Genomic DNA, 144,179 nt, shown 5'->3' on the forward strand with positions numbered 1-144,179 from the left:
TTGGAAATTTTCATACAGTATGTACACAAAAAGAACGAAACTTGCCTTGTTGTTTAATGTGCCGCACACGTTCAGTGATAACAAATTAGTAGACTGAGGGTCTGACAATTATTTACAGTTATATACATTAATATTTCTATGTACATTGAGTTCTATCTTGATAAAATAGTCTGCTCAGATGAATGAATGTCCGTGATAGTTGACGACTATCTGTAGTTGGAAGAATGACAAGTGGAACTTGTAGAAAGTCCGTAGTAGCAGAATGCTAGTTAGGAGTTGTGGAACTTGCAAGGAATTTGCGGTAAAGTTCATGAGTAGCACGAATGGTAGGACAGGATGCACGACGGCGATACGGGAGGCAGGATACATGAGGCAATGTCCTGAGGTGACACCTCCCGACCAGAGTTAGTCCATCTGTTCAGAATACTTATTTAAGAGGGTACCTCCGTGTCTGACATACGGTGTAGTCTGATCGCTGGACACTGTGGGAGTGCCTGCAGAGGCTTTTTTCTATACGGGGGCCCCCCGTAGCCCGCTCCCCCCGCCGTGACCATCGACTCAATCTACATGGCCTCCGACATGCTATTAATTTCTAAGAAGAAATGAGATAGCTGGGTAGAGTGGGAAGTGATACTACAGGAGTATCTGCCTGTCCCCATGCTCAGCATGTTACCAGGCCAGATGTGGTGGTGGGTATCAATAGTGGTGTAATCGGGTAGTAAGGGTCAGGAAAAAACCACATAGGCGGAAATACAAAGATGCCTACATGTAAAACCTGACATTTTGTAGATAGCACATGCAAGGATGTGGGTTGGATTTGTCCAGGTTGTGTTAGTGAGGAGTATGTATCATGCACAAGTCATGTCCATTATCCAGAAATGTTTGTTTGTTATATGGGGATCAGCCTTCTTGGCACTGCGGGATTTCGTGCGCGGGTCCAATGGCTTCTGGGCTTTGGAACCACAGGAAAGGTCCCATTGTCCAGCCGCCACTGTTCCCTGGTGCCAAGCCTCCATTTACGGAGAAGGGATAAGCCAAGCCAGCTGTATAGCTGGGGCTAGCGTCTTCTTTAACGTCTTCTTACTTTCTCATCCCTTGGGTGTGTCCCGGCGTTGCGGTGGTGGCCACTCATGTCACTTCTAATCTAGAGATAAATATATATACAGTATATATACCAATAAACAATGAGGAACATACATGCTTGATATTATAATAATTACTGTACACTAATTTTTTTTTGAGTGCGGACTCAGGGTTCCGTTCTCTTGTCGCTGTAGCCAATCTTATGCGATTGTTGTCCATGTGCGCTTCTTGAGGGGCTGGTCAGCTGTTTTCCCTTGTGTTACTGAAACATATACGTAGAAATACAAGGAAGTGGAAAACATATAGTATACAATTGATATACACACGATTTTTAAAGTGATGTTTCAGTTTTGTTTGAGTATATTTTAGTGAGTTATGCCTTAGGAGTGAGGAGTCCGTTATCTTCTATTTCTGTGGCTGAATAGTATTTGTTTTGGCGTGGGGTACTTTTTGTATTGGTCTGGGTCATACCTTCCAATACTCCTGATTAGGGGATTGATTTTGTTGCCTCACGCCTTGGTGTACATTCGTAGTGTTTGCTTTCCAAGGTGGTATCTTATAGAGCGAGTGTTTGTTAGAGTGCGTAGGTGCCTTATTGCCATTCCCTAAGGGAGTTTCGCCGCTGCTCGCAGGCATTTGTTTTGTATGCACTCGAGGCTGTTTATGTTAGTTTTGGCCGTGTATCCCCATGCTGGGGCAGCATACATGATGATTGGCCTAATTAAGGCTTTATACATGTTGACTGCTACCTTGCTGTTAATGCTGGATCTGCTGTTTAGTATGGGGTACAGTTTAACAAGCCTTATTTGAACTTTTCGCCTTAGGTCTCTGACATGATGTAGCATCGTTAGCTTTTTGTCTAGGATTAGCCCTAGATATTTGGCTCTTTCGTGCCACTCTATTTGTTTGTTGAATAGTGTCAGTGGTTTGATGTTGGCGGAAACGTCGCTCAATTTAAGGCGCTGGCTGACGTCACAGACGATTACGTCAGTGCACTGCAGTCCACCTCGTGGTCTCTCGAAACGTCGATGCTGAGAGGGCTGAGGAGCTTGCAGGCGGCGGAGGATACACACAACAAAACCAATGTCTCAAGTGGGGTGAAGGTGAAGTGTATGTTCAGATCTGAGTGGGAGGATTGGTAATGTAGTTTAAAGTTTGATTGGGAGTGGCGGCGTCGAGGCGGCGATTGTTGTTTTAAGAGGAAGTACAACTAGGTAACCGTCCTCTCTGAACAAATTAAGTGGACACAAAAATCAATATAAATTAAAACAATGTATTGAACGGAGAAATATAAAAATTAAAAAAAATTTAAAAGTAATACCTAATAATAAAAATAATTTTATTAAGCCAAAAAAAAGGTCACTGAAAACTTGAACTTTAGAACCCCTTTATTAGTCCACTCTCACGCATAAAGCGAATTGTGAGATCAGTGATATTCCCGTCATCTGCTAGTATGAGTTAAAGTGTTTCCTGCAGACGAGGTTCCGTCTTAAGCCAGAGAGAACAACTGATTGGCAGCTTCTTAGAGTTGTTCGAGGACGAAGGATTGATGAAAGGCGTGGAATTTTAGTAGGGATATGGTAATGAAGCGGATTTCGTCCTCTAAGTTTGGTCGGGGGAAGAGAGAGCGGTTGGGGGAGTCAATCGTTTGGGGGCAACGACATCCGGTCTGCTGGTGGGAAGGAACGGGCGGACCTTACATTTGCGAGAATATGTAGGGGGGAGGTATGTCCCCGCAGATAAGATACTTGTGGTGAAGTTGAGGATGAGGGAATATGGATATGGGATGAGATTGGGAACAGTGAGGGCAGGCTGGTTGTTCAAGAGTGCATCGCGCCGGGGGGGTTGGCTGCTGGTTGTAAACGAGACACCTGTCACAACGGATGGGCTGATTGGGGGTGGGGGAGGGCTTTAGATGATTCCACCCTATGATGACGCCGAAAAATAGAATCTTCACTGGCGATGACGCGATCTATGTCCTTGACAGTGGGCAGGAGTATGCGGACCATGAAGATCGGCCCGGAGGAATTAAAGACGGGAAAGGCCTTCCGAATCGGAATTACTTCAGCATGAGTCTCATTGAGAATATCGTCATCGGAGAAGGCTGGGTCCACCCCACGGATCACACAACTGACTAAACTGTGGAACACCGTGCGAGTTGGCCGTGCGGTCAGGGGCACGCGGCTGTGAGCTTGCATCCAGGAGATAGTGGGTTCGAATCCCACTGTCGGCAGCCCTGAAGATGTTCTTCCATGGTTTCCCATTTTCACACCAGGCAATAGCTGGTGCTGTACCTTAATTAAGGCCACGCCAGCTTCCTTCCAACTCCTAGGCCTTTCCTATCCAATCGTCGACATAAGACCTATCTGTGTCGGTGCGACGTAAAGCAACTAGCAAAAAAAAAAAAAACTGTGGGCAGGGGGTGGGGTTCTTTAAAGGTTGGAGTGGAGAGGGATTTAAATGGTACTAATGATCTTAATTGAGCTGCACCTTTTGTTTGAGTGAATCTCTGTGCGGCAGCATCTCCGTTGAATTTGATGAGCATCCTATCAGAAGTAGGGCGGATGACAGGGATCTCTTCACGTCTCATACTGAAGCGGAGTAAGGTTTTGAATGTGTGGGCCGGGGAACGGAAGTTTGGCGTGAGACTGAGCAAGAGAAACTTACACATTATATAATTTCTACGTCCAGTCGTCCATGGTAAACTGTTCAGTGCACAGGTAATAGGAAACTTCTTTGATGTATTGTATAGCACATGTTTGTATGAAATTCACCTGTAGAGCAATGGTTATAAAGTCAGGCTCTCAGAATCTAAAATGTACCACCAATTTCTTTGCATATACACTTGGTACCAGTCTAGAATATGTGGAGATATCTACAGTATATAATTGTGTTATGGCCAGTGTCTCGACTTTGTAAGTCACAAAGCCATCTTACACTTGAAGATCCTTTTCTCAGTCAATAGGATGGTTACTTAGTTGTACTTACTCTTAAAACAAAATTCACCACCACCACCACCACCACCACCACCAATGTCAATCAGTATCAATGTTATGAAGTTACTTTCGTTTGCCATATATTATTTTGTTTCAAGAAACTCACATTCGTAAAACAAAGATATCTACAAATATCTCGAAGTGGAATGAGGATCACGGTTTCTTGGTGTTTGTGGATATTTCTAATTCCTGTGAAAATCGGCGCAGTAATATTTTTGAAGACGCCCGGCAGTGCGTCTTTCACATTATCATTGTTTACTCTGACATTTGTGGACGGCCTCCTGCACGAATTTCCAATAAATTTCCGTGATTTTTCAGTTTCTTCGACAAGGTACAATTGCTGGACTTGATTGACCGAATTATTTCGGCTCCCAGACTTCTTCAGGTATTGCTGTATACACGAGTACAGTGTTAAGTAGCCCATTTCCATTTCTACCACATATTGAAATGCAGAGGAAGATGCTAACAGTCAGATGTGGCCAATCACAATCAAAACTTCTGAAACTAATCGCATGCACTTTCGGTCACAGAGGTGTAGAAGTAACTCCATTTCATTGCAGAGTGCTTACATATTCATTAATGTGTAACGACGATTCTCAGTTTCACGAAGTATGCGTTAGAATTCATTCTTGAAATGGGGAACACATTACCGTGTATTCTTAAAGTAAAACTGTCCCGGCTCAGCATTGGAATTACAATATTTCAAAAGTTGAAAATAATGAACCCCATATTTATATAATTTATAATTGAACAAGTGTTAAAATATAACAAACGCAGCCTCGTTCGACGTGCATAATATACGGTAAGTATCCTGTGGACCTACTATGAGTGACATTTACTAATGGTAGAGTAAAGGGAGGAAGGGGCGTTGAATATTTGTCTAATGTATGTTACTCCGTGTGATTTCGATACACTGAGAAGGTTCGTTTGTTGCAAGGCACGTGTAGTTCTTGGGATGCTAGCCGTTGTTCGAGCATGGCCTGGCGTGGTATGAAGGTAAGATATTCTATAAGCTTGATGATTATAGAACATGTTACCCATGCAGGAATTGCTAATCGTTGCGTGCCACAAAGATTGCACATTGTCTTGGTGAGAAATGGTCGGGCTCAGAAGATCAAAGACAACAGACAACAGCTGGTTTCAGGACGTAAGAGATACAATGGTGATTGGTCGATGTACAGAAAATGCATCCTAGGCATAAGCGGGACTGGATTCCCTTGACACCGTTTTCCATAAGCCGGCTTACGACCCAGTATAGCAATGTGTGATGCAGCCTATCCCAGCGGTTCCGTCATCCACACGGGTGCGGTTATTATACAGAAGGTCGTTCGGGATCTCTGGCGCTGGCGGCGTTGTTATCAACTTGAGCACTTCAAAACGGGCAGTGATGATTCACGTCAGTACTGAGAACGTGTGTGTAGACGTTCGTGATATTAGCTGCAATGATTCCAAAGCGGATTGACCTTTATTGGGAGGGCTACCTAACAGCCCTTTTCGATGACGAATATAGTTATTCTGAAATCCAAAGAATGTGCAAGAAGCGTGATTTCTTGAAATCCAGTTACGGGATCAGTGCTGTATTGAATAAGAAAGGCAAAGGCCGACTGGACTTACTTTCATAGGGGAGAAAACAGGCAAATCTACGACCATCCACCAGCTGTACACCACACGTGGTGGGGAATGTAAAGGCCCTCTGTCTCGGGTGGTAACCCTGCCTCCCAAAGGACTATCGCACGTAAGTTGGGGATGTCTGTTACAACCGTTAACACCATAATCAACAACGACCTGCAATTAGAAAAGCGGCATAAGCACCGAGTTCACAAGCTGTCGCCTAGTCACCTTTCGTAACGTCGCACTAACGCAAGAAAGCTGTATGAGGGCTATCTGGCAGAGGACAGATGGAAAAATGTGGTGACATTAGGTGTAGCATATGTGTACTTTAGTGACTGTAACAAATCCCGCTCCATTTATTACCGCCCTAGAGACATTTTTAAAAAATAATGCATTGTATAAAGAATGCCAGGAAAGTTTTCCAAGGGGTTTCATGATCACCGCAGGATACTGCTACAATGGCAAGTTAACCATTCGCTGTGTAGCTAATAATGTGAAGGTGAACTCTACAAACTATCAGCAAGAGGTTTTAACACCCATTTACAACACAGATATCCCAGCACCGTATGGGAGGGCGAAATATTATTATGGCTACATCAAGATAAAGCATCCAGCCACACCTCTCGTTCGACTCGTCTGTTCTTAGAGAGATTCGATATGGAGACTGGAATTTGTGCAATTCCTTTTACTTAAATTCCGGTGAAGGCGCCCGATGCGTCACCCATGGACTTCTTTGCATTTGGACTCGTAAAAAGGGCCTTTCAAAATAGAAGCCTGTCAGGAGGAGTGGGATAAGATAGACATGCTAGCTCTGCAAAAAGGTCCGCTGCAATGGAAGTTACATTGTCGGGCTCTAGCTAGAAATGCTAGTTTGCCAATTGAGCATAATCGTTGGTGGAGATATATATTTTCATAAGGCTTTATAACCCTTCAAACATCGTCTCCAGAGATCTCGAAGGACCTTCTCTAATACTGGGGATATTTGAACGGCCATACATTTGAAGAAACTTATCCATCTATTAGTAATTGTCGCGAACGCACACGCGAAGCAGCTTCAATGTGCTTTTTTCCAGATAAATGGTGTGTTACTTGAGAACATCCATCTGTGTTTACTGTTTTACCACACGGTTGGCAAAACAATACTTTTACATGGGTAGAGATTTTTTAATTCTCTACGTATTGTTGAAGAAGCCATCTTGTACTCGACTTTATTTTCGGCATTATTTCTCAGGTTAATACATACGCATTTACAGTAAATCACTGTTACAGTATGATATGATCTTCAGAGATGCAGAAAGTTTCTGTGGTTGGTGGTGACTACCTGGAAGTAGATGTCACCCCTTTGGATTGACTGCCGCTATTGACCATCGTAGGCTTTGGGAGGGATGTACTTTAACTCCAAAAACCATACAGAGACATCTGATGACACAATTACAACTCCACAATACACTACTCGGCAATATTATTCTCAACATTTGAGCCTGTTCTACTGCCCCTATCACTGTCCAAGATGACCACCATCATACTGATTCTTCACCACACTGGATTGCGGCGGTGGTACGGCGTCTGGTACGAACGGTGTAGAACGGTGGGTCACTGTTATCAACAGGTGCGCGTTTGAGCAAAGTTCTCAAATGATTGTCTCCGATGTTCTAGTAAACTAAGTTGGCGTATTGTGATACCGCTCCAGTTTGTGGATATGCACTCTTAATTTTGTGGATAAATGCACCTACATATTTACAAAGTATGTTTTGAATGTTCAGAGATATGTGGCCACCATAGATAATACTTCATTTAATTTTGCTATTCCTTAGGTTGGGAAGCCATACCGAAGCCAATATATTGATTCACTGACAGCGGATGTGCATCGAACGCTTAAGCAAGGCGGCATCTATATCAACCCTTCTACCAAGGAATATCCTTTAGGCAAGGTATGTTTTTATATACGAGTAAAAAGAATTCTAGTATATTTTAAATTACATCATATTATAACTTCTAGGGACACTGGATTAAAGTTGATGTAGGGAAGCCTGCGTGATCGTTGATTTGATGATCTGTAGTAGCTCAGTATCAACCAAATTTCATTTAACTCGGAGGTTATCAAGATTATCAAGGTGTCTGAAGAGTTGTGTGAGAGATTTCGGAGTTCTCTTTCTTCAATCAATCAATCAATCAATCAATCAATCAATCAATCAATCAATCAATCAATCAATCAATCAATCAATCAATCAATCAATCAATCAATCAATCAATCAATCAATCAATCAATCAATCAATCAATCAATCAATCAATTCAATCAATCAATCAACACTGATCTACATTTAGGGCAGTCGCCCAGGTGGCAGATTCCCTATCTGTTGTTTTCCTAGCCTTTTCCTAAATGATTTCAAAGAAATTGGAAATTTATTAAACGTCTCCCTTGGTAAGTTATTCCAATCCCTAACTCCCCTTCCTATAAATGAATATTTGCCCCAGTTTGTCCCCTTGAATTCCAACTTTATCTTCATATTGTGATCTTTCCTACTTTTATAAACGCCACTCAAACTTATTCGTCTACTAATGTCATTCCACGCCATCTCTCCGCTGACAGCTCGGAACATACCACTTAGTCGAGCAGCGCCTCTTCTTTCTCTCAGTTCTTCCCAACCCAAACTTTGCAACATTTTTGTAACGCTACTCTTTTGTCGGAAATCGCCCAGAACAAATCGACGTGCTTTTCTTTGGATTTTTTCCAATTCTTGAATCAGGTAATCTTCGTTCACATTATTCTCTCTTTCTATTGCAACTTTCGTTCTACGGTGGCAGTGAGGAGATGCATGGCTACTGGAAGACACGGTATGACTCTGGAATATTCAGTCTTCCTCTCTGCATTGAGTAGTAGTAACAGTAGTGTGACTGGGTGGGTGACGTTCATCCTTACCCAATAACAAGGCTTTGGGTCTCAATGAGGAGATGCATGACGACTGGAAGAGTAGTCTTTAGAGACCGATTTCAGTCTCTCTCGGTATGCTGTGTTCTGCCGAAGATGGTCTTTTATTTTTCCAAACATTCATGTCACCAAGATGAGCACTGTCCATTGACCACAATGTATACCTTCAAACTAGAGACCTTAAAGGGAAAACAAACACAAAATATACAGTTTTATTTTATTCCTTAGTTCAAGAAGTAAGAATCGACTATCATGTTTTCTAGTTACTTCCCGGATCGGAGGTTATAATTTCATGCCACAAAGTAAATTTTTGATTAAAAATGCTGAGGGGAGTGTTGTTGGTAGAGAAAGGCCCAGTAAACTAACGAAAATCGATCTTTTTTATTAATTCAGTTAGATTTTGTGTAGAAGAGTGGAATGCCTAAGTCAGAACTTAATCTCCATTACCTTGCGAAATATGAAGATCCTAAATTTTAGGTAGGGGTCAGCGTGACTTCACTGTTGTCTTGCGACACGATATCGCGCGCCACTTCCGTCTGTCTGCGAATCTTTCTCAGTGTCAGCACATTGTTTGAAATGAATACTCATGTGCAGAAAAGTGAAGCATTATCAATTTGACCCGAAGTGCACAACATCTCAACTAGAAAACGAATCACCGGCATCTGTTATTTGGGAAAACAGGGACTTGACATCAGCCTATGATACAATTTGGTGACAAGGAATGATTTTGAAATTCCTGAAGATTATTCCCTGTAAGACCTTCGTGACACTTTTCAATAACATGCTATGCTACAGAGTATTTGAGGTACATTTAAATGGCAGCGTGAGCAAGCCTTATGTACTGAATGATGGCTTACCACAAGGCTCAGTTCTTGCTCCGTTACTGTTCAACATGTACACTGCAGATCTCCCAGTAACTACTTCCAGAAAATTCATATATGCAGTTGACATAGCTCTGACTGCCCAATCCAATGACTTCAAAACATCAGAAATTGTACTTACAGAGGATCTCCGTAAATTTAACAAATATTCCAATACGTGGCGACTTAAACCTAACCTGAATAAAACTGAAGTTAGCTGTTTACATCTAGACAATAACAGAGCCAACTACAAACCTCAAGTGGAATTCAAAGGTCACCGATTAAAATATAATCCTTGCCCAAACTATCTGGGCATTACAACGGACCGGACACTGACGTATAAACAACATCTTCATAATACTGCAGAAAAGATAAAAACAAGAAACATCTTTCATAATCTCAGTGGAACTGGTTGGGGGCAAACGCATTGGTTCTACGAACTTCAGCACTCACTCTAGTTTATCCAGTGGCTGAATACTGCTGTCTGTGTGGCTTAACAGCGCACATACTGAAAAAGTTGATATCCAACTAAATGACACAATGACGACAATATCTGGCACTATCAAATCAACACCCCTACAATGGCTACATGTGTTATCCAACATCCACCCCTCATATACGAAGGAAAGCAGCTCTAGTAAGAGAATGGGTGAAATGTCGCAGCAACCCTCAGTTACCCTTACATCAGGACTGCTAATTTCAGAAAAACAGTGAGATTCAAATCAAGGAACCCATCATGAAAATTAGGAGAAAGACTTGCTGAATCACATTTTAATCCTGATCAGACCTGGAGAGAAGAATGGTCTTCTTCAAACCCTGATCAGCTGGGTTTAATTAACGATCCATGTAAAGCTCCGCCTGGTTTCAACTTACCTAGAAAGCCACGGAAGATGGAAATTCTGGCTTCACATGTGGGGAAAAGCTGAAAAATCATACTGCGATTGTGACAATGTTCCCCAGACCATCCAGCACGTTGTTACGGAGTGCCCAAGAAGAAGATTTGAGGGAACTATTCAGGATATACACAGTGCCACCGATGAAGTTGTGAACTGGCTGAATACACTGAACATTACATTTAATTTACCTGATCTGTAAATACTGTATGTAGCTTATTGTAATATGTACATTTCCAATGTATCCTTGGTATTTTGCCATGTGAAATAATAATAATAATAATAATAATAATAATAATAATAATAATAATAATAATAATAATTATAATAATAACAGGGAAACACCGACTGGTGAAAGTGGGAACATTGCGAAGCGATGCCCACTGCCGCTGAAACTTTCTGCTGTAAAGAGAGTGAAACAACAATAAATTAAATGCGCGGAAGTGTGGCGTATGTTGTTTGGCATGAGGACATTTTTAATGTATTGTGATGGTACGTATCACATCCCCACAGCACATTATTATTACTGTTATTATCATTTTTATTCTTTTATTGGTGTATTAAGGTAAGGATGTTTGAAGCTGGAAGGTCTCGTAGTAATTTGTTTTGTACAGGGAGATGGGAAAAACACAGCTATTTTCAGGTTTGGAAAAACATCCACGGGAAAATTTAGTGAGTCACACGGAGAGTACAGGGCTTGATGGGCGAGGTAGGGGTATAGCCACTTGTTGCCACAGCGTGCATATCTCTCGCTCTTGATCGGACAGATAGGCCGGCAGAAGTTTGACTTTTGATAGAGAGTGAGGGATGATGAAGTCTAGAGGTACTTTGGGTGAACTCGATTCTCTGAACGTTACGATGACTCTTGAACATGACTGAATATTAGCGAGTGTACATTTGATTATGGACGAACGGAGTAGTGTTATTGTTTGCTTGTTACTACTTATACACCTTTTGTGCTAAGGTACTGATCTTGGTCTTCTAAATCTCATAGCAACTTTTGGCAGTCTACGGCCCGGTTTCAAGACATAGACTAACAGCGTGTTTTGTGCAAGCGGAAATACCTCTAAAACCAAGTGTTTGTGTCAGTGAAGAAAGAGGTACCTACAATATCAACGTGATATACCGTTTGTTGATGGTGAGAGCCGACAATTTGTGTTCATACACAAAACAGTGAAGGGCAATATAACGTATATATGTATTATAACTATGGTTATTGAGTTCACTTCAAACGGTAGTGCAGTCATAGCTGCCGTTTCCGACTGTTTTTATTCCAGGATTAGTGAATGTGTATAGGGAGTTGCCAGCAGTAGTAAACTTTTATTGGGTGTGTTGCTATCTTATATTTATTGTGTTTTGATGAAGGCCCAATCAGCAGAGTACGAGTTTTGCAGCTCTATGAACACAACCTGAGTGGGATATTTTATGCTCTACCATTTTATTTGTATTATTATTGCTATTGTTAGAAATATTCTACATTTAGGGATCCTATGGTGACCTCTGGCGCCCATTTACCTGCATTTTCTGCAAATTATAAACTATTATTATTATTGTTATCAATATCAATAATATTACATTCAATTATGGAACAAAAATTCATATTTTGATAAATATTATTTTTAATGTTAAAATTACCGCACGAATGTGAGGCGATTCATTATTTCATTTATTTTATTTATATATATTTTATGTTATTTATATTACAATTGTCACCCAACAGTTGGGCAGACATTACAAGTATATTACAGTGTTAAATACCGCACGTGATAAAACGAATATCCCCTGTGTGAGGAAAAGACTGGCTATGGAAACTAATGCTAACTGGCGGTCAGTAGTCTTTCGCCAATTTATTTACTGGGTCAATTCATGGATTCCTTTAGGAATAGAGAAGAAAAAAAGTTATACAATCTTTTGTAGTGAAATGAATCAGAAAGCAATATCCCGAAGGAGGTACATACGTAGGATTCCAGGCTGCTGAGGGACAAGGAGCGGAATACTTTGGTTAATAACACATTTAAAAGTATACTTAGAATATTTAAAATTACTTCGTAATATATATAGACGCACGCTTTGCAACAGGACGGATGAAAATGATCGTTAATGAGCCATGTATTTGATTTTCCCTCCCCCTTATACTATTTATTATGTCTATTTTAATGGTTTTCAACTTGTTTTATGCACTACTGTGTTTTTTCGCCCGTTGAGTTGTCGCCTTGGGCAAATTATAATAAATTATTCCTAAATTATGGTCCCAGGGTAAAGGAGCCTTTCCGCCCTAGGAACGGCCCGTCCTGTAATTGCCTCCCCTTGCTTTCCCTCCCTTGCCCCCGCGGATGCGCCGTGCTCTCCTCACGCAGCCTGTGTGTGTCGCTTTGCGTCACGTGGTCTTGCGTCATCGGTACTCTTGGCGCGGCCGTGCTGCCTTGCTGGGAGTGGGCATTCTTGGTCTTGCCTTGCTCTCTCACCTGAGCACTTCACGGACCCGTCTTCGAACCCAGGACCGCTAGGGGTATGGGAGGTAAGCATCTAAGACTTGCTTAACACTTACGGATGATGGGAGGACATTCCTTCGATTGTAAGCCACTGGATGGACGCTGAATGTTGTTTCAAGGCATTATAAATGCCGAGTTGCTTGGAAACTGTAAAGTTATGTTTGAACCCCTTGGGTCTGTTTACTGCAGCTTTACTGCAGCTTAAGTTATTGGGAGTTTGTGCCCTTGGTAGTTGTAAATATATATATAATATATGTTGAATGATGTATTCAACTTCCCTAGGAGTCTTAGGCGCTTAGAAGCGTCTTTTAATGAAAGTATACGGTACCATGGTATGTTATGTTAGGGGAATTTGTGCTCCTCCTTGAGTCACTTGAAGTGGCGTATTATCAATAAGCCTTACCTAGAATTATCTATTACATTGTAGCCCTTTGGTGATAAACTGTGAACAGGGCTGGATCCCTGTAAATTAGTATAGGGCACGTGTCAACGAAACCTTAGTGATGTTGGTATTTAAATATTTAAATCTTTCTTACTCTTTTCGGTGTTTATCTATTTTGTTCAATAAACTTTGTTAAGCTGATTTCCTACGGGTATCAGTGTTCTTGCCCTCTGGGTGGTTTCCTATCCTCGCAAAGTCCAGATCCTATGGGGGCCGCACCTTTTTATGGTTTGCCAGTGATAATTTACGGTACAGTTAATATAAAATTAATTCTTGCTCTTGAAGCACAAAGAAAGTATCAAGAGTGGATAGTACATATGAGTTTTCCCCATCTCACCCTAACAAATCAATAATTACGATATTTTGCGTCTTGAGATTTTAGCGAACAATTTTCATTTAATTTAATTGTGAAAGATCTGTGTTCCCTCGGTCAAATCTGGAAAATATAAAACAAAATCGGTAAGAAAATCATACCGTATCACAATCCCTCTTACTGAGATATTAATTTACAATAATTACTGTATTTAATGTACATATGCGATAATTCACTCTAAAAGTGAATCGACGAAAAAGAAATACGTATCTGTTCATGACTCTAGTTACCACTAGTTCAATTAAATCAAAGGAAATAAACTTAAGTTGTGAAATATCACTTTAAATAGTCCATCCAAAATTAAAGAAAATCTCAGCACTCACAACACAACAGTGCATAATCTAGACACTGAAATGTAAAACGACGTTGACTAATTTAAAAAATAACATATATGAAATGACTGGAAAAATCAATCACTGTCTACCAAAAGCCAACGTTCTAATTTCTACAGATTATCTACAGCATTCTACAATATGCACACGGTCATACAACATGCGAATTAAACGCTTATCCAACACAATTTCTCATCAGAAAATTCCAGAAAGAACGTCAGCTTATCTTAATTTAACTGTGTTCTTCCGGCAAGAAAGTCATCGAAAGTTGGAGAACAATAGGACATTCCGAATTTAGCATGAAGAAATAATGAAGTGACGATAGGTTCGGAAAACTCTCGGAATAAAATGTACTGGGCACGAAAGAATCGAATATATGACCAAATTCACTCGCACGTAGTTCAAGAATACTAAATATCATATGAGGATCTCTACACATCTCCACAATCATCCATTTCTGCGTATGCGACACTCTCCTAATTATCAAGGCGTAAATCTCATATTGAAAACTATACCAATAGGTCTATCATAAAGTGTAATATGTTTATATCTCGAAGACACTATGCTAATAATATACCAATCCTGACCTCTTCAATATCAGGCCCATTTAAACACTTAAACACATTCGTGATCCACCCAGGATGTCACGAATCTAATATATAACGACGACACGTAAAATGTCCTTCGCATACATAATCCTCTGACACTACGTTTAACATTTAGAAGACCATGAGTTGCTCCTATCCAAACTTTATCACCTAGGGTTCTCTTACAGTACTCTGAGATGGTTGGGAGCTTATTTACACGAACGTCAACAACGTGTCACCAATCAAGGTGCATTTTCTTCGTGGCAATATGTAAAAAGAGGTGTCCCACAAGGGTCAACCCTTGCTCCTTTGCTATTTTCTGCCTATATCAACGACCTAGCTAAACAGCTCACACATTGTAAACGTCACATCTATGCTGACGACGTACAATTGTACATCCATGCAAAACCAACAGACGTTTTGACAGCATTCGAGAAAATTAACATGGATCTAGAGGCCATAAGCAAATGGTCTTACCAGCATGGACTTATTTTGAACCCAAAAAAGTCCCAAACTATAGTAATTGCCCACCCAAGACTTATTTCCGACAATTTCCGCATGTCCATCCCCGACGTACAACTTCAAAATCAAGTTTTGCCCTTTTGCAAGAGCGTAAAAAATCTCGGTTTAACCACTGACCAGCACCTCTCGTGGATGGATCAGATATTATCTGTGAGTAGACGAGTTTTTGCTACGTTGCACACATTAAACAATTTCAAATTTACTTTTCCGTTCAGTTTAAAGAAGAAACTAGTTGAAACCCTCGTTCTTCCAATATTCGATTATTGTGACGTAGTTTACAAAGAAGTGAAAACCGAGCTTCGAGATAAACTACAACGTGCACAGAATGCCTGTGTAAGATTTATATGTAATCTGAAATTTTCAGATCATGTTACCCAGTCTTACGTCGACCTCGGATGGCTACGCTTTGAAGACAGACGCAAGCTGCATACCCTGACTTCATTGCACCGAATCCTTACCTTACAATCCCCATCTTACCTTTATGAACGATTTCATAGCCTTTCTGAACACCATGATAAAAACACCAGAGCGCTGAGCTCGACATTGCTAGCTATTCCTATGCATAAATCCTCAACCTACAACAATTCCTTCACTGTTGTGGCCAGCCGTGAATGGAACTTCCTTCCGCAGGAGGTCAGAGGGATATCAAACCACGGAAGATTTAAAAGTATGTGTTCAAAATATCTCTATGAAACGAGCTCGTAGTGCGACAGTCTTCTTATTCTTCTTATTCTTCTTCTAATGGCCATTCTTCTTCTTATTATTCTTATTCTTCTTCTTATTCTTCCCATGGTCCTTCTTCCTCTTCTTCTTATTATCATTATTGATTATTATTATTATTATTATTATTATTATTATTATTATTATTATTATTATTATTATTATTATTATTATTATTATTATTATTATTATTATTCATCAGTAGTGTTAGAAAGTACTCAGCTGTGGTTTTCCTGCATAGTTATCCTTATCCCTATCCCCATTTTGCAATGTTTTTCACCCACAGTAAACACATGAAAACTGAACATTTCGTCAATGTGATATACTTCTGGAATTGGACAAATTAATTGTAAATATTAGTAGGTTTATCTATATTATTATTATTATTATTATTATTATTATTATTATTATTATTATTGAAATTGTAATTCGTTCTTTGTTGTATGTTAATTTCTTCGCAGGAAGCAAAATGTTAATTTATATTGTATATTATAATAGTAATTTTTATGTACAGCAGGATAGCATAGTACCGTAGTAATTTGTTTCAGTCTCTTTTTTCATTTATTCAGTATGTTATATATTTTTATGTTAATTATGTATTTCACTGGTTAAGTGTAAGACAGGGACACGTGTCCCTAACTTTGCCAGTTAAAATAAATCATGTCCATCTATCTATCTATCTCCCAGTATCACTGTCGAAATTTAAGAGTTTCTACAATATCGAACTTGAATAGATAGAGGTTTGATTCAAAAGAGTGGAATCAATTCTATCACCCGAAGCTTGTGATTACGTAATGTCTCACGCATACTATTCAGAATGCACATAATCTAGAATAGAAAATTTGTTTAATATGATGACTTCGGAGACGAGAAAAATATAAGTTAGAATCTTATAAAGATACGAACACATTTCACCACACGTCGCGCCTACACTAAGCTGATAAATTGAAAATAACTGAAATTTCGATTAATTATACACTATATAGGAATAATTGAGAACATTTTATGGAAATATACGTGGGTAATCATAATTACCATGACAGTTTCATTATACCGGCCAACACAGATTATCTAAAATTGCCTGAATTTGAAATACACGAAGACTGTGTACTAAAACTACTACATGTATGAACGTGAGAACTATAAGGTTACACTAACTTACAAGACCATTCAACAACTACAAAGAAATTAACTAACCAACTACTGAAGAGATAATTACTATAAGATTTGTGTCGACTTAGCTTTATTCGACTCCTTCATCCTGGACGATGACTGATCACCCCAATTAGTGATGTGCGCGAGTGACGCTTGGACTCGCGAGAATCGAGTCCGGTGAGACCAAGCCTCGTCGATTAACCCACGGTTAATAGACTAGACGGTAGGGGTCACGCGCAAGCTGGCTTTGGCTGATGACGTCATCTGGTCTCCACTGCGGGGCTTGTAGTGACCGCGACCCTTTGTAATTGTGCATTTCTGTTAGTGATTTGCTTGTTTTTATTTAACCACTTTCTTAATATTTTTCAGTTTTATCAAATATAATTGCCAGTTGTTATGTGTAGATAATTATGTTGTAATTTATTTGAGTATTTTTCAGAACATTACAAGTAATATAATAACACTGTGCTTAACGAACTATTCCAGTAGCTTTCTCAGTACTAAATTATCTTTTGCTCGCAAATAAAGTGCTTACGGTTCGATTTTCGTATTTTCTATTCATCCAGTGATTTTAGAACGATTTTATACATAGATTTATTTCTAAAACTAGTTACTAAATTAAAGAAACAAGACCAATCGCACGGGATGCTTTTTACCATTCTTTTGGCGGATTGTTGGTGTTAAGTAGTATTGTAAACACCTAATATTATATTTATGTATAAGGAATTATTTATAAATGTGTATTGGCAGGTGGAATGTTGGTAAAAAGCCCCTGAAGAAACGTCAACCTCTTCCACCATATCAGGGTCAATCTTTTTTTGGGGGGGGGCGGGGAAGAGGCTTCCACAGGCTTAGGCCATATAGACCTGTGGTACGGAGAAAACCGTCAGTCAGAATATGCGATCAAAAGTTCAATATTTAAAAACATATTTATTATGGTGGTAAAACTGTATACGTATTTACATTATATAGGTACCACACAAAATATTTACATCTAGATATTATTTGGTTGTTTTACATTACTTAAAAATCAGTCTATCCAACAACTTTCTTAATTTTTTCACACTTTTCCTTTTTTCATTAGGAGTTTGTTTACACCTCTTATAACCATCATCATCATCATCTGTTTACCCTCCAGGTTCGGCTTTTCCCTCGGACTCAGCGAGGGATCCCACCTCTACCGCCTCAAGGGCAGTGTCCTGGAGCTTCAGACTCTTGGTCGGGGATACAACTGGGGAGAATGACCAGTACCTCGCCCAGGCGGCTTCACCTGCTATGCTGAACAGGGGCCTTGTGGAGGGATGGGAAGATTGGAAGGAATAGGCAAGGAAGAGGGAAGGAAGCGGCCGTGGCCTTAAGTTAGGTACCATCCCGGCATTCGCCTGGAGGAGAAGTGGGAAACCACGGAAAACCACTTCCAGGATGGCTGAGGTGGGAATCGAACCCACCTCTACTCAGTTGACCTCCCGAGGCTGAGTGGACCCCGTTCCAGCCCTCGTACCACTTTTAAAATTTCGTGGCAGAGCCGGGAATCGAACCCGGACCTCCGGGGGTGGCAGCTAATCACACTAACCACTACACCACAGAGGCGAACTCTTATAACCATACTCGGCAAATATGAACCGAGTATAGAGCGTGTTTTGCACGACACTAGTATATATTATGTATATACAGTGTGATTCAGCTGCCCCTTCCAAAATCGTTTGCTGCAGCCCAACTAACGTGCACATTTTGCAAACGATTCTGAACCCTAGCGGAATGTTATATCGTCCGTTCGCAAAACACCGAACAGGATGGCGTATGTACTCTGCTCACGTCGTACTACGAGGGTGTTTCCAGCAGTGCAGCGTAGCGGATATGGTTAGACGTTCGCCTACCGATCGACGGAATGTGCCAGCGACCGTTAGAATCCTGCATCGTTCAAATCTTTTTGCACCGGTATGATGTTTGAATACGTAAACCCAGGCCCACGTTTGCCACATTCTAACAGTAAAATGACGCTATTATTCATTTGGTACCTTACGCATACTCAGCTGGTTGGGGCCTGAATGTACTGTAATCTCTGCTGTCATTCAGCATGTTTTCCACAGAGGAATGCTCGTCATTTTTGGGGAAGCATGACAAAACGCGTGCGAGGCACTACGTCTATACCAGGAAGGTATCCCGACAGGAGCAGTGTTGCCAACTTAGCGGATTTTCCGCTAAATTTGACGGAAATAGAAGACTCGGCGGAGAAATATATCATTTAGCGGACAGCGGATTTTTGGCGGAATTCTAGATTTATTATAGCGGAATTTAGTGTTAAATCAATTTTACATTTAAAAAAAATTGTACTACAGTCTGACTCCGAGCTATTCACTATTTCTTATCAAGAGCTTGCAGTCACATGACGAAAACGTGTTATTCAATTTCATGTTATGAGATCATGGTATCATAAATTTGTAATGCACGGGGAAACAGTAGTGGTGATTAGAGGGGGGGGGGGGGGCGAGGGGAGGAGAAAACTTTGCATTTGTATTCCATATTAGCTGGATGAAGCAAGGAATTATAGGAATTATTAAAACAAGCAATTTGTACAAGCCCTGTTGTTTTATCAGCTAATTATTTGCTTTAATTAATTAATAATGAACTTATTAGCGGAAATACGCAACAAAGTCGTTCACGCGGTTAACCGATTTGTATAGCGCCACGGGAGACTTTTTATGGGCTGTGAGGAAGGGTACGCGCGCATTCGTTAGTCTGGCAGTCTTTTTAGTGTCTGTTAGTTTTTTTTAGTTTTTAGTCAAATACTAAATGATTTTAATGATATAATCACGCCGTACGTCTATTTAATTGTAATACATGTGTAATATTGTTCCTCTCGTGAAAGTTTTATTGTATAGTATTGAATCAAAATCTCAAATAAATATTATCAACACAGTTAAGTTGTTAGGTTGAGAATCTTTACCTCTCTGTCGAAATTCCATTTAGCAGCTTTCTTTTCCAGCTTTAATGTATAACGTATATACACCCCCACCCCCACCCACGCTATATCCCACAAACTCGGATACTTTGTTGTCTTTACATTTTTTGCCCCCTACTTCTATTTCCCAATCGCCGCTACTGTGGGGAAAGGCCGTTGAGGTAGGGGATTCACCTAGTTTGCACCCGGCACTAAAACGCCTGCAAGTTTTAGCTCGCCGGCTCGCAGGCAGGGGGTTAATCCCAGTGAAACTCACAGATCAGGTGAGTTCAGACATTTACTTTTATTATTATTATTATTATTATTATTATTATTATTATTATTATTATTATTATTATTATTATTATTATTATTATTGTTGTTGTTGTTGTTGTTGTTGTTGTTGTTCCTTACTTGAGATCGTATTTTTTTGGCGGAATTTTAGCGGATTTTTAGTAGTATTTAGCGGATCTTGAGAATATAAGTTGGCAACACTGGACAGGAGACACCCGGCTGCTACGACATTCCGTCGTATTGAAAGACGCCTAAGGACAACAGGTATGATTTCCAACCAGCCACCAGTCCGCGATAGGCCTGTCACATCGGGTGAAACAGAAGAAGCCGTTCTGGAGGCAGTTCGTAATAATCCACACATCAGTACAAGGGCTATTGCACGACTGGTGAACACCATCCAGCCGTCCGTCTGGCGAAAACTGCATGAACATAAATTTCACCCATACCATCTTGAGCTAGACCAAGAGCTCCATGGGCGGGATTTCGAAGCTCGAATGGAGTTCTGTTGGTGGCTATTAGGCAGGCTGGACAATGATGCCGCGTTCGCATCGCATATATTGTTCTCGGAACGTCGATCGCCAGAACATGCGCTGTTGGAGCCCGGACAATCCTCACTGGGTGTGACAGGCGGCCCAACAAGTACGATGAGGAGTGAATGTTTCGTGTGGAATCTTGGGGGATCGCCTGACTGGACCTTTTTTCTTTGAGGGTCATGGGACGGGCCAGCGCTACCTGGACTTCCTGCGTCAGGAACTCCCACAGCTGCTGAAGGATGTGCCCTTGCACGATCGGTTGACGATGTGGTTGCAACATGATGGAGCTCCACCTCATTCGACTTTGCCCGTTCTTACTCATCTGAACGAGGAACTACCAGGGAACTGGATAGTACGAAGAGGTCCTGTTTCTTGGCCCGCCAGATCACCGGATTTAACGCCGTTAGACTTCATCTTGTGGGGATATTTGAAGAACGTTGTTTACACTCAAGCGCCGGAAAACCCCGCCCAGCTCCGGCAACTCATCACGGACACCTGCCGAGCAATTACACCTGGAATATTTCAGCGCGCAAGACGATCTATTGGACACCGGGCCCGAATGTGCATAAAGCTAAACATCGAGCATTTGCTGCGATAAAACATTGTCAAGGTGGTTGTGCTCCTATGATTTCCGGTCTGTATGTATCCGGCCTGCTAACTAATCGGCCCTTCTTCGGGTCACAAACACATTCATTCACACACAATTTGCATGAAAGCGGGTATTGAACTTACATTGCGTGCGATAGTATTAAACGTGTAATCTTCGCCCGGACTCGAACCTCCCACCTGACATGCAACCCCCCTGCGCCACGCCTTTACCAACTACACTACGGTTCCGCACAACACACTGGGCAGCTTACAGCAAGTATTAGGTTTACTGCGGTCACAATATCAATTTAGTGTTTCGTCGATGTATCAGGTTCATAATATGATCTGGGTCCGCCTCTGTGGTGTAGTGGTTAGTGTGATTAGCTGCCACCCCCGGAGGCCCGGGTTCGATTCCCGGCTCTGCCACGAAATTTGAAAAGTGGTACGAGAGTTGGAACGGGGTCCACTCAGCCTCGGGAGGTCAACTGAGTAGAGGAGGATTCGATTCCCTCCTCAGCCATCCTGGAAGTGGTTTTCCGTGGTTTCCCACTTCTCCTCCAGGCAAATGCCGGGATGGTACCTAATTTTTTTTTTGCTAGGGGCTTTACGTCGCGCCGACACAGTTAGGTCTTATGGCGACGATGGAATAGGAAAGGCCTAGGAGTTGGAAGGAAGCGGCCGTGGCCTTAATTAAGGCACAGCCCCAGCATTTGCCTGGTGTGAAAATGGGAAACCACGGAAAACCATTTTCAGGGCTGCCGATAGTGGGATTCGAACCTACTATCTCCCGGATGCAAGCTCACAGCCGCGCGCCTCTACGCGCACGGCCAACTCGCCCGGTGGTACCTAAATTAAGGCCACGGCCGCTTCCTACCCTCTTCTTAGTCTATCCCTTCCAATCTTCCCGAAATCTTCCGAAAAAATGACGCTCGAAGTTCCTGACGTGCCTATTAGCGCAGAGCAAGTTTAAACGACGCGGTGGCGCATTGGTTTTCGCCGCGGCTTTATATCCCGATGAATTGTGTTTTTCATTTATTTACTTTTCTCATTGATGATTACTACACGAATGGTTTTGTTCAATGCGTCTTGAAATATCGCTGTCCTTTTTCGTCTATTAATGTTCTGTCTGGTAAATTAATTTTAAAAACATCAGTATTGTTCTACACTCATTGCACAGCAAAGGGATAGCACGACTAGACGCGCCACAGTAAAAATCCACGCATTGATTCATAATCAATTGCAAGCGCCGTTATGATACGTTATGCATGGTTTGTCGCAAACGTATTGCCAACACGTGCAATTTTCAGTAATGTTAAAGTTTCTTTCCCGAGTGACATTCCCACCCAGAAATGTAACTGTTAAAAATATGCCTTCGCGCGATGAGCGTAGTGTGCGAAATTTCTATGTTTCGAATGTTGCCCCCTATCCACCCGGCCTAACTCAGCGAGCACACGAGAGATCCAAAGAAGGACCGTTCGTTTGCTAGCTGTCCCAATTTTAGAGGCATTTAAAGGACAAGGGTTAGCGACAGTATAAAAGAATACAAGTTAAAACAGGCTTAACATTTATTTTAAGATACGCACAATAATATCAAAATTTAACAAAAATCATATCTTGCTGAACGTTGCCTGAATGACTCACGAATTTACAATTCCAAAAATAAATTTTATAAATTCACATTGTAGGATTTTTGCTGACGATGACATATCTGGAATACTCTGCAAAATAATAAATAATAAAAATTTGCCGTATCTTCTGGTTGCGCAAAATTATATAAATGGAATAACTCCTTCCTATCCTTGTATAACTGATCTATCCTGATAATATCCATAAATGATCTTTGTGGCATCTTTAAAATATTACCAGCCGCATTACTTTGCAAAAAATTTAAACGTCCAATTTTGTACACGTGGTCGATGACCATACTATCCCTAAACCTAAATTATACACGATATTACAGAGAAACATACGCCCTTTATCGTCGACGATTTTCTAGGCCTAAATTTGTTATCATCAAATCAAGATAAATATCATTTATTGTTAAGTCCCTTTAAACAACAAGCATCATCATCATCATCATCATCATCAATATTCTTTAAATGAATGTGTCTTTCAACTGACACAAGTTTGGATTACCAAGTAGAATTATTATTTGAGTCATAAATATCGTTAAAAATTATTATATGAATATTTAGAGTCGACTATGGCTTTAAATAATTACAAAACGTTGTTTACATTTTACATTGTAATAATTTTATTTGTCGGTACTTGCTCATTTTTAGAAAATTGATCGATATTATTAAGTTTAAACAATTAATTTTATAACTGGATTAATTCTATCACTAATATTTGTCTTACAAATTAAACAACAATCCACAATAAAACAACAAAAGCCCTAACAACACTGGAATAATCTGGCCCACCGTGATGAACATGAGGTTAGATCAGGAACCACATTTCAATTAAATGACACTGAAAAATATTTCTAACTACAATTACATTCATTCCGTGCACTCAGGATACTCGAAATTTATTTACAAAATTATATTCGAATCCTAGGCTTTATATGTATTCATGACTTTAAAGAGGAAAGGAGGTTGGATTGCACTGACTGATGACCTTCTATTAAATTCTATACTTCCAACACCTGACGTGACTAGTGACTGAACATGAATTAAAACTTATCAATTCTTACTCTAACATTACAACGACAATATATCCCCAAAATCATTGTATTATTCAGAAGACTGGGTAGAATTAGTAACTATGCAGAACACCTGGGTTTAAATTAACTCTGCTCTACTTCGTGGTCATTTATTATTATTATTATTATTATTATTATTATTATTATTATTATTATTATTATTATTATTCAAATGTTGATAAACCCTTCAACACGTGCTCCACTTCCATCGGAACGCATCGTATCCCATTACTAATGCTTCCAAAATTACATAATTGCCCGCAAGCATACCATTTTCCAGGTAAATACATCTACGGATGAGCACTACATCACTTATTCCACATGAGCAAATCTAATTTCATGTAGCACTCACGGCCTTTATGTTTCCATTTAACCCGATTTCCAATTATTTTATTATCATTGATTTTTAAATCTACCATATACGTCTGAAATAAACCTTTCTAGAATATGACACAATTTTCACTATTGCGTGGCAATGCAGTGAATGAAGCACAACCTAGAATTTATCCCACAATGTTCCATGAAATTCAGAAATGATTCTTTAAATTCTCATTTATCCGGGATGGTAATAAATTATTAAAGTCTTATTTTTAGAGATTACACTGGGGTGGTAACATTTCAGAAGACAAACTACTGTACTTCTAGTCTAATAGAACCCAATACACACACGTTCACTCTCAAATCTACCTATACCTGGGTAAGAATGAAGTAAGAAAATATATCAAAACCACTCATAACTAATAGAACTACAATTTCTACGGAAGATTTTTCTAAATAGATGGACAGATAATATTACAAAATTGTACGTATATTTAATTATGAAACTCTATTCCCGTCTGTGGTCTGCTAAGTTCCTTGCCCCTCATGTCCTTCCTTTGATGCTGGGGACGCTTATATGTTATTTTCGTCTTGCTATTTGTTTTACGTCGCACCGGCACACATAGGTCTTATGGTGACGAAGGGATAGGAAAGGCCTAGGAGTGGGAAGGAAGCGGCCGTGGCCTTAACTTAGGTTCAGCCCCAGCATTTGCCTGGTGAGAAAGGGGGAAACCACGGAAAATCATCTTCAGAGCGGCCGACAGTGGGATTCGAACCCACTATCTCCCGGATGCAAGCTCAGAGCCGGATACTTTTCTAATGTACTACGTGAAGGTGACTATGTACATTTTAATCTCTGCCCATAGGCCTATCATAATACTCCCTGTCAAGTTATATATAGTCTTCCTAACTATTCCACGAATTCGCATACGGATTACCATGTATGAATGATGACTGAGATGTCCTTGTTATAGAGTACAAATTCCAGAAATGTCAGCCTAAACCGTTAATCACTTTATATGAAGACTCTAATTAGATATTCTGATCATCTGTATGTCTAGAACACTGCCTGCTCGATCTGCATCCCATGGCTGCTTATAATGCCTGTTCATGACAACATTTTAACATGGCACTAACCGGCCGAGTTGGCCGTGCGCGTTGAGGCGCGCGGCTGTGAGCTTGCATCCGGGAGATAGTAGGTTCGAATCCCACTCTCGGCAGCCCTGAAGATGGTTTTCCGTGGTTTCCCATTTTCACACCAGGCAAATGCTGGGGCTGTACCTTAATTAAGGCCACGGCCGCTTCCTTCCACCTCCTAGGCCTTTCCTATCCCATCGTCGCCATAAGACCTATCTGTGTCGGAGCGACGTAAAGCCCCTAGCAAAAAAAAAAACATGGCACTAAATGAAACCGTGAGTGTTTACAAATACTCACGGTAGGCGGCAGCACCAAATGGCCCCAGTCTGTCGGAATGAAATAGCGGAAAATAGGCTAGTACTGCACTTCTTTTTAGTGTAAACTAGCTGATGTACCCGTGCTTCGCTACGGAATTCTACATTGTATACAGAATTGTAGGTTAGGTAGAGTACACGTTGTGAGCAAGACTGTATTAAATTGCATAGCTCTTAACGTTACCCTGGAAACGCGACAGAGAAATCACCAAACGTCTTTTCTCATATGAAGACTGCGTTAGGGAATTTTCATCGTAATGGTAGGCCCGCTTGCCTACCATCAGTCACAATCATGTTGGGGAACTGCATTATAATGACAGACATTCACTCTCCACCTGCCTTAATACAACCTCAGAAAGACTGTCTTAGTGGTTTTCCCAACTGAAATGAGCATAGGTCATTACAATTACGTCAGTAGGAATGGTGCTAGTAAAAGCAACGATTTCCCATTAAATACTCAACCAAATGAAAAACCACACATTTTCTCTCTTTTAACGAACACTACTACGCTGCCGACCCAACAGTCCAATGTTTCAGAGCTGGAATGACCAAGCCGCAGACAGCCGTGATCCGTGAACACTCTTAGTCTTTTTCCGTATGGGAGGGTCTAATAGTGGAGAGTCCCAGGGCAAAAACTATGCCCTTTTACTAATCGGTTTCCGAGGAGTTCCCGATGAGTCGGAAAATCTCCATTCTCTACACTGGCGGCGAAAAAATCTATCTGACTTGGAGGCAACTTTTTTGCTCCAAGCCAGAGGAGAAACCCCCTCTTCACTGCTAATTTTGAATAAAATGAATGTAGGATTTAATAAAAGTTAAAAGGAAGAAGCTCTTTTTAAGAAATGGCTCTTTTCAGGGTTGAATTTTGAGTTATTTAGCGAACTGTAGTGCTATGCTACTACTACTACTACTACTACTACTACTACTACGTGGCCCACCGAGCTCAATAGCTGCAGTCGCTTAAGTGCGGCCAGTATCCAGTATTCGGGAGATAGTAGGTTCGAACCCTACTGTCGGCAGCCCTGAAGATGGTTTTCCGTGTTTTCCCATTTTCACACCAGGCAAATGCTGGGGCTGTACCTTAATTAAGGCCACGGCCACTTCCTTCCCACTCTTAGCCCTCTTCTGTCCCGTCGTAGCCAAAAGACCTATCTGTGTCGGTGCGACGTAAAGCAACTAGCAAAAAAAAAAAAAAAAAAAAAAAAACCAAGTGGCCCTCTGCCTTAAGAGTGCACACTGCTCATTCAAAATAGCGCGTCAGAGTAGGGATCGAATAGCTGGAATACTATGATGAACCAGTGAGTTACGTACCAACAGTACGGTATCAGAAAATGTATGAACCAGAGGAATGACATGTCTAAAGAAGAAAGTTTTCTAACTCCCCAGCTATTTCCTGCCAATATACAGTCAAGCTGTTATACTCGGTACGCAGCAGTAATCCCATCTATCGGAGTTGAGCGGCAGCATAAGAGACAAAGAACATCATCACAAACAATGGTCAATGTAATGTTATTGTTGATCAATGTTATGCGCTTTCAATATTGTAGGCCTTCACATTTAGTTTTCTTCCGACTCTGAGATTCCACTCTTATCATAGTCGGTACGGTAAAATTGAAAAAAACATAAATGGTCGGAAATTATATTCTCTATAACTTGTGTTATGTAGTACTTTTCGATAGGACCAATAACATAGGTATTTAAAAATTAAATTTTAGGTGCCTTCCCATAAACTACAATTTCATACCGGGCGAATAAAATTGTTTATAACTTAGACTGTAGTTTCTTATTCCCCGAAGGTATTTAAAAATTAAATTTTAGGTGTCTTCCCATAAACTACAATTTCATACCGGGCGAATAAAATTGTTTATAACTTAGACTGTAGTTTCTTATTCCCCGACTCTATATACCGATTTTCATTAAATTCTGTTGACTCATTTTGCCGTGGCTTGGCGTTGATATGGACTTGGCAACAAAAATACAAATTCATGAATATCTGAATTATCAAAGCCGGTACGGTAACAATGTATAACATAAATAATCGGAAATTTAATTCTATATAACTTTAGTTATGCAGTATTTGTCGATAGGACCACTAATAATATAAATATTTGTGAATTATAGTTTAGGCCTTCCTCTAACCTACCATTTCACTCAAAGTGAGTAAAATGATTTATAGCCTAGATTGCAGTGGCTCATCCCCCGACTTCACATGCCAGTTTTCATTAAATTCTCTTCAGCCGTTTTCTCGTGATGCGTGTACAGACAGACAGACAGACAGACAGACAGACAGACACCGAGCTCGACAGCTGCAGTCGCTTAAGTGCGGCCAGTGTCCAGTAATCGGGAGATAGTGGGTTCGAGCCCCTCTATCCGCAGCCCTGAAGATGGTTTTCCATGGTTTCCCATTTTCATACCAGGCAAATGCCGGGGCTGTACCTTCATTAAGGCCACGGCCGCTTCCTTCCACTTCCTAGGGCTTTCCTCTCCCATCGTCGCCACAAGACATATCTGTGTCGGTACAACGTAAAACAAAATAGCAAAAAAAGGAAAAGACAGACAGACAGAAATTACGGAAAAGAAAAAAGTGAACTTTCTTGTTACGATGGTCATGACCGATACAGAAATACCATTCTTTTCAAATTCTGAGCCATGTACAGACAAAACTCTTATTTTGTATATTATATAGATGGTTTATTATACAGCGATTGTATTTGTTGGCGGATTGCTTCACGGAAAGATTATGAGTATGGGCAGAGATTTAAATTAATATAGTCACGTTCACGTAGTATATTAGATAAGTATCCGGGAGCGATGAAGTATGGAGCAATCATTTCTCCGCTAATATAGGAAGGATTGCAAGCAGAAGCCAGTAATTTGAATGATCTGAAGAAGGTTTGCTCTCCTATTTGAGACGAAATGACAATTAAAGAGCGGCTACTCTTCTTCGTCTTCTTCTTCTTTTATGACCACATAGGATCACTTTAGTCAGTCCATCGTTCAGGTCTCTTTGAAGGGATTGTTCGGGCTTTGCGGTCCTCCCAGTACTTCTTCAGACGCTCCGATCTTCGTGCCCTTTCCTCAGTTGAAAATGTGCGTGCTGTTGGTTTGTTTTGTGTAAGGGTAAAGCGGAGGTTTGTATTCTTGAGTTTTGTATTCAATTTTATCTTATTTTTGGTGTCTTCTGTTGTAAGGCCTATTTCCTTCAGATCCTCTCTTACTTCTCTGATCCATTTACATCCTGTTGTGGTATTTTTTGAGACGAGATTGTGTTGTACTAGTTGTTTCAGAAGTCTCGAGTCCTGCATCCTCATGATATGTCCAAAGAATCCCAGTCTCCTCTTACGCATAGTATCTGTAATGGGTTCTAACTCTTTGTACACGACTTTGTTAGGTATTAACCGCCACTGTCCATCTTTCTGATATTTTTTGTTGATATAGGTTCTTCCAATCCTCCTTTCAATTTTCTGAAGTCTGTCAGTCTTTGATTGTTTATTCAGGTAAAAGAGTGTTTCTGCTGCATATGTAGCTTCCGGTTTTATAACTGTGTTGTAGTGTTTTATTTTTGTATTTATTGATAGACATTTCTTTTTGTAGATATCCCATGTTAATTTTTGTGCTTTAGCTAATCTATTTGTTCTTACTTGGATTGAGATTTTTTCATTTAAGTTATGTGTTATTACTTCTCCAAGATATTTAAACTGAGTTACTATTTTGATTTTATTACCATTTATGGTGACTTCTTTTAGCTGTGTTGGTTTTTGGGGCATAATTTCTGTTTTTTCAAATGATATTTTCAGGCCAATTTTATTTGCAATGTTTTGAAGTTCTGATATCTGGGTTTTTGCTTCTTTTATGTCCACTGCTAGTAATGCTAAATCGTCAGCAAAACCCAGGCAATTTGTTTTGATTTTTCGGCCAATCTTTATTTTGGGGGGGACATTTTCTAAACCATTCCCTCATTACCATTTCTAGAGCACAGTTAAATAATAGTGGTGAGAGCCCATCTCCCTGCCGTAGTCCAGTTTTAATTTCAAATGTCTCTGATAATAAAGAAGATGACAGATTCTATGGACTTGTCGAAGCAGAGGGGGTCCATAAAGAAGAAACTGGAATAAGCCATCAACTCGCCAACGAATTGCTGTGCTTTGTAATTCATGGATTGAAGAAAAATACGATTGCACCTGCCTACTTCATGGTGAAGTCATTACAAGGAAATGAATTTTCCTCCTGGTTCAGCAGGTTTTGAAGGCTGGATTCTGTTATTCGTCTTGTGACGGACAAGCATAAAACAAACACTCCCATGTTCCAAAAATTTGGTGACGAAGAATTAAGTCTTGTGTGGATCATCCATGCAAATCCATGTGACAGTTTCTGCCAATATGTTGAAGAGATAAAGAAGAGTCCAAAGATCCCAACAACAACAACAACAAAAAAAGATTTGCCAAAAACACATCAAGCTATTATTATCACTGTCCGACTCCTTGGCTGAATGGTCGGCGTTGAGGTCTTTGGTTCAGAAGGTCCTGGGTTCGATTGCCGCCCGGGTCAGGGATTTTAATCGCGTCTGATTAATTTTCCTGGCTCAGGGAATGGGTGTTTGTGCCTGTCCCAACACTCTTCTCTTCAAATACAGACAAAACACCACACTACCAACCATGACAGAAACATGCAATAGTAATTAAATCCCTCCACACAATGTTGGCGTCAGGAATGGCATCCGGCCGTAAAACAGGAGACAATCCGCATGTGAGTGATACAGTTCTCACCCGCAAACCTACAGACGTGGGAAAAGCTGTGAAAGAAGATTATCTTCTTCCTCTTTGATTGTTCATATTCTACAGAATGATTTTTTTTTAATCTGCTAAAACAGGCCTTTCAGGAGATTTATTTAAAGCCATGCTTACGGCTATTAAGAAACGAAGAGGGAGCAGTGACATGACTGACTCACAGCCTGCTCAGAATTCCGTAAAGATAATTCTGAAATCCGGTATTTTAATTCCACCGTTGGTGCTAACGTTTTGCGCAAGCAAATTTTACAATTTTCTGCCTCAATATCTTCTTCCAGATTTGACAAAACAGAATCAGTGGTATTTGTCTTACGGGAAGATGTTTGCGAGTCCCCTGAATCAGTGTGTGCCATTTTGGTAACAGCTTCGGAGCACTAGTGTGTGTGGTTATTTGGTTCGTGTAATCCAAGAAGAAACTGAAAGCGGTTTACACCTCAGTTAATGCATCCCTATTGATGAACTTGATCAGTCACACGAATACACCTGTGGTATCCCCATCCGCGATTTACTGGCCTAATTACGGGGCTATATGAATTTGTTGAGGTTGCTCTACCGTACTGCAAGAATTCTTCGAGTCATTTAAAGTGTGTTAGTAGCAATAATCACCAGGAAATTACGTCACAAACTGCAGTGGCTCAAATTATGAAACCTTCGCTCAATAATGTTGGAAAGTATAATACAGGCGATTTTCCCAGTGTTCTTGTCCGTCGAAACCTCCTTCTCGAGAAGCCCTCAAGCTATAAATCTCTATAAATATCTTTATTCCTTTTTTCTACTTTATTTTCAGAGTTTAAACTTCGCTTATGTGCTTGTTTACTTGTATTCCCGCGATAACTAGGGCCGTTTGGTGCTGCCATCTAGTTGCGAATTGTTCGCAAGTCGTACTACACGTTTGAGTATGGTATGAGCAAACAGTATAAGCAGCCATCGGGTGGATATCTTGCAGGCAGTGATCTAGAAAATCCTAGCAATCCCATCAAGCTACTTCTTTATATTCAGTCTAACACCATATTCTAACACTACTGGTACTAAATTGCTCCAAATGCATGACAAAAGCAAATGTGAATGAGATTAAAATCTGCAGGACAATCCGCTTTGTTAATAAAACGTACATACAATAAACGGAGAGATAATAATCACATATTTACAAGAAAGGATATATTAAATCTCGCATTTATCTTATGTAGAACCCCCGTTCGCTGCGTGCTGGACCACTATCTGTTAATCATAGCTCCCTTGTATCCTCCCTCTAAGCCCTTGCCTCAGCTTACACTTTTAGAATCACTCCACTATCATTTTCCTCCACGATCATTCGTTGTTCCTCTCATTATATAGACGCGTACTGTTGTTGCCGAAATCTCCGATAGGTGAGGTTAGAACCGTACCACATATCTCAAATACTATTTCACCAATTTTTTTTTGTGTACAAACGATTGACTTAATCATAATGCAACTTCCATACGCAAACCAAAAAACATCCACGTTTCCAAATCACTTTTCGTTATACGTATATCTAGCAATAACTTAATCACTTCCAATCTTAATGTTATTCCGCTCACTTTACACATTATTGTCCGACTCGCTGGCTGAACGGTCAGCGTACTGGCCTTCGGTTCAGAGTGTCCCGGGTTCGATTCCCGGCCGGGTCGGGGATTTTAACCTTAATTGGTTAATTCCAATGGCACGCGGGCTGGGTGTATGTGTTGTTGTCTTCATCATCATTTCATCCTCATCACGAAGCGCAGTCAAATAGAAAGACCTGCACCTGGCGAGCCGAACACGTTCTGGGATATCCCACTAAAAGCCATACGACATTTCATTTCATTTACACATTATTAATTTATTGTATAATCTTCCCGCAACAGCTGCAGGTTGCTCAAGAGAACCTGAATGCATCTTATTTCCATCTCTGCGATGCTTTTTCGCGTACTGCCGATAAGAGCTTCCCTTTGTGCGTGTTTGTCTGTAGACGCGACGGTATGTTTCTGAGTTCTGACCTTAATTTTGCAGCACAAGCAATAATACAGTACCTATATTCGAGGCTGCGCGCACTTTTAATTATAATTCTTATAACTAATACTTCATGCAGTTATTCTAAAATGTACTACTCCTCATTCGTAATATCATGTAATACTACCTCAGTAATCCAATATCACATTTAAATTTTGAATCTCGCGAATATACCGAGTATACGTCATGGAAATCGGAACTCCCTCATTCAATCATCAGTTCATTTCATAAGATTTTATGCACCAACCTACTGCGGATTAATTCTTCCTTGCCTAAATTTACTCTTCAAATTTTATAACACAATGTTTCCACTTCGTTCGCTTACTTGTCGAAATATGCCATGGGTTAGCCTGAAAATAAGACTGTCAATTTACGATATCTTGACGTAAATGTCAGCTATGGCGTGCTATGATTATTCCATGCTCCTACTCTGTCCACGTGCGTAACGGTGTAAATAAACATTGGTGGTTCTCCGTTCCCTTTCAATGTCCAGAAACAAGATGCTGCAGTAATTCCATACTATATTATTATTATTATTATTATTATTATTATTATTATTATTATTATTATTATTATTATTATTAAAATGCCTAAACATGGTAAGAAAAGGGCAACTTAGAAAACTGAAGCTGAAGGAAAGGAAGATCCTGAGAAAAATCATGGGCCCTATTAAAGAAGAAGGCAAGCACAGAATCAGGCACAACAACGAACTGTACCAACAATTGGAGAGCATTACAACATCTATGAGGAAGAGGAGATTGAACTTCTATGGTCGTGTCATGAGAATGGACAATCAGAGGCTCACCTCCAGAATCTTCCACACCATCTCTAGAGGGAAAGCGACTAATGCCAAGTGGGCAAGACTCGTCAAAAAAGACCTTCAAGAATTGGACATTGCTCCCAGTGAAATTTATGACAGGAATAGGTACATAACGTTGATTAGAACATCAAACTCTCTCCAGTCACTAACAGAAAAAACAGTAGTGGTACGTCCGGGAGGAGGTGTGAAATGGACTCAGGAGCGAAAAGACATTCACAGTGCAAGAATGAAGGAGTACTGGTCAAAGAAGAAAGCTGCTAGAGATAAGAACCACGTGGTCCATAGCAGGCCCAGACTGAACTAAAAAAAATAGTGCAGTATAGTACAGTATTTCATTAAATTGATTTTCACTAATAAGTGTAAATATTTCAACTGGAATTTCATCAGGGCCTACAAATCATTTATTTTTTAACTGACCTATTGCATTATTACTTCTGAGTTTAAACTTTTGAATCGATCTGAACATTCAGCATTTATACCTGTCACTGATCGGGTTTTCAATGAAGATGTCTCCAATAGAGTTTTACCATGCTTTCTTTATGCAAGTTGATTTATGAAAGGTTTACCTGAATGATCTTCTAGGAAAGGTAGCGAATTCCTTCAAAACAATGAATTACTACCTTTACAACTTTGTTTATGTTGAAGACTTCGTGCTCCTCCGTGATATGTTCTAGTCCTGCATTTTCATTTATCCATTCTTTTCCTTTCCCGACGTTTTATCTAATTTGACTGTGTAAACGACGGTACCCTACTGTACTGATCTCAACTTCTCTGCGGTCTTTCGTCGAATCCAATACGTGATCTCTCATCCTATTAACCGACATATTTTCAGCTGAAAATATTTATTTCATAAATTTATATCTATCCGGGTCGAATGTCTACAACATACTGGATTTACGATATCTAAACAAACTGTCTGAACCTCTTATTAATGATGATGTAAGCTACTGAATTTCTTATTAGAGTGTTACCTTTATTATCTTCAGGAGATAAAGTGTACAGACTGCGGTTAGGAAGCTGATACCGTGTATTGCTAATGATCATCTCGTTTTCTGGCGAAAATGACATAACTTGTCCCCATGCACATTGGATTATCCAAGTTCTGAATTGTCCATCAAGTTTACTCGAGGGTTTTAGCATTGAAACGTCATTATATAGTTACGTCGTCATTTTTGTAAGTTTATAATACTTCGCAAGCTCTCGTAGTTGTCAACATGTTTATCATCTGTCCTGCATTCACTTACAACTTATGATTTTGTTGATGCTACTGTTTTAATATTTTGGCTCTGTCACTACAGCTGGAGCTGCTCTATGAGGGCATACCAATGGCATTCCTTCTGGAGCAAGCGGGAGGTCTCGCATCGAATGGCATGACGCCCATATTGGACATAACTCCTGAAGCTCTCGATCAGAAGGTAGCTGTCATCCTCGGCTCGCGGGATGACGTCAGAGAACTTCTTCTGTGTTATAGAAAGGAATCAATTGTTAATGTGGCACGTTGAATAGTAAGCATACGCTCTCCGAAGTGCTGGACTACTTCATATCCATATTTGTATTTTGTAAAAATGTCTATCTTGTATAACATCGTTTATGCAAAAATATAACAGTTATAGATGAATATAAATAGTTATGGCTATGATCACAACCGTTTGTTTATTTTCATCGAAGGTTAATCATTTATGAACAGTCGAGAGCACGGAATCGTGCTAATTCATCTAGGTTCAAATAGTGTGTTCGCTTATCTAATGTTTTCAGGAACTCTTTATCATTTGTCGGCTACACCGCCCCTTGACGAGCCATTCTCTTATTGATTCGATGCAAATTCCGGCACACAAACACTAACCTATGAACAAACATCAGTTCTAGGTGAGAAGTGAAAGAGAGGAAACAAATAAATCTGAGTGGTTGAAACGCACTGCCTTGTAAAGTGTGGCTATGCCAGGCCAGTGGATACCCATCTGAAAGTCTACAAGGGTTCACCACACTTGCTATAGCTAGCATTTATACTTCTATTTACAATCATATAAAGGGATAAAACTGTTAGACATCATATGCTTTATTTTATATCTTACGGTTTCATCCTAATGGAACGTAGATACTACATGGGAGGGATTGAAATATTCTCTTCCAGGTCATTTTTTAGCAAATCATCAAACATATAACTAAATAATGTATGATTAATTTTGAATATTGGTTAAGGTTTCCAGCCTACGAAACTATTCTAGCTTGATCCTTTAGCTATCTTGACTTGACAAGAACAAACGGTAAGGGTCGGCTGTCAATGAACACAAGGCAATTGCTGGAATGAAATAAGGTGTTGACACTGGATGAGGCAGAGACAAAATAACATTTTCTAAACAACACAAACTAATGTTTGTCTTTTAAAATATCGGAGAGATTTCATGCACTCGACAGTACATTGTGACCGATCACTATCCGCGGTGACGACACGTAATGATAAACCGTATATTTACTGGAATATAATATAATATAATATATGAGGAATCTTTTTTGTATGAGAAAGGCTGTTGCAACCGTAACAAATATTCTTATGTTAACATTGAAAATTTCACGTCCCATACTTGTAGATACGATATAGGCTTTTGGGCTTAGGCCACACCAAGTAAACAAGGTTGTGACGTACCCACTCTGCCCACAGATGTGTGACAAAATTATGACGTGGCAGGTCACCTTAATATTAATATAATTAATGATATCTCATTGTTTCTCCATAAACAGTATCCTATGGGCGCCAGCCTTCAAGCTTATGGCTTGAAAACGATAGTTGATAATTAATAATGATAATAATAATAATACTAATGAGACTCTAAAAACTCCCAGGGATGAGGTGACGGAACATAAACCATTAAGTACACTTACTTGGAAGTTAAGGATCATTAATAATAATTTCAGAAAATATAAATTAAAACAGCTATTTATTAGGATGAAAAACGTGACGTAATGGCGTATTAACGGAATCTGAACTTAAGGAAGCAAAAGAAAAATTGAATGAAATAAACTCTAAGAACATGAATTGCAAGGCGTAGACTTGCAGTAATTTATGCCATTAGTTCACCATTTGTAGACTCTTATCTGGATACGATAAATGTAGCAGCTGTTGATTGATGGATCTCTCGTACAGGCGGTGTCATCTCTTGTTGTGGATTCCAGTCCTATTTCTGCTTTGTGCATAGTACACTAGCTGTTCTACGACTTTTCCTGCCTTTAGCACTTCCTACTGTACTCCTTACATAAAGTCGTAACGAGTCCTAATTTTAATAGCAAAACCACCATGGGTTACGTTCATGGAGAGAATACACTTGTATATTCTTCCGTATTAAGGAAATGTAGCGTAACTAAATTCATAACAAAATCTCTCCTGCCCTATACCAGTCAAAACCGGTCTCCCGTTGACTTTATCAGTCAATACTGATCTGCATTTAGGGCAGTCGCCCAGGTGGCAGATTCCCTATCTGTTGCTTTCCTAGCCTTTTCCGAAATGATTTCAAAAAATTGGAAATTAATTGAACATCTCCATTGGTAAGTTATTCCAATCCCTAACTCCCCTTCCTATAAATGAATATTTGCCCCAGTTTGTCCTCTTGAATTCCAACTTTATCTTCATATCGTGATCTTTCCTACTTTTATAAACGCCATTCAAACCTATTCGTCTACTAATGTCATTCCACGCCATCTCTCCGCTGATAGCTCGGAACATACCACTTAGTCGAGCAGCTCTTCTTCTTTCTCTCAATTCTTCCCAACCCAAACATTGCAACATTTTTGTAACGCTACTCTTTTGTCGGAAATCACCCAGAACAAATCGAGCTGCTTTTCTTTGGATTTTTTCCAGTTCTTGAATCAGGTAATCCTGGTGAGGGTCCCATACACTGGAACCATACTCTAGTTGGGGTCTTACCAGAGACTTATATGCACTCTCCTTTACATCCTTACTACAACCCCTAAACACCCTCATAACCATGTGTAGAGATCGGTACCCTATATTTACAATCCCATTTATGTGATTACCCCAGTGAAGATCTTTCCTTATATTAACACCTAGATACTTACAATGATCCCCAAAAGGAACTTTCACACCATCAACACAGTAATTAAAACTGAGAGGACTTTTCCTATTTGTGAAACTCACAACCTGACTTTTAGCCCTGTTTATCAACATACCATTGCCTGCTGTCCATCTTACAACATTTTCGAGGTCACGTTGCAGTTGCTCACAATCTTGTAACTTATTTATCACTCTATAGAGAATAACATCATCCGCAAAAAGCCTTACCTCCGATTCCACTCCTTTACTCATATCATTTATATATATAAGAAAACATAAAGGTCCGATAATACTGCCCTGAGGAACTCCCCTCTCAACTATTACAGGGTCAGACAAAGCTTCACCAACTCTAACTCTCTGAGATCTATTTTCTAGAAATATAGCAACCCATTCAGTCACTCTTTTGTCTAGTCCAATTGCACTCATTTTTGCCAGTAGTCTCCCATGATCCACCCTATCAAATGCTTTAGACATGTCAATCGCGATACAGTCCATTTGACCTCCAGAATCCAAGATATCTGCTATATCTTGCTGGAATCCTACAAGTTGAGCTTCAGTGGAATAACCTTTCCTAAAACCGAATTGCCTTCTATCGAACCAGTTATTAATTTCACAATCATGTCTAATATAATCAGAAAGAATGCCTTCCCAAAGCTTACATACAATGCATGTCAAACTTACTGGCCTGTAATTTTCAGCTTTATGTCTATCACCCTTTCCTTTATACACAGGGGCTACTACAGCAACTCTCCATTCATCTGGTATAGCTCCTTCGACCAAACAATAATCAAGTAAGTACTTCAGATATGGTACTACATTCCAACCCATTGTCTTTAGTATATCCCCAGAAATCTGATCAATTCCAGCCGCTTTTCTAGTTTTCAACTTTTGTATCTTATTGTAAATGTCATTGTTATCATATTACTTCAGTTTCCCTATAGAGCTCATCTAGTTGTATCAGCACCACATCCAGGATATTTTTCCCTCTGGTTGGATCCATCACTTTCTGAATCAGCTGTCCTTCCCATATCAAATAGTTCCTTCCTGGAACCTGTTTCTGCCTTAAAATACCTATACATACCCTTCCATTTTTCACTAAAATTTGTATGACTGCCAATTATGCTTGCCATCATGTTATCCTTAGCTGCCTTCTTTGCTAGATTCAATTTTCTAGTAAGTTCCTTCAATTTCTCCTTACTTCCACTGCCATTTCTAACTCTGTTTCTTTCCAGTCTGCACCTCCTTCTTAGTCTCTTTATTTCTCTATTATAATAAGGTGGGTCTTTACCATTCCTTACCACCCTTAAAGGTACAAACCTGTTTTCGCATTCCTCAACAATTTCTTTAAACCCATCCCAGAGTCTCTTTACATTTTTATTTACCGTTTTCCACCGATCATAGTTACTTTTCAGAAACTGCCTCATACCTGCTTTATCAGCCATATGGTACTGTCTAACAGTCCAACTTTTAAGACCTTCCTTTCTATCGCATTTATTTTTAACTACCACAAAAACAGCTTCATGATCACTAATACCATCTATTACTTCAGTTTCCCTATAGAGCTCATCTGGTTTTATCAGCACCACATCCAGGATATTTTTCCCTCTGGTTGGATCCATCACTTTCTGAATCAGCTGGCCTTCCCATATTAACTTATTTGCCATTTGTTGGTCATGCTTCCTGTCGTTCGCATTTCCTTCCCAATTGACATCTGGCAAATTCAGATCTCCCGCTACAATCACATTTCTTTCCATGTAGTTTCCCACATAGCTGACTATCCTATCAAATAATTCCGAATCCGCATCAGTGCTACCCTTTCCCGATCTGTACACTCCAAATATATCAAGTTGCTTATTATCTTTAGAAATGAGCCTTACACCTAGAATTTCATGTGTCTCATCTTTAACTTTTTCGTAGCTTACAAATTCTTCTTTCACCAGAATGAAAACCCCCCCTCCCACCTTTCCTATCCTATCTCTACGATACACACTCCAGTGCCGTGAGAAAATTTCTGCATCCATTATATCATTTCTCAGCCATGATTCAACTCCTATTACAATATCTGGTAAATATATATCTATTAAATTACTTAATTCTATTCCTTTCTTTACAATACTTCTACAGTTCAGCACTAACAATTTTATGTCATCCCTACTTGATTTCCAGTTCCCTGTTCCCTTATCACCGCTCCCTAGGCCATCCCGTTTCCCTGAATGTACCTCCCTATTACCCTTCCAAACAAATTTCCTAACTTATACGTACCACTGCGGTTTAAATGAAGGCCATCCGAGAGCAGATCCCTATCTCCTACCCACCCATTAGGATCTAGAAATTTCACTCCCAGTTTCCCACATACCCACTCCATAGTCTCATTTAAATCCCCAATCACCCTCCAGTCAGTATCCCTCCTACACAGTATTCCACTAATAACAATCTCCGCTTTCTTAAACTTCACCCGTGCTGCATTTACCAGATCCCACACATCTCCAACTATGTTGGTACTTATATCAGCTTGCCTTACGTTGTTGGTACCAACGTGAAACACTACCACCTTCTCCTTCCCCTCCTCCCTCTCTTCTACTTTCCTCAACATCTGCCTCAACCTAATTCCTGGATAACATTCTACCCTGGTTCCCTTTCCTCCACACACTTTCCCCACGTGTCTAACGATGGAATCCCCCATGACCAGAGCCTCAACCCTACCCACCTCATTTGATCCCCTCCCCTCCTGGTCAGCCCTATCTTTCCTGATAGCTGCAGAAGCTACTTCCTCCTCCCTTTTCTCCTTCCCATGACCCTGTTCCACCTGTCTTTTCCTATCCTCTACTCTACATTTCCCTTTCCTACCTTTTCCCTTCCTCCTACTTCCATGCATCTCAGCAACAGTTCCCTGTCCCTCATCTTCCCTCTGTTGTTCTACCTGGAGTGACTCGTACCGATTTCGCACAGACACCTGTCCTGCATTCTGATCCTGAATAGAGCCCTTGGCCTGCAATCTCCTTCCCCTTAGAACATTAGACCACCTGTCTTCTACAACTCCTCCCTTTCCTTCCCCTCCGTCTTGTACACCTACTGTAACCTGTACATTGTTTGAGGGAGTCCTATCTTCCTTCCTGTCTTCTGTGAGAATCCTAATTATCTCCCTCAAACTTTCCAACTCCTCCCTCATACCCCTCAATGCCTCACCACACCCACAATAAGTACACTCGCGCTCCTTAGCCATTCTTTACGGGGGGGAAATTATAAATTTAAAAAATTAAGTAACTTATTTGCAAAAAAATAAATGAACGGAGGGATATATTGTCTGGGATAGTACACAACAATAAGGTAATTAATATATGACTACACTACAATACTACTTAGTCGTGCTCTATTTTTTTTTATCCTACAACCCCTAACAGGATAAAAACTGCTGTTAATTACTGAATATCGAAAGTAATACACAAGAACTATACAATTCCAAACTGCAATTAAGCCTATCCTAATTTCAACAATATTTTAGTAAGAGTTTCTACGGATACCTCTACTACACCAGTACTACACAAATATTTTACAATAATAAAATAAGCACACTAAATTCTAATAGGATATTACTCGTATACTACTGTACAGTACACTACAGTAATTTTTAAACTACTTTCAGACGTATCCTAATTACGATACCGGTACCGTACCGTATGTCACTACTAAGCACAACAGAAATGAAATTTGCAAGAACTACTGTACTCAAAGATTACCAACGAAGCTAAATGCTTAGACAAATTATTATTAGTATTAGGGTCTAATAGATACACACGAAAGATAACACACGAATATAGCAGGCAAGATACGGCACTATCTAAATGTACCGTACTGTATCTATACCGCAATGTATCTACACTACATTATACTGCGTTTGGTTAAATGCTTAAGTATCAAAAGGATTGCCGTACACGAAGAAAAACACGAATATAACTGGCAAGATACTATCTGATATATTATACCTTATCTTCACTACAATTCTACTGAAATGTGGTTATGTGATTATTACAGCTGGTGGATTACTATTATTTTCCCTACTCCACGGGACGGAGAAGAAAAAAGTGTCCTTAATTAGGCCTATTGAAAAATACGAGGTTGTCTACAATAATTTCTCAAATATTTCTGTCATTGAGATAACAGGTCGCAATGAGAGTAACTTTTGAGTAATACACTACTCAGATGCGAAGTGAACTAAGTTAAAATCTTCTCCGATGATAGATTCGGATCGTCCTTCAAATAAGAGTGTCTGAGTGTTAGTTTCTCCAAGTGGCTCTCCAGCCCTTGTCGTCGGAGTATATAGGTTCAAAGTCTCCCTCCATCAGCCATGTCACATGGTCCAGTAAGATTTGATGACTTATCCCTTCTCCTATATATTGCTGTTAATCCATCATGTTACTTCATTACGTCCATTCACATAGGTTGAACTTTCCCGCGGAAACGAAGCGTCAGGTATCGAACTACGAAAAGTAGGCGTTAATATGTTCCCAACTGTCTCTTCATAGTATGGAAGGGGTACGGTCTCTCGTAAGCTTGATGACGCACATTTCCTGGTAATGTGCTGAAATTAGCCTCCTGACTCTGGTCACCTCACCTACGGCTATTGGAAAATTTACTGCAAGCTATTAATACGAATGATGTTGAAATACTTTACACAATAAGTTCTTCGTTCGGAATACGTTATAGCCGCGATACAAAAAATGAAATGATGGTGTGAAATGGATGATTAAAACCCTACACATATATATAAATTTAAAAATGACCTACCAGTGATTAAATATATACATCTTATCAATTAATTATACAGTTCAATAATTTAATACATGCCGTGATATCCCACACATCACAAGGAGAACCTCTTTACCTTTCGCAGAAAATTTAGATCCGCGTCTTCAGAAGAAGATCTCGACTGTTCACAAGGAAGACTTCTACAATAACGAGGGTTTAAATTTAAGAATGCTTTACATTTGGTCGCTGTTGGTATGCTCATTCGTCACCAGATGGCTCGCTGTATGCTGGCACACCGCTAGCATTCCAAGCGGGAGCTTACGACACCATTAAGCTCCAATTAAGGTGTTCCATCACACCGTGTGTGCGTGAGAAGTAAAAAAGAAGTCATCAGACGAACCAGGGACGAATGCGGTAGAAGAAATAAATAGAAAATAAAATAAAATACAACGAAAGACACCCAGGATAGAATAGAACAGAGCAGAAGAATGGAAAGAAAGTGGGTGGAGAAAGCCAGAGGATGATAATAATGTGAGACGGTGGGGGAGGGTGGTGGATGTCATAACCGGTGTACAGACGTTATGAAAGCGTGACACCTAACAGATTGCCTGAAATGAACCATCTGCTGATGAGGAACGTATGGTACGAATTTGGAAAACACCGAAACGAAATAACAACAGTGAAAAGACAGAGAAGTGAACTACCTACGTAAGTCCTTAATGACTGGCAACCACGTATTACTTAATTGATATCCAGTGCTCATGTTGAAATTGTTAGGATTTTTACGTATTTCCACAGCTTCTCGTATAATCTTAGAGCTGTAGTGTTTAGTGGGCTGAAAGTGCTGGAACATCTTGGAACACGACATCATGACCCGCCGATAGGACGTTCTCAGCTATTGCTGACTTGTCTGGCTGGTTGAGACGCATATTTCTTTGATGTTCCTTGATACGAGTACCAATGGACCGGCATGTTTGGCCAATGTATACATTACTGCAAGTAAAGGGAATTTTGTACACCCCCTTATTGTAATAGTGAGGACAATTTGTCCTTGCTTTTATCTAAAAAGTGAGCAATTTTAGTGGCGGTGACAAACATGGTTTTTATGTTAGGACGTGGGCAATTCGATCTGTGGTATTGTAAATCTAAGGCAGGTAGACAGTTCCATTCACTTCTTCTTTCAGTGAGCTTTGCTTAGATGTTAGTTTAGTTAGTTTTCTTAGTTTGCCTACCCACACAAATCGCTATCTCCATGCAGATTTCCAACTACCATCCAGCACAAAACAGCGCATTCTCACGACACTCACCACGAGAGCGACACGAATTTGTGAGGCATCAAATATCCAGAAGGAGATGGACACAGTCTGATTCACGTTCAAGGGTAATGGTTACAACGATACACAGATTCATAGAGCCCTGCATCCCAGGGCGACACCTAGCCTCGGCTGTAACGAAGATCCGAAATCCATGGTTGTTGAGGGATGTTGTGTTGAACGAGAGCATAGTGCCGCCCTGTCCAATCGCCAGTGTTGGTCTGCTTGTTGTCGAACGAGGGGATAAAAGTCCGCATAGGGCGGTAGAGGCATGTTACCAAGTCCATCACCAGCACCAGTTGTTGCTAATGCGACAGCTTTCTCATTGCCAAAGATGCCAGAATGTTCTTTGATCCATAGAAACGCTACTTGATGACCTTTTAATTGTAAATGTAATGTCAATTATATCGTACAAATAGGCATGTGTCTGAGCATTCCATTGAGGATTCTGAAATCTTTAGAGAACACTTTTCTAATCGGTTATGATGAGTGCAGACCGGAAGTTCTTACGCCAACAAAACTTAAGAGCTTCTTTGATAGTTAAAATCTCAGTGCCGTAGATGGACGCCTCACCTGGTAAAGAGTACATGGCTTTTTCTTCAGTCTGCATAAAGTAGTGCGCAAATCCCACGACGTCCTCGTATTTAGAGTCGTCAGTAAAGATTTACATATAACCAGGTCACATGGAAGTAATGATGTCCATAGCAAATCTGTGAGAATAGCCTTCGGTTTGGAAGTAGGCTGGTGGGTAGCATATACGTAAATTACTTGAAGTACGATTGTACTGATACTCAAATCCAGGGATACTTGATCGTTTCAGAGTGAGATGTAGAATAGAGGCCAGTTCTTAGTAACACCGCAGTAGGAGTGATGTGTTGCGCTGTAATAGCATTTAGTCTCTGGAGTGCAGTGAGTAATGTGTGTTGAATCAAAGTCTTGCAGAGCATCACACGGCGTATATGATATGGCATCTCAGTAGCCTTTGTCAACAGTGTATTAGTAGGTGTTGCTCACATGGCTCCCAGTCATGTACTCGTAGCGCGAATCTGAAGAATGTTGATTTTCTGAAGGACGTACTGTGGGGGGTTTCCGTACAAATTTCTTCCGTAATCACTGACTGAACATATGAGAGATTGATACAAAATCAGTAGTACTGCAGGGTCTGCACTCCATCAGGTACGCGTGAGCGTACGTAGAATGTTGACTGTTTGGCCACTTTTAGTCAAAGTGTGGGTAATATGGCAATGCCAGGAAAGGTGACTATCCAAAATACAGGCCCATGAGACGTACATTTGATCGAGTCGGAACGGTGAACGGTCCCAAGTGTATATCCGTGATAGTAGGAACTACGAGGTATACGTTTTCTAGTAAAAATGATAGCAGTCGATTTAGATGCAGATAAGGAGAGTCCGTTATTTTGTGTCCACTTTGATAAGGTTGTGTGCAGCGTAGTCGAGGGTACGAGTAATAACAGTAAAACTCGTAGATGAAATATAAAGTGCAACGTCATCAACATACTGTAGAATTCTAACCGCTGAGCTAAAAATATGTTCCAGATCCGCTGTATAGAACGCATAAAAGATCGGACTTAGCACAGCAGGTGGCGGCAATCCGCTGTAAATATGACGTTCCCCAGTTAATTTATTATAAGAATCTCGAGTGTAAAGTGCTCCTTGAGATAACAAAGAATGTAACCCATATATTTAATGTTTGTAGCTTATCAAATAAGGCGTTGAGGTTTACTGAATCGTATGCAGCTCTCAATTGTGATACCAATTCCCAAGCCAGGTAAAGATCCACAATTTCTGGATAGTTATAGGCCAATATGCCTTACGAATGGCCTCTGTGAGCTTTTTGAAAGGATGGTTAAACGGTGTCTTGTGTGGTCCATGGAAAATGAGGGTCTCTTGTCTAACTATCAGTGTGGTTTTCGCTCTCACCGGTCTGCCACTGATCATCTGGTCGGACTGGAGAGCGCCATTCAGGAGGCCTTTCTCCGGAAGGAACACCCAGTAGCCGTGTCTTTCGACCTGGAGAAAGCTTACGACACTACCTGGCGATATGGGATTCTCTCCACACTGCACCAGTGGGGATTTCGGGGAAATTTGCCAACGTTTATTGAGAACTTCATGTCCCTCCGTCTCTTTCGAGTCCGAGTAGAAAATGCATTTTTTCAATATTACGTTCAGGAAAATGGAGTACCTCAGGGATCTGTACTGAGTATCACGCTGTTCGCAATCGCCATCAACGGCATAGTTGCCGCTGCTGGGCCCGCAGTCGTTCCATCGCTATATGTAGACGACTTAGCTCTACATTACAGCTCCGGAAGGGTGGCGTTTGCTGAGAGACAGCTAGAGCAAGCTATTAACCGAGTCGACAGATGGGTCCTGCAACATGGTTTTCGATTTTCAGCAGCGAAAACCTCAGTTGTACACTCCTGTCGACGTCGGCCTGTGCATCCCGAACCAGAGCACCGCTTGCGAAACAGTCTTACCAGTGGTTGACAACTGCAGACTCCTGGGTCCCCATTTTGTAAGAGACTTACGTGGCAGGCCCACATCTGTCAGTTGAAGGTTGTCTGCATGAAGAGACTTAACATGCTTAAGTTTCTCAGCGGCACTTCGTGGGGGCTGATCGTGCGGCACTGCTACGATTTTACACGTCGACGGTCCTCTCCCGAATAGACTATGGAAGTACGGCTTATGGCTCAGCATCAAAATCTACGCTGAGCCTTTAGACAGTATTCACCATAGTAGAGTAAGGCTGGCAACGGGAGCCTTCGGTACTAGCCCCATTCCCAGCCTACTCGCTGAAGCGGGAGTTCCACCTTTACGGAAAAGGAGGCAGCAGTACTCCTCACGTACGCTGCCAAAATTCGTGAAATGCCACTACATCCAAGCTATCAATGCATCTATCGTACCCAATACCACCAGAGGTGCCAAGACCGTCCGAATGCCACACGGCCGGTTGGGTTTCGGATTGATAGCTTGTGTCATGATTTGAATATCGATATCGGTGGTTGTCTTGAACAAACTCCTAGCGAGGTACCTCCGTGGTTGGTACCGCGACCGGATATACGTCTAGATCTGTTCCGTGGACCCAAGGTGAACATGGATTCCTCCGTTTATCGGAGGTATTTCCAGGACTTCATTCACCAATATACGGCTGCGAGATATATCTTCACGGATGGCTCTAAAATCGGAGATAATGTTGCTTGCTCTTTCGTCATTGATGATATGAGCACGAGGATCTCGCTTCTTAGAGTATGTAGCGTGTATATTGCAGAACTTTACGCCATCTTAGAGGCTCTGCAGTTAGCACTGCGTGACGAAAGAAGCCACTTTCTTATGTGTACCGATTCGTTAAGCTCTCTGCAGTCTATTGAAACCTGTTTCTCGCAACACCCTCTGGTACAGTAGATACATGACCTTCTAGCCAGGTTAAGGGATGCTGGCACCAAAATCACTTTCGCGTGGCTTCCAAGCCACGTTGGGATTGCGGGAAACGAACTTGCGGATGAAGCTGCAAAGGAAGCTGTACTTTTACCTCCAAGACCAGTCAATGTTCCTGCTAAGGATATTTGTTCTCAGCTACGTCGAACCATCTTGGCGTTGTGGGAATCGCAGTGGCTAGCTATCCGAACTCCCAACAAGCTGAGAGCAATTAAGAAGACAACAACCGTGTGGTGGTCCTCTTTCCGACCTTTACGGAGAGAGGCCATAGTATTGTGCGGGCTGAGGATAGGTCGTTTACGATCCACCCACTCTTATCTCCTAAAGAGGGAAGGCCCCCCAGTGTGTTCTTGTGGTGCCGACTTCACCGTAGCCCACATCCTCACAGATTGCGCCGATCTCTCTGGCCTAAGACGGAGCCTCGGCCTGCAGGAAACACTCGAACGCATACTATCCGATGACGCGACTACTGATTATCTCGTCATCCGCTTTATTTGTGACAGTGGACTAATCAAGTTTATAAATTAAGAGTGTAATGTTACTCAGGAAACGCAAGTTCCCTTTTGATTCGTTAGTAGTTTTTTCGGCCTAATTCTACAATTGTTTTTGTTATATTTTGTACTCTGTATCCAAATTCCTCTGTTGAATAAATAATTTTGTTTTTTATTTAAATTTCTTTTCCACTAATTTGTTAGGATTGGATGATTACCTCGTTGTACATCCTCTTAAAACAAAAATCACCACCATCTGCTGTCAGGAGAGAGCAACTAAATGGCCATTCGTCTTCTACGTTTTCTCTATGTCCTTTGTCAACATGCTGAGAAGATCTACTCTTCCTCGACTAAATCCATATTGTGTGGACTGTAGCAAGTTATTATGCTCCAATCACCACTCCAACCCTGTGTTCATCATGCGTTCCAAGGTCTTAACGATGCAGGATGATAGAACAATTGGTCTGTAACAAGCAGGGTCCTTGCCAAGAATAGGTATGATGACTTGAGAAATCCCCTCGCCAGGTAACAGGCGATGGGTGCATAGATCATTAAAAATGCCCAATAAAGCTTCTTTAGTCGATCGTGGAAGGCGATGTAACACAGAATACTGGATATGATCTTTGCCTGGCGCAGTGTTTTTATTCTGATTTAAAGCTTGTTGCAATTCCAAATACGTGAATGGCGAAGAAAAATTTGTTTTTGTTCTGCTGAGGCGAGGAACATGGGAAGGGGCAGTGGGTACTGTTAACAGAGCATGGTAGCTTAGAATATCATTCATACTTGCTAGGACTTGAGGAGGTTGATAAGGTTTGAAAGTATACAGTCCCTTAAGAGCTCTTATTTAGGTCCAAATTTTTCACAATATTTTCACCAGCTGCTTCGCTTCTTCTATTTCAAGTGTCTATTTACCTGTGCATTTCATTTAGAAAGTTGTAGTGGTTATCCCACATGGAAAATCGACAGTATTGTGCACAGGCTGCTTTCCTCTTCGCAATCATCCTTGAACAATCTATATGCCACCATGGCATTGGTGTACATTGTGTGTAAGTATAAGGTTGTTTCACTGAATTGCAATCACATCTGCAATCATCTAAAACCCTCATAATTACAAGTATGCCATTCAGTTCGGTGGGGGGAAAAGGACACTTTTTCTGAGGAATTTGGTCTCATATATCTGGAATGCTCCCTCACTGACGTGATTTTCTCTCTAGCATTCTAGTTAGCCACTGAAACATATTATACCGGTTACGACCTGTAGATGTATTTTTTTTACTATTAATTGTACTTCATCATCACGCAAGACGTTCAGAGCGAACTTGGTTTGTTTACGTTCGGAGGAGCGAGCAGGCGAGCCAGCGACAGCTGTGTGTGTGTGTGTGTGTATGTGTGTGTGTGTGTGTGTGTGTGTGTGTGTGTGTGTGTGTGACGTAGCTGCAGGGACAGGATAGACTACCCGCCTCACGCCACGTGTAGCCTGCATGGCCTGGTATGTTCTGGATATGAACGTCATGCCTTCGCGAACATTCGATTGAAAAAATGTTAAAACTTCTGTAATAGTAATCACAGCGACTTGAGCGATACGTCATTTTTAAGAGGATAACATAAAAGTCTCAAAGTATGAATCTCAAAAACATCCGTCGAGGAATTCACGAGATAATCCGCTTCAAAGTGATCACGTTATCTGATGACGTAGGAGCCCCAAAGTGAATATAACTGAGCACACTTGACGCTCATCAGACAGTCATAGCTGGGTGTCCAGCCTGACTCTCCACGCTGCAGTGTTCGTCGAAGTGCTGACAGAGGCTAACTTCGAATATTCAAAGTCTTCGTGTGGGACGTAAACTCTGACAGTCGTGTTGAACTTATCAACTGTGCGCGTGTGAACTCTAATGTATAAGAAAATCTTTATAATAGACATTGAGTCTATCAATTAAGTTAAACTTCTGTGCGCGTATTGGAACTCTGATTATGGCAAGTCGTGTATTGCACTTAGGTGACAACAGCTGAGTTGAACTTATATTTTGTGCGCATGTAGAAACTTCTCTATATAACTTACTTTCCTTCTTGTGGAACTGAGTTTAATTCTCTGAATCAATATTAATTTCAATGTGGCACTACTGCGATATACTAGGAACTGTGATATTTTGTTTAAGTCTCAGTCAGCAGAACTTAATCTCTGAACAAACATGTCATTAATTACAATGTGACACTATTACGTATACTATTAACTGTGACATTTTGTTAAATCTCAGTCAGCATAATTTCATTTATAAACTAGGGTGTTTATGAAAGTGTTCGAACTTTCACATGAATGTTAATGCAAATTATTACCATAATCGTGTGCTACGACACCAAGGTCTCACTCCGAACTCAAACTGTCTTCCTTATTCAATTCAAACAAAATTGTGTATTATTTCTTCTGAACAGTGAGTAAATTATTTGTGTGTGACTGTCAGCAGTGTCTTTGATAAACTCTCGAATAGTCACCTATTTTATTTAATGTCAAGTGCGCCTAACAACGAACTGTGTTTTTCATTTCAACCTTATTTCTTCGTCAAAGTGTTTAGTATTATTTCATGACTGACAGCAGTGTCTTTGATAAACTCTAAAGCAATCATACATTTCTTTCAATGTCAAGTGCTACTTTATTTAGTGGAAAATCACCACGAACTGTGCCAAGTGCGTGAACAATTTTCAGTTTCATTATTTCCATTCATGAACTGTGCTTTATTTTTTTCCAATCTCGATGCTACCCTCATCTTCATCTTTAGTGAACTTATAAATTCTGTCTACAAGATGAGTGAATTCGACTGCATATCACAACCACATTAAATGAAACAGTGCTGTTAAAGAAAAGGGTCTGGGGACTGTGTAATTCTGAACACTCGTATAAGTTATGTGACGGGTGATTACCCCGCAACATCGTCGGAGATCGTCGGAGATCGTCGTAGAATGTCGGTGATCGTCCAGAACGTTGAAAGTTCGAGACTCAAACTCATATCAAACAGACCAGGGTGTTCCTGCCTTATCTCAACGTAATATTGGCAACTTCCAGAACGTGTTCAGCATGGTGAACTGGGAGCACGGGTCATCAAAAGGCGATTTTGAAGACAGCGACTATCAACAGTAAGGTGATGATCACTTTGAAATGCATTTTTTAATATAAAACTATTAATCAATCTAATTAAAATTTTCTTGTAGATAGGACCCTGCCTCCTGTACCAAGCCCTAGCCCCTAGAAATCACCCAGTATTGCCCTGAGAACTACTTCGTGCTAACTTTAAAATCAATTCATAAAGTCGGGCTATTTTACTGGTACAATATGTAGCTAATGTGCCACGATTGCAGGACATCCATTATGATGGTGATGATAAAATGTGATGCAGATAGCGGCCAAAGGCTGCGTCAAGCTCTCGGTGTCGGTAAAGTCTCCATCGTTTCTTCCTCATATGATCAAGAAAACCAGTCAAGGTGAGGAAAATTGGTTGCTTATATCCGGAAAGGCTATAATGAATGGTAGCGGCTAGAAACCATAGGACCGCGTTCCTTTCCGTGCTCGATTGTTGTGGAACGTCAAATCGCAGGATCTCTTGTTATCAGTCTCTGTATCCTATATTTTGTTGATAGCTTTCAACATCCATTTCCATATTATAGGAGCATTTAGGCACGGTGAACCAAAGTATCTGTAGAATCACATAGAGGGCATCTGTCAACCACTAGCTGCTCATGTCTCTTCAGTTTCTCACCAGTAGGGATGATCACATTTAAATATGTGTATACCGAAACTCGCCATTCTATGGGCAACCATTGACTGCATGTATTTTTCCAGATTAGTTGCCAGTTCCCAGTGGAGATTTTTAGTGGAATGTTCGGCTCGAAGATTCTATTTTGAAGCAGGAAGTTGTTCAGCTTTTTAACTTGATCGAAGGGGCCGTCAAAGACTTCTTTACGCGGAAGCTGTTCAGTAATTGTTAGGGCTTTCTTTTAACAATATTTAAATTCACGGGTTCTTCGAAAATTAGCATCTTCTTTTCCCCGTGGCGCAACAGCCCCGAATGGACATGACCTACTAGGCGACTGCTGCTCAGCCTGAAAGCCAGCAGATTATGAGGTTTCGTGTGATCATCACGAAGAATCTTCTCGGCCGTTATTCTTGGCTCTTTATACCCGGGGGGGGGGGGGAACTTCTCTTAGTTGAATAAAATCACAATCGAAGTATTTTCCCCTAACATGCATTGCCTTGATTACGCGTTTGGTGAAGAGAGAATTACATTTCAGTTCGACTGCGTACAGTCGCAATCCGCCAAGTTGTCCCTTCAAGCTTAACTGTTCTCTTCGCAGTCTGTACCGAGATTCTTTCCAAAGATAGTAGCCAATTGACATTTATATGCTTTAAAAGATAACATGCGGAACAGGTAGTATTTGTGCGATGTACCATATTTTACATAAGGCATAAATTATAACAAACCAAGTTTTTTGAAATAAATTTAGCTTTCGTGCAAGATTTTCTGCAATCTGGATACGAATGCCATTCAATAGAGCAGTCTAATTTAGTTCTATTGTCTCGCGTATGTTCTTTGGTACCCAAGATTTTGCCTTGTTGGTCTTGGGAATACTGATCTCTTCTGCACGAATACTGCATCGGTCGTGTGAATTACTTTTAAAAGTTTACCTTTTCCCCAGACGCATCTGAAAATTCCACTAGCATACGATGCACGTCTGATCGGTCATCACCATCGGTAAAGTGTGGCGTCAAATCATCTGCATAAGCACGCAGCGTAAAGTGTTCAGTGTTTAAACGAATGTCATTCAGAGTGCTGTGCAGCCTCCGGATAAGTGGATCCGTGGTTAAGATAAAGATTTACGCTTGACGTACAGACCTGTTAAATGGAATTCGACGTGACAAATGGCCGTTGATCAGCAGACGCGATGTAGCCGAAAGGTACATGCGCTTCAAGGCCGTTACTAGTTGTTTAGGAAACCGAAGATGACAGGATTCTCCAAAGATAATTGTGCGAAATTCTTTCAAATGCTTTGCTGAAATCTATGTTTGCAAATGCAGTAGGCTCATCAAGCAAGAACAGAATAATAAGGAAATAAATCAAGGACTGCAAACAAATTGTACGTAATAGTCCTACCTGGAACCATACATTTTTGCCCAGCACCAATACCGATAATATGTTTTATTGTATTAGCTATAACGTTAGCGAATAATTTATAATCAAAATTTAGAATCGTTATTGGTCTATAATCCGACACATATCGGCAGCTTACTTTCTTCGGAATCATTATAATAATGCCTTCCGTACATGTGGGCGTAAATCCTTCATTGAATGCGTAGTTAAGGATTTGGGTAAGGTGATCTCCAATAATAGACCAGAAGAGTTTGTACCATTCATAAGGGAAGCCATCCATTCTGGGCGGATTATTAGGAGCAGCTTTCTTGAGAACCTCTTTTCTAATTCCTCTTTGGTGATAGGTCTCGTGAGGAAGAAACAATATTCTTCATTGACGTACGTTTTTCAAAGGAAAATATGTTTCCCACATCCGACACGTCATTGTCTGCAAATATTTCGTGAAAATATCGTCCACCCTCGCGTAGAAACTCATCTTTGAAGTTAAGAATGTTCCCTTGAGGATCTATCCACTGGTGAATAAGTTGTCGGCTAGATTGACGCGTCTTTGCTATGTGGTATAAAGACATATTTTCCTTTTCCAAGATGGAAGGTCTTTTAACGTGATGCTGAAAACGTTGTAAATTTTGTTCTTTAAGTCGTAAGTCGTTTATTCGTTTTCATTTCATTGGACACATTTTCTCCATTTTTATGGAATTTATGCTTTTATGCTCATAGAATTCTAAATTACAATTAAGTACCAGTCGATGATCATATTCTATGTTCCTTTCAACCGATTCCATAGCTGGTTTCAATTTCCCCCATCCACCAGTCCATAACATTTCTACAGTATAAAGAGAAATACTACATTTGCACTGACGATACGTAACCCTAAACCGCTGAACATCTTTCTCATTACTAAAAACATGTTTATTCATTTTCCAAATCCCCCTTCCTGGCTGAGAAATGGGTAATTTGGAAAAGTTTAACGTGAACGTTACACTATGATGATCGCTGAAAGCAACTGGTATGACTCTGAAATATTATAGAATATTCGTCTTTGTTGCAGAGATATATGCTCTGTCTATCCTAAATTTTGTATTCTTTATTCTTTATTTTTCCTCCAGATCTACAGTATTTCTACCTTACTGATCCATTAATGGAGAAAAAATAATAGTACCCAACCTAGACAGGCATTATCTAAGATACACATAGAACAGATTCTCATAAAATAACTAAAATAGCATTAAAAATGAAATAACGTATGGCTTTTAGTGACGGGATATCCCAGGACGGGTTCGGCTCGCCACGTGCAGGTCTTTTTATTTGACTCCCGTAGGCGACCTGCGCGTCGTGATGAGAATGAAATGATGACGAAGACAACACATACACCCAGCTCCCGTGCCATTGGAATTAACCAATTAAGGTTAAAATCCCCGACCCGGCCTGGAATCGAACCCGGGACCCTCTGAACCGAAGGCCAGTACGCTGACCGTTCAGCCAAAGAGTCGCACACTAAAATAGCATTAAATGAATTACTGCCAATTGGTCCACAGGCATCTCCCTCTTGGAGAACCGATAGCTGTCTTAGTGTAGCAATTTAAATGAACATAAGGCAAAGAGGCAAAAATAACAAAGGCAAATGACAAAATAAAATGTACTTAGGGAGAACGGCACATCGACCTCTTGTTACAAGGCCACTCATACGGGGGACAAAGTCCTCCTTCATCTCGTCTGACTGACACAGCAAGACCTTACAATCCACACCTACCTCTCCTCGCTGAATCTACTGTCACTTGCTGCCCAGTCATCACGTTGCATTACTGCTGAGTTGTGACATTCATTACCTTCCTGTTTCCACTTGGTGCTTATAATCACATCAATCAAGACTACACTGAACCATTTGGTGCACTATACTTTTCTACTAACCAGAATAATCAACCTCCACTTCCACTCCAATTACCATACCCATTCTTTAAGCATCATTTCATATGTACAGCCACCACGTTTACATACCGATACACCATTACTTTCTAAAAGCATATACCCTTAAATTATCATTAGCTTGCTAATACACACTTGCCATGTATACATATGCAACTGTACACACTTATATTATGTGCCCTCTACTTTTCCAATAACCATAATAATCACACTCCACTTCCACTAAAAATACCATATCTACTTTTTAGGCAATATTTCGTATCAACAACCACCACCTTTATATACCAATCCACCATTAACTTGCTAAAAGTATATTCTCTTGAAATACCATTTGATTGCTAATAAACAACTTGTCCTTCAAACATATACAACCATAAACAATTATTAATTTCAACCCTTCACTTCACTCATTATATACCACCAATTCAACCTCTTATTCCACCATTTTTCAACATGATTTTTCCTCATAAACGCGTATTACTTCCTCGCATCACACCAGTTACATCCACCCACTACTTTCTACACATCCATATGCAACTGTACACACTTATATTATGTGCCCTCTACTTTTCGCATAACCATAATAATCACACTCCACTTCCACTCAAAATACCATATCTATTTTTAAGCATAATTTCGTATCGACAACCAACCACCTTTATATACCAACCCACAATTAACTTGCTAAAAGTATATTCTCTTAAAATACCATTTGATTGCTAATAAACAACTTGCCCTTCAAACATATACAACCATAATCACTTATTAATTTCAACCCTCCACTTCACTCACTATATACCACTAATTCAACCTCTTATTCCATCACTTTTTCACCATCCTTTTTCCTCATGAACGCGTATTACTTCCTCGCATCACTCCGGTTACATCCACCCACTACGTTCTACACATACATTAAAGTTATTTGACCCTCCTTGGCTACTCTCACACTTGGTAAAAAAAAACAGACACAATACCGACACACTCATGACTGCCATCTAAACTTCACTTCTCTCTCATTCTCCATCCACCGTGCCTCTCATAAATAATCACTTTCACCTACCTTCAGCACTTTACCAACCGCACTCCACTCACCTTCCAACTATATCCTTTTCACCTTTCCTTAAATATCATCATTCTTTACGCTCCACCGATACGAACTCTTAATCGTCCTCCACACTCAATTATACCACCTCCTCTTACTCCTCCAATAATTACCATACCATCTCTATAATTTAAGCACTCTTATCTCAACTACACCACCAAATCTATCTCTTTCAAATGACAATACATCTCCACCATAAATTTACTTTCTCCTATACAACTAACATAAACACTCTACCACTTACCATAATCACTCTCACATATCACCAAATCAACCCCTTATGAATAACAATCCAATTACACCAGTCCAAACTCCACATTAAATTACAATTCAATGGCTTCCTCTCTCTTAGCTCACATACAATCAATACACACATTCTACCACCTCCTCGTATCACCTTTCATTATTACCCAGCTTGCCTACTAATAATGTTTGTCTTTTTACTTGGCACAAAACCATTCTTCACCACCAAGACCCTAAAATACAAATGCATATGATCTAAAACTACTCACCTATATTTCCTTATAATACGACCATGATTTCACTCACTCACTCACTCACTTCTTAGGGTTTTTACTTCCTGTGACTCTACCCTCTTCATTTTTCTTCATCCCCACATGTCCCGTAAGATTCTGCTTCTCCCGCGGCTCAAAACAGCTCTGTTCTCTGCCTGGTTTCCGCTGCTCTTACCTCTTCACTCTGCAGATCCATTCCTTCACTGCATTCGCCTCTCTGACTTTCTTTTTCACTGTCTATGTCCGTACCGGTATTCCTAAGCCTTCCTATTTTCACCCCGTTATCTACTGCACTTTCCTTTTCACTATGAACGATCACACTTTCACCTTGCACATCTCTCTGCCTTACATCGCTTAACTTCCTACTCCCCTTGGTTGTTTCCTTATCACCGTGTCCATCTTCTCCAAGGCTGCTGACCATAACTTTCCTTTCTTCCACTCTCTTCCCCATTTCATCTTCTCTCTTCATATTATCTTCTAAATCCCGTAGTTTCGTCACTGGCCAAAACCTAGCCCACTGGCCATTGGCTACCACAAGATGTTGCCCCTTAATATAAGCTCTTGGCCCTTGAAGTCTGGCCCGGACTAAATGTTTTTTAGGGTATTTATATTCCTCATCCCTTCTCTTCCCATGTCTCTTTTGATCCAGATTTTCGTGCTCCGTAGATTATCCGCGCCTTTTATCACTATTTGCTCCACCAGGCCTGCTGCCCCGTGCTTTGCCTATCCTTTCTACATCGTCTATATCAACTTCACTGAAGTTGATTTTCATCCTTTTTTTTTTTGGATGAGTTCCACAACCTTGTAGATAGTCAACACTTTGTCCTCTCCATATATAAATAAGCATTGCTTCCTTCGTTCTTGGCAACTGCCTTCTATTTCAGCCTTCAGCTTCACCACCTCTTCCTCCATGTCCCTTATTTTCTCCTTAAGTGACGCAATTTCATTCTCGTTGATTCCTACTTTGGTCCTTGTTTCATCAGTTTTTCCCTGTATCCATCGCCTCATATTCTCAAATTAATTCACTTGTTCCTTCATCATATTTTTAATTTGTTCAAATGGGCATACTTCTTCCACCATCTCCCTAACCACCCTCCTTATTACCTCCACATCTTCCCAGCTCATGTTGCCATTGGGAGTCGGTCCGGGGTTTACTTACACAACCCCTATGACTAGCAATAGCATAATCACCGTTGTCACCACTATCATCTCACCCTCCAATCTTGATTTACGTCACCTCCTTCACTCCTGGCAGTTTCCTTCTTCCCTCGCCCCTGCCAACTTCCGATAACTGCCCGATATTGATCTACACCAATCATCCTTCTCTTCACTCCCGTCTTCCTTCTTCCATGCACCGCTCGCACTCCACTCCCGCTTTACCAGCACACCCGACTCAGCACGTTTACACCTGCTGACTGTCTAGGTAAGACTGCGTAGATTTTGTATCACTGCGGCAAAATGTATATTCAACTTCATTCTTTGTACTAGCATCTGCAGGCCTGGGCGGAAGTTAAAAGCACCTGTTGAGTCACGTGGGTGTAAAATGAAATTCAACTCGTCCATCATAAGAACAGTATTCGTTGTTGCTGTATGTGGTAGAATGTCCTGAGTGAAAAATGAATTCCTTTCCTGTTCAAACAGGTAACCAGATGGGCTGTACACGTTAATGATCTTTATATTATTAAAGGAGGATGATAATTGTTAATATTCTTCCCGTATGGTCCATTGTAATGTGTGTTAGGTTAATCCCTTTCCCACATAGGCAATAGCAGCTCCTCGAGAACTATCACCCATGTTCACTGCATAATCATAATTAAATAAATAGCCTAAATGACTGCTGTTCACTCCTTACAACAAAAGAATAGCAATATCCTACTCCTTTACGAAACGACCCAACAGACCTGACGTTGCGTCACTTTTCACTCCCTTTATGATAAGAGTGGCGAAGGTCGCTAGAACTGAAGGCATAACGAGACGACAGAGTAACGATAGAGACATGAATTTATAAACATTTTGTTCCGCTTCAAAAATGAACTTCTCTCGAACTATTATTTATGTAACTTGGGATGGTCTTCATTCCGCTCAACACTTATACGAGTCGTTCGCTAAAGAGGATCTCAACTACTTATCACTGTACACTCCGGTCGCTCCTAGTGGGAGACCGCCTCGCGTTCCACCTGTTGTGAATTAAAGTTATGTTTGCGTTGATAGGGCTGTCTTCTGTTCTACTATTGTTCTACTATTATTCCCTTGGGATGTAGGTGTGATGGGAGTAAGGGGTAAGGGTTATTCTGCCCGAAGGCAGGTCCGAACCTCCTCAGAGGTGTTCCTGAGCCGGAGTTTACGTGCGGTAGGGTGGCCAGTTCCTTTGCGCTCCTCCACCTTACCCCCCCCCCCCACCAACAGCGCGTGGCAACCCATCCAACTCCTGACCACGCCCAATGTTGCTTAACTTCGGAGATCTCGCATACAGGAAAATTGTTGCTTTGACTGATATCATCGCCGGGGTGAAGAGGATCAGAAGTTGATTCCGTATCTACAAGTAATTGAGACATTTCTATATCTTGCTTAGAGGATAGGATGGCAATATCAGTACCCTGGGAAGAAGCTGCAGGATCATCGGTGAGTTCATTTGACGATGACAGAAAGAAATTTTGGGAACGGGATACACTACTATCTATATTCATCCGTTTAGTTGTTGTTTCTTGAAGAGCAGGAAACTCTATGGGATCAACCGTACGAACTTATATGTTGTTTACGTCCCGCTCTTCGACGCACTGAGTTGGTTTCTCTGTGTTGTCAGGCAAGGTCACTCGAGCAGGGTTCGGTTGACTAATCGTTAACCCTCCTGAGTCACTTGTATCAGCAGTAGTGTTTACAGACCTCTTCTCGGCTGACCTAGTCTGCCGTAAGGGACGTTCTGGACGCAGATGATTTGTGGAATTACAGGCTATACGTGTTCGCACTTGTTCATCATAAATTATTTGTGCACGGTACTCTTCAATATAAATGAAGAATTGAATAGTCTTAATTCCCATTCTTAAACCACGCATACCATTATGTACACTGAAGGGATATTGCTGAGACCATTCTTCTATCCTGTGATCAATAATTTTGCCGTATTTACGAATCAGCGAGTTGAAAGATTCTATCGGGATTTCTGGTGGTACATTTAACACCTGAACCGTTTTCTGTACCTTCCTGTCCGACCATTCTGTAATGTTATATTGTGTGTACCCTGATAGTTATAAGTCAGTCTTTCAAAAAAGAGTAGTTGATACTACCTTGATGAAGGTGAAGCTGAATCATTTCTATCTGGTTTGCATTCATTTTCAAGAAGTGTTAGATCCATTCATGAGCTTTCCATGCTGAAGGTCTATTGTCTCGTTCAAAGATACTGGTACATATCAAGGTGCATTTACGTCTGAATGTTGTTGCAATGTTTGTTTTCTGAGTAATTACACAATGAAATCACTTGAATTAAAGTTAACTGTCAAAATTATCAGAATTTTCACCGTGGGTAGCAGCCAACTGAGACTAGGACTTAATGTCGCGGGACTTAGTTAAAGAAACCACGAAGAGAACTTGTGAGAACATTTCAAATACCGGTACCCAACCATGAGAACATCGGTAAAGGAACAAAATCACGATTGCGGGAATATAACCAGCAACTAACACATCATATCACGAATGTTGCGAATGAACTAATCTGAGCGCGATAACATTATAATAACACTCATTTCCAGTACTATATCAGTCGTGGCAAGCGCAAGGACTTATTCACCAACGATCTTATAGTCTTAAGATGGTTATCGCACCTCAATAACTGAAAATGTAATTCATTAAACGTTAGCACATGGACTCACATACCGTTGCTCGTGACACTATCGCGGGAAAATGCCTAAAGTTAGCGGATATGAGCAGATAGAGAGTAATCAAGGAGTGATGACGGTAGTAATTCGGTTTAGTTAAAGACTGTGTGATCATAATAGTTCGTGTGACATCTGAATGCAGTCAAGAAAAGGATTGGTGAACCGGAGTGAGAAACAGACGATCCCGATGACAATGAACTTTTTTTTTTTTTTTTTTTTTTTTTTGCTAGGGGCTTTACGTCGCACCGACACAGATAGGTCTTATGGCGACGATGGGATAGGAAAGGCCTAGGAGTTGGAAGGAAGCGGCCGTGGCCTTAATTAAGGTACAGCCCCAGCATTTGCCTGGTGTGAAAATGGGAAACCACGGAAAACCATTTTCAGGGCTGCCGACAGTGGGATTCGAACCTACTATCTCCCGGATGCAAGCTCACAGCCGCGCGCCTCTACGCGCACGGCCAACTCGCCCGGTGACAATGAACTTACCGTATCTCTGTCAAGATGGTGGATCCAGTTCAATAGTGTGTGTGTGTGGCTTGTGCAACGAAAACATAAAATCAGAAGATGATTAACTTATATTATATGTGAGAGAAAATGTCGTAGGAAACATTATAGAGTGGGCGAAACTTAATAAGAAAGATTTAAAAGAACTTATTGGTGATAATGCAAGAAATGGTACTGTGGTAGGTGTGACGATACGGCCTGCCTTAGTAATGAGACTCAGTGTGTGTGTACCTTTAGTGATATATATCACGTAATTAGAGATATACATAAGACACTTTCAAAACTAAAGGCAATAGAGTCGAAGCAGGGCGAGATTCAAAAGGCAGTGATATTTTGTGCATATTCGATCGATGAGGTAAAATTACAGAAGACTTCAAGATGGCGATGTCAGAAATTGCAATGTTAAAATAACGTGAATGATCTTGAGGTGGTGGTAAAATGAAATACACCGAGCTCGATAGCTGCAGTCGCTTAAGTGCGGTCAGTATCCAGTATTCGGGAGATAGTGGGTTCGAACCCCACTGTCGGCAGCCCTGAAGATGGTTTTCCGTGGTTTCCCATTTTCACACCTTAATTAACCTTAATTAAGGCCACGGCCGCTTCCTTCCCACTCCTAGACCTTTCCGGTCCCATCGTCGCCATAAGACCTATCCGTGTCGGTGCGACGTAAATCCAATAGCAAAAAAATGAAGAAAATCAAGAATTTCAACAATATGTCCGAAGAAATAATTTGGAAATCCATGGCCTAGCACAAAATCCGAATGAAAAATCACTTTCAATAGCGAAGTGCCTTTGTAAATCACTCGATGTCAAATTGGCAGATTGTAATAGATTATGTCATAGACGACCCTCCAGAAAGCCTGAATTTCCACCTCTTCTTCTTGTGAAATGTTGTAGCCGCCTCAAGAAAGAAGAATTTCTGTGCGCCAACATATCGAAAAGCACCATGTCGAATGATGTAGGCAAACACGCTGCCCCTAAAACTGTCTACATAAAAGAACACTTGACACCTACCAACAAATACATACATGAACTGGCCAGGGACCTGAAGGGATATGGTTATAAATATGTGTGGACTAAAAACTGCAAAATATATATGAGTAAATCGGAGAATCCCCGATCAATCTGCATTCAGAACACCGAGGATATCAAACGCCTCAAGGGTAAGATATTATCAAGTCTTTGCCACCCAGGAACACTGTTCAACTTCAAAATAAGTGATAGTACTGAATTAAATAATCTTATAACAAGATACCTAAAACTTCCTGAAGTTAAATTTGACTGTTTGGATGATTTATTCAGCAATAACTCGGCGCTATTACTATGAACACCTACTCCTCAGTTAGTTAGTGAGGTTGGGATTTTGTACTTGAACACCAGAAGTAACAGAAATAAGCTTGACGATGTAACAACAGCTTGTTTCTGATACTTCTGCTGTTCAGGTACAAAATCCTCATTGGTGAAATGGATATTGCGGACATTGTGGTTGTGTCTGAAGTTTGGATCAGTAGCAATGAAGCCGAACTTTATAATCTAATGAATTATGCTTGTATATTCGCTCACAGATATGGGAGAGAGGGAGGTGGAGCAGGTATTTAAGCATCGCATAGTTGGAAAATAAACTTAATATCTAAATATAAATTGAATCATACCTTGTTGTGGATTGAGATTTACAGATATCAATTCGAAAAGAAAGGTTGCAATCACATTAATATTATTTCTAAGTACAAACTTAACTGAAACAGTGCCCCTAACTTCTCTTAAACAATTCCCCAGTCAGCGTAATAGGCCTAAGAAGCTGTGTTTGCTCCTAGGTAATGTCAGTATTGATGTTTTATCCAGTGACCAATTAAAATGAAATTATCTCAATCTTCTAACTTGTGATTTTTCTCAGTGCAAAAGAACATATCCAACTCAAATAAGTGACTTTGCAAGCACCTTAATTGACGAGATATCAGTGAATAATTATAAATTATGCTTTATAGTATCAAATATTAATAATGACTTAAGTGACCATAATATTTTAGTTTTTGAAATGCTATGGCCTAACCAAAACACTTACCCAGCATCTCCTCATTCTAATATTTCTAAAACACCAAGTACGTGCAAGGATAATGAATCTCCCAATTCCCATAAGAACGCCTTTGTACAGTACAAAATAAAAATGTATATAATAGGAATAATTGCCACATGGATATAATGTATGATCCATTCATCAAATACTACAAAAGGACAATTATACGAGCTGTCCTAATAAACATAATATGACATCAAAGGGCATAAACAAGCCCAGAAGAATTCCTTGGGTTACTGATGAGTTCCTTACCCTTATAAAGAGACGAGACTACTTTCATGCTAACTCAAACAACCTACTCACAAGACCAACATGATTCTGAGACAATAATACTGCAGATGTAAAAGTACTGTAACTAATTTAAAAAGAAGACTCAAACCTGACTACTACTCAAACACATTCAAATCTCATAATATCAATCCTAAACAGACATGGAAATTAATGAAATCATTCATAATAAAAAGTAACGAATGACTCGTGTACTACGCTTGAAGTTGAAAGCAAATTAATAACTGATTAACGGGTAATATGTGACTCATTTACTTATTGTTTATAAACATTGCCAAAAACCTAGCTCTAAGTATTCCTGCACATAATACTCTGTCTTTCCCTGAATATGCAAGTCTTAAATCCCTCTACCTGTACCCAACGGATGTATCAGAAGTAAAGTCCATCATACCTAACCTTAAAAATATGAATAGCTGCGGAATAGATGACATTACTACTTTACTACTAAGAAACGAAAGACCCGATATAGCAATATTGACTACTGGTACCGGTATAATACCCAATAAACTAAAAATAGTCCAAGTAATCTCTGTGTTTAAGGGAGGAAATAGGCAAAATCCAAGTGATTGTAGGCCAATCTCTATTTTATCAATTGTTTCCAAAATTATAGAAATAGTAGTGAAGAAAAGACTTTCGGCTTTTCTAAACAAAAATAATTTCTTCTCTAAGTATCAATATGGTTTCAGAGAGAGGTCTATTACTGAGGTAGCTGTTGTCGATCTCATTACAATGTTACAATCCACCGTAAATAACAACAACATCGCAGCAGATTTAGTTGTAGGTTTTACCATAGCTTTTGATACTGTTGATTATAGAATTTTTTGAAGTAAATTAGAAAAGGCCGGAGTTCGTGATCCTGCCCTGAAATGGTTTGAAAATTATTTAACAGAATGAAAGCAACTTTATACCGTGAATAATTACTCAAGTTCTGCTAATTATGTAACCCATGGTGTCCCACAAGATTCCATACCAGATTTAGTTTTATTTCTCAATTACATAAATGATATTTCATCGTGTAATCTAAATGGCTGATACCAGTGTAACAAACTGACAATGAATTTGCGGAAAACTGAATTCATGATTATTTCCAAACAGAAAATACCTCACTCAAATTGCAATAAATTACTCGTAAACAATACGGAAATATAAAAGTAAATAAATTGAAATATCTTGGTTTAATTATTGATGAGAACCTGACCTGGAATAATCATGTAGAACACGGAACTAGAAACACCGCACCAGTTGCTGCGTTACTAAAAACACTTAGGCATTTAATCCCGAAACACCTCCTCCTACAAATCTATTGTTCATTAGTACATATCCGCTTGCAAAACGTATGTGTTATTCGATCTCATTGCATAAAGTATTTCCTGAATGAACTAATGGTGATACAAAACGGGGCAATAAGGAACGTATTTAGCTTACCATTATACGCTCCAGTAAAAGACCTATACATTCAGACGAAAATTATATCTCTCAGTATAATCGCAGAGCTTAGTTCTGTCATACTAATGTATAAAATAAAAAGAAACATAATATTTCACAACACTACTTTAATATCAAATTCAGACAACCACAGGTATCAAACTAGATATGCAGATAATTTGGCCTTGTACCTCATTCACTCTTCAAAATATGGAAAAACACAGTTGTAAATTTTCAGCAATAGAAGCATACAACAACTTCCCGTTGAAGTAAAGATAGCCCTTACTTTAAAAAGTTTCAACCGAAAGGCAAAGAAAAAAATATGGAATAGATACATCATACGACAATGTATATAAATAGGTATACTACCCTCTATGTCAATCATCCTGTGTATTGCTACTCACTTATAGTACTAAATATCTTAAATATCTTAGTACAATTAATGAAAGTATAGAATGGTAAGAGATATATTCATTCATTTATAACACTTTATTTATTGGTGTCTCTACGTAAGCATGTGTATCAGAGTTTGTGAGATCCGCCATTGAATATATTATTCATGTTTGTTTAAAATCAGATAGGGCCGCCCGGATCTTAATTCAAGTTTCCTGACCCGATAAGATGAGATCATTTCTATGCAAATAGACATAATGCATGAATTTTCACATGATTAATTTAATTAATAATCATCACTTAGCTATAAGAGAATTAACGGCTGTAATTATATAAATATCGAGAGCTGTCTTTCTAGGCTGATTTGAATTGTGTGTAAGTTATTGTAGCAAACAGACTAGGCATTTCTTTTATTTTGTGTTATGATCATTACCCATTTAATTTAAAGTATTAGAATTCATATAGCGTAATCAAGATTAATTAAGTGAAGTAATAAATGCTTATATGAACATTGGTGGGACATGAGTCCAGAATTTAAAAAATCAAGTGACTAAATAGTGAAATTAGAGATAACAATAAATAGTTATAAATACTTGATTTCATTCCTTACTATTCTATAGTTCCATTAATTATACTAAGATATTTAACGTATTTAGTACTAAAAGTGAGTAACAATACACAGGGTGAGTGACACAGAGGATGGTATACCTAATTATATACATTGTCGTATGATGTATATTCCATAAATGTTCCTTTGCCTTTCGTTTGAAACTTTTTAATGTAAGGGCTATTTTTACATCAGCAGGAGGTTTGTTGTATGCTTCATTTGCTGAAAATATATTACTATCCTTTCAATACTTTGAAAAGTAGATATAGTGCAAGGCCAAATCATCTGCATATCTAGTTTGATACCTGTGGTTGTCTGAATTTGTTATTAAAACAGTGTTGTGAAATATTATGTTTCTTTTTACTTTATACATTATTATGACAGAACTAAGTTCTGATTTTTATTTTGTATTTCAGTTACATAGTTGGATTTGTGATAAGATTTTGTATCACTGGTGATGGTATATTTTCATAATCTATTTCGTTTATTCGGTCATGAAGTTAAAGTATTGTTTTAATGTAGTGTTATAGGACCAACGTCGCGTAGTTATGTCAAGTGTGTTAGTGTATTCCTTCATTTTATATTTTGTAATGCAGTGTAAGATAAGTAGATTTACGTAGGGGGATCTCGATTCGAGGCCAGACCGTGAATCTGAAGTGTTGTAACTCTACATCTTTCGCAAGTAACAATCCAGTGATAATTTTGAGAATTAATTTGAGACTGCCATAATAAATTAATAATTGATATTTCACCATAAAGAAGATTTTGTTTCTTCATAAATTTATATTTTTTGAAATTGTAACGTCAAATTAGTACAATTTGTAACTTAAATATGTGTCAGTTCGGTAGTGTACCAGTAAAATATAGCTCGGATTTACTATTTAATTTTTTGCTAGGGGCTTTACGTCGCACCGACACAGATAGGTCTTATAGCGACGAGCTATTTAATTTATAATCGCATGAGTTATGTCTCAGGACAGTTCAAGGTAAATTATAGCTAGGGATTGCTACAGGAGGAAGGGTCCTATTTACAAGAAAACTTGAAAGTTCTTTTAAAGAATGAAGTTTATTCAAATAAATGCATGTTGAGTTGGATAGCACCTTGGTGTAGATTTTGGTCGTCTTCAACATCGCCTATCAGGTAACACGTACTCCCAGGTCACCATGCTGAACTGGACTGGAACTCGTTCTGCAGGCCTCGTCCGTCACCATAGAATGGAGCTGGAACACCCAGGTTGGTCCGACATGGGATTGAACTCGTACCACTGAAGTTCTAGACGGTCTCCGACGTTCTCCGACGATCTTGCGGAGTAATCACTCGTTTCATTACTCACACGAGTGTCCACAATTGCACAGTCCCCCGACACACTTATTTGACACCCTGTTTGATTTAATATTGACGTAATATGAATCGGTCTTCACTAGTCCCTTGTAGATAGACTTTAATTGTTATTTAAATATTCTACCCTCTACCCTTCCTGCCTTTGAAATGTGGCACCGGCATGAGTCATCACAGGGTCGCTGACTGGGTACTACCCACAGAAACCTCTTCGAATATTATAAAACTAATCTTAAATTAATTACACAGGAAGGATAAAAGAGAAGAAAAAAAATGATTAAATAAAATCTGAATGAGAACCTTTACGAACACAAAATTTATTAAACTAGACTTTGGCAAAGCAAAATATTTCTGTACAAATCAATAAACTCTTCGGGCCAAATATTGTTTATAACCTTTTGTCAACTCCGACAATAAATTTTAACATCATGACTCATAAATTTTCAATCCTCTTCCAAATGACATTATTCAAATTTGATTACTATTTCCTTTTATCTTATTTACCAACTCTACTCTAAGGCCTCAAAATTTAACTCAATTCCATTCTGCTCACATTTGGTTATCACTATATTTCAAATTTTCAATAATAAAAACAAATAATCATTATAATAATTTACCATCGTATTTTCGTGAATTCGTCAGAGTGACCTTTGAAATATTACTATACAACCAGACTTCTTCATTTATTCTCTGAGTAAACAAATTCAATTACTCTCTCTCGACCTTCAAATTACAACATCACTACTATAAACCTTGTAATTGCAATTACCAATTACCAAATTATCTACTTGATTATAGCCTTCCATTTAAAAAATGCATGAGGTTATGTAAATTCATTAAGCACAACATCCGCCGTGTAATCCATGAACTCGTCATTTGAATTAATTACATTCATTAAATTCATTTTTATTCACTAAATTCGTGACCATCACGTCAGTAGAATTTGTTACCTCTAAAATCAAAATTTTATCCAGTTACGTTTGTACGCTTTGTTAAATTAATCAAAATTTTGATATATCATAAAATTATTCATCACAAAAATTTATATAAAACAATCCCTATTATTATTTGAGTCCGAAACTATTTACTTATTCTTTCTCAATACCACCCTCCACTCATATGAATGCCGATAATATGGAACGTACGCACGAAATCGATAGTAACCCTGACATAACTAAATTAAGTTAATTCACCGATTCATCTAAAATTAAAAATATCTCGCATATGCTTAATTAGCTGTTTATTAACACAAAAACATATCCTACCCTGTAGCAAGACCTACACTACAATGATAATGCACCTTAACCTACACTGAATTTACAGACAAGGGTTAGAACCTCACTGTCACAAGTACATACAACCTCATGAACTGAATTCAACTTCAAAAAAAATATATTGCAACTGCAAAACAGAATTTACATTGCTCATACACTGAAGAACATATAACATAACAAGCACAACATAATTCAATCATATAGTCACAGGGGAAATCCTTATCCACTGACTCGGCCGGGCAACGAACTCCGACCCTCAACATGGCATCATTACAATGACCTATCACTACACTCGCCGCAATGATCTGTCACGAAGTCTAGCTATCATTATTTAATCTAATTGTGCTGTCCTGAGTTCCACAAACTGAATTTTTCTTACGGATGAATGCGATATTTTGTTACTTATAAGACCCTACCAACGTTACAAGGCTCCCTCTAATACACAACGCGCCGACCCGGTCTGTAGCCTTATCTCACGCCCCGGCTCATTTCGTTAACACGGCATTTAACTTGTTCGCACCCACTTAAATTCTCTCTCTCTCTACTCTAAATGAAGCCATATGTTCCTCCACAATATCATGCGTCTGTGCGAACAGTTACTAATTATATATAACACTCTCAATATGTTTTATTCATTTCATATTTCACGTATTATTCTGCATTTTTCACTCCATTATCAGGAACACGTATATCATTATGCCGGTATTTACACATATATGGCGCTACACAATCATTGGTTCGACTCTTGTGGTTGGCATTTTGTGTCTTAGAGGCCCCTACTTCAACACTAGCTAACTACCTCTCGGATAAATTTTAGGATGACATTTATTCCCTACAGCACAAATTTTACTCATTGATTAACGGTACACGTTACTTACTGATGACATATATTTTCCAAAATCCCACTGTAATGTGCCATAAATCCCGGGTTCGAATCTTGGGTCAGTGAAAATTTTCTTGACGAACATCATGCGACATGCCAATTAAACTATCTACTCCCTCTGACTAATATCTTACTGATGCCTCCTAACTTACGTTAAATATTTACACACACACACGCACGTTAATATTTATTAGAAGATCGCGCACTAAGGAAACTCATTATTTCACACACGTAACAGAAGATCATTATTTACACACATTATTTCCTCACTCGCGAAGACCATTTCAACACACGCTGTAATATCACAAGATTTATTCCCCCCTAGGCATCAGTATAAATTTACCTAAAATCTAACTATCCTTGCTACAGTACAAAAAAGGAAATAAACGAATAATCATGCATTAATATATTTACACATTAACAGCTAATCATGCACATGCCAGATATAATGAATCAGGGTACTTATCGACTCGGCGACGCTCCATACTCAGCTCCACGGCCTCATGGTTTCAGGTCGGCCCCATGATGTGCTTAAGCCATCATTCTAACGGCCTGAATACCTGAACTAATACCATTCTTCATCACCATGGTCTTCATTTGTAACTTAAATGACTTTACACAACTTCACTTCTGAATACACTAAAACACATAGAAAAAAAACACAGATATAATTAAATTATTCTAACACACAAACACTTATTCACAATTGTAGTAAACACTTTATCTCTGCTCTGTTCCGCGAGTTTCACGTGGCACTGAAAAGCGTCCTCGCATCGACCTCGCTCCGATCCTATTTTCGGTTAATATCGTATAAATCACTTTCTTGAGTTTTACCAGATTTTGGTCGTTATTGAATTAACAACGTAGTCTATTTTACCCGTAGTACGCTATCGACTACCAATTAGCGGACTAAAGAATGCTCCAGATTAGGGTTACTCATGAACCACATATACGATGCGTCCGACCCGTTCAAATTTCCGTAGCAGAATGACTCTTCTTAGCGGCACGCGTCCTCTCCAGGCACGCCGGATCCTAGATAGGGAGCTCGGGGAACCCCATCAACAATGATGTAACGTCCCGTCACATATGCCTGCAATTATTTATTCCAATAAGTTGTTACAATATGCCGTCTTTAATTATTATTCTCAAAATAGTTCAATATTGTTTTCACCTTATCCCCTGGTGGATTTAATTATTTTTAAAGGTCTTTTAGACAGCATCCATCTTTAATTTACCCCCATCATTCCAAAACTTGCTATGCTGCTATTCGCTGCCTGAAAGTGTTGCCAACTTAAAACGTGTGACCTTGGTCACACGTCTCATGGAATATTCCAGTACTTCCCATTTCATTATCAACTGACCCTGACACGTGGAACTTGTCTTTAAACTTGTGCAAGCGAAATGGCGCCACACATCCGGCCTATAATGTAACTGTGTTTCATTTCCTTGTATGCCATATTAAATTATAATATTCTAAAGACAATGCTATGAGCCAATTGGGCTCAATATGAAGATGCGGATAGCATCAAATTAAGAAAAGAAATAAATCACAGTTCATGAACATAAGTTTTAAGAATAACGAAACTGAAGACTGTTCACATATCATGCACAGTTCGTGATTGCTTTCCACTGAAACATGGTCGCACTTGACACTAGAATAAATATACGACTGCTCAAGAGTTTATCCAATGGACACTGCTGTTAGAAACGCACTAATAAATTATTAAATACTCTGAGGAAGAAATAACATTGGCAATTATAATGCACATTTCAAAACAACTCAGTTTGAATTAAGTATCGTTCACTTCAACCCAAGATTTGAAGCAATTATTATACACAGTTGTAAATTCACTTCATTATTAATTAAGTATCGTTCACTTCTACCCAGAGTTAATCACTTGTGTCGAAGCACACGAGTGTAAATTGTGCAATAGGCAATCATTTTCATTTAGGGTAGTGAAAAAGTCTAAACACTTTCATGGTCATTTCTACTTAATAAATGAAAGAAAATAAGCTGACAGAGTTTTAAGAAATTCCACAGTTAATAATAATATAATGTAGTAGTGTGTCACTTTGAAATTCACGACACTTGTTGGTAAGAAACTAAGTTCCACAATTATAAAAACTTGTCACATGTCGAAGTTTCTATACGCGCACAAAATCTAATTTTCAATTCAACTGTCAGAATCTAAGTCCACTACAAAGACTTGTCAAATATCGGACTTTCTATACACGTACAAAATCTATGTTTCAATCAACTGACAGAATCTAAGTCCACTATAAAGTCTTGTAGAATTCGAAGATAAATTTTGACAGCACTTTGTCTCGACGAACAGAGTAATGGTGCAGCGTGGTGAATCGGAGTGGACTCCCAGCTGTGACTGACTAACTTGGTTGGGTTGAGCTCGTCTTATATACAATTTGTGCTTTACGTCATCAGATATCATGATTTCTATGAAGAGGAATAACTCGAGAATCCCTCGATGGATTTACTTGAAACTTATTATTGGAGACGTTTACATGATTCTCTACAAAATGACGTATCTCTCGAGCTGATACGATAATTATTACAGGAGTTTTGAAAATTTCCTTGTCGAACATTCGGGAAAGTATGACGTTTCTTCTAGAACAGAAAGTCCATGCCGGGTAGCACGTGGTAGAACAGGCGGGTAGCCTATCTTGCTTCTGCGTTCACGTCACTCATACAGCTATAGACCTCGTGCGCATGGATGTTGCTGCGCTTTGGCGGCAAGTTGCTCGAATAATTCATGTGACTTGCTCTCGTCAGGGAAGTGAAGCAACGCAATTATCAGGCTGCGTTTGTTGATACGAAATCAAGTTCGAGATGGAAGAAAGTTCTACAAAGAGTAGAACAAATTGTTCTGTGGTTGGATGTAACTATTCCTACAGACTAGAAATTCTCCGCCTAGAACGAAGTTCTTCGTATTCCCAAAGAATAAGCAACACATTTGGTAACTCGTTTAGACAAAATTGTTCATTTCATAGGTGTCTTAGTGAACTTCTGTCCTCCGATCATTAAAGCAGATGACTAGTACCGTATCTTTTAGGTTTGGCCTAAACTTAAACATGATTATATCATTACTAAATTGTACATGATTAGGCTACATCACTTTAGTTCACTGTTTTTAATTTTTTTTACTTCTAACTCGAGTAGAAATTATATCATGTTTGATATATCTGAATAGTGGTAAAATATACGCATGAGTATGGTAACAATGTAACACTTTGTATAACGCTTGAAAATTAGCGGAAGGTAATGTTTGAAATAAAACCTCTCTGCCATGAGAATAATATTTGTGTTGGGAATGCACTTCGAAAACGATAAAACACGGGTACAATTCCACAATAATCGAACACATTTATTTTAATACACATATATACATAGGAGCCATCTTGCGAACAACAAAAATGATACCAAACTAAAACTTGAAGTGTGTTTCTTTGCTTATTTCAAAGCTCTCGTAAACAAATCTCAGGAGTAACAAGAATCAAAGAGGTTACACCAACTGATCTCACACAACATCCTCCCACCTAAGTCAAATGAATGTTAACATGAATTGACTTACCACCTTTATGCACAAATTGCCACTTTCATAAAATAGTCCTGAAACAATTACAAAATGATAAAATTCATTAATATAAACACAAATAAATATGTTAATTGACACATATCACAAATTTAACTTTTCTGGCTTGTGAATCAATCGTCCTAGACGAGTTATTTTCACTGTCTGCTTTGAAACTTGAGGACCATCTTCAGCAGGAGTAGAAGAGTCACATGCTCCGGCCTCGTGATTATCCTTTATATTTTCCTCACTTGGAACAAAGCCTTTCCTTAGGTGGTTTCGGATTTCCTGGGTATCCTCAGGTGGTTGAAACTCGAGTTCTAGTGGGTATATTCTTTGAACTGGCCTTATAAGCTCGCCTGAAGCAGTGACGACACGAACTACTCTAACATTGCCATCCTTTCCCTTAACAAGCTCGACAACTCGTCCCAATGGCCAATCCATTCTTCTAGTGTCATCATTGCCAACCAAAACAATTTCTCCCAGTTTGAGATCATGTGGCTTATCCTTGCTGGCGAATAACTTCAACTGACCTAAATACTCAGTACGAAATCTTTCTCTAAGATTCTTTTTCAACTGAAGGCGATACTGCAGCCTTTTCCGAAGATCAGTTGCTTCGAACAGGTCATACTCAGGTACTCCTACTTCTTCTATGTCGTGTAGAAACATGTTTGGAGTTAGAGCAGCCAGATCTGATGGGTTGTCAGACAAATAGGTTAATGGCCGAGAATTTATGACGGTTTCACAGTCACAGAGGATTGTCTGCATCTCTTCATAGTTGACAGATGATCGACCAAGCACTCGACGGAGAAGAGTTTTGAGCATTCCTACTAGTCGTTCCTACCAACCTCCCCACCATGGCGAAGCTGGAGGATTAAAACGCCAATCTATCTTCCGCGCTGAACTGTATTGTGAGATTGCATTCCAGTCCAGTTTGTGACAGGAGTTCTTAAACCCAACAAAATTTGTTCCCTGGTCACTGTAGACAATGACAGGTCTTCCTTGTTTTCTGCAGAAACGTCTGAAAGCTTGTAGAAAGCTATCTGTTGATAACGAAGATACCAGTTCAAATCGAACTGCACGGTAAACTCCACAAGTGAATAAGCAAACCCATGCCTTCTTCGAGGTTCCATCATCGGCTTTGATGTAGAGAGGACCAGCAAAATCAACTCCAGTAACTTCAAAAATTCTTGCGTCACGCACTCTACTCTCAGGTAAAGGTGAAGGATGAGCTGCCAACTTCTTTGAACTATGACGTTTACAAATCATGCAGGAGTTAATAACAGCTCTAATTGTTTGTCTACCTCCTAGAATCCAATACTGTTGCCTCAGAATTGACAAAAGCATCTGCGTACCAGCATGACAGTTGCTAAGATGGGCATCCTTAATCAGTCGCTGAACGACTGGGTGATCAGCATTTGGGAGCACAATGGGATGACAAAAGTCCCTGACATCATCCCGGTTTGATATCTTGGTCATCAAACGAATCAATCCCTGTTCGTCAACAAACGGAAGTAAGCTCTTTAGTTTGGAATTGAAAACATCTATGAACACTTCCTCCTGCACCCACCGTAAAATATTCCTTTCTGCCGTGACAAATTCCTCACTTGTCAGGTCACAATGTATGCGTTGAGCTTTGCTGATGCGACAGTTGGTCAGAAAGCGGAACATCCAGCCTACCATCCTTACAATTTTCTTGTACTGAGAAAAGTGTTGGTAATATCAATCTTTACCGATGTCTTCTGAATTACTTGATATCAATGAAACGACATTCTTCCTTCTCTCCGAATTTATCTCTTCCTCATTATAAGAAAAGTCAGTTTGTGGCCAGCAGTCTGGATTTTCTCTCAACCAACCAGGGCCTTCCCACCAACGGCATTGTATCAACTTATTCACAGAACATCCGCGTGATGGAAGATCTGATGGGTTTTCTTTTCCAGGAACATGTCGCCATTCGCAACCAACTGACAGTTCTCGTATCTCTTTAATCCGGTTCATGACAAAAGCATCCCATGCTTCACTTCGCTGAATCCAAGCGAGAACAGTTGAAGCATCTGTCCAAAAAATTGCCTTAATATCGGGAATACAATAATCCTTTACAATCGATGCATATAATCTCGTTGCTATTGAAGCTGCTAAAAGTTCTAACCTCGGAATGGTCAATCCCTTGCCTGATTTTCCAGTTGGTGCAACTCTTGACTTGGCAGCCACCAAGTGAACACTCACTTCACCCCCTTGCTCAACACGCAGGAATACAGCTGCTGCATATGATGTCTGACAGGCATCTGAAAAAATGTGAAGTGTCCAGGAGTCGTCTGGGCTGTTGCAGTTAGACAACCAACGAGGAATCTTGACTTGAGTTAAAAGAGGAACTTCTTCAAGCTAACTCAAGAATTTCATTTTGATCTCTTCATTGACTTCTTCATCCCATGTCAAACCTTCTCTCCAAGTCTGTTGAAGCAACAATTTTGGTATTAATGCTACACTACATGTGACACCCACCGGATCAAAAATTCTATGTGCAGCACTCAAAATAACTTTCTTTGTTATTTTCTCGAAGCTAATCGAAAGAAGGTTATCTATGTTGATTGCTAGGGAATCATCAGACTTGTTCCATAGGAGTCCTAACACATTGGTAGGTCCGGAAACATCATTACTTCCGGTCAACTCCCACCTTCGAAGACAAAATTGCCGTTCCCTCATGACACCTGAAGCTACATCAATAAACTGTTTAGCTTGTTCTTCATCGTCCAAACTGGCAAGGCAATTATCAACATAGAAGCTATGGGTAAGAAGTTCCACAAATGACTTGGGCCATGGTGACTTCCCCTCCTCACACAGTACTAATGTATTTTCAAGGTGAAGTTTGATGCATGATTCTAATAGAAAAGGGCTTGGAGAGACTCCAAATACAACACGACAATGTCTGTATGTCTTGAGACTTCCATTTCTGTCTAACCACAAGAATCTCAAAAAATTTCTGTCTCTCTCACGAATGCTGATCTGGAGAAAAGCTCTTCTTATGTCTCCAACAACTCCCACCTTCTTCAGTCGGAAACGAGCCAACACGGAAGGTATTTTCTCAATTAAATTAGGGCCTTTCTCAAGACATTGATTGAGGCTGGGCTGTTTATCTTCTTTAGACGAGGCATCGAACACGGGGCGCACTGGTGTTGTTGATCCAAGTTTCACAACGTGACGATGAGGCAAATAGTGGCAATGAACATCCATTTCCTGAGGAGGCACTTCTTCTATCACCCCTTCCCTCAGCCAATCATCTAGTACGTCCTGATAAGCATCATAGTAACCTTCAGTCTTCAATCTCTTAACAGTAGACATCAGTCTCCTCAGTGATAATTGGTAATTATCAGGCAGTGGAGGATGGTTCTCAACCCATGGGAGGTGAACTTCAAACCGCTCTTCTTCATTGACTGATACTGTATCAAGGAAATGTTGCTGTGTAGTAGACTCAATCTCAGATCTGCTGCGTTTCTCAGATGGATCGCTAATCCCTAAAGTATCTAGAGTCCACAAATCTGTGATGGTGGCTTCTCTTGTTAGCATAGCAGTCACCACCATAGCCATACTTTCCTCATTCCTATGTTCTGAAGGTACTTTGCCCATTAAAATCCATCCCAAACGAGTTTCCATGGCCACTAGTCCAGTACTTAGTATCTTGTGGCCTCCTGTAAAGAATTTGCCTGCAACATCAGCTCCAATTAATATTTCTATTGGCCCATAAGATTCGATGTCACTCAAAACAATGTTCTGACTACTTAGTTCTTCAATCCAAGGACCTTGCTGTACTGAAGGTATGGCACCACAAATTCTTGTTTGGTCTAATGCTTCAAAGTGACAGTTGTAGCTACCATCCAGACTAGAGAGATAAATAGTGTACACACAATGATGGTATACTCCAGTGGTTGTACCTCCAAATAGCGAGTGTTGGATATTTTCCTGTCTGCCAGTTTGATATCCCATTTCCGTGGCTGTACTCTTCAAAATGTAGGAACGTTGTGATGCTGAATCAATGAATGCTCTTACAGTCCGCTCAACTCCTTGGCCCCGAACCTTGACAACTAGTGTTTGCATCAGCACCCCACAATGGCTCGACAAACTAGCTAAAGCTTCATATTTCTGGACTTGCGCACTAGAAGCCATCTTGTCTCCTGTTGAGTTCGGTCTCTCTGCGGCTGAGTCTACCTGGGTTTGTGGCAACTTATCACACATAACCACAAAGTGTCCTCGACTACAAATGATGCACCTAGGCCTATTTCTACATTTCTTCGCTGGATGTCGAACCTTGTGACAAGAAAAACAGCATCTTTTAGTCTCAAGTGCAAGACGACGTTCTTGCAAAGTCATCTTCTGGGCCTTAATACAGTCTTGAGACTTGTGATTAGACGAACAAAAGACACACCCTGCTGTTTCTCTACCAGATGCAGTAAGGAGACCTGCTGCTGTGGGAATGTTCTCATTCGGATTAGTTGTGTAATTCAAGCTCTTTTCCTTCTTCTTTGGACCTCCCTTGACAGCTACCGAAGACAAAACACCAAACCCTGACATAGCCAAAGTAATCTTCTGTTCCTGTTCTACTTCACATCTAAGAAATTGCATCAAACTGTCTAAACGATTCTTGGAATTCACACTTTGGTCACCGACACTAGCCCCCCCTGGTTCAACAGCTGAATTTGAAGAAGACTGGCCAATGAGCGCGATTGAAGAAGTTCTCTCCCAAGTTCTTAGAATGTCCTCAGGCAAACATGACTCTACTAGTGGTAAAAGCATGGAATTACACTTGTCCGTTGTGACACCTAAGGTTCCTAGGGCTCCTATATGGCTCTGAAGCTTATCACAGAGGGATGATAAACACACCTTATTAGGGCTCACAGCATTCTGTAAGATTAAACTTAACAACTCCCTAATGTACACTTCTACCAGCAAATCATCCTTCCCATAGCGTGCTTTGAGACTTGATATTGCTTTACAGTAATTTTCTCCGGTAGTAGGAAAGCTCTCAACTAAATCTCTTGCTCTGGATCCAGAAGTGGTGGCCTGTATGAGGTATTGGAATTTATCACTAGGGTCTAAAAGAGGGTCCTCATCAATTTTCTTAAATTGTGACCAGAAAGGAAGCCAATCTTTTAGTTCACCTCCGAACTTTTTCAGTTCCAACAAAGGCAGTTTGTATGAACGCTTAACTTGGAGTGACGAGTTCGAATTAACTGATACTGCAGTAGCTTCTGAGTTCCGGTCTTCATTTAATAATTTCGTAACAACAGTCTTAACCTTATAAAATTTGAACTTATACTCGTCAGCCATACTGATTTCTTTGTCTAACTCGTCATCCCTAACCTCCACGTTCTCAATCATATTAGTGAAGATAAGAGTATCCATACCTGCTAATTCATGAAATTTTGTTTCTAATAGATCCATATGTGCACTAATACTTTCCGTATCTTTCTCCGGCATCTGTAGTAACGCGTCGAGCTCATTGTAGATCTTGGTTATTGATCGCCGTAATACCGCTCTTGATTTCTTTGTCACAGCTATACGGTATTCACTTCCATGCTTGAAATACTACGTATGAAACTGTTTATATGATTATATAACTGTCTAATATCCTGTCGCGGTCGCCAAATGTTGGGAATGCACTTCGAAAACGATAAAACACGGGTACAATTCCACAATAATCGAACACATTTATTTTAATACACATATATACATGGAAGCCATCTTGCGAACAACAAAAATGATACCAAACTAAAACTTGAAGTGTGTTTCTTTGCTTATTTCAAAGCTCTCGTAAACAAATCTCAGGAGTAACAAGAATCAAAGAGGTTACACCAACTGATCTCACACAACAATTTGAAAGGAATTCTTTATTTCTGGAGACACCCACTTTCACAATTTTCTTTGGAGAATATACAAAAAAGTCACACGAGTTGTGGTTCAAAATATACAATTATGCCTGTTCCTGGGTGTAATATAGCCTACGTGAGTTTCCTTTAACTTGATATCAGCATCAATGTCAATATACAAATATGGAACATTGCACATGTTCTCATCAATCACGGGCTTTACCCAGCACTATCCCGTCCGGGCTACTAGGGTTGCTCTTCTTTTATTAACATACCCAGCTGTGACACGCAACATTGGGATGATAAACAGAACTCCTGAAGTGCTCTCTGCACATTATCTCTACCGTATTGCACTGCAAGACTGTTAATGTCCTTAGAAATAAGGAACTGAGTTGCCAGTTTATTAAAACCTCCACTCTGCAGAGTCATGATCTTGTGTACATTCTGGCTGGCAGATATGTGTAATTTTCTTTGATCGAACCACGCAGGATTTTTAGATTGAGCCCTAGTCTCAATCGCAATAGCATACGTCTACGATTTTGTGACTTACGTTGTCGTAATAAAAATTCAGTACGTCACTCGGCAACGTGCACTCATAATAATTGTTTGGCACTATTGATATCTCGCCACTTGGCAAATAATTTATTCCATAGCATCTAAACAGTTTATTGACATTTTGAAGGTCTAATTCCTGAAGACACTGAAGTAAAAATCTTGTTTCGCTCTGTTCTGCAGCATCATCAACAATGGAATTGGAGATAATTAAGGATTCGCGTTCACACGCGGCCTTCAAAATTCTTGTAAAAGCACAGTCTATAATTTTAATTTTCTCATATAGTTCAGTTTCGCTGAATGTTTCAAATCCTTCACTTACCAATACGCTACAAACTGGCCGCTTACTTAATCTGTCCTGGAACATTTCTTCTAAATGTTCACCTTTAGAATATTCCACGGCAACATTCTTAGGTTTTTCGTATTATTGCAGAAAGGAAATCTTCGAAGAATCTCTTTCTGTATTAAGATAAATGCAAAGCGCAGCATGTGCTTACAGCATTTGGAAAGGCCTGCTTTGTATTCACACTCGGCTGACTGAACATTCCTGTTGCAGTCGATCTGTTAAATATTAAAACAAGACTAGCATTAATTAATGAAAAAATAATTTATAACGGCGATGGACACGGAAAATATGTACTGTATCATAAAGTTATGTTTGAAATTAATAGTCTATTTATACATGTGATTTATGGTGCAAAAAGAATAAGGCGGTTGATTAATGCTTGTTTCTCTCAAAGAGAAGCTGGATATTTCTTCTCCCAATTGTTCTTTCACCTGGAATATGTGATTACTGAAACATGACGTATCCCAATGAATATTCTGAAAGCCCACACACATCTCTATGAACGACGACATTTCAGCTTTAAATAGCTTCCTTCACTGTCACACTTGATTCTCCCGCACAAGCCACTACACACACTCGTCACATGAATGTTCTGTGCGAGTTGCCGCTAGGAGCGCCAGCAGGTAAAATATCGCCATGCGCACGAGGTCTATAGCTGCCTCAGATGGGCTCGCTCCACCGAACGTAGACAGACCGAGCTCGCTGTAAATGTCTTGCGTGATGATTAAATATTATTTCTCCAAAAATACATGTACCGCGCATTACTGGTACAGTAGGAAGTGTTAATTCAGATGTCGTTATAAATTGTGGACTTGAATTTTGTTGAGTGAAGTAGTTTTTTTGCTAGTGGCTTTACGTCGCACCGACACAGATAAGTCTTATGGCGACGTTGGGATAGGAAAGACCTAGGGGTTGGAAGGAAGTGGCTGTGGCCTTAATTAAGATACAGTCCCAGCATTTGCCTGGTGTGAAAGTGGGAAATCACGGAAAACCATTTTAGGGCTGCCGATGATGGGATTCGAACCCACCATCTCCCGGATGCAAGCTCACAGCCACGCGCCCCAACCGCACGGCTAACTCGCCCAGTGAGTGAAGTAGTTAGAGCACTGTCGAAATGAATAAGAGTTCTTCAGTTAAGGATAAGTGATAGTGTGTTATTGTGGTTGATTGTAGTTTGACAGGCCTTAATAAGATATTAGGAATTAGCGACAGGCTAATGTCCAGGCTAATGTGTGACTGTAGCTCACGCTAGAACCTAAATGGATTAGGCTAGTAAATTTCGTGATTTGGGCTACTGAATTTATATAGGGCGTAGGCTTTCCTTGTTAGGCATGCGCTTAGTCGAGGATTTTCCAGCTTGATAATTATTTTATAATGGCAAGGAATGCTTTTTTTGTTATTTGGCCTGTATTATTGCGGTGCGTTCACTTGTATTCACTCATTCACTAAAGTCCAATTGTCACAGTGATTATTTGTTACTGCGGTGATTCTACGTATATTTTTGTATTGTATTTAACATGTTGTAGATGATTTTATATTTTGGGAATGACGTTCATGATTTATGATTTGTTAACTTGCTCATAATTATTATGTTGACATTCCTTTGGATATTTTGTTATTGCTGTTTATTTTGTTGTATCCTAAATTTATTGAGATAGGCCAGAGTCAGTGGCGTTATGTTCAGGTGACCGTTAGTCACGGTCGGTATTTTCGAGATACTACTCATTTGCATGGGTTTTTAACGTGCAGACTGGCAACATTTTTCAGCAGGTGTTTATCATCATCATCATCATCTGTTTACCCTCCAGGTTCGGCTTTTCCCTCGGAGTCAGCGAGGGATCCCACCTCTACCGCCTCAAGGGCAGTGTCCTGGAGCTTCAGACTCTTGGTCGGGGGATACAACTGGGGAGTATGACCAGTACCTCTCCCAGGCGGCCTCACCTGCTATGGTGAACAGGGGCCTTGTAGGGGGATGGGAAGATTGGAAGGGATAGGCAAGGATGAGGGAAGGAAGCGGCCGTGGCCTTAAGTTAGGTACCATCCCGGCATTCGCCTGGAGGTGAAGTGGGAAACCACGGAAAACCACTTCGAGGATGGCTGAGGTGGGAATCGAACCCACCTCTACTCAGTTGACCTCCCGAGGCTGAGTGGACCCCGTTCCAGCCCTCGTACCACTTTTCAAATTTCGTGGCAGAGCCGGGAATCGAACCCGGACCTCCGGAGGTGGCAGCTAATCACACTAACCACTACACCACAGAGGCAGGTGTTTATTTCTTGTTAAATATAAGTGTGTGATATTTATGAATTTGTACTTTGCTTGTGTTTGAATCCACCGCTTGTGTATGGGATGTGTTATGTTTATATATTGCGAGACTGACTGACTGCGTAAAGTTTAGTCGCAGTTAGTGTAAATACTAGTAAAATTAGATAATTCCCAGGTGAAAACTCACGCATAGGTTAGGATCTCACCATGGTGCGTCACGGGTATGAGATTGAAAATGTTCTCATCTAAATTTAAGTTGCTTGTATAGTTTTATTAAAGTTTGCTTTATCTTTTTAAATCAACCACGCTTGTTTCCCTGTAACTGTTGTTTCACTGTACTGTTGAGTTCCCTTATCCGAAAATAGGTTTCCCGTATGTAGACAACCCCACTAAATTTAAGTTACCGAGCAAGTGGCCGTGCGGTTAGAGTCGCGCAGCTGTGAGCTTGCATTCGGGAGATAGTGGGTTCAAACCCCACTGTCGGTAGCCCTGAAGATGGTTTTTTGTGGTTTCCCATTTTCACACCAGGCAAATGCTGGGGCTGTACCTTACTGAAGGCCACGGCCGCTACCTTCCCAATCTCCCACCCTTCCGTCGCCGAAGACCTTCGATGTGTTCGTACGACGTTACACAAATAGCTAAAAATTTAAGTTAAGGTAATTTAAGAACCGGGCTCGCCTGGGTTCAGAGTCTCATCCGGTGCACTTAATTTGACGTAAACGGGAACAACATACACATATTTCTAATCAGTTAGTCAGATCAGAGTTCTCCGGTATTGTTGTTTTTTTCATAGAGCTTTAGAACATCGAGGTCATTGTCGTTGTGTGTTTACTGTTTGTATGAAATCCGCCTGATAAATTGTGTTGTTATTGTTGTGTCCAGTTTGGGAATCTGTAATTGAAAACTTTGGAATGGGAAAATATGACTGCACATATGAAAAAGGCACTATTACAAATTATGTAGAAAGAATGGAATTAAGTAGACCGTAGGAATGAAAGTTTAAGAATGATGAAAAATTGTATTTAAACCACCAGTTTTCAGTCCATGGTCATACCAAACTAATCTGGCCGGTAGGAGAATATGAAAAGAAAGAACTCATAGGTGCCTTTATAAGCAAGATCTTCTAGGCAATTTAACACCAGTCTATCTATACAGTGTGATTCAGCAGCCCCTTCCAATATCATTTGCTGCAGCCCAGTTAACGTGCACATGGTTCTAGGGAAGCTATTCCCCTGTAGGTATGCTGTATGGTACTAATGTTCAGTGAGCACATTTTGCGAAACGTTATATCACCCGTTCGCAAAATATTCATTCATTAATATCCTAAAGGCAAGGCCTTGTCGCTGCAACCACATTTGTCTCTCCTCTGCTGAGCGTTTCAGGTCAACATTTTTTTTTCAAATTCAGCTTGTCCATCACGGAATCCAGATACTTCTTCCTCGGCCTTCCTCTTCCTTTCTTACCCAGAACTTTTCCTTCCAGCATAGTCGTGAGGAATGTGTTATGTCGAAGTGTGTGGCCAAGGAATTTGGTTTTCCTCCTTTCTACAGTGTTGATCAATTCCCTTGTTTATTTCCTTAAGGACCCTATTGTTTGACTTTTTCTCTATCCAACTAATTTTTAGCATCCTCCTCCATATCCACATTTCCATTGCTTCCATGCGTTTGATATCCTGTTTTGCTAAGACCAATGCTTCGCAACCACACAACAAAACATTCCACACAAACATTTTAGCAAATTCTTTCCTATTTTTAATGTTAATGTTCCTGCTTGTCAAAAGCTGTTTCTTGATATTGAAGGCTTGTTTAGCTAGAGCAATCCTCCTTCTGATTTGTGTGGTTCACCTGTTATCCTGAGTGATAATGCTTCCCAAGTAGCAATATTGACTTACTTCTTGTACATTTTCATCGCCTGCCTTAATGTTTATTGATATTTCCTCAGTTGATTTCTTGACAACTAATACTTTTGTTTTCGAGGTGTTCAGTTTCAATTTTGATTCTTGTAGTGTTGATGTTAAAACTCGTAGCATTTTACTTATTTCTCTCTATGAATCTGCAATTAATGCAATGTCATCGGTAAACCTTATACAGTGGATTTGTTGTCCGTTAATTTTGATTCCTTTGGTTTTTTGCTTAAGTTTTGATATGGCCTCCTCAATGAACATGTTCGACAAAAATGGAGATAGCGCACAACCTTGTTTCACTCCCCTTCTAATGGATGCTGTCTTAACATTACCATTGTTTTCTAGTGTTGTGCTTTGATTTTTGTACAGGAGTAAAATGAGTCTTCTGTCCCTCCAGTCCAGTCCTATATTCTTCATGTTCCTAAAGAGTTGTTTCCAGTTTACTTTGTCAAAGGCTTTCTCTATATTCACAAATGCAATGTATGTTTTCCTGTTAACACACAGTCTTCTTTCTAGAATAGTTCTTAATGCTAGAAGAGCTTCTCTTGTTCCCTTCCCTGTTGTAAAACCAAACTGATTTTGCGATGTATATTGTTCAATTTTCTTTTTAATCCTGTTCTTAATTACATTAAGCAGTATTTTGGATGCATGCGATAGCTGTGTTAGTGTTCTATAGTTGGAACAGTCAGTAGAATTTCCTATCTTTGGTAAGGTAACTGTCCTACTTTTAGTAAAGTCTCCAGGAATTTCACCTTGTAATAGCCTTGAATAGCCATGTAGCAACGTCCTTTTACCATGTAACTGTATTAATGTGTCGTGCCTTGTGACCGGGTGTAACAAAGAGGAGAATCAATGCATAAAACTAAGTAACTGTGCAGTAATTAATGTCTTAACCCAAAAAGTGCCATGGATTGCTAAAAGTTGCTCATTGCGCCTTCTTGTAGTGCCAGGATCGCTTTTCAAGATCCTTAGTGAATGTGTGTTTTCTTGACTGTTATACCATCTGTTGGTGAAACATTCCTACTACATCAACTTGAATGTTTCCAGTTCACATTTATTACAAATATTGTCACTTTTGGTAGTAATTGTTGGAGTTTCATGTCTATACAAATCTCGTATCTAGTAGTTGTCATGTGACTGTATTAAACAAACATAGCAGCATCGAAATCAAAAACATTGCTAACGGAATCTGATATTTTACAAGCTCTTGATGAGGGTAGTTCTTTAGTGAAATTGATATTGAAAATGATTCTGTGGACTTTGAAAAAACAGGCGAGGCTGGTGGAAGTTTGGATAATTTTTCAGATGATGATACACCATTGCAAACAACTGAGCAAGTGAGCTGTGTGTGAGATGACAGCAGAAAATAGAGGGCGGTCCAGACATTGGTGTCCTCGATGTAATGTGGGAGTCTATGAACCATGTTGGGATCAATTAGAGCACTTATTCAGAGCAAGGGGACACAAAAGGAACAAAGCCCAGGAAGAGGAAGCAGAATCAGAATTTCCAAGAAAAAAGTGAATGTTCTGAATGCTAATTACGTACAGATTTTCTTGAAACTCAGGGTTATTTCAGCAATGTATGAGGATAATTTTTTATATTTCCCTGTTTTGTTCTTCTTCTTCTTCTTAATCAGTTTACCCTCCAGGGTTGGCTTTTCCCTCGGACTCAGCGAGGGGTCCCACCTCTACTGCCTCAAGGGCAGTGTCCTGGAGCTTCAGACACTGGGTCGGGGGATACAACTGGGGAGTATGACCAGTACCTCGCCCAGGCGGCCTCACCTGCTATGCTCAACAGGGGTCTTGCGGGGGATGGGAAGATTGGAAGGGATAGACAAGGAAGAGGAAAGGAAGCGGCCGTGGCCTTAAGTTAGGTACCATCCCGGCATTTGCCTGGAGGAGAAGTGGAAAACCACGGAAAACCACTTCCAGGATGGCTGAGGTGGGAATCTAACCCACCTCTACTCAGTTGACCTCCCGAAGCTGAGTGGACCCGGTTCCAGCCCTCGTATCACTTTTCAAATTTCGTGGCAGAGCCGGGAATCGAACCCGGGCCTCCGGGGGTGGCAGCTAATCACGCTAACCACTATACCACAGCGGCGGACACTTCGTGTTTCCACGATAACAAAAATTCAAATCAGCAAAAAGGTTTGCTTTCTATAAAGTATCTTTAGTTCTAATATTTTCATTTTTATGTCTTTTTATTGTGAAACAACTCATTTGAGTAACATGGTGCATATATTTACCAGTTTATAAAATATTTTCTAAACCACTACAGTTTGGGAATTAATGTGTGACACTACAAAATAAAGCAATGGCACTTGTAGGGTTAAACACCGAACCGGATGGCGCATATACTTCGCTATCGTCATACTACCACAATGCTTCCAGCAGTGTAGCGTAGCGGACGTGGTTAGGCGTTCGGTGGTGGTGGTGGTGGTGGTGATTATTGTTTTAAGAGGAAGTACAACTAGGCAACCATCCTCTACATACCGGTAACACTAATCAGAGGGAAAAATGGAAGGGATCCGACACTTCGAAAAATGAAGATATCGGTCAAAGAAAGACAAGGGCCACGAAGGGCGTGAAAATGAAAGACTCCCTAGCCCTCGCAAACCTAATAGCGTCGGGGTCGGAAAAGAACAAGAGTTGACCAAGGGAGGTCGGATAGGATAGATGAAAGTGAGGAGTCTGGCACAAGTAAGTGGAAGCAATGCCAGAGGTGGGTTCGAATCCTGCATTGTTCAAATATTTTTGAATACGTAAATACAGGTCCACGTTTACCACATTGAAACAGTAGAATGACGTCCGCCTCTGTGGTGTAGTGGTTAGTGTGATTAGCTGCCACTCCCGTACGTCCCGGCTCTGCCACGAAACTTGAAAAGTGGTACGAGTGCTGGAACAGGGTCCACTCAGCCTCGGGAATTCAGCAGAGTAGAAGTGGGTTCGATTCCCAACTCAGCCATCCTCGAAGTGGTTTTCCGTGGTTTCCCAATTCTCCTCCAGGCAAATGCCGGGATGGTACCTAACTTAAAGCCACGGCCACTTCCTTCCCTTTTCCTTGTCTATCCCTTCCAATCTTCCCATCCCCCGCAAGACCCCTGTTGAGCATAGCAGGTGAGGCCGCCTGGGCGAGGTACTGGTCATACTCCCCAGTTGTATCCCCGACCTAGAATCTGAAGCTGCAGGACACTGCCCTTGAGGCGGTAGAGGTGTGATCCCTCGCTGAGTCCTGGTGGATAAACAGATAAAGAAGAAGAAGAAGGATGACGCTGTTATTCACCGTGTGCCCTGCGAATACTCCGCCAGCTAGGGCCTGAATGTACTGTAATCTCTGCTGTCATTCGGCATGTTTTCCACAGAAGAATACGTTGATACGCTCCTCATTTATGTGGAAGCAAGACAAAACACGTGCGAGGCACTACGTCTGTACCAGGAACGATATCCTAACAGGCGACACACGGCTGCTATTATATTCCGCCGTGTTGAAAGATGCCTAAGGACAACAGCAGTGATTTCCAATCAGCCACCAATCAGCGATAGGCCCGTTACATCGGGTGAAGCAGAAGAGGCCGTTCTGGAGGCAACTAGTTATAATTTACACATCAGTACAAGGGCGATTGCACGACTGGTGAACACCATCCAGCCGTCCGTCTGGCGAATACTGCATTAATATAAATTTCACCCATACCATCTTGAGCTACACCAAGAGCTCCATGGGCGGGATTTCGAAGCTCGGATGGAGTTCTGTCGGTGGCTATTAGGCAGGCTGGACAATAATGCAGCGTTCGTATCGCATATCTTGTTCTCGGATGAATCGTGCTTCCATAGTAATGAGAACGCCAATCGCCACAACATGCACTATTAGAGTCCGGACAATCCTCACTGGGTGCGACAAGCGGACCATCAAGTACGATGAGGAGTGAATGTTTGGTGTGGAATCTTGGGGGATCGCCTGATTGGACCTTACTTCTTTGAGGGCCATTGGACGGGCCCACGCTACCTGCACTTTCTGCGTCAGGAACTCCCACAGCTGCTGAAGGATGTGCCCTTGCACGATCGGTTGACGATGTGGTTGCAACAGGATGGAGCTCGGCCACATTCGACTTTGACCGTTCGTAACCATCTGAACGAGGAACTGCCAGGGAAATGGATAGGTCGAGGAGGTCCTGTTTCTTGGCCCGCCAGATCACCGGATTTAACGCCGTTAGACATCTTCTTGTGGGGATATTTGAAGAACGTCGTTCACACGCAAGTGCCGGAAAACCCCGACCAGCTCCGGCAACTCATCACGGACACCTGCTGAGCAATTACACTTGGAATGCTTCAGCGCGCAAAACGATCTATTGGACACCGGGCCTGAATTAGCATAAACCAAAACGGTCATCACATCGAGTATTTGCTGCGATAAAACATTGTCAGGGCAGTTGTGTTCCTATAATTTCCTGTCTGTATGTGTCTGGCCTGTCCGCCTCTGTGGTGTAGTGGTTAGTGTGATTAGCTGCCACCCCCATAGGTCCGGGTTCGATTCCCAGCTCTGGCACGAAATTTGAAAAGTGGTACGAGGGCTGGAACGGGGTCCACTCGGCCTCGGGAGGTCAACTGAGTAGAGGTGGGTTCGATTCCCACCTCAGCCATCCTGGAAGTGGTTTTCCGTGGTCTCCCACTTCTCCTCCAGGCAAATGCCGGGATGATACCTAACTTAAGGCCACGGCCGCTTCCTTCCTACTTCCTTGTCTATCCCTTCCAACCTTCCCCACCCCTCCCCCCCCCCACAAGGCCCCTGTTCAGCATAGCAGGTGAGGCCGCCTGGGCGAGATACTGGTCATCCTCCCCAGTTGTATCCCCCGACCCAGAGTCTAAAGCTCCAGGACACTGCCCTTGAGGCGGTATAGGTGGGATCCCTCGCTGAGTCCGAGGGAAAACCCGACCCTGGAGGATAAACAAATTACGATACGATGTGTCCGGCCTGCTAACTAATCGGCCCTTCTTAGGTCCACAAACACATTCACTCACACACAATTTGCATGAAAGCGGGTATTGAACTTACATTGCGTGCGGTACGTATTAAAATGTATTTCAAAAATGTGTATTCTTCGCTCCGGACTCGAATCTCTCACTTGGCGTGCAAGCCCGCTCCGCCACGCCTTTACCAACTACACTACGGTTCCGCACAAGACACTGGGCAGCTTACAGCGGTTACTGCGGTTACAATATCAATTTAGTGTTTCGCCGGCGTGTGAGGTTCATTATGATCTAGAAGGCACACGCATGTCTTGCAGTGTTTAATACGAGTATAACATTACGGCGTCTTATCATGGTGAGGCGGTAAATACCAAGATACCCGGTTGTATTGTCTGAGCATACCGGCAGGGCAGATGTTTTCTGGGCGGAAGGAATATTATGGGTCCGCCTCTGTGGTGTAGTGGTTAGTGTGATTAGCTGCCACCCCCAGAGGCTCGGGTTCGTTTCCCGGCTCTGTCACGAAATTTGAAAAGTGGTACGAGGGCTGGAACGGGGTCCACTCAGCCTCGGGAGGTCAACTGAGTAGAGGGGGTTCGATTCCCACCTAGCCATCCTCGAAGTGGTTTTCCATGGTTTCCCACTGATACTCCAGGCAAATGCTGGGATGGTACCTAAGGCCACGGCCGCTTCCTTCCCTCTTCCTTGTCTATCCCTTCCAAACTTCCCATCCCCCCACAAGGCCCCTGTTCAGCATAGCAGGTGAGGCCGCCTGGGCGAGGTACTGGTCATCCTCCCAAGTTGTATCCCCCGACCCAGAGACTGAAGCTCCTTGAGGCGGTAGAGGTGGGATCCCTGGCTGAGTCCTAGGAAAAAACCGACCCTGGAGGGTAAACAGATTACGAACGAACGAAGGAATATTATTGATTGCACAAAACTACATTGGAAGGGGCGGGTGAATCACGCTGTGTATATATAAAAATGTTTGTTTGTTTGTATGTCTCCAATGGACTCAAAAACTACCGGAGCGATATGGCTGAAAACTTCAGAATTTGTTCTTATTACTCCTGGGAGGGTTTGAACGAAATCTAATGGGTACCTTGGCATAAGGAGTGAGAAGGATGAAAAAAAAAAGTAGAAAGTAGAAAGTAAACGGCATGACAAGTCTGACCAGTGGGTTGCCTAGCCAACAGTATGTGAAGATTATGATGTGTTTCTTAAAACTTTTCTTTTTCTTCTCCTTCTTCTTCTTAATCTATAAACGGCATATAAAAATGACAATTCCAAGTTCAGTCCCCATTGCATAGGGGGTGAAAAGAAGTGAAGAAAGAAAATGTCGAAAATGACAAAGATTACGGGTGAATGTGTGTTTATGTTTCAGCATATCTCTCAACCAAACTAGATACACCTATAACTTACTATCCGGAAAGTTACTGTAGTAGCAAGAAACCCTTGCCACCCCTAAAGAAAGGGATGAAATGTAAAAATCCGAAAAATGACCTATATTAGTGGCGAATTCGTAGTCTTTGGGGTAGCTGAGATGAACCGTGGCACTCTGGATGCCGTTTGAGCCAAAGTCTATTCCCAATCGGGATGAAAGGAATGTCCAAAATGACCGAGATCATGGATGTATGTGTGCATGTTCCAGCATAGCTCTCAACCAAACTTGACACTCATATGACTTACTGTTTGGGAAAGAAAACTGTAGGGTAAGACACCCCCTACCGGCGGGGGTGGAAAGGGGGTGAAATATTAAAATAATAGAAAAGGGCCAATACTAAAAGTGAAACCGGTGTATGTTAATAAATGTAGCTTTTCTTTTGCATTTAATTAAACGGTTTAGAAACATCTAACGCGGTTGAATTAATAAACGCGGACGAAGCCGTGGGCACATGCAAGTTATCAAATAAACGAGAATCAATTTTCTTTTAGCGCGTTGAGGATACCATAGCAGATACAACTCAAATGATTTTATTTGTTTAACATCCCTCAAGTTCTACATATTTTAAGAGACGCTGGGATGTTAGAATTTCGTCCCACAGGAGTTTTTAAGGCGCCGAAAACCAACGATACGGTGCTGCCGTACTTGAACACCCTCAAGTGCCATCGAGCTCTTACGTGCTCATAACTAGTAAAATATATGAGTGGTGATCACGGGCTCGGAGTTTTTAGATTGGTTTTACTATATTTATGCCAGGCTCCTTTCTCTAATACTTCGTACCTGGCCTTTCTTGGTCAAATTGCATCCTCCCCATTTCGATGACGTTAGAATTGCAAGCTCTGGAAGTCTCTTAATTAGCCGTTTTTGATGGCAATTGTTTCAATCGATGTCCCCTTTCGTATATGAGTCGGAATTCTTCTTCTTCTCCTTCTTCAGTAAGACGTCGTCATGACACAAATTGTCAGAATACTTTCACATTCATTACATTAATGGAGCTTTTGAACATAATGTCCCGATTTCCTGATATGAAACAGTACAATAGCAACACCGTCTTCTATTCGCAATCGTATTACACCTTAGACCTACCCCTAGAGCCTACACTGGCGTGTAAATCTACTATTTAAAATGAGAAATGGAAAGGATGTGGTGAAACGATTGCATAGCGCAGGCCTATAAATTAGATCAACTCCTCCTATGCTCAAGAGTGCAAAATTAAATTCCGACACAGTTGACTCGTATTTGCAACTGTTTCAACGATAGATTTATGTGAGGAAATTATTCTTCTTCTTCTTTTTCTTCTTCTTCATACATTTAACCTCCAGGGTTGTTTTTTTCCTCGGACTGAACAGGTGCCCTATGCGGGATGGGAAAATTGGAAAGGATAGACAAGTTAGGTACCATCCCGACACTGGCCTGGAGGAGAAGTGGGAAACCACGGAAAACCACTTCCAGGATGGCTGAAGTGGGAATCGAACCCACTTCTACTCATTTGACCTCCCGAGGCTGAGTGGACCCCATTCCAGCCCTTGTACCACTTTTCAAATTTCGTGGCAGAGCAGGGAATCGAACCCGGGCCTCCAGGGGTGACAGCTAATCACACTAACCACTACAGCACAGAGGCGGACTTGTGAGGAAATTACCTGATATAAAAATGTGAGAAGATTAGTTGTCATATTAAAGACAAATGATGGCGTCTCTTATGACCGATAGTAGTTTCGGGAATGTTGATATTATTATTATTATTATTATTATTATTATTATTATTATTATTATTATTATTATTATTATTATTATTATTATTATTATTATTATTATTTGCGGCTTCCTGGCTAATGGTTAGCGTATTGACCTTTGACCCAGGGGGCCTGGGTTCAATTCCCGGCTGCGTCGGGACGTTTAATCTTCTGGTTAATTCCCATGGATCGGGGGATGGATGTATGTGCCGTCTTTGTCATTAGAATTAATAATAGGTAGGGCACCATCCTCATAGACGCGCAGGTCGTCTTTTAACTGGAAAGATCTGCACCTTGCCTCTTCGGAGGCCACACGACATTAAATTATTATTATTATTATTATTATTATTATTATTATTATTATTATTATTATTATTATTATTATTATTATTACTATTACTATTATTATCATTATTATTATTAGGGAGTGGTTGTGATATGTTAAATAAATATCCCTGGGGCTGATGTAAGCAAGTGCAGGGCTGATGAAAATGAGACTTGAATCCATTTATCTCTTAAACCTCTACCAGCTCTGATTCGTTTTTAAATGTACTGAGCTATTTTAAACAGCACTTAGACTTCTCAGTATATGACAGCTCTTAATTTTTTTTTTTTTTTTTTTTTTTTTTACTACTTGCTTTACGTCGCACCGACACAGAATGCTCTTATGGTGACGATGAATTAGATATCAGATGTTTCCTAACTATTCATGCACTCTGTCTTAAGAATGATAAACAACCTCCCGGATATCACAAAGTCCAAGAAGCTGACGTTAGCTGGAGATATCTCATTCGAAACTCTTTTGAGATAACGTGCCCAATGAAATGGTCTTGGAAAGAGGTTACCCCCAAGATCATTTCTCCTCATTGGAATATTGTACATACTAACTCACTACGTGATTTTGCTTTCATATCGGAGAAGTTTGTTATATCTCAATTAATCTTGATATTTTATATATCAAACATCACACAGATACAAGTTTTCCGCAACGCTGGGATAGGAAAAGACTGTAATTGGCAATGAAGCCATCTTGGCAGTAATTAACGCACAGCCGCAGCATTTGCATCATGTGAAAATGGGGAACCACAGGAAACAATCTTCTGTAATCTCGACGATGGGATTCGAATACATGATCTTTTGAATTCAAGCTTCAGCTACACGACTCGTACTTCGGAGCATTACAGTAACATAATTTTACACATTTTTGAATATTTTAAGCCAACGGCGTAGCCATGTTGAAAGATCGGATTCCATGACTTCTCCGAAGTGAAAGCAAAGACTGTCAGCCTCATGATGTGTCTGTGTACCATCAGAAAATATAAGCTGCATACCAACAGTGTTGTTGTTTTCATAGGACTTCAATGAGACAAACAGAAACCAAAGTTAAATGGCCAACATTTAGTTGTCAGACTTTACTATATTATCTACAATCAACTTTCTGCTCCGAGGCGTAGGCCGATGTTACAGTACTGTAACTTGGCAAAAGGTTGACACTGTTACATCTTCGTTTGATAATATAATTGGCGTAGCCTGTGATCTTGGGTTCTTATGCAGATATCCTAAAAATGATGTAGACTGTGTAAATGTAGCTATTGCTAGGTGTTCATGTCGTTTCGTTCCAATGATTAGCAATGTTGAGCAACGTTGTTGTCAGCACCACGATTGTTTTCTTGTGTTTTTGTTTGTTTAAAAAGTTGGTTTACGTCGCATCGACACAGATAGGATAGGAAAGGGTTAGAAGTCGGAGGAGAGCAGGCGTGGCCTTAATTGTCCGGTGGGAAAATGGGAAACCACGGCAAACCATCTTCAGGCCTGCCGACAGTAGGGTTCGAACCCACTATCTCCCGAATGCAAGCTCACAGCTGCGCGCCCCTAACCGCTCGTCCAACTCGCTCGGTGAGGACCACGGTTAAAGCAACTGTATTGATAACTCCATTTTCTTCATAATTTGAAGTGAGTGATTTGGAACAATGTTGATGTGAGATCAAATCGCAATACATTTATAAGAACCGGATATTCTTATATCAATCAATCAATCAATCAATCAATCAATCAATCAATCAATCAATCAATCAATCAATCACCACTGACCGTAATGTAGGATTGTCACCCAGGTGGCAGATTCACTATCATATTTCTTCTACTCCCTCTCTTACACTTACCAGTCGACCTAATACACTCTTACTTATAACTCTTACTTTTAAATAATAATAATAATAATGCTATGAAGAAAATAAATACATTGACAAAAATAAAAGTAATAGTATGAATGAAAAATCTAACCTATAAGTAGTGGTTTTGGGGGGGGGGTTTCGGCGGCAGCCTCCGCCTCACGGAATGTGCTGACTAAGAGTGCCTGCTTAACCTCACATGACTTCACTTGAAAAGTAGGGCGGTTGGCTAAGAGCGCACTCTTAACATCACATGACCTTACGCTGGCTATGTGTCTATGCTTAACCTTATAGGCCTCGGGTTTGACCCCAGGCCTAAGGGCGTTAACCGTACAGACTCTAGTTCGAAGCCTAAGACTACAAGCTTAACCTAAGAGACCCAAAGTTCAACACCCACGGGCTAACCGCAATAAGAGTGTAAACTTAACCTAACAGACTTCAAGTTCGATACGTGGACTAACTACATAAAAGGGCAGGTCTGTTATACTGACCACGCTTAACCTAACCTAACTTAACTCACACCCTGGAAAATGTGTAGGCTTAACCTTACGCTGACCAGGCGTTAACCTAACCGGTTGCCCTTCCCTCCACCCTGGCTAAAAGTGAAGGCTTAACCTTACGCTGGCCAGGGGTTAATCTAACCGACTGCCCTTCGCTAAACCAGCTCAACTGCCAACGTGATTATGAATAAGAGTGCTAGTTTAACCTAACAGGAACGATTTTGACGCCAGGCTTAACCTTACAAGGGCGTTACAGACTCAAGTTTGAGATTCGATGCCAGGCTTAACCTAATTAGACAAGATGATACATGGTCCAGGGGCTTTGATGCTGAGCTTGGTGGAAGCTGAACTTGAAAACAAGATGGCTGCTACACATTTACTGATAGGATAGGGATAGGGAGATGGTGTAAGGCGTAGACCCTAATACATGTGCTTTATTCATAGGGGCCGTAAGGTTGGAAACTGCCTTCCTCTTAAAACACTAGCCCTCCATTCAGATTATTTAAACTATAGGGCTCTCCAATGGCCAATCCGGTATAAGAATGTTAGAAACTTCGACCAACAGCTATCTATCGCCACAGTATTGTATTATCACTTTCATAATATCACACCTACGTACACTTCTTTTCATATAATTCGTCAGAATAGCGCACTCAAACATCGTTATACACTGCCATATAACAAAGCGCTATATTGAGGAAAAAATGCGTTTCTGAAACTTATTTTACAAGTACGTTCATTATAATTTAATGTTTATTAACTTTGGTATTCATTAAAATTTATGCCCGGCTTTTTGTCTGAAATGGATAGCATTATTACCTTCGATGCAGATTCCCAACCGGGTGAGGCATTTTAACCACTTTTGGCTAACTCTTCCGACTTTCAGAATGGGAGTTTCTATTTTATACCTTGTCTATACGCAGTTCTTCGTATAAACATAACACACCACACTACCAACCATCACAGAAACAAGCAATACTGAATACATCCCTCTACATAGGGTTAGAATCAGGAAGGGCAGTCGGACCTAAAACAGGACCAAGACCACCCGTGACCCTATCAGGGTGTGGAAAAAGAGGTGGAAGAAGAATAAGATGATTTATCGCATTTTGTAAGTTAATTTTGGGTTCATTTAATTCATATTATTTGAAAAATCCAATCGTTACGCTGTATTATCCGGCAGTGTAGCTTCTTTGCTCTAGTATATTGCTTCAGTTGTTCTCAATAAGACACTTACCTGTGTTATTCTGATAAAGCCCACATTTTTGCAGGGTGCGGCCCAAAGAGTTTAAATGCAATAATAAAACAGTCTATATCCGAGCTGAAAGTTTTGTTCTCTGTACAAGTTGTGAATACTTACCGTATGTATTTGATTTGTTCCACATTTATGCCCTTTCATTGTCTTTATTTATTTTCTATTGCAGTTACCGTTAAATAGTCTGTACCTGTGTCGGTGCGACGTAAAGCAAATTTAAAAAAAATAGTCTGTACAGCTCGAGCTTCATATTCCCTAGATTAATTCTGAAGCACTTTATATGGCTACAGATCAGAGTGGTCTCTCTGTGTGTAGGTGAGGATGATTGCCTAGTTGTACTTCCTCTTAAAGCAATAATCACCACCACCATCAATCTGTGTGTAGGATACACCTTAGCCTTGCAATCGCAGAAAACACCGATGTACAGTCCTAACATCTCACAATAGTCTCTTCGTAAATGACACTTATATGACTGACTGTATTCATTTTACCAGCCCACTTTGTGACACACACACACACACATCAAAAAAAAAATATACTGTATGTACTTAAGGATGGCTCTATTTGCTGTAAAATTGCCACGAATGGAAGTAGAAATGTATTGCTCCTCTCTAAACACCAGCAGTTCTGTGCAGTTGCGTCGAGACATTTTGTGTACGAGTGCTGTGTACCAGTAAGAATAATAATAAGAAGAAGAATGGCATGTAGTCTTCGGTGAGGCCTGGTGCAAGTCTTTCGAGTTGACGCCGTATAGTCGACCTGCGCGTCTATGACGGTCGGAACCTTTCAATGATGAATTTAATGATGAAGACGGCAAATACACCCAGCCCCCGAGCCATCGGAATTAACCAATGAAGGTTAAAATACCCGACCCGGCTGGGAATTGAACCCGGAACCCTCTGGACTAAAGTCCGGCACGTTAACCATTTAGCCACGGAGCCGGACAATAAAAATAATATTAAAATGTAATAATACAGATAGTAATAGTGTAAATCAGCAAGTTACTAAAATTAATATTTAAGGTAATTTTATGTATGCTACTGGTTCGCCAGCGTCGACAATTACATCAAAGGAAACAGTGGGTACACCCAAAATTAGGAAACGTGCAGGCATGTTTGCTGTGATGCATAACAAACTTAGCAAAGTACCGTACTGCTGAATGTCGGAGAGTTCCTTTGATTATCTTCTGTCTGTGGTAATCTGAAGAAAATGAACACCAAGACGGGGGAGAGTGTAGGAGTAGAAGAAAAACCTGTCGGATACGGTACATTAAGGTAAGTTTATTTCATGGGTAGGTAAACGTTTGCATTCATATCTACATTGGCATATAACATTTGAACGCCCAGTTTATAAGTTCCAAATTTACATCACTGATTGTTCAGGCATCACCGTTTTACTTCCTTCCGTTGATAGTACCTATTGTGCGGGACAGGGAGAAGTGGTTGGGTAACATGATGAAGATGGCTAGGACACGAAAAAGGGCCTGATTACAATCTTCGGTGGGAGGGATTTGGTGTTGGGTCTGCACCCGTTCGTCATAACGGGTTGCAAATAACTCCCAACAGCTCGATGTAATCCCAGGGTATTTCGTTCCATGAGAAAAATCTTAAAATTTTTCATTCCGTTCCGCTTTACGTGAGATCATGAAGAGAAAAGTTCACCCAAAAACGCAGTAGTATTTGAATGATCGCCTAGACACAATGCTAACGTCTAAACTTCACCATTGAACGCATTCATATTTACGCAATCAATTAATGAATCATCTTACAAACTAGATAAAGAATTAACTATCACTAAAAATTAACACTCATAAAATTATACAAAGAAACAAAGATCCACATTTATTTAATTAGAGAATTGCCCTAAGAAATGAGAACTAAATTTGGGAATGGGCTACATTTATCACTATTTAGAATAAATAATTCAAGAATTGTAAGTTAAAGTCAGCGCTGGCTTATCAGGGAAAACAAAGATATAGCATTAACTTATTTGAATTATTTCTGAAATGAAATTTAAAAATCAGCGTTACTGTCCATAATTCTTCTTGGGACATCCTATGTATCACTGGAATACATTCTCCGACTGCAATTATTATATTGTAATAACATTTCTAAGTCTTTTCTCATAATTATATCGCCATTAAAAACAAACAAAATCTGAACTTAATCAATTCGGATTCATTCTAGGAAATTAATCAGTAACGATTCACTTGCTAAGGCTTTACACCCCTAATGCCTGCTAAATCCGGCTCCTAATGTATCATCTTCCTATATATTAACCTTTCATAAAATTCAAATTCAACTATACATTGTTTTAAAATAAATATTCTTCCTATTCTATCCACATAATTTTTAATTCATATATCTGTGGCTCAATATGCTTAAATACGTCGTATTCTAATCATAATCCTACCGTGCAAGTTATTTAATTCGTTTCTGCAGTGTGAAGGTGACTATCTCAATACTATGCTTTGCGATTACTTAACCACATATGTATAATATGTCCTTTATCTCGCATTTTATACATTTCGAGAATATGTCACAGAACTCACTTACTTCCATCATAACAGCTATCTTGACATTACATCACCATCTAAATCTCAGCTAAATATCAATATTCAATATTCATACCTTAATTCTGGTCAATCCCGCGGTGTACTTCCTCTTATTTATTCGCATCGTTTCATTAGATCCATACCTTCCACATATGACATTTAACTTCCTCCAATATATACCTTGTAATTACCATAAAACATAATATAATTCTTCATATCACTTCATATACCTTCTTATTACCTCGTCCGACGATCCATTATTATCATCTCAACTACTCAATATTACCTCTTATTTAACATAACCTTCAATACAAACCTTGCAATTACTGATATATAACTTTCTTAAATATGTCACAATGTGTTTCCCATATTCAACTCCTCTCAATAAAATCACGATGCATAACCTTACATATGTTTCTATTACTACAAATAATAATATCGCTCTACAAGGAGTACTTAATTACAATCATTCTCTTCTGACGCGCGGTCCATCTGTGACGTAATCCATGAATACATTCTACGCAAGATTTATCGATATCCTACAACATATGTTAGTTCTTAGCGATCAGCTGTTATGTCAAGTCACTGCCAATCGTATTCTCGACTACTTCACTGAATTATTTGCTCAAACACGGTGATCCGTTCGCGAGATATATATAATTCTACACTGCCTTAATATAGCATTAATATCTTAAATATCACACACTTTACTGCATATTATCACTTGCACACTTAAATATCATCGTTTCTAACATCTATACAACTCCACAGCATATGCCAAAAGATATTATAAGCTAAAAATTATGATACTAATTGTAAGGACTTAGCTCGTTTCTCGTTACTCCGATGTCAGTTGTTCTTCTTTTACCGTCACATGGTTACTGTAGTTTTGCGGTCTGGATCTAGGGTTGAGCTGGACTTCTTCTACCATTCAGAACTGGTCTTGGTAGGCAATATCCATCTCTCATCTCGGGCTGGTCATCTGACTGGATGATACCTCTCTCTAGGTCGGTCCATCTTAAACGTCTAGCAGTTCATCATCTTCTTCGTAAGGCTGCCAACAAAGTTAAACATTCCCGAAGAGAACATGTTTGTTTTAAAATTCAAATTAGAATAATATTTTTCTTAAGTTACTCTTCTTATCCTTCTTCTGCGTTATATTTGGCTAACTCTTTAAAATTGCGTATATCTTTTTCGGAGAAAATTCTTCAGAATCAGCTTAAATAATCTTCAGAATTATTTTCCTTTCAGCTTCTGAGCCAATAAAATAACTTTTTATCAGTTCTTTTCTTTCTTGTTCCGTTCATATAATTCTTCCCTGCGATAGCGATAACGTTGGACTTGCACCTCGGGTTCCAATAAGCGTATTTAATTCGAGCTTCGCTTATCTGAAGTATTTTGGCTATTCACGGTATTTCTTCGGGTTGATTATCCCGTTTTCTTCTTAATGAATGTAGTTTTTCTTTATGAATTTCGCCGAAATCTAGTAAAATTTCGTCCTTTTGGTAGCGCGATGGCAATTCACGTCTTGACTCTGCGAATTCAATTTTTCAAGTGTATTTTTTATAATAATATCTTCTGTTCTATTTTTTCTTTAAAACAATCTACTTGACCTTTTGCTGTTCTGCACCGCCTTCGGTATACATCTGTTCCCAGTTATACATGGTCTTCTGTTATACCTCGATATCATGACTTCATTGTGTATTCTTTTTAACTTGAGTGGGCCATACCTTCCTCCGACGCCATTTTTGTAAACGTCTAAGAAATGCAACGGGCACAGGTCTGAATGTTTTGTACTTGTCTGGGATGGATATGTTGTTGTTTTTGAAGAGATAAGTAGAATTACTCCGGTAGAAAAGAGGGTTGGATTTATGGTGTTTTCTGTTGTCAGCCAAATACTGCTGTAGTTATTGCATACATTTAATTTGAAAATCAAAAGAAGCCAGTCGATTTGTTTCATTTTTGTCAGTAATGAAAGTAGAAACATTTTGTCCACATGACTGCCTGGTGGAGCTGTGTGTTACTGTGACGTTTCTCTTTTTAGTACCTGGATCAGCTGATTTGCAAAAGACTCTTTCCTTTCCTTTTCCCTCACTGACGAAGGTGCTTCAATGCGAACAATTGAGGCTGAAAATATATTCCTACTAACGCGATGTTGTCTGGAAGAACTATGACTGAATCCTCCGTTAGTCGGGTTTCTCTTGCGTGACCTACGGTAGACACGGTTTGTAGAAGCGTGAAACACGACCTGAAAGTCTGCCTTGATGGGAGAATTTTGCTAAGGTCGTGATAGTACGTATATCACACCCTCGCACTGTGTTCAGAAGTAAGAGATACTATTGTCATTATTCGTATTATATTATTTCATTTGTATATTTATTCTCAATATTTTAAGCTGGAAGGTCTCCATATGTGATATGAGTAATTTGTTTTGTACAAGCAGATGGGAAAACAGTGCTATTTACAACTCGGAAAATTTCTGTGAGTCATGTGGAACGACCCAGAGTCCGATGACTTGGCCTTGTTGTTATTGTCTTGGGACAGGGAAGAGGTCCGGAGTGTGGTCTTGGTATGGCAGGAGGATCTTCCACTCGTGATTGGATGGTCAGGATGAGAATAGGGGAAGCTGAGATCTATCTAGGCATATGAGAAAACAGCAAAAGGGACTTGACTGAAAACAGCGGATGTACTTTGGTGTACGTAGAGGAGATGTAACTTTTGTGAGACATGCTTGTCTTGAATCAGTGGTGGAACGTGAGAGGAGATGTAACTTTTGTGAGATATGCTTGTCTTGAATCAGTGGTGGAACGTGAGAGGAGATGTAACTTTTGTGAGATATGCTTGTCCTGAATCTTTGGTGGAACGTGAGAGGAGATGTAACTTTTGTGAGATATGCTTGTCTTGAATCAGTGGTGGAACGTGAGAGGAGATGTAACTTTTGTGAGATATGCTTGTCTTGAATCTTTGGTGGAACGTGAGAGGAGATGTAACGTTTATGAGATATGCTTGTCTTGAATCTTTGGTGGAATGTGAGAGGAGATGAAACTTTTGTGAGATATGCTTGTCTTGAATCTTTGGTGGAACGTGAGAGGAGATGTAACTTTTGTGAGATATGCTTGTCTTGAATCTTTGGTGGAACGTGAGAGAAGCAACTTTTGTGAAACATGCGTGTCTTAAACTCTTTGGTGAAACGTGAAAGGAGATGTAACTTTTTTGAAACATGCTTGACTTCAAATTGTGGTGAAATATGCTTGCCTTAAAACTTTTGTGGAACGCGTTCGGCGTCAAATTTTGCGGAATGTGATGTGTGATACCACGGTAGCTAGAAGAGAGACGGTAGGTGCCACGAGACGGATGCGCAGTAGACTGCCGTGGTCGTGACGTCATTGGACCGTCCCTCCCATTACACTACGCATTGTCTGGCGCGCTAATATCAGCCTATATTCTCTTTGGTGTCGGTGATTTCAATCAAGCAGTGAAGTTCGGTGCATTGCTGTTCATCTGCCGTCTACACATTGTTTCTTTAATTATGTAATTACTTTCGAGGCTTGCGAATGGTTTGAAAGTCGTGAACTTGTGGTATCGTTCGCGAGTGAAGTGAATTCCAGTGTATATGTCGTTCCAGTGTATATGTCGTGTTTGTGCTGTTAAAATGCCGTGCTGTGTGGTTGCCGGCTGTACAAACCATCCCAACAACGCAAAGAATCGTAAGTTGTCCTTTTATAGATTCCCAAAAGACCCAACTCTACACAAACAATGGGTATATTTTTGTAAAAGAAAAAATGCTTTAAAATCTAAAATCGCACGTATATGCCCCGAACATTTTCTTTCCTCTCATTTTGAAAGAGATTTACAATATGAACTGTTAGGCCTTCTCCCCAAGTGCTAGTTGAAAAAAGGAACAGTTCCTTCCCAAAACATTCTCACGTTTTCTGCATCAATAGACAATTCAGAGAGAAATACACGCGCCGAAAGGCCGGATTGTAAAAAAGTTCTAGAGTCGCTAATAAGCAAATCTGTAGAGAAATCAAGTGAGCATGATGACCTTTCTCGGGAAGGACAAATTAACGAACGGTTACGTCAAAAGAAAGACAACTTGCCCTTGGAGTGTGAAATAGCTGGTGTGATGGTCGAAATGGAAGAATTAAAAGAAAGAATATTACTTACTGAAGATCTAAAAAGAGCCCAATCCAAAATAAAGAAATTGCGGGCACTTTTAAAGAACTATGAAGCCATTTTTCCAAATGTCAAAAACAATGTTTACTAAAGGGAAAGTGCACAAACTGGTCACCTGAAGATGTAGCCAAAGCAGTTACAATTCGGCGTATCTCCGAAAAAGCTTTGTCATATGTTAGGGAAACTCGAAAATACCCCCATCCTAGTGAAACAAAAATAACACGGCGGTTGTCACAATGTTCAACTCCACCTGAGTTTTTGGATATCGGTTTTAACCTACTAAAGGATCAAGCAAATATTATGAATGATAATTTTAAAAGGAAATGTAGTGATGAGCTTTGACGAGATGAAAGTTAAATTTGATATATTCTACGATAGTGTCGAAGATGTATTTAGAGGGCCTCATGGAAATGTGCAGGTTATTATATTAAGAAGTCTAACTGGCAAATGGAAAGAGGCTGTTTACTATGTTCGACCAGACCGTCACTGCTGATTTATTTTATGAAACGGTAAAACTTACTGAGGAAACGGGATTTCGCCTAAGGGTTTTTGTGAGTGATATCGGTAGTTCCAACCGAAAGTTAAGCATCGACCTGGGAATAGTTCCAGAGAAGTCTTCCATAAAAAAATATCCATGCACCGATGAACGTGTGATTTGGGCGTTTTGCGACGTTCCTCACATCATTAAGTTAATAAGAAACCATCTGTTAAACCAAGGATACACGCTTGAATCTGGAAAAACTATTACAAAATACATCTTTGTAGACTTAGTACAGTACCAGAAAACGGGGGACTTAAAATTCACTCATAAAATATAACAACACCCTGCCCACGACTGTTACCCAGAGAATAAAGTCCCTATTACTGAGAAACTGTGCATGTGACATAATTAAAACTGCAAAGTGCAACAGGGAAGAGTGTGAAATATTAACTGTAGGTGTCCTCGACCGAGTAGACTGTGCTGTTATTAATGACACCATAGAATCAGTCGAAACTAACTTGGAAATTTTTGATTCAGAGTATGAAGACTTTAATTGTGTAGTTGACTTATTAATAGTTCAGTTTATTGAGCAGCACAATCTCGAACCCTTTCCACCCTAATCCACTCGTGCGGGTTCGGTTTTAATTTTTTACCAGCGAAACCCTCTCTTTTCTCCGCGGCAATACGGACTGTAACAATCATGCGAGTTACGCTTGTCATGCTTCAACTGTTTTATAGCTCTTCTTGGCCACTGTAAGGCAGGAGAAGCCGTGAAACTTTTGCCAAGGATAGTAGCCATTTGCTCGGATGGTAAATAAATTATTTTACATATATTTTAATAATATACCATGCGTTTTTATTTAGTTTCTTATATAAATAAGCTAGATTTATGACTGCATCATTGAAATTCAATTATATTAATCACAGGTCTCACAATACACTCTCGAATTTATAGTAGTACGATCGTGCTAGTTAGGTTTAATTTAAGGTTATGGCAACTTCTATTGTCAATACAGCTGTTAATATTATTACTTCAAAAATAGTATTTTTAATATTAAATGCTAGTTGTGTGTTAATATAATATGACTTATTACATGTCTATAGAGATAACTGAGGATAAATTACTTCAACTACTGGATGAATCTGACATTGGTGAGGTGTCTAGTGAAGATGAAGACGAATTAGAGGTCACAATCTCACTCTCCAATTCAGTACTCAATGATGACAGGTTAGATGATGATGATGATGATGATGTAAGGGAAAATGAAGATGTTTTACCAACAGAAAGTGAGTCAACTACACCTGTGCAATCACAGGCAGGCAGGTTGTTATTCACAGAAAGGGCATTCAGCGAGAAGCCCCATCCTGCATCAAAAGCTCTGAAGCCACTCAGGTATGTGGTTCTGGTGTTTATTATTAGTAGATCTGTGAACAGCTGTAGACTATTTCAAAAGCTCTGCTTTATATTCTCTACTGCTTTCTGCTGTGGCATTTTTGTTTACTTGCTGTAGTATTTAATTTTAATTATTTTCTTTCCTCTTAGAACCCACCACCTGTAAGAACACCACTGCAGTATTTAAGGAACTACTTCACGGATGATTTATTAGAATTAGGATCACAATACACCAACATGTATTCGGTAGCAAAAACTGGTAGATCCTTAGAAACTGATTCCATAGAACTAAAGAAGTGTAATGGGATGAATTTATTAATGGGGTGCATTCCCTATCCAAAATTGCAAATATATTGGAAACAGGGTATATCTCTGAAACTCAAATCAGAGTACATGCCTAGAGATAGGTTTCTTGTTTTATGCACAAAATAGCCTCTCGAAGGTGCAGACTGATATTAATGCAGTGAGAGATGCCTGTGAAAATTTGCCAAGGAGCTTTGGTTATTACTCCATTGATGAGCAGATGATCCATTTCACAGGACGCTGTAAACTGAGACAGTATGTGAAAAATAAGCCAAGGCCAGTAGGGTTAAAAACATTTGTAGTGACCCCGGCTTCTGGTATTGTTTTAGATTTTGAGATTTGCCAAGGTGCTAGTACTCCACTTCCTGAGAAAAAGAACGTAGGTTTAGGGCCTGCAGTTGTCATGAGACTTGTTCATTCCTTAACACAGGGCAGTTTCATTTACTTTGATAGTTATTTTATTACTTTTCCTCTACTGGAAAAGCTGCAAGAAGAAGGTCTTGAGGGCACGGGTACGATCATGGTGAATAGAACTGGACATGTTAAATTAAAGGAGAAAAAGACATAGCCTAAAGAGGTGAAAGTCACTAGTATGTTCGATCAGATGATGCAATGGTTGTAGTTGAATGAGAGGACAACCAGTGGGTGGTAATGGCTTCAACATGCTCAAAGATTCAACCTGTAATCAATCGTTGGAGTAAAAGAGATTACAAATATATTGAATTTGACTTTCCTGCAATAGTGAAAAACTATAATCAGCACATGCGAGGAGTAGACTTGTGTGATCAGCTAATGGAAGCCTATCGCACATGGTTCAAGACTAGAAAGTGGACTTTGAAGTTAATTTTACACCTCCTGGACATGAGCGTTGTAAACAGTTGGCTATTTTAGAGGAAAGATTGCAGAGCCAACAAAATGGCAAAGAAAAATCTATGATCTATTGCAATTTAGAATAGCCATTGCAGAGACATTCATTTCAACTCCAGATAGAAAGAGGCGGCAACAGGTGGAGGAGGAAGAAGAAGTAGTAGTAGTTTTGCCTCCTTAGAAGAAGACGAAGATATACACTCCGTCACCAAAACCAGTGGCTGACAAGCGCTATGCTGGTATGAACACTGGCCATTAGTGACATTGCCTCACCAAGATGTTGCCAGCTGGAAACATGTAAAAGTCGCACAAAAACATGTACATCAAGTGTGACCAGTACCGGTACCTTTGTTTGCCTAAGAACAAACAGTGTTTCAGACTTTATCATGTAAAGTAGGTCAAGTTTGAGTAGTACCTTTGCATGTACAAAAACAGAATGTTTCATACTTCAACACGTGAACTAGAATTTTGTGCTTGATTTCGATGAAAAATATTTTTTTAAAGAAATGTTTTAGATTTAAATCATAATATGTCACCGACTGATTTATTGTTTAGATATTAATGGATGTGGTTGTACCTGTGTAATATATAACATTTATTTTACTTGAAAGTGAACAGTGTTAAATTGATAAACATATAAGTCAGATTCAGAACTATTAAACTCTAACCCGCACGATCGTGCTAGTGATTTTTTGAGAAAATAGTGTTAAAATAATTTTGAAAGTATTTTTTTCCTAAAACTACATCCAAAACTATCCTTGAATAACTTAGTAAAATTATTAAATTATAAAAAAGTATCTCAGGGTGGAAAAAAAAGACTTATTGAAAATGTTGGCGGGGTATATTGCATACCGAGTTACGAAAAATGGTATCGCCACTAGCTTCATCTATGGAGAAAAAACTTGAAACTGCGTTAATATTAGGAAATCTGGCTGGATATCGGCTTTGTCTGGAGGAGAACTAATGAATCCATTTCCCCAGTGGTTCGACACTGCGAACTAGAAAACGTTTTTCAAAGGTTCCACGGAAATGGTCTGAGGAAGTGCCCAAGAGTGATGAAGGAACTGATAGATATCATGAGACCTAAGTATAGTGAAGTCAACGACTTTGCTGTACGTGTTTTGTGAGAACTCGTTCATTTATTAGAATGAAAGAACTGAATAAAAAGACAGCACTCAAGAGGCCAGTGAATGAAAGCTGGACTACGGATGCGCATGCTAACGCTGCACGGAAAAAATCGAAGAAGAAGAACAACAACAACAACAACAAAATTAAGCCCTGAAAGGTAGGCCTAAATTAGTAGTAATGTTATTTTTTGTTATGTAGATTATTATTATTATTATTATTATTATTATTATTATTATTATTATTATTATTATTATTATTATTATTATTATTATTATTATTATTATTATTATTATTATTATTGTACCGGCTGGTTCACCTCTACGCCGCACATTTGAATTTTCCGCCTTAATGTACTCCTCTACAGGAGAAACTGTGAACTTAAAACTGGATCTACTTAAGCCTTTCCTCTGAAGATGTCACTGTGTGAATTTCGACTTGTTTTTGTTTACTATTTATCAAGAAATTTGGACATTCTCTCATAGATGTCTCTAATAAAAAAGCTGTGATCATGCACTCTGGTGCGAAGTGAAGGAACTTTCTTGAAGAAATTTTGTACTCATAAGTTTTGTCCTTGCTAAATTTCGTTCTTTCATTTGTGGGTTGGCAAGATTAATCTTTCTTTCCGCCAGTTTTGAACTTAGCCAATCCAGAATTTCTGTAATTAATTTCCCACCAATCATAGGTTTCTTCTTCGGTTTTGTGTGTAACTGTGTACTGTAGCCAATAAAAGCCTGTGGGTGTGTCTTAATTATTCATGAAAGGTCTCGAACCTTCCCTGAGGGTATTAAAACTGCTGATTTTCTTGACTCGGGGCCACTTCATCAACATCTAACTTAGTGTATGGACGTGTAGCAGGAGGCGGGAAGCGCCTCTTTCTTCAGCCAGCAATTCTTCAGTAATTTAATGGCCGCTTAACATCTTTATTTCTTGCTAGCTCAGCAGTTTAACCCGCAGGGAAGGTCCGAAACCTTTACCATGTAACCTATCTCTATAAACATGTAAATTTCTTCCAGTTTATGTAAAAACTTCATATATCTTTAACTGTAAATCGGGGATAGAGAGTGCTTTACACTCTCGAGCTCCCCTTCATTTTGATTTGAGGTGACTACGTTTTCGTAACCGATTTTCGACTCTTCCTTAATGTGTTAAATTTATTCAGTATACGAGTCACCTCCATAGTTAGGGAATAGCCCCTGTGTCATCGGCCTAGTGCCTTTTAGGTGTTAGAATGAGTATTTAGGAGTGCAAGTACATGCCTCCATTCATTTTGGTATTTCGGGCCATTTACTTAACCTGTTCTTTTTTTGCTGAGGCCCAGTAGGTTGGGTACAAGATACCCCCGTGTCATTTTTGTAAGTTATGCCTTGATGGCAATTAATTGTAAAGTTTGGTATTGCCTTTATAAGGCTTGAAGAACTGAGAGCGTGTCAGCTCTTTTCAAGTGTTGTAAAGGTGCCTCTGGGAGGCTTGATATTGTAATTAGGAGCAAGTGCTCCTTGAATGAAGGGGTTTTCTGCCCTTGAAGGTCTTGTGCTTGGTATATTAGAGCTATGAGCTCAAGGGAATTGTAGAGCGAGGGGCGTAAGGCCCAGAATGGTTCTGTATCTTGGCTTTTCCTGGTCTTGTACCTGAATTATCGGTTATTTGTTGACTTGTTGTTATTTGTTAAATTTTGAAATTCTATGTGAAAATTGTTAAGTTTTGCTATTTTCGAAAATATAAACTTTAATGAAATTTTAATTCATATCTCGGCTTTGTAGTTAGACCCATTCACCCCGGCACTTTCTTTCACCTCTGCTGTTCCACAGAAACCTCGGAACAATTATTATTATTATTATTATTATTATTATTATTATTATTATTATTATTATTGTGCCATTTCACTGTTCTATAGTTGCTGTGTTTGGAACAAAAATGGCGTTCCGGCTATTAACGGATCAGAATAAAAGCAATTAACAGCGGTACGAGCTAAAGAGACAATAAATTCAACCGGCAATCACGGAAAGAACCACTTTTAGAAGGCGGTGCGAAAGAATGACGAGAGCGGATTATTTAAATCGATTATTGAAAAAAAAGTCTTCCATTAGAAAAAAATATCAATTGAGCACTGCATCGTAGAAAGACGGAATCGCGTAAAGAAACCAACTATTTAATCGGAGTCTTTAACCAACTGTTGGAGATAAGATCAAATCTACGATAACCCGCAAGACATCAGCTGTGATTGACATATACGTGAGATTAAAGACCAGCTGAGAAGAAACGTCAAGTTGGAGCTGTATTACGTCACGGTTGGGCTCGGAACATTTTATTTGCCCGATACTGCATAACGTCAAGAGAGTTGAATTAAAGGGAAAATAGAGTGCAATACTAAAAGCACGGGAAATTCATTCAGTTTCGGCGAGCAAGGCAGTTTGAAATAAGACGATATTTAGAGTCTTGTAGGCAAATTAGACGGACCAGAAAACAAATATATTGATCACCTTAACATTACTAAGCAGATTACCATGTATAAATCAACTAATGCCTTGTGTTATTCTGTCCTTGACGCAATGAAGACCAACATGATGTTCTAAGAAGCTGAGGCAAAGACTACTCTGGCTATGGTGACGCTTGACGAGATGGATGATCCAGGAGGACAGTAGTCAGCTGTGATGACGAGATGAACCTTATTACTTAAGCCGAACCATGGAGCGAGGCCTACCATCCCATGACGATCAACAGCGAGATGGAAGTCAAAAAATCCAATAAGCAAAGATAAGTCCCCATTTGAGTCGTGTCGTAAGTAGAAAACCTTATTCTTTTGGTTAATATATAATGTGCGTAGTTAATATACGAGTGTGCTCTCAAGGAAATAGGTATTCATCCAAAGTTACCGTAAATTCCAAACATAGGCGTTAAAATACCAGTGAATGCCGTTCGTAAGTTTGTCAATATGATAGTGGAGAAGTGATTGATATTTTTCATAATTCGTTGTCAGTGAAGTGTTAGAGTATTAAGAGGAAGCTAATATTTACATGCGTGATGGTTTTAACAAATAGCAAGCGTAAAGATCGTATTTAGGGAGTGTTACAATGAAATATAGTGGCACAATTTTAAGGTTACGATGTGCTGTTTCTTTGATACTATGACAGTAATGATAATGATTTATATGTGTGTAGGTTACGGCACATATGTTGCATATTTTGATGAAACGAGTGCTTCGATTATAAATGCTACGCGATAATGGAAGTGTTAAGTGGTGAATGTAATTAGCATATGAGTTGCTAGTGTATTTTGATGGTGATAGTTACTGTTATTTAGGAAGTTGGTCATAGTATTTCTTCGAGAGATGGTAGTATGTGTAGGTTGCACATGCTAAGTATAGGTATTGAAACGTATTGTTTCTGATTGCTATTTTATTCCCTAATATATATATATATGATACAGATTAGGATACGATCTTAATGCCATCACTATAGAATTAATTGAGTAAGTAGGATCTTCAGAAGAGCCGAGAGGTCACTTACGTCAATATTTAGGCCTTCACTGACATATCTACGACTGTTTTCATATATTCTCACTTACGGCAACTCAACTTATGATTTTATGGGAGCAATATAAGACATCACTGGTAACTTAGACTTTCATATGTGGATTTTAGATGAGGATAGAGTCTTCCTATGTGTCAATTTTTCCACCCATGGTATTATTCGTTGGAATATTAATTGTAATACACTTGGTAATGTTATGTTAAGTCATATACGCACTTTAACTGAATTTTAACCATGAATTAAAATAATAATTGAATGATTTAGCCATATAAGCCTTACGATGGAATTAATTTGAGAATGCTTACGACTTAAAGTGGACTTAGATTTGCTTATATGGAGGCCAACTAGCACGAAATATGAAACGTTGAATAATTTGGAACCTCAAATAGAGAAAATCCCTAATGATCAGACATTAATCTTTCCACACGATTTTTCTACTGTGCGTGGACATTGATGTGAAGTGTTTCAACCGAGTGATATGCATTTCAGTAATTGCATGTGAATTTAGGTTCAGACGAGTGAATTTTGATAATTTTGAGAAGCAACTTAGCTTAACCCTTTCAGTCCAGGTGTACAGTATACTGTACATCAAATTCATTAGCTTATAGCACCAAGAATTATTAGTGAATAGAGGAGTTCTCTATCTTGCTAGAGACTTCTATGCTTTGTCTTTGTTTCTCAATTGGTTGAAGTGACATCTACCAACAGATTAGTGAATTATGAAGGTAAACAACAAACATGGCAAACAAGCATGCTGTTAGTGGAGGTAAGTGGGAAAATTTTATTCTTTATTTTTAACATTTTATTCTGTTTAGGGTAAAGTTCTGTTTGGGGGTTAAAGATAAAGGTTTGAATAGAATATGCATACTAATTATAGTTAGTCTTTCATATCCCTTGACTCATAATATCCTTGTATAATAGCATGTACAGTATACTGTACATGGGGTCTCAAGTGTTGCAAATAGTGTGACTGAGTTCATTATCTTTCACAAAGTTTTATATATATACCTGGTAGTTTCTAGTAATATAGAAGAAGATTAAGTGTTGTATACATTAGATTGTCTCTTAGAAATGTAAAAAGAAACTTTGTTTTTGTTCTCTGAGTTCCCTAAAAATAAATTTTTGTTGAAATTCAGGCACATCAAGAGTGAAAATGAACCCAAGCGAGGTTGATACGATTTTGAAGTTGTTGGAGAATGGAGATGTGTCTGATGTGGAGGAACTAGCCAGTGATGATGAGGATGAACCACAAACCAGCCACGTTATCACATTCAGTATTATTACACATTACGAAACTCCAGTACTCTTATGGCAAACTGAGTTGGCCAAATTTTTAGCTAATAATTATTAAAATACAGCTTTATTTTGCGATATATTTCAGGAGCTGATGTTGAGATGATATCTGTAAGCAGCCCAACCGAGGCAAGTGGCAATGGATATACTATTGGTACTTCTGGAGATGCTGAACTTTCTGTTGAAGATATTTTCCTGACACAGAGGCCTGATATTCTGCTCCCATGACAATGTGCAAACCAAACAACACTTTAATTACTTTCCTCGGGTTTGATTGGCTTGTATGTCACGTCTTTCTGAAGTGCATAAATATTTGTTTTCTCTGAGTGATGGAGTACAGTCAAAATGCTAGAAATGCTGCGTTGGCACAGAAGGAGATAATGGATTTGTTAGATTTCAGGCTTAGGGTATCTGAAGCTTTTGTGAAGGTTGATAACCAATTCAAGGGTATCAAAATAGGAAGGCTATCTACAAGCCCTGTACCATCACCTTCAACTAATAAAAAACAAACAACTGAGAGGAGACCATAGAGGGAAGTGCAGGATAGTGTTGATCACTTACCAGAGCATGATGGCAATAAAGAACCTACTCGATGCAAGAAAATTAATTACACCCAGCGATCACACATTATCTGCAGAAAATGTGGAGTACATCTTTGTATAAATAGGAACAGGAACTGCTTTTCAGCATTTCATAAGCAATGAAATGAATGTGAATTTTTATGAAGCATTTCTTTGTCGGTAACATGTGAACAAAATATGAATATTTGTAAGTAATTATATGTAAACAATGAAAATATCTCAAAAATAGATAATTTCAGTTCTATAGGAATGTATGGCTTACTATTTAGTACAGTAGAAACATTGTATACCTCCAAATCCTGTCCTAAGAAGGTTGCCATTCCAAGGTAAAAGTTTAGGATTCAGCAACACTTGAGACCAAATGTACAGTATACTGTACATGATATATTTTTGTAATGGGAGGTCTCTCATCAACCAAATTTTGTAAGTACATCCCCAGTATGACCTAAAATCAAAATCCAGTCAGAAATGATTTTTCTTTCTAAACAGAAAAATTCAGGACTGAAGGGGTTAATATTGAGAGATTCCAAATCTTAATTAATTAATTAATTAATTGATTGAATAATTATTGACCATTTTCTTTGCGTTTTCCGCATTTTTAATTGCAATTTGAACATTGTATATAGTAGGGATATAGCTTATTTTACTTAAATCTTTTGGATGCATCCAATCATTACAATCATTCTAATTATTGAAATTGTTACAATTATCCAAGTTTCACAATTATGTTGAATAATTTTACTTGATTATATAATTTATTTATTTTTCTTTTCATTTGAATCCCTTGGATACTACTTAATTATAATACAAGTCTTTGACAGGCCAAAACTAGGATACAGATGAATGAGGCCTAATTTCATTTATTTGTTTGAGATTTTCCTAAACCTATTTTCTTCAAGGCAACGTCATTATAATATTTAGATGCTGATTGCATAGGAAACCAGCCATAATGTAAAAGATTTTTCAAGATAATCTACGTTTATTTCAACTCATACTTAGACAAATTTATGAATAAAAACTGAGTAGTGGAAACATTAAATTCTTTCAATGTCTACTTAGAATAAGTACTAGATATAAGCCTATAATGACTAATTTGATTGCGATTATGATGATGACATGTACTGAATTCTTGACAAGCCACGAGAATCTAAATTTTACGTTAAATTCCGGTATCATACATGTACGGTAACCGACTAATAGCGAGTTGAAGACGTTCATCTACGTAGGTTGGGAATTACCGTAGGCCATCGGTGTTCTTTCTCACTCGGAACTCACAACCCAGGAATATTTGGCGGATGAAATTATTATTAAGAGCTAGTCTGGATACTCGTGTATCCCACCTGGACGCGGGTTGGTGCATTATAGATTTTGTTAGTAGCAATAATGTTAGTACAGCACTTACTATTTTCAGGAAAAGTAACATCATGCGGTATTTAATCTTGTGTATTTTATTTAGACTTTTTCAGTTAATATCATTTCTTGATTGTTAAGCTTTGATTTATTTAATCTGTACGTGTATAGGGTACTTACTTTAAATTCTTTCAAGTAATTTGGAACTGTAAATACTAAACTTTCCAGTGTATTGGAACATTTAAAAATGATTTTTAATCTGTTCTGGCTTTTAAAGTAGGTCTGCAATGTTTACGAATGTACACAAACAAAATAATAAAAATAGTTTTATGCAATATCTTAGTGATTTTCGTGTGAAAATATTATATTACAACGTAAACGTATTTGTGATAAGGAAGATAAGCGGAGCGCTCGGCACACTGATTTGTAGTAAGTTACAGCTCTTGGCAGACTAGAGTCCGCTGACGTCACACGCTCCTGGCCGGCTGCGCGTGACACCTACCGTCTCTCTTTAGCTACCGTGTGTGATACTGACCTACAAACAGTGGAGTGTTTAGGCACTTGGTATTTTATCACTTGATGATGATGATGATGATGCTTGTTGTTTAAAGGGGCCTAACATCGAAGGTCATCGGCCCATTTTATCACTTGTGGCGGCTTGATGTCTTATATATTTGTGAAAGCCATGGGGTACTGTATCTTAGACTTTCCATAATTTATGCCTGGAACAACAAGCGTGTGTTGCTCGAGTGAATGTATCTTTAAACCAAGTATTAGAGTCAGTGAACACGGTATTATAAAGGTTCAGTATCTGTGTGACATAACAAGTGCCAATATTGAGAATATGCAATTTGTGTTTTTACACAGAGACAGTGAAGGTTATTTATCTTCATATACCGTATATGTGCTTTGTTCAATGGACTGACTGAAAATGGCACATTAGTCCTTGCTTTGGTTTCCCACTGTTTTTGTTATTGTTGTAAATATGGAGTCTTCCAGCAGTATTTCTTTTGTGTATTATATGTATATTTTGGTGTGTTGATAAGGTGCTGATGCACGGATATTGTTCAGAATATAGTTAATTATTTTAAAATCAGTGGAGTTATTGATGAACCTAGGTGCAGTTCCTACCTATTTAGTCGTTTTCAGAAGGTTAGGTAAGGCCTGAAGCAGATGTACCAGTACGCAGCTTTATATACACACCCTGAGAGAGAGAATTATCATGCTTTATTAAAATTTTAGGGATCCATTCTGGTGAACTCTGGTGCCCATACTACGGACATTTCGATTAATTATTTTTATTAATGTAATTTATTTAAATTATTTTATTTTAATTATTACAATTTTTTCATACCTAGATAATAATAAGTTTACAGGATGTGGAGCGGATAGTATCCACTGATATGCAGGGGTTCGTGCAGGAAAGTTTCGCAGATCAATACATTTCACGACTCATTTGATTCTTTCAGTATTCCAGATGGTCTTCTCTATTGTTTGTGTGCTTTATCTTATTCGTTTATGAGAAAATGTAGGGGCGAAAAGTGACATCTTTCGGCCAGACATTTTCTGAGTCTATCTGCACTCTATATAGTTCTGTTATTCATATTTTGAATGCTTTCAACCGAGTACGAGTTCTTATTCGCTGACAAGCTTTTTCCCTTCATGTATTCAATTATGTTTTCCGCAGAAGTTGATTCGTCTAGTCTGCCGATGAACATCCAACTTAGCTTGATGGCGGGTAGATTGTTTGTTTTGCTACCTGTCTCTGTCTTAGGGGCAACTCGTACTTCACGGTTTCCATGACGAAAGTTGTTACTCGTGTTTGTGTTTCTACAGTCATGTTTTGCGGTTGTATCTATTCATCCTGTTTCAGGAGTAGTGGTGCTTGGTCGGCTGCTATTTGGTCTCCTTCCTCTTTCATGTGCAACTGCCCTTTCCAGCTCCTTCTGATGACGTACATTATTCTCCTCTGTGTTCGGGTAATGGTTTACATCGCTACTCTTGTTTACCTCGGCTTAACGGGATCTTTCTAGTCCAGTTGGCTTCTCGGCTAACGTTTGGTCATTTTTATCTTCTGCCATTGTATCCAGTCAGTTTGTTAAGAAATTCATTATAAATACTTATTTTCTCTCTTACTGTGTAAGCTTACATTTTCATTGGTATTTCCGTTGAGTAGTTTTCGTTTCTGCCTCTTTTGAGCCTCGTCTACGGATCGCTGTAAGCTGCCGGCGTAAAGGTACGATTCCACTGCCTGCGGAAAAAGGTGACATGTAGCATGCGGCTGGCAACAAGTGTTGCTCTTTGTAGTATGCGGCTTGTTGCCATGGGGCAGAAAAGATGTAGTATGCTACATGTGTTGCCGGGTGTGGTATGCGTCACTTGTGGAGACGTGTCGCCAACTACAAACGTTATTCCATCAAGGCAACCGAGGCAACAGTTCCTCGCCCGGCTTTGACTGACGAGGGAACGGTACGAAGTCGGACGGCGAATTTCGATTTGATTTTTACATATTCGTGAAAGTCTTTTTAAGCTGAAACAGGTAGTGGAAGTCTAATTTTCCGCTGGTCCTTTTTAAGGGGCCATTTGGGAGCTCAGAGTTGACGGTGCGGGAAATGAAATGTACAGTACATGCTGGCACGCGTCAGCGCTCATAGCCAGCGGCTGTCTTGCCTCGCCTTCCCTCTCCACTCCTTCGGTTCTCCTCTGTCCCCCACCTCATACGGCTGCCAACAGCTGTGTACACGGGATTGCGGGTGAAGACTGACGTTAGTTGGGGCATTTTATTTACAAAGATGAATTCATTATGGAATAAATAAACAATAAAAATGGTTTACAAATCACTACTTAACATACAAATAATATATAATCAAATATCATCTGCATCATCATGACATTCAAATGTTCAAGAAATGACTTTATTCTAACACAGTCTGGCATTGGTCCATTGTTCATGGCATGATAGTGAAAATATAACACAAAACGTGAATAACAAAACACAAGACAACAGTGGATTTAAAAATGTATACCACCCTTTGGAATTTTGGCTTCGTTCGTTAAACGGTTTCGGAGGAATGAGTATTTTTATTTTCTGGCCTTAACCCTCATTTAACACCCTTAGGTATTTTTTTCATATCAGGTAAATGCTGGGGCTGTACCTTAATTAAGGCCACGGTCGCTTCCTCCCCTATCGTAGCCCTTTCTTATCCCATCGTCACCATAAGACCTATCTGTGTCGGTGCGACGTAAAGCAAATTTTGTTTTAAAAAAGTCAAACCTTCTGTCATTTCACCTAGGATATCATTTGATATAACGTTTTCTTTTGTGGTATGATTTGATTCACTTTTGGATATAAAATTCACAGTATTAAATCCATCATAAATGAAAATATCCCTCGATGGTCGCTCTTTGCTCACTATTTACTTTAGCAACTCGCAGCGCTAGCCTGCACGGTAACTCAGGGAAGTCCGCTAGAGCGCTCAAACCTCGTGACTTGCACATTCCCCATAAATGAACGCACACATAATACACACACAATTCTACTCATCCATGAATGGCCACACTCACTAATTGCTCTATATTTACAAGTCTCTGTTCTATTCACACAGCAGGCGGTCCGGCTAGTTCCTATTACCTGGGGATGGTTATTATCCTAGTCACAGGCTCGTCTTACATTTACTTCTCCAAGTTCAGTCACCCTATAGAGCAAACACAATTCCTTTAATTTAACAGGTGTAACTGATAAAATGTGGTGTTAAACTACAAAACTGGAAAATACTTATTAGTTTTTTTATCTAAGGGGAAATGCTACTTTATTGTTTTTTTAAATAGAAGAAAGAACGGGTTACATAAATTACATACTGTCGGTTTTCTAATTATAGTAGAACGAAAGACACCTGATGGTGATAGACATAAGGTAGTCTTTTGTTCGTACCACTTCTGCTTTTCACTGTTTGTGATTTCAATGATCTCACGTACGCATCTTTTAATGCTTTTCATTTCTTTTTAACTTCTTTTCCTGAAAGAAACGTATTAACCTTACTTGGATAGCTAGTGAAAGGCGGGAGACCCATTGACGAATAAATACTAATTAATGATTAGGTCATGTTGCTAGCCAATGACATCTGGTGAAGGAGCCCTCTCTGAACTAGCACTACGTGTATGCGACACTCTCAGAACGAGAAAAACTCACGGCAGATTCTTTGTTTTAGGGCAACCAGGAAAACATCATCCACATGGAAGATAACACCACGACACAAAATAAAAATACTGTACGTTCTGGAATGGGAGGATTTCCATGTGCAAACAAATAATATCTTCAAAGCCCCTCAAAAATTCCAAGAATAACACTAAAAAGGTACACAAATACTGCCACTTCACTACGGCCGGTGCCTTCCATATGGGGAGGGGTGTATTTAAACGCCTGCTTCTGTAGTCTTTGGTAGTGTGATGTGTAGATGAAGAGATGTGTATAAAAACGAACGCAAACACCAGTTCCTTAGGTAGAGGAATTGACTATACACAGCTAAAATTCCCGGGGCGGCCGGGAGTCGAACACGAGGCCCTCTGAACCAAAGGCCACTACGCTGACCATTCAACCAAGGAGCAGGATTTGTAGGAACTGAATATTTTTTGCTTAATGTTTTCTCCTATTTCATGTAAGTAGGCCTATGTTGATTGATTGATTGATTGATTGATTGATTGATTGATTGATTGATTGATTGATTGATTGATTGATTGATTGATTGATTGATTGATTGATTGATTGATTGATTGATTGATTGATTGATTGATTGATTGATTGATTGATTGATTGATTGATTGATTGATTGATTGATTGATTGATTGATTGATTGATTGATACCGCTTCGCGTTGAAATTCTACGCATATTATTCCCATAATGAGTGGCTACGTTAGCAAACTCTGCTATGTATAATTTTTTGTATGTATGCAGTGATAAGGATGTCATAATTTATCACTGTTAAGAAACTGCGCTTACGGAGATATTTCAAACTGTGAGAAACGCAGCTGTCACAGGTTATCTCGGACTCACTTATCGAAGACGCGCCCTCATTATTTTTTCTTCTAAGAAACGAACTCTACTTTAACGGTCATCATTCATCACAATGTTCAACTACCGTTGTATCTCTGAGACGTATATTGCAGTCGATTTGTAACTACATAAATTTATATAATAATAAATCATTTTTCAGTAATAGAAGTAGAGAAACGTTAGGTAGGATACTGCCAACAGCTCGTAACTTGGGATCGTAACTAGAGGTGTGCAGATTCCCCTTTATGTTGTCCATGCTTGCTTGGAGAGCAGGCAGGCGAGCTGATCGCTAGTGAACAACAGTATAGGCAGGCTGCTCTCAGTCCTATCCACTAACAAATTTTTAGCAGCTCGGTTAACGTTTCAATATCGGGGCTACATTCGAAAAACTCACACCAGTGCTATCTAATGTACGACTATCAATTTCGGAACTCCTAATGTAACTCTGAACATTGCAAACGTGGTCAAAAAGTTTAGAATCGTCTATCTCCACACGTCTAGATTGCCAATACTCGAGACAAGGAAAAACATCTTCTAACTAAATGTCCTTCATGCTATGAAGCTTTATCAATTGGACCACGAACCTACAACGCTGGCGTAGCAGGGGGAGAGGTGATACTCCCACGTGGCGCGTCCCAGGTGGCGGATAGGGGAATCCTAGCCGGTTTACCGGCGGACTTGAGGGAAATAAAATACCTCTCGCGGACCAAACACACTACCCCCTGAGGGTGGGGGACGCACATGTAGAATACACCCGCGGTATCCCCTGCCTGTCGTAAGAGGCGACTAAAAGGGGGGACCTAGACGCGGTCATGGATTGCGGTTTGGTATTATGTGTTGGACCTCCTGGGGATGGGAGAGGCTGAATACATCCACAGGTAATCCCTGCCTGTCGTAGAAGGTGACTAAAAGGGTCATGTGGCCATTGTCCCCTCTTTATTTTTAATTGTTTTTGAGGGTCACTTGTAAACCATTTCAAAATGTTTCTTGTGCGTGCTGCTCGGCGATGGAGCTCCTACGTATGCGACTACGCTCGAAAGTCCGTGTCAGTAACCACCCAGGAAGCGGCGGGTGGGAGACCATGTACCCGGGCAGTAGTATCCGCCTGACAACACAGGTCCCCGCACAGCCGAATGCCAGGAGAACATATTCTTATTAGTTTTTATATTTTTGCTTATATTTAGTGCTCTGTACACACTAGGGGGTACATGCTATTGCGGGTGACTGGAGGAAGGGAGTCCTAGTACTCATTGCCTCAGTTCTCCCGAATTAGGCATCATCCAACATCGGACACCGGGCAGTACCGGCTATGACCAGGTGGGTATTGCCTTGGCTGCTTGGTTCGGCTACAGAGACCCCTAATCGGAGTGGGTGGCAGTCGGGGAGGATGATTTCGGGCATGGCGTCGAAACAACTTCCGCCTGCCACCTCGGGTAGTTCGCTATCCAAGTCTTTAACTTTTGATTTCCTAAGGGGGCAACCCCCTGGGAACAAGTGCAGCGTATTAGTCTGGGTTCCAGCTTCCCTAGGTACCTGGTTGCTACCAGAACCGATGGGCAAGATTTCAAGCTGGTAAAATCGATACTTTTCAGTCGATACATCGAAGGTGTATACGGTGAACTTGAGGGTCTAAAGAAAATGCGCAATGGTGGTTTGCTTCTGAAGACGAGCATTCCGCTCCAAGCCGATCAGTTGCTTAAGTGCCACCACTTTGGCGACATCCCCGTCAAAGTGGAAGAGCACAAAACCTTGAATCCGGTTCGTGGAGTTATTTTCCACCGTGATCTTATTCTGAACACTGACGATGAATTGATGGAAGACATGAAGCACCGTGGCGTGACACACGTCAGGCGCATTACGCGCAAAGTTAACGGTGAAGACGTTGCCACGGGTGCGTTCATAGTCTCCTTCAAATTGTCAGTGTTGCCAGAGAAAGTTAAGGTAACAACCTATCGTTGCGATGTGAGGCGGTACATCCCGCCTTCTATACGGTGGTATCAATGCCAGAGATTCGGACACATGGTATCTCGCTGTTCGAATCAGTCTCTATGTGGTACATGTGGGAAAGTAGCTCACGGCGCGGAGGAGTGCACACCTCCGTACAAGTGCACAAACTGCTCTAGTCTTCATTCTCCTCGGGATCGGAACTGTCCGACTTATCTGAGTGAGAAGAAGATCCAGGAGATCAAGACCATGGATGGTCTTTCGTACCAGGAAGCGTCCCGTAAGTTTAATTATCTGAATGCACCGACCAAGACACTAGACTTCAGCATGATAGCACAGTCTCTTACAGGTTCGTCATTTTCCATTACAACACCTTCCCAGAAAATTGCTGCGCCCAAGGCGGCAGTTGCTCCTGTGAGCAACGCCGCAAAGAGAACGAGCCCAAAGGCGGGTCCATCCCGGCCTTCGACCACCAAAAAGCCTGTGCCGGCTAAGAAACATACGCCGGCACAGTAGGGGAAGAAGACAACGTCTCCTTCCCCCACGAGGTCGGCGAAAGCCTCACCTAAGCCAGCGGAGGTGGCATCGTCGACTAGGGCTGGGAAGTCACCTCCCAGTCCGTCTAAACAAGAATCCTCCTAGAAATGGGGCTTCACGCCATCCGCCTGGAGGGCCTGATTCTTTGCCAGCAGGTCTTCCTCCTGGGAAACCTGCGCGCTCCCCTCGTAAGAAGAAACCCTGCCCCCGGACTAATTCGAAGAAATTCAAGGCATGCATCACCTCGTCACACGGAGCATTTATCTCCATCTTCGGATGGCGATGTGAGTGTAGGTTAGGTTGCATTACGGTGCTCCTAACCTAAACCTCAGAAGTCCACACGCACAATATGGCAGTTACAATGGAATTGTAACGGTTATGATAGGCATCTTGCTGAGCTGCGCCAGATCATTAGCGAATATTCGGTGAGTATAGTCTGTATTCAGGAAACAAATTTCAGACCAGGTCATCATATGGACTTGAGAAATTTTCGCCTATACTCAACAGAACGACATTATGCTCACCAGGCTTCCGGTGGCGTTGGTATTTTTGTTTGTTCTGATGCCTACAGCGAAGAGGTTCCATTAAGAACCCCGCTAGAAGCTGTAGCTGTTCGCGTTCTGCTGCCAGTCATAGCAACAGGATGTAATGTTTATTTTCCACCAGGCAAGCCTCTTAACATAAATGATGTCACTGATCTTAGAGATCAGCTTCCACCTCCCTTCCTCTTACTGGAAGATTTTAACGCCCATCACCCCATATGGGGCTCTGAGACGCCTTGCTCCCGGAGAAGAGAGCTGGAAACATTAGTAACAGAGCTGGATTCATGTATTTTGAACACAGGGGAACCAAATCACTTTAGTTACGGTACGGCACATATTCTCGCATAGACCTAAGTCTATGCAGCCGAACACTGGTTCCGCTGTTTCGGTGAAATACACACGACGATCTTTGTGATAGTGACCATTTTCCTATCATCCTTACTTTGATGAAACAAAAATCCGTCGAGGCTCCCCCTCGATGGGTTCTTAAACATGCTGATTGGCCAAAGTTCACATCCCTAGCTGTCTTTAACGCCGGTACCACGCGGACCGTAGACGGCGAAGTAACTTATATAACACAAGTTATCGTTGCTTTTGCTGTGGAGTCCATTCCTTCCTTCTCAGGGCCTCCTCGCCGTAAACTCGTTCCTTGGTGGAACGAAGAAATTGCAGCAGCTATCAAAGAAAGAAAGAAAGCCCATAAACGTTATCGTAGGCAGCCTACTATGGCCAACTTTGTAACATTTAAGAAACTCCGCGCTAACGCGCGAGTTCTTATTCGCCAAAGTAAGAAAGCTTCCTGGAAGTGATATGTGTCGTCTATGACGTCACATAATCCATCATATCAAGTGCGGACTAAACTTCGACGTATTTCGGGTATCCCAGGATCGTCTTCTATACCGGGAATTTCCACTGCAGGCATTGTCGTCATTGAACCTCTCTTGGTAGCTAACCATCTAGCTGGTGATTTCGCGGATGTACCCGGCTCCGGGAATTACCATCGTGATTTCCTCGCTCTGAAGCGGGAGGCAGAACGTCATAACCTTAGTTTTGCCACTCAAGCTTCAGAGGACTATAACGTGTCCTTTACGGAGCGGGAACTCCGCAGTGCCTTAGCGCTTTGCAAGGACACGTCTCCTGGACCAGACAACATCCATAACCAGATGCTGAAACACCTTAGTGATGATAGTCTACGATGTGCAAAAAAACTTTACAGTCTGTCAAACACACAGCAATTACAATATAAATTACAACACTATAAACATACCTGTAAAATACACACTAATATACAAAGAATGACATGTTTCATTCTACAAGAACATCCTCAGATTCTATCAAATCACTTAAAACATGCTTATATATGTACAGTATTGTTTACGTTAAGTAAACTTGTCAATGATAGAGAGTTTAGTGATAACATGAACCAGTAATGACAAAAATAAAATAAATATACAAGTATTAATACAATGGAAAACTTACGTACTTATCTAGACTGCCGATGCTAAGTCCGTTGTTACCAAACAATATTTCAGGACTGTGGTCATGGAAAGTGGTGGGCAAAGCACACTGCTCGCGGAGAGGGGAGGGGTAGCATGGGAGGGGCCTTGTGGAGCGTTGTGGATCTCTCCTATTGGATGATAGAGGCGAGTACACTGTACAGTGGAGAGGGGAGGGGAGTAGGGCGGAGCAAGTGGAGCGCTGTGGAAACTTCCATAAACATTCAAGAGGGGAGAGTAGAGAAGGTTATTGACCTACTTCATGTACTTTTTACTTTTATGTAATATGGATGAATGCAAATTAAAGATTTTAGGTTAATAAAGTAGGGAATTGAATAGAAACTAACTATTAAATGTTATTATTAAGAAAAAGGCTGATTTAATGAGAAAGTTTTGTACAAATGTTATGTGAGTAGGGCGAAGAGGGGGGAATTTCTTAAATGTGTATGATCATTTAGGTTAGTTACATTAGCAATTTTTGCGTTGTAAATTTCTATTGCTTCCTTTATATTCAAAGATTTACTTTTATTTTCGATGTGTAAAATGTTTAGATCAGTGTTGATGTCTATGAAATGATGTGAACAGTCGTATATGTGCTCCCCGAAGGCTGAATGCCGATTATATCTGACCGCGTTTTTGTGTTCTTTGTATCATGTGTGGAAATTACGTTTCGTTTGACCTATATTTGTGGCATTGCAGTTAGGTTCTTGACACTTGAGTTCATATACTCCTGACTTTTAGAATGGGTCCTTTTTGTTTAGGTTGCACTTGCTGATATGTCTCTGTAGTGTGTTATTCGTTCTAAAGGCTACTTTTAAACCTTGATTCTTGAAAATATTAGCTACCTTGTATGTGTTATTGTTAACGTAGTTGAGAACCACGTATTTTTCTTTCTCATGTTTGGTGGTTTCTCGGCGATTTTTCTTATGTGTATTTAATAGTTTACCTACTGTGCTTAGAGGGTGGTTGTTTTCTTTCGCGATTTGTTTAATGATTTGTACCTCTTCATTGAAATCCGTTGTGCTAATTGGTGTGGAAATAGTTCTGTGTATCATTGTATTCAGTCCTGATATTTTGTGTGTGTATGGGTGGTTCGACTCGTTGTCAATAGTTTGCGACGTCTGAGTGTGCTTTCTGTATACTGTGTAAGATAGGTTGTCATTATTCCTGTTGATTGTGATGTCTAAACAGTTTATTTTCTTGTTAGTTTCTGGCTCCATTGTGAAACTGATGGACCTGTGTAAAGAGTTTAGTGTGTTTAATAACTGGTGTGCATTAGTGATGTCATTATCATATATGCATATGACGTCATCCACGTATCTGCTCCAGTGTAAGATTCATTTTGAAAGCTGGCCCATTAAGAAGATGTTATCGAAGTTGTTCAGAAAGATGTTTGCTATTATACTGAACCCTTGAACTTATCATTCCATCGTTGGTCGGCCACAGCTGCTGCAGTAGAGCAATGTCGAACTCTTAATCTTGGGGTCGTAGCGGGAATATTTCGCTCACGATCTTAACCAAACAATTGGGTTCAGAAGAGAGCCTACCTATTTGAAATGAGGAGCAAATATGTCATTACTAACTTTTATTGAATTATCAAAATGCAAAAAAAGTTATAAAATCATTCATCAAAAAATGTTGATCATTTAACGTTTTAATGCAGTCACATTGCATTGCGTGATTTTTATCAGTTACATTTATCGAAGAACTTTCTTCGGAAAAAGTAGAAATATCACATATTAGTGGACAGCGAAAACTATAACAACGAAAATAAAACCTGAAAATCGGGCACCTATTGATCCAAACGATCACTGAGAATTAATCCACACGATCCGTGGAAAATCTGACCTTCAACAAATAGAGTTCCAAATTTACATTTAATTAACGTTATCCATCAGTCAAAGACCCTGTCGGATATGGGAACACCCGCCGAATGGACCCTTAATCGAACCAAATTGGATATCAGTTGCTTTGGATAGGTTGCGAAATACTACTGGAAAGCATGGTGTTCACTACAAGTTAACAGCAGCAGCCATAATTAAAAATAAAATTCCACCATGTATTGTCATATCATGACAACCTTAAGTTATGGAATAATCCCGATGCTGTAACGTGCATCACCCAAACACCTGTTCAGAAGGAACCAACAACAATTCGACCCGAGAGGATCTTACGTTACGTCGTTCTGAAAGAACAAAACTGCGAAATGCTGGAAACGCTTATTCATCATGCATTTAGAAGAAATGCTAAACACTGAAGTTAAAGAAAAAATTGTAAATCACTTGAAAAATATTCTTATAAAACCAACTTTCAGGTTATAAACAGTTACGTTAAGTTTAATAAACTTACAAGTCCACATGATGAAATAAAATCAAAAATACCAAAACAATCTAGGGATTACTTTCCTTTACAACTATGACCACCATTACAGATCCATCTACTTATTGTTTGTCCCAACAAACTAACTACAAATTATTGATAGACCACGGTCAACTATTATAAAAAGAAAGGACGAAAAGTAAAAATGAATTATATTCCCAGCTGACGAATTGAACCCGCATTCGTAACTCAAGTCTCACATAAATAAGCTAAGTGTCAACACGCACACTAATAAAGCAAGTGGACGTCTGAATGACAAAACAATTAAGTCCGTAAATAAATTAAAATACTAAAGTTCAATGAACTCAAACGCGCGTGGTAAACAGCAGTAATACTCAAACACCATTAGCTAAGTATCCAATGTTGGACAATCCTCACGTTCATAATCTTATGTAAACACCTTCCAGCTGGTAAGGGTTTTGCCGAAACATGGCCTCAATATTATTTTGCTAACACTCATCGCATTGCATACACTACTGCAGACACTACCATCGTTTAGGTCACTTCGCAAAAACACCTAACCTAAGACTTGAATATACAGATGACACCCTAAATCTATCGTCAAACCTACATAGTGTCTACACACCCTAACACTAACATCTATGTACACACACCCCTTCCTAAACCTATCGTTGAGCGTAAATGGGGATGTCTACTCATCAGTATACTCCTATGATACGCGTGACGTCCTAAATCTATCGTCGAGCGGAAACTGGGATGTCTACGCATTCTCTAGAATGTCAGGCGAAATCGTAACTTCAAACACACTCTTTGATATTTAGCTGGAAACCTCGTCGATACTATAGCACACAATGAAAAGAAACTTTCCACAGAATGAACGCAAGTTTGAAAACGCAACTAAGTCCCTATCTTCTCAATAAAACGTGAAATTGAAAATAAATAACGCGTGGCAAGCAATCCACAACTCAAACACGATCTCGACATACGCAATGAAGTTTGGAAAAATAATAATGAATTTCAGAACACGTCTAACATTCCGTGAATATCGCCAAATCTGTAATCATCACCACCGCAAAAGTCCACACTGTAATTCTAGGATGAGGCCCAGAGATCGCCTACCATCTCACTATTCCAAACATTCATATCCATAAACTATCCAGTGAAGCGAAATTCAATTAATCTACACAGCCAAACCCTCACTTTAATAACGTCCAATATCTCATCCCACTTTTTTGTTCCCATTAGATTCTCGGTTCAATACGGATTTAACATGAAGTTCTTAAACTTGAATATTCCATCGTCGCCATAAAACATATGTGTCGGTGCGACGTAAAACAAATAGCAAAAAAAATAGCCAGCGACATAAAAATATTGAGTTAAGTTGTCGTGGAATAAATACAACTTGAAAAAATGAATAATTATCTATGATTTAAAAACCCTGCATTGAAGTGATATAGGCTGAATGCAGTAAAACACAGACATTCAATAGAGGAAAATGGATGCAGCTAATAAATCAGGTGGGGGCTTTCTCTTATTGTGCACTGTGTTGATGGGTTGATAGTACCACATGGAGATCACTGCAAGTACCTAGGTGTTAATATAAGGAATGATCTTCACTGGCGTAATCACATTTAGGAGGTTGTAAAGAAAGGATACAGGTTTCCTCACCTGGTTATAAGGTTATTTAAGGGTTGTAGTAAGGATGTAAAAGAGAGGGCGTATAAGTCTCTGGTAAGACCCCAACTAGAGTATGGTTCCAGTGTATGGGACCCACACCAGGATTACTGGATACGAGAACTGGAAAAGATCCAAATGAGAGCAGCAAGATTTGTTCTTGGTAATTTCTCTCAAAAGAGTAGTATTACGAATGTGTTTAAACTCTGGGCCGGGAAGACTTGGGAGTAAGGAGACGAGCTACTTGACTAAGCAGTATGTTTCGATCTATCAGTGGAGAGATGGTGTGGAATGACATTAGTAAACGATTAAACTCGATAAGAGCTTTTTAAAGTAGAAAACATCATCCTATGAAGATAAAGCTGGAATTTAAGAGGACAAATTGGAGCAAATATTAATTTATAGGACGAGGAATAACGGACTGGAATAATTTACCAAGGGAAATTTCCAATTTTTTGAAAATATTTAAGAAAATGCTAGGTAAACAACTGAAGGTTAATCTGGCACTGGGTGACAGCTCTAAATACAGATCGTGGAAGATTGATTAAGTTGTATTTTTACTATAGATATTTACGTAAGATAAAATATGAAAACTTATTAGACTACAAAAACCAAAACACCCTAAAAGGAGCTAAATATAGAATGTGTGAGGTGTTGCATGAGCATAAATTTGATGTGAGTAAAGAAAGGGAGGATGGATAGCACAGTAAACTGTGGAGAGGAATTGAAGAACCACGCACTTGAGTTAGGTACCACATATAAAGAAGACTTAGACAGGGATGAGCTGGCGACAGAAGTGGAGAATTTTAAGTATCAATGCGTTGGATAACCCTTAATATAAAAACGGCTACACCATCAGGTATTCTGGCGTAAATATACAGGAACGGACTCGAAGATGCGTACCCCAACATAACGACAGTGTTGAGAATTTTCCTCACAATACCAGTTTCAGTCGCCTCAAATGAAGAGAGTTTTAGCAAACTAAAGATAATAAAAAATTGCATCAGGAACTTCACAGGACAACAACGACTAATCAATCTGAGCATCATATCCAAAGAGCACAGGTTAGCTTCAAGGTTATCTTTTGAGGACATTTTAAGAACGATTGTAGCCAAAAGCCCGTAAAGTTGTTTTTTTTTTTTGCTTTACGTCGCACCGACACAGATAGGTTTTATGGCGACGATGGGGCAGGAAAGGGCTAGGAGTGGGAAGGAACCGGCCGTGGCCTTATTTAAGGTACAGCCCCACTATTTGCCTGGTGTGAAAATGGGAAACCACGGAAAACCATTTTCAGGGCTGCCGACAGTGGGGTTCGAACCTACTATCTCCCGAATACTGGATACTGGCCGCACTTAAAGCGACTGCAGCTATCGAGCTCGGTAAAAGTTAAGTTTTAGTTCAAGCTTTCTCTGCTTTAATTTTGCTTATATTTTGTAAACAGATTAATAGATTGTGTAAAATGTGTAAAAGATAATAACTTGAACTTATTCCTAGTAGTAGAACTATTTATCATAATTAACCTATTCTAAAGCAACAGTCTGTTGATTCAGCCCACAGATACACACGCCAATACCTTGCGGTAAACCTTTTCATTTGCAGCGATTATTACAGTACGATAAGTGTGAAAGAATATACAGTCTACCAAACATGCTACTCTCAGATTTGTTTTGTGATATCTGAAGCCATCTCTGTTCAGTTTCGAGTCAGTTAATTCATAACTGTTATAAACTTAGATTACTTTTCAATTAAATCTTAGAATTAATTTGGTATTTTATCTTGTGCTAAAAATTAAATTACTGCAAATTTGAAAGCAAGCATTTACCAAGTAAGTTGAAGAAAAGATGCAACAGCGGAATTACTATGTGGTGGCGATATACGATTTTGATTTGGTTGGTCGATTGAAGAGGCGGAGGGACATTAAGGCGAGGCCTTGCCCCAAGTGGAAACAGTTATGTAAGGTGTCCGACTCCCTTGGCTGAATGGTCAGCGTTGAGGCCTTCGGTTCAGAGGGTCCCGGGCTCGATTCCCGGTCGGGTCAGGGATTTTAATCACATCTGATTAATTATTCTGGCTCGGGGACACGGTGTTTGTGTTTGTCCCATGCTATCCTCTTCATATTCAAACAACACACCATACTACCATTCACCACAGAAACACGCGATAGTGATTACATCCCTACACATAGGGTTGGCGTCAGAAAGAGCATCCGACCGTAAAACTGAACTAAATCTATACACATTCTGCCCCCAGGAAATTAGGTAAACGTCAGGAAAAAGAAGGATATGGATTGCGAGATTGAAAACGATAGCCTAACGAAGGATGACGTCGAGGAGAATCAATAATAATGCGGTTTGATTGGTTGTACATCCCATTGACTACTTTTACGGTTTTCGAAGACGCCGAAGTGCTGAAATTTTGTCCCGGAGGAGTTCTCTAACGTGCCAGTAAATCTGCCGACATGAGGCAGACGTATTTTTAGCGCAACCAAATACCAGCGGACTAAGCCGGGATTGAACCCGCCAACTTAAGCTTCAGACGGCCAACGCACTACCACCTGAGATACTCATGAGGAATAGGAAGATGTCTTTATTGTGATGCCAACTCTATAACCACCTTACAGAATTAACATTGAGTTCGTGTAATTGGGATGGGAAACTTGCTCAAAAGAAACATGACTTTCTTTAAATGTTGTTTAAAACGCTTTTCTGCTATAAATGAAATCTAACGTTTCCATAGAAATGAGAGTTGAAAATATTAGAATGAACATTGCAAAACTCAACTCTAAACATCTGACAACGAATATAACAATATTTACAGTCTCAAACCAATAGGCCGAATAACTGATTTAAACTTGACGTTCTTAGTATTTCATCGACCACATGTCTCATTTTAATCATGAATATGACGAGGCTTTGATATCTGGTGATAATAAAACTCACCCGGAATCAATTCATGTGATTTATCTACAAATGACCAACACACCTGAAAATCTTATGCTGAAGGGGTACTGATCAACAGTTTAATTGGTCGGAAGAGGAGCTGTTTCAATTCATTTGCAGTTACTGGAAGAGTTAACCACTTCTGGAGGAAAAATAAAATGTTAGCACAGCAAAATGAACGGGTGAGATTAAAATACTAAATTAATTGTAATTTTTTAGTAGTGTTTTAAGAAAGTTACTTCATGAGAATGTAATATAATGATAGTCACGTTGTTAAAAAGTGCCAGTTTTATTGAGCATGCAATTTGAGTAGCCACAACCATTGCTAGTGGAATGAAAACGAACTCTTCGTAAAGCAGGTTATTTCTTAGATTATCCCTCAATTCCGGAATTTTCTTTTTAAACATAGTTCTGTCTTGAATTTCTGCACTTTTTATGCCTCACTCATTTAGAACTTTGTGTACGGTACCTCTTTCAGCCAAAGGAGATAAGTTTTAATTTCTCCTTACGCACTCATCTCTTCGGTTCATTCTCTTCAGAGGTCCGTAGAAGACCAGACTCCACTTTCTCATTGTGGAAGTAACCTTTTCCTAACATATAATTTAAATCTCTTTTTGGCCTTAGTAGAAGCAAATCCCTCTAACACTTTCTTGGGTCCTGAAGTCTTTATGAGGTACTTCCCTTGTTCTCAATCAAAGTAAGTACCGTGCCTTCTGTTTGGCCAATGTCTCTACGTCATAGAAGAATTCTGGTCTCACTACTGTGCATTAATGTAAAACTTTGGCCTGGAAAGATATGAATCTGGATATGTACTGTAAGTACTGGTACTGCCACGGCATAACACAAAACTCATTTCCATCCTTCTTGCTTTTTCTCCTAGTGCGTTCTTTTCTTTGCAATTGGGGTAAGGATCTCACCTAGGTATTTACATTTCTCGGTCTTCCGGATAATTCCGTATGCCAGATTTATCATACACGTGTAAGAAATTTTTGGTCGAACATCTATGTATTTTGCAGCATGCCAAGAATGATGATATTTCGAAAGCGACATAACGGCCAATGGCAACTAGTAATACAAGAGTGTTACTTCAATAAGTGTAGAACCTGCAAACACGTGGGAATAACGCCTAGAAAGGTAAGTGTTACTCCGGTAAGCTATCCCCATAAAATCACTGGAATCCAGTTGTCTGGAATATATAGAAACAAATCTTTCCATTAATATAAAATGTCTTTACCAATGATAGGAATAACAGAAGAGACAAGAAACGAATACCTGGGACCATTCTGTAGCCAGTGGAGCAGATAGACCTGAATTATTCAATTAATATTTTACCTTTAATTTTGTTAAACCTGTGCAGTATGCTGATTTTCCTAAAATCACACCTGTTACTACCCATAGCCTCAGTAATATTTCTACCACTGAATCTGAAGTGTACTCCCTACTTTCGTCTTTTTCAGAAAATGAACCCACTGGTCCTGATGGTCTCAGTCCTATCATCCTTAAGAATACCGCAGTAACTCTTTCATACCCTATTATCATGATATTCAATCGGTGCTAATACAGCAGTAACTCTTTCATACCCTATTATCATGATATTCAATCGGTGCTAATACAGCAGTAACTCTGTCATACCCTATTATCATGATATTCAATCGGTGCTTCTCAGTCGGCTACTTTCCGAGCTCCTGGGAACTTGCTTATATCACACCCATTCTTAAAGGTGGACAGAGGTCGGATATCCTGGAAGCTCCTGCGTAACTAAATTGGCTATCCTCCTCCATCATGCCACGTCTACCATCCACGCGGTCTCTATATTACATGCTTTTTTTTTTTTTTTTTTTTTTTTTTTGCTAGTGGCTTTACGTCGCACCGATACAGATAGGTCTTATGGCGACGATGGGACAAGGAAGGGCTAGGAGTGGGAAGGAAGCGGCCGTGGCCTTAATTAAGGTACAGCCCCAGCATTTGCCTGGTGTGAAAATGGGAAACCACGGAAAACCATCTTCAGGGCTGCCGACAGTGGGGTTCGAACCAACTATCTCCCGAATACTGGATACTGGCCGCACTTAAGCGACTGCAGCTATCGAGCTGGGTATTACCTGCTTTATCAATTATTTGTGAAAGTATCGTCCACCAGCATTTGCTTGCGTTTACAATTCCATATATATCCCCTCAGGAGCATGGTTTCCTTCCTGGAAGCTCCTGCGTAACTAACTTGGCTATCCTCCTCCATCATGCCACGTCTGCCATTCACGCGGGCTCTCAACTTGATGTATGCTATATCGACATCGCGAAGGCCTTCGATACCGTGGATCACACGCTCCTTGCACACAAACTTTCTGAACGGTTTAACGTGTATGGAAGACTCCTAGCTCTAATTAATAGCTTTCTGAGCGAAAGACTACATTGCGTGGTCCTTGATGGATGCAGTTCTTCTCCCACCACCACCCTCTCTGGTGTCCCGGAGGGTAGTGTCCTAGGTCCACTTCTTTTTGCCCTGTTTATTGATGACCTTATCGATACTGTTTCCCACCATTCATGTGAAATCCTTCTCTATGCAGATGATTGTAAAATTTTCAAGCAGATCGATTCTCCCACAGATACAATGCAATTGCAAAATGCACTTGATTCACTGTTAGGTTGGTGTACTACATGTCGTCTTAAACTTCATCCCTCCAAGTTTTCCACCATTTCGTTCACACTTCGTAAATCCTCCGTTCTAGAAGAATATCACCTGCTGAACCAACCGATTGCACTTGTTGACAATCAAAAAGGCTTAGGAATGCATTTTGACAGTAAATTTTTTTTTGTCTCGCACATAAACAAGGTCACCTCACGTGCTATGTCACTCCTTGGTTTACTCTACAGGTTTTCTGACATCACAGATGTAAATGCCGTCAAAGCATTCTACGTTTCCTGTATCATACCTATTGTTGAAGACGCCTCTCCAGTCTGGTCCATTTCTACTTCTTCAGTCACCTTGACCGTGTACAATCTTTTTTTCTGTGCTGTCGTCAGAGCCAGGGTCCCTGCATGTCGCAACTTCAGTACTATCCAAGTGCTTGGGAAACTGAAACTCAAGACTCTGCTCGGAGGAAAGTAGCCGACCTAAAGCTGCTATACAAAGCAGCTAATGGTCTATTTAGGTCTCCAGATTTACTTTCACTATTTCCCCTCCACGTCCCACCCCGTAGTACCAGAATGAAGACCCTATTCCATACTCCTTACTCCCGGCTTTCTTTCACCCAAAGGTCCCTTTCTGTACGTATTCCAGCAATGTTTTTAATACATTATATATCAACAAGAACCTAGACATCTTCGTAACGTTTCCTTCCTTCTGTCATGATATTTCTCTTATAACTTAATTTTCCTTCTTGATCTTTCCTGTTCTGCTCCTGTATTTACTGTAAATGTATTTTCCTTTGTTAACGTCCTTGTTTATGTAAATATGTATTATATAATTATGATTATACAGTTTTTATTGTGTATATTTGTGTCCTTTGTAAATATTTATATATCTGTCATTTTAGATTAATATCTATTGTACATAGCTTGGATCTTTGTAATTCGGCGTTATGCTGTTGCTGATCCTGAATAAATAAATTAAATAAATAAATCTCTTGAACAGGCTATTAAGACGATAAGCAGTAAACTGCCCGGCATAAGTATATACGGTATAGATCCATTTCGGCAACTATATCATTCAGTCAAGGAGTCGGGTGTATTATTATTATTATTATTATTATTATTATTATTATTATTATTATTATTATTATTATTATTATTATTATTATTATTATTATTATTATTATTATTATTATTATGTCCGGCTTCGAAGAGTAAGGATTGGCACTATTAGCTGCCGTCCTCGGAATTAACCATATGTAGCAAAAAATCCTCGCCTCAGCTGGGAATCGAATTCGAGGCCCTCTTGTACGCTGACCATTCAGATAAGGAACCGGGCATTATTATTATTATTATTATTATTATTATTATTATTATTATTATTATTATTATTATTATTATTATTATTAAAGTGTACGTGACCTAGTATGCACGACTCAAACAATTAGTGTGTCTTTTAATTTAAAATTCAAAATTGCTGGTTATGAACAGACATAAAAATTCGATTCACAAAACAGTATGTGCTAAAACATAGGATTATAAGTAATATACTGTAATTGTATTTAAGAAATGTAATTAGAATTTGTTTTAAACCATAAGTAACACGAAAGTGTGATCTTTGTAAGCATAAGAACAAGAGGGACAATACACGATCAATTCAGGGAATGTAGTTTAGACTTTAAAAATACAATAAAGATACCGTACCGTTTTTTAAACCCAGGAATTATTAGAGGACAATTAAATTGCATTACCAAAGCGTACCAGAATTGTACACCTCCCACGATGTGTAAGTTTGAGACATAATTATACCGTGCATAAAATCAGTGCGAGACTATAGTTTTGATATCACGGTGCGGCAGTGGTGAGAAGTTACTGGAGCGTGTCTCTAACATTCTGTGTTAATGCCACAGCGTTCATCAGTGAAGAACGAGGCTCGAACCATGGATCAGCAGACAGCAACTCAGGTCTGGAACCCTGATATCCCAAGGACAAATACTGTCGTAATAGAGTGCCAAAGAAAACCCAGCATCGGCCTCGACGAGGCTCGAATGGAAGGCGCAATGCAGTAATGAGATGAGTACATTATCCCATAATAAGTAGTTATGAATGCGTAGCTTGTAAATAGTTAATTATTACAATAGGTGATGCTTGTTTTAAGGGGCCTAACATTGAAGGTCATCGGCCCTATTACAATAGGATGTAATATTTACCCTATATAGGGAAGCTAGCGTAGGAAGCAATTTGACTGTGTTAATTTACTTTATTTAAGATATAAATCATATGTTGGGATCTTTTGTAATACCGGTATTCAGTTTTGAAATTAACAGATAATATTCATCTTGAAATTTTAAGTTGGGAATATATTAGATGGGGAAGTTCTCGACTAGGAGCATCTAGATTTTTGAGAGTGTCTTAGTTCAAAGAACAGTGAATTGGGGAAAATACTGTGGTGTGATGAAGGGTGCGAAATGTGCCGCACGTGTGAACTTGTTTTGTTTTACGGACGCATGCCCTTCCTGACACTAACTTTATGTAGAGTGAGGCATTCACTAGTGCGTGTTTCTGTGGTGATTGTTAGTATAGTGTGGTGAGTGCATATGAAGAGTTGAGTATTGAGACAAATACAAAAACTCTGTCCCCTTACCAGATGAGACAGAAATCCCCAAATCGGCTGGAAATAGAACTCTGGTCCCTCTGACCTTTCAGCCAAGGAACAGGACGGATTCTAGTGCCCAATCTGTTTGGCATATTCCATCTGTTCCCATGCAATGGCCTGTTGGGTACACCTTCGTCTCCTTTCACAGTAGGTTCACAGTTAAGAATGCTTCGTCTTTTCTGCCTGCTGTCATTTCTTGGCACAGGCCAGAGCAAAGAGTAGCGTCCACGTAAGTCCCAGTCTCATCCACGGCTGTGACGATATGGAAGCTGCTGGGGTATGGGTGGTGCTGAGTAATGACATTCGGAGCACGGCCAGTGCCTCTGAGTGTTATGAAAGGTGTTGTTCATAGGGTCAGTCGTGCTGCAGAAGCACTTTCTGGGGAAACCAATGGCAAACTACCTCACTCTTCATCTTGCCTAGTATACCTCATTTTGGTGCTACCATTGATTTTTTGTGGTTTTCCTACAGCTGCATAGCCTTTGGTGATGCTATTTGAGGATCCAACCAGCCACTGGGCTGATGACCTAACAGACACGGACATACCTACATCATTCGAAAGGTTCGTATTAGTCAAGATACTGGTCTACCTACCGATCATAGTGCTGCATGTAAATAAGACTTTAATTTATGTATGACTTAGAAGCCTGTAGGTTGGATCGCGAACGCACTCAATTTTCTAAAGTAATTGGTAGAGTTTTGTAACTTAGGGTATTTGATTGGAGATGCGCTGTGTGGCGTACAACATTGCCGGGATTCGAACAAACGTCCATCATTTAGATTTAGATAAGCGCCTCCCGTAAGCGTATCTTTATTTACCTCGCCTATCTGTACCATGCCTTTAGAGAAGCTGTTTCAGTAAAGTAGAGAGAGGTTTTCCTTCAGTATGCTTGGGTTCGTGGTATACAATAAGAGGTGATGCTTATTGTGCCAGAGGAATCGACATTGAAATTTTATGTGAAATAATGTCCTCAGAAAATGAGATGTTAGAAATAGCGTACGACAGTTTCGTGCGGAGAGCTTATGTGAAAAAAAAGGAAAAGACTCTGTGAATGAGAATCTCGATCAAAAGTTTTGAGGGGCGGGTCCTATCCCTTACATGTTTCAACCACAGTTGTCAGTGTAATCTTCTGAAGTTTTAAATACCAGGAGATATCTGTGTCGTAAGGATAGATTGTTAATTAATGAGTTTTAGGTGACGGGAACCCCTTCCCTCTTAAAATAAAGTATGTAGGGTTTCTTTTCTCAGTGACCCGTCATTACGGCAGAAGATCAGTGATTCGAATCCCCGGCAAAACAAAGTGAAACCACGCCTGGCCAGAGAAGTACACTCAGCGAGTGCTTTGATTTTTTTAAATCGTTTATGTATTGTACATTGCTCTTGTGATATGTTTGTTTGTGGGCGAGTTATGCCTTATCATTGCATTGGATCTTGGATTCATTGTCCAGCGGCCCAAGAATTTTCATCTGCCAGTTTGATTTAAACGTATTTTTCTTTTTATTATTGTTCTTGTAGTATTACTAAGAGAATAAGTATTAACCACTCAAATAGCTTCTCTGTGTGTGTGTGTGTGTGTGTGTGTGTGTGTGTGTGTGTGTGTGTGTGTGTGTGTGTGTGTGTGTGTGTGTGTGTGTGTGTGTGTGCGTGTGCGTGTGAGAGAGAGAGAGAGAGAGAGAGAGACTTTTGTTACCAGTGTCGATGGGAGAATAATATTTAGGGTTCGCTAACGCATTCATTGTTACGATATTTTACTAGTTTACTAATGGGAAATGTACTCGTCTCAAAAATATCTCGAAATCATTTCGTGATTCATGATTAAAATTTCACGCCGAAGGGTCATGTACTCCGACCCATGGCCCTAATGACCAAATGTAAAATATATGTAAGTGTTTTTAAAATTGTTTTCTCATTTAATTTTTTCAAAAGTTAGTTTTCTGAATTTTCAAAAATTTAATTTGCAGTAGAATAGAACATCTCTAAATTTCTTCCGCCCTCGTGATGCCTGTAAGTTAGATATTAGTTCCCTAGACCCGAAATGAACGCGACCCGGGAAGCCGGATGACAATAACATGGGCGCGGAGAGGTGTGTGTTCGAACCTCGCACAGGCAATGGGGTTTTGCCACATATCATGTCAAGGGTCCATCTGGCTTTAGCTAACGAGATTGCATCGAACCCCTGGCCACAAAATATTCAATATACTACAAGAAATGTAATGTATGTATTTTGCTGTTAGAATAAAGAGTTAAATTATTGCCACGTTTTATTCATAGCTCTACGTTGGTAATATTCATTGTATATGATTTTTACTTGTTTGTCATGTATTCTATATTCTATTTCAGTGCTTTTTATATAAACATGTAATAATTACTTTCAATATAATTCAGTGGATATAGTCATGAATTTCGATTCTATGTAATAATTTCTATGACAAAAAAAGTCAGGCGGTTCATTATATGGTTACTTTATCTATATTTTTCTCGAAGAACTGTGTAAAATCCTGAGAAAGCGGCTATCAGCTACAGGATGCGAATTTAGGATTTCCAAACTGTGCTATTTCTCAGTCTTTCTATACAGCTTCGATTAGCAATATTGCTAGAAAAGTGGATAGATGAAAAATATATTGGGACTTGCTTGATCCAACGCCAGAATGATGCCTGAATCCTGAGCCTATTTCTTGCAGCAGGCTATGATTTTTGTTACTCCTCAATTACTCTTTCAAAGTCAGAAAAAAAAAAAGAAAAAAGCCGGGAGGAGTCATGTTTAAGAGGGCAAAGTCTTCAAGAGCTCCCCAACGATGTTAGGTTATCGTGGTCCATGGCGTCTTTCATGACCCTTAGCATTTAACTGATGACCTAACACCACTCAAGCTGTTGGGCCACTTCTCCGGTCCGCACACAGGATTCCTTTTCGGTGGAGGATGCTAAGTTTATATAGTGTGGCATTCGATAAGTTATTATAAATCAGATTCGGTTATGCTTTACTGTTGGATTGCGATAACACTTATAACATTTTTAATACGCAAAGGCCAAAATTGTTCAGTCGGAGCTCTGCTCGTTTTCGAGAAATTTTAGATAATTCATCCTATAGGCAAAACTGCTTCAATATTTGCTGTAAATTAAATTTTAAATAAAAAACTCATATCACTGGAGATATTTTAAATTTCCGTTTTATGCTTTTTTCAATGTAGTGTTTAAATTTGAATTTCGAAACAAAATACACATTAAAGTGCAGTTTGGGCTTGCCTTAGTCTAAACGCCAAGTTTCTTGCATGATGATAAAACAAACGTACACGAATCAATTTGCTGCCATCATTCGCCTTATATGGATCTTAAATTTCCGCAAAATGTATTTATTAATTGATTAAACTCTCACATCACGCAGCAGAAAAGAAAGTATGAAACAAATGCACATATACCACCATAAGGTTACAAAATTAAGTCAAGCTGTCAAGGGAATCCTGCGAAAATGTCAATTTTTACATTTTTGCTTTACGTCGCACCAACACAGATAGGTCTTATGATGACGATAGGATAGAAAAAGGGTTAGTAGTGGGAAGGAAGTGGCCATGTCCTTGATTAAAGTACAGCCCCAGCATTTGCTTGGTGTGAAAATGGGAAACCACAGAAAATCAGCCGAGAGTGGGGCTCGAACCCACAATCTCCCGAATGCAGGCTCACAGCTGCAGGACCCTAACCGTATGACGACTCGCTCGGTGCAAAAATGTCAATTATGGCGTCAGGGTTCACATTAACATGTCGGCTAATAGGTAGATGCTACTACAGAAATACTTCCATTCCGTATCCCCATAGGCTACGGCGGGCCTCCTAGAGGGTGACGCCCTAAGAGGAGAATAGAAAACTACGGAAAACCATTCACAGGACAGACGACGGTGGGACCAGCCCACTGCCTCCCGAATGCAGAGCTGTGAAATGAAATGGCGTATGGTTTTTAGTGCCGGGAGTATCCGATGACAAGTTCGGCTCGCCAGATGCAGGTCTTTTGATTTGATGCCCGTAGGCGACCTGCGCGTCGTGATGAGGATGAAATGATGACGAAGACGACACATACACCCAGCTCCCGTGCCAGCGAAATTAACCAATTATGATTAAAATTCCCGACCCTGCCGGGAATCGAACCCGGGACCCCTGTGACCAAAGGCCAGCACGCTAACCATTTAGCCATGGAGCCGGACTGCAGAGCTGTAAAGCCGTGGCCAGTGTTAGCCAAAGCTACTCTGCTCGTTGTAGCTAGACGTGCCAGTCCAGTCAATCTTTCTTCGTCGAGCGTAAGTAAGTTTTCAGTCAATGCAGACAGCTAAAATTTCGCTCACAACTGCAGGTTGCTACAGGAAGGGCAGCAAATATTGAAGCAGTGTTTGAATGTTTGGGAAGAAACTCTACGAACACTTCTCTAATGCTTCGACTGCATTCTTTGGCCTGTCCCTCAAGTCAACGTTTTCCCATTTTTGCTTCAGTCTCTCGGATTCATCTTTTACAACACTTTCTAAACTTGAGACGTCATTACTAGACGTGCGAGCAGTTGGCTTTATGTCAGAGAAGTTTTCGAATGCCTTGCTAGGTTTCCAACACTTTGTTAGGAGCTCAATGCTGTCGGTGATATTTCACTTCCCAACATAGTCAACATGTCAAATCAAAATCTGATCAAAATCACTCTATTTGCAAATGAGATGTCTACCTTGGTGGCAAGTGGTACATAAAAATACATTATTATCAAGCATTAAATATTAAATTAAAAAGAGAAGAATACATTTTCCGAAAATACAGTATTATACAATTTACACTAACTATTTTTCTATTAAACGCACAGCTCATCCTTAATAAATTTATATTATTTACAAAATTCTACTCATAATATCTTCTGTACTTAAACATAATCAACTCATATTCGCTATGTGGAATTACTTCAAATAATACTATACAACTGCTATAAGATTTACATTTGCATTGCTTTTTATTTTATTTTTTTACCCATTTTGGTACCTAACAAGCATAAGGCGATAAAAATCGCGTGACTGCTCCTGTACTAGCGTTCAAAGTTCTTTACCTGTGACGTTGATGTACACTAGTTGTTTTAGTGCCTCTGCATTAGTACTTGAAGATGTTGACTGTATATCAGCCTCTATTCGTGAACTTTAGACACGTCTACTGCAGAAGAGTCTGTTCCTTTACACAAACCTTTTCCCAAAGTTATTACAATACTACAGTATAGATAAACAGTAGGCCTACAATATTTCTAACTAGATTACTCATTTGTAATTCGTCACATTTCTTTCTACATTTATAAAATGTTTTGTATTTCTATGACGTAGATGAAGAAAACAGGATATACAGGGTTATTCACCTACGATGTTGAACGGAAATAACGTCTAAACCATTAACGATATCGGTATTCTGTTTTCATATTCGTAAATGATACCTGGGTGTTGTAAAATAATGTTCTACTTATTCTCATGGGGTGATTAATAACCGACATACTGATGCTAACTCCATATTTTAAACGGAACGTAACGAATACAAACAGCTGGCCTAAAAGTTCAACTGCGTACACGTTCAAATATGTAAGTATTTTCAAACTCGGACAGTTACTTTTTGAGATAGCAACAAAAACCGCATTTGTGTTTTTGCATGCCGCATTAGACAGCGTGCGATCGGCCAAGGACGTATTGGCACGAAGCTGTTTCCTGGCATCGATTCCAGCCACAGAACGGATACCAGGCATGTACTGTAAACTAACGTACACATAATGTGATGTACCGTAAGATACCCTGGGTGTGCAACGTTATTGTATGACTGGCGAACACACAACGAGGAAGGGAGATGAATGGTTTTAATTTTGTTTTGTTTTGAAATCCATGTGTAACAGGTTGCGCTCAGTTTGGCGTCTTTCCCCACGAATGGGAATGGGAAGGATTAGGGAACGACGTCAGCCGTGGTCCGTCTCAAAGGTACCAATCCAGCATTTGCCTGGTGTTGAACGTGGGACATCATGAAAATCACTGTCAGGTCGAGCAAGGCAGGACTGAAACCTGCGCTCTCCCGAACGCACACTACTACAGTCACGCTTGAGCTCCACAGAGATTAATGCGTGTAAAATAAATAAATAACAGTGTTGCTGCCATCTCACCACTGTCAGCTCTAAAGATCCCACAGCTGTCTGTCTCCTAACGTCCAACCTATCCCAACACAAGTAATCCAGCATTGGTAGTAACACTGCTCCTTCGCCTGAAATAACCCAGCACAAAACGAGGTGCGCTTTGTACTACACGCACAATGAAGTCTATCTCGGTCATTATTCATTTGCTTGTCTAGAAAGAGCTCTTCAAGTGCCCTGTGTTATGTTTGTTTCTCAATTCATACAGTAGTATGTATTGTACACTCAAACCAGTGACAATTATAGCTTTCGTTATGTTCTTTGAAGTAAAAGTAATTATTTTATTCTTTTTAAAAACATCAACCCTCCCTGTCCTGTCATTAGTCCGCCCGTCATACACACTTCGCAAACCCATTACATGTGTACGATATACTTATGCCTGGTATCCATTCTGTGGTTGCAGTCACACCCAGGAAACTGCTTGCGCGTCAATACGTCCTTGCCCGACTGCACGCTGTCTGATGCGGCATGCAAAATCGCGCATGCTGTCCTTATCTCAAAAAGTAACTGTCCGATTTTGAAAATACCTACATATTTGAACTTGTACGCAGTTGAAGTTTTAGGCCAGCTGTATGAATTTGAGCTATTCCAATTAAAAATATGGAGTTAGTATCAATATCTCGGTTATTAATCATCCCATGAGAATACGTAGCACATTATTTTGCAATTCCCTGAGTATCATTCACGAATATGAAAACAGAAAACCGATATCTTTAACGGTTTAGACGTTATTTCCCTGTAACATCTTAGGTGAATAATCCTATATACAGATGCAAAAAATACCCTACTTACAGAGATCCTAGAGTGTCAGTTTAATGTACTGTACAAGTAAGAGGACTACTTCTGGATGCTAGAGGAACCATCCCCAGAAATGTGGTCATCCAGTAGACAGATGTCATCTGCAAAAACAAGGTGTTCTAACCTATCTTGTAAGCCCCACTGGATCCCCCTTTTCCGACCTCGATACACTCTCCTCTGCACACTATCCGACACAAGTAGGAAAAGCGTCGGAGAAAGAATACAGCCCTGTCGAACTCCCGAGGTCACATCTATTGGCTCAGTAAGATCTCCCATATGCAGAACCTGACATTCATAACCCCTCGCATATATCCTTTAAAAGATTCAGGATCTTCAAGTGTTTGCCACATAACTCTTCTATTTACAGAGTCGAAGGCCTTCTCAAAATCAATGAAAGTCAAGTAGAGGGTGTTCTACCATTCTGTACTTTGTTCCAAGATAATTCTCAGAGTGTTCATGAGATCGACACAGCTACGGTGTTTACGAAAACCAGCCTGTTACTTTCTAAGGTATGATTCCACAACATCCTTCACCCGCTCTAAAATGATCCTTGAAAGCACCTTACTTGGTACCGACAACAATGTAATTATCCTCCAGTTATCACACTTAGTAATATCCCCTTTCTTTGGTATCTTAACAATCAGGCCTTTCTTCCATTCAGCTGGTAGCTTTTCTTCATTCCAGGTCCTTTTCAGCATGGGTTGCAATAATTTTTCCGAGGTCTCAATATCTGCTTTAAGTGTTTCTGACGCGTTATTATCCATACCTGGTGCTTTTCCAGGTCTTATCTGTTTCAAGGCCTTCTCTATTTCAGAACAGGTTGGAGGATGTAAATGTATTCTTGGGTCACTATCCACCGGTTCCGTTTGTTGGTTACCGTTCTGTTCTATATCTTTATCTCTATTGAGCAACTGTGAGAAATATTCCGTCCATCTCTGTAACTGTTTTTCCTGAGTAGTCAGTAGTTCACCTCTCTTGTTTTTAACGGGTTTATTACTGATAAATCCTCTCATAGACAGTTTATTTGTGATACTATACAATTCCTTAGCATCTCTCCTCGCTGATGTCTCTTCTGCCATTCGTGCTTGTCCATCGACCCACTGTATATGATCCTTTCTTACGCTTTTCTTCACAGTCTTATCACCTTCCACATATTCCTTTTGTGCTTCGGCTTTCTGTTGTCTTGTTTTACACATATTAATCTTTGCCTTAACTAGCTTCCTAGCCTCTATTATTTTTCCAAGTACCATCAGACATCCATTCCTTCTTGAGATAATTGTGAAACCCAAGTACCTTCCCACTAACTTCTAAATATGTGTCCTTAACTTTCTTCCATGATAATTCAATATCCATAATAATTTCTGCTTCAACAGCAAGAGCTTCAAAGCGGCTTCTTAATTATATCTGAATTGTTTTCCTTTTGCTTTCATCTTGCAATTTACCTAAATCAAATTCCTTGTTTCGCCATTCGAATTTACTTTCACTTGGCAAAATTTTCATTCTAAACTCTGCAACTACCAAGTGATGATCACTTCCAATATCTGCCCCTCTTTTATTTCTCACATCAGTCATTGATCTTCGAAACGTTCTACTTATGGGGATGTGGTCTATCTGGTTTACTGTAACATGGTCTGGCGACACCCATGTAAGCTTATGGCATCGTTTGTGAGGCAATACAGCGCCACCCACTATCAAATCATGGCTAGCACAGAAATCAATGAAAAGCTACCCATTTTCGTTACAGTCACCAACTTCATGCACTCCCATAATTTGTTCTAGCCCCTCATTGTTAGAACCAACCTTTGCATTTAAATCCCCCATCACAATAGTGATATTCCTCTTTCCCACTCTCTTAATAGTCTCATTTAGCTGGCAGTAGAATTTTCCCTTTTTTCAATCCCTGACATTTCTGTGGGAGCATAACACTGGATCACGGTCACATTGCGAACCCGGGTCTTGAATAGAGCTGTCATCAGTGTTTCTGAGATGGGTTTCCAATCAAGAAGGCTCCTCTCTGCGGTTTCATTTAATAACAATCATACACCTTCTCTATGTGCTTCACCCTCCCCCATTTGCCCAGAATAAAGAAACGTGCACCCGAGTCTGTACTTCTCCGAAGTCTGGCCACCGTACTTCACTTAATCTAAGGATATCCAGCCTGTATTCCTCCATCACTTTAGCTGCTTGCTTCAATCTATTGCTCTCTGTCTCAGGGTTCTGACATTCCAAAGGCCTATTCTCGTTTTCCATTTCATGCCAAAAGTCGTCAACTTATTATCCATCCGGTTTTGTTTCACTTCGGTTTCTTTAATAGTTTATATTTAAGGC

Source organism: Anabrus simplex, chromosome 1, assembly GCF_040414725.1.
Source record: "Anabrus simplex isolate iqAnaSimp1 chromosome 1, ASM4041472v1, whole genome shotgun sequence".
NCBI classification, from domain to species: domain Eukaryota; kingdom Metazoa; phylum Arthropoda; class Insecta; order Orthoptera; family Tettigoniidae; genus Anabrus; species Anabrus simplex.